Source organism: Amia ocellicauda, chromosome 10 (assembly GCF_036373705.1).
Source record: "Amia ocellicauda isolate fAmiCal2 chromosome 10, fAmiCal2.hap1, whole genome shotgun sequence".
NCBI lineage: Eukaryota > Metazoa > Chordata > Actinopteri > Amiiformes > Amiidae > Amia > Amia ocellicauda.
The window spans coordinates 21,840,389-21,980,895 of NC_089859.1; the positions used below are offsets into that span (position 1 = coordinate 21,840,389).

At 41.0% G+C, this 140,507-nt stretch overlaps 1 protein-coding gene across 1 annotated transcript; it reads right to left on the reverse strand.

Annotated features, from left to right (window-relative positions):
- Positions 1-9,993: 9,993 nt before the first annotated feature.
- LOC136760227 (thrombospondin type-1 domain-containing protein 7A) lies at positions 9,994-118,914 on the reverse strand. Its single transcript, XM_066715530.1, has 29 exons — positions 118,151-118,914; positions 68,681-69,506; positions 64,471-64,719; positions 62,472-62,653; positions 59,961-60,029; positions 56,846-57,001; positions 54,636-54,839; positions 50,060-50,254; positions 48,268-48,502; positions 43,763-43,878; positions 41,541-41,673; positions 41,068-41,171; positions 39,173-39,367; positions 36,550-36,813; positions 33,534-33,712; positions 32,842-32,847; positions 32,449-32,582; positions 32,199-32,352; positions 31,121-31,262; positions 30,440-30,555; positions 29,545-29,662; positions 26,930-27,075; positions 25,932-26,106; positions 23,396-23,569; positions 22,835-22,930; positions 18,402-18,484; positions 15,472-15,685; positions 14,760-14,847; positions 9,994-12,605 (listed from the first exon to the last, which is right to left on the reverse strand). The coding sequence occupies exons 1-29, from the start codon at positions 118,311-118,313 to the stop codon at positions 12,521-12,523; spliced, it is 5,001 nt and encodes a 1,666-aa protein (XP_066571627.1). The 5' UTR covers positions 118,314-118,914; the 3' UTR covers positions 9,994-12,520.
- Between the last annotated feature and the right edge of the window lie 21,593 nt (positions 118,915-140,507).

Sequence of the window (140,507 nt, forward strand, 5' to 3'; positions counted from 1 at the left end):
TCTTCCCCCTAATTTTCATTCTCAATAGAATTACGTTTCTTTTTTACAATAAATCGATCCATGTCGACCAGACTGCAAAAGTAGCTAGTAGCAAACTGATATGTGTCGGTCGCCACCACCACCACCAGCCTGCACAGTGGTAACAAGGCATGATGGATCCATGTTCTCATTCTGTTTACGCCAAATTCTGACTCTACCATCTGAATGTCTCAACAGAAATCGAGACTCATCAGACCAGGCAACATTTTTCCAGTCTTCAACTGTCCAATTTTGGTGAGCTTGTGCAAATTGTAGCCTCTTTTTCCTATTTGTAGTGGAGATGAGTGGTACCCGGTGCGGTCTTCTGCTGTAGCCCATCCGCCTCAAGATTGTACGTGTTGTAACGAGTGGTTATTTCAGTCAAAGTTGCTCTTCTATCAGCTTGAATCAGTCGGCCCATTCTCCTCTGACCTCTAGCATCAACAAGGCATTTTTGCCCACAGGACTGCCGCATACTGGATGTATTTCCCTTTTCACACCATTCTTTGTAAACCCTAGAAATGGTTGTGCGTGAAAATCCCAGTAAGTGAGCAGATTGTGAAATACTCAGACCGGCCCGTCTGGCACCAACAACCATGCCACGCTCAAAATTGCTTAAATCACCTTTCTTTCCCATTCAGACATTCAGTTTGGAGTTCAGGAGATTGTCTTGACCAGGACCACACCCCTAAATGCATTGAAGCAACTGCCATGTGATTGGTTGGTTAGATAATTGCATTAATGAGAAATTGAACAGGTGTTCCTAATAATCCTTTAGGTGAGTGTATTTCGGCCTTTCTGTTCAACAGCTGAGCTATACTGCCATCTATCTGTCGTCCAGGGAACAATAGATATATTCAATGACGGGATTCAAGCCTGCATTAAACACATTGAATTGAAATTGTATCATTGTTATGTATAATGAATGGAAAATAGGAAAATCACCTCGAGCTGCAAATTAAGGGCTCGCAGGCCTCATGTGGCCCCCGGGCGGTGCACTGAATACCACTGCCTTATGTTATGTGTCATTGAATGAATTCATTAATGCTGTGTCTGGATTGAATTGGGTTAAAATAAATGGCGTACTTTTTTGGTCCCTCTGTATATTCTCATCTACAGGTCTGTGAAATAAAAAATGATGGCAAACTTACTTTTCCTTGTGATTATCAGCATAGGTAAGCGTTCATTTAATTTGTGTTTATTCATTGTTGTATTGTGCAAAGACTTGGTGCTGTGATTCAGTATCTCCTTTCTCTCACTCTTGCTGCCTCTCTCTCCCTCCCAGTGTCCACAGCTGCTCATGGCCCAGTGTCCTCCATGTCCGTGGCAGTAGGAGACTCTGTCTCTCTGCTCTGTGATGGAGCTGCTGCTGCTGGAATCCCTGAGGAGAAACTCTACATTCAGTGGAAGACGACCGGTCAGAGCGTGTGGGTTTTTAGCAATGGACCTGTGTTTCCAGGCCCAGGTTTTGAGAACAGAGCTGAGGTCCCCAGGGAGAAGATCAGACAGGGGGACTTCTCTCTGACCATTCACAAATCTCCTTCTCTGATGAAGGCGTCTACGAGTGTCTATATGAGGGTAAAGATCATGTCATGAAGTTCCTGGGAGATGTTCTTCTCACTGTTACAGGTATGGCCTGCCTGTTTTGTTGCTGTTGTTTTTATTTTATTTTCATTGTATACAGAAATGCATTCTTATTTATTTTGTTAGTTTTGGGTTTTTTGGAAGGAAGAGTTTCATAATGCCAAACCCATTTAATTAAATGAGTCGTGAGAGAGCAGTGCGAATCAGCCACATTTACTGACCTCCTGCGGTCTCTGTTCACATCAGCTTGTCAGGACTCCCTCAGCCTGTGGTCTGGAGCCGATCTGACCGTCCTTCACCATTCAAGCAATCCAGTGGAGGTGTTGTTTGCTGCTGCAGGAGGGGGAGCCTCTGTCTCAGTGTGCGCTGTGGAGAGGGGCGCAGTGTTCAGCCCTGGCCCCAGGTACGAGCACACAGTGTCAGTGCAGAACGGCTCTCTGACACTGCGCTCACTCACGGCAGCTGACCAGGGAAACTACACAGTGAGGGACACCAGCACCGACTGCATTATCAGCACTGTCTCTGTGTCTGTGGAGGGTGAGCTGGGGGTGCTCTAATTAATAGTTATGGTGGTATTAACTGTTGGGGGAAAAATGTTCTTATACTGTATGTAGTTGTCCTATATTATATTATGTCCTTAAACTGTAATTTGTTCTTGTCCTGTCTCCATTTCCCCTCAGCTCACACCGCAAACCTCACTCTGCGGTCTGGAGCCTCCCACTCCCTCCCCCAGATTATTGCAGAGCCAGTGGAGGTGCTGTTTGCTGCTGCAGGAGAGGAAGCCTCTGTCTCAGTGTGCTCTGTGGAGAGGGGCGCAGTGTTCAGCCCTCGTCCCGGGTACGAGCACAGAGTGTCAGTGCAGAGCGGCTCTCTGATGCTGTGCTCACTCACAGCAGCTGACCAGGGCCAGTACACAGTGAGGGACTCCAGAACTGACTGCACCATCAGCACCGTGTCTGTGAATGTCACAATCGCTGTCTCTGAGGAAGGTGAGAGGCCTGTACTCTGTATTGCTCTTGTCAGGGTCTTGGTTCTCCATTAATCTTTTGTGTGATTTTCACTGTAGGAATCAATAACCATAGTACAACTTGGACAAAGGTGTCAGCCCTAATTAAGCAGTTAATGTGATGATCATAATGCATTAATGTTGCTGAAAAGGCACGCTGGTGCTAAAAGGGATTCAGATGTTTGACCACACGGGGGGACCAAGCAGAACTTTTGCCATCTCTAATACCCCTTTTCCACTGGCCACATTTAGGTGCATCTAGTTGCTCACCTCCACATTGTTTACTTGCTGCAGGGGTGGTGGGTCGATGTATTAACTGTGAAAACCAGCTGAGCGTTTGTAGTGATGCATGTCTGTGCATCGTGCTGAACAGCCCAGGGCCCTGCGGCTTCTCCTGGAGTTTGTGTGAACAGGCTCCAGTCTTCCAGTGCTTGTTTTTGCTAATATCCCATTAGATTTTTTTCCTATTTTCCTATTTCTTAGACTCTACAAACATAGCCATAGTTTCCATCTGCGTGATTCTTCCGTTGGCTGTACTGATTCTGTATGTTGCACGCAAAGCATGGCTCAAGAGAAAAAAGTAAGACAACGAAGACCACCAGGCGCAGGAGGAAGACAGTGTCCTCATGGAGATGATGACTCAGCGAGGTGCGGAATAAGATGTCAAGAAGGGAGATGAAGCCCCACTGACCCCAGAAGCTCCCTCCCCTAGTCTAGTGCCCAATGGAGTTTCCCAACCTGTTCTCCCCAGTCCCTCCTGGCCCACAGCCAGGGCAGCCTGCTGCTGCTGCTGCTGCTGCTGATGAAGACACCACTGGGGTCCTACAGGGCCATAGGACCTACAGCTATTACCCAGCAATCAAGCTATTACAGTTGAATGCTGTTCTTCCACATCTTTTGGCCTCCTGTGAAAAAGTCTCAGCTCTGACCTTATGCAAGTTAAGCCATCAGTGAAAAAGCCATGAATGTAGCTTTTTTAGGATGAGTTGAGGATGGTAGATGAGTCAGATTAGGTTAGTGCTTCACTTTTATATTCCAACTCCTGGAGTCCTGTATTCTCACCAAGACTTTACAAAAACACAATAATGATAACCCTGGTTTACAAGTGAACTATGAATCCTGTGGTCTGTGAAGGAGCAGACCTACAGGTCTACAGGAGAAGTGTAAGAAAGCAAAATATTTAAGGATATTATAAACAACAATTTTCTGCCTTTAGTTATGAGCCAAATACGTTTTGGAACACTGTGAAATACATGGAAAATTAAAATGAATCCTCTCAGCTACTTGCTGCATTCACTATTGAGAACACTATCACATCACACAAAGAATCCACATACCAATCCACAAGAAAGGGGACAAAACTGAGCCAGGAAATTACAGACCAATCAGTCTCACCTGCATTACTTGTAAAATGTTGGAAAAAATTACTAGACAGAAAATAGAGGAGCATCATAATGAAAACCATATTCTTGGAGATAGTCAACATGGGTTTAGACGAGGCAGATCATGTCTTACTAATTTATTAGAATTTTTTTAACATGAAACTGCAGCTGTAGATCAGGTGAAAGCATATGATATGATATACTTAGATTCCACACCAAAGACTGGTCCTCAAATTGGAAGCTGTAGGCATTCAGTGTAATGTAAGTAGATGGATTATGAACTGGTTGATGTATAGGAAACAGAGGGTGTCGATTAGAGGAGTCGCTTCTAACTGGAGTGAGGTTGTTAGTGGAGTTCCACAGGGATCAGTACTAGGGCCTTTGCTTTTTCCAATCTATATTAATGATCTGCACTGTGCAATAGTTAGCAAACCTGTCAAATTTGCAGATGATACTAAAATAGGTGGCTCAGCAGATACAATCTCGGCAGCACAGGTTATTCAAAGGGACTTAGATAATATTCATTTGTGGGCCAACACCTGGCAGATGAAATTCAATGTGGACAAGTATTACATGCAGGTAACAAAAATGTCCACTATAATTACACTATGGGAGGTACAGAACTAGATGAAGTAACGCATGAGAAAGACCTAGGAGTCTATGTGGACTCCTCACTTTCTCCATCCAAACAATGTGGGGAAGCAATAAAAAAGACAAACAGAATGCTAGGGTATATTGTCAAAAGAGTAGAATTGAGAACAAGGGCAGTGATGTTCAGACTGTACAATGCACTAGTTAGAGATCATCTGGATACTGTTGACAGTTCTGGGCTTCACACTTCAAGAAAGATATCGCTGCTCTAGAGGCAGTTCAGAGGAGAGCAACCAGACTTATTCCAGGTCTGAAGGGAATGTCCTACTGAGAGACTGAGGAACTGAACCTTTTCACCCTGGAACAGAGGAGACTACGTGGGGACTCGATTCAAGTCTTCAAAATCATGAAGGGCATCGACCACATCAAACCAGAGGAGCTTTTCCAGATCAGCAGGGACACACGCACCCGGGGACACAAATGGAAATTGGGCTTCAAGGTATTCAAGACAGAAAACAGGAGACACTTCTTCACACAGAGAGGTGTCACAATCTGAACAAACTCCCCAGCGATGTGGCTGAAGAGACAATTTGGGAACATTTAAAAACAGACTGGATAGGATCCTTGGATCACTTAGATATTAATGGACACCAAACGAGCATGATGGGTCGAATGGCCTCCTCTCATTTGTAATCTTTCTTATGTTCTTCTTATGTTCTAAACTGAGAATAGTTGAGAGTTTCAACAAGCATTTCTCCAGTGCTGGCTACACCCTTGATGTCTGGTTTGGTGCCAGGAATTGAAATCTTCCACTTAAAGCTGCTGTGAGACCAACTTTTATACGTGTGATCTTGGGCTCAATGATAGACTCTTGGCAGATGCCCCAGCTGAAATGCCATTAAAACCTCAGGAGGTTGTAAATGTACTTTAAGGAAGCAGAATAAAATTGAACACCGCCTAAATTTGAGTATCATTAAATTTTTCCTTGCACCAACAGCGTGTCCTAACAGTTGTCAATAGTTAATAGCAATCCATTGATAAATACACTGACAGGTTTACCCAGCAGGATGACTCTCCATAGTCAGTGCACAACTCACAACAGTGCAGATATGTTACAGCCATGATGTAATTCTTTTATTAAACCTTCCTGATAGGAGGTAGCTCTTCATGACTAAATCAGATCTTATAAATATCTTAATATTCAATGTAAAATTACAGAAGTTTAAGTTAAGGGAGAGTTCAATTGTTTTATCTTACAATATTTAAAAAGTCAAATTAAGCAAACTATGAGTTAAATGTTTGGGTTTCAATTGGGTAATAGAGAGCTCAGCTGTATTAAAAAAAAGTAGCTGGAGAGTCACAGGGCCAGGGAAGAGATCTGTGTTATACACTACCTCCCTTCTGTCATACTCAGATTTTTAAATCTGACAAATTGTTTTGCCAAAGCACTTAACAAGTCAACGTGGCAATACAAACCATCTCTCTCTCTCTCTCTTACCGATGGAGCACTTTCACTTGCATTGTGGAAAGAACTAGATCCCTCCCCCACAGGCCCCCCGGGACTGGAGGCCATCATCCAGCACACTGAAACCCTGCACTCCCGTGGTCACGTGAAAATTGGCAACCTGTCGTACGCCCCACCTGGGCTCTCTCCATGATGCCGGATACCCTGGCGTAGATCCAGGCCTCGTGGGGGAGAATGGCTTCGGCCATGTCCAGGGAGCACCGGAGGTAGGCCTGAGGTCCCTCTCTCTCATCTCTGCTGAACAACAGGACATCCCCTGCCCTTTCCAGAAGTGTGGGGTCACAGATACCCCTTTTCTACGGGCACATCCGACCCCACCATGAACCACGGCGGAACCGAGCTGAGCCGGCCTGGCACGGGTTGGATGTTTTTCCACTGCACTACCCGAGCTGAGGTCAATGACATCACAAGCTGTGTTGCAATGTGCAAATGTCTGGGTTAATCCTTATAATTTGTAATTAACAAGCTATCAACTTTTACTGCTATGAATAAATAAGTGTCTGTGTGTGTGTATACAGTGAGGCGAGAGAATGAGTTAAAGGTATCGGACATTGGAGGTTAAAGTCCTAAATTAGGGGCTTTTGCACAAAATGATCTGTAACACATTATTTTATTTAATCTTTGTGTAGATCAATCCAGCCATTTTTTTTTTTACCAGTATATAAATAGCAGTAGTAGTTTAAGTGTTTGAAATGTATTTTATTAATGTATTTGTAATGTATTTAAATCTAGTAATAGGGTAGACTGAGCTATGGGATGATGAGTTCATTTAACTCCTCCCCTGGCCTGGCCAGCACTAGGTAAGGAGCAGGGCCGAAAACTCACGGCCTGGTTCCAGGTCGGCTCGACAAAATTGCCAGTGGGTAATGTGCTGAGCCCCACCAGCCTGGTTCTGAGTTGGATTGAATGTGCCAGTGGAAGAGGTAAGAATCTCTCCTGCGCAGGGCTTATCCTAGTCTTATACCTGGCTGGTCTGGCCGAGTCCCCAGCCTGGCCTCAGATGCGCCTTGCGGGGGAAATGGCAGCGCAGCCGACTTCCTTGTTGATGCTTGCTACTCGCCACTCCTTGGCGGTTGTTTCCCCTCTGCTTTAAAACAAGTTGCTGTCATACGACTACTCAAGAAACCACCCCTTGACCCTACCTCTCCTCAGAACTACCGCCCTGTTTCCCTACTCCCCTTCCACTCAAAGACCCTCGAGCGTGCTGTCCACTGTCAGCTCTCTGACTTTCTTTCCCAACACTCACTTCTTGATCCTCTACAATCCAGCTTCCGCACAGCTTACTGCTCTGAGACTGCTTTCCTCAATCAATTGTGCTCGGACAGCCTCCCTCACCTCAGTCCTCATCCTCTTTGATCTCTCTGCAGCATTTGACACCGTTGATCACTCCATCCTCCTCTCCTGCCTCGCTGACCTTGGAATCTCTGGGACTGCTTTCACCTGGTTCTCCTCCTACCTCAGCGACCGGACCTACCAAGTGACATGGCGAGGTTCCTCATCCACCCCCCAACCTCTCCTCACAGGCGTTCCCCAAGGCTCGGTCCTGGGCCCGCTCCTGTTCTCTCTCTACACTCGCTCCCTGGGCCAATCATCTCATCCCATGGTTTCTCGTACGATGCCCAGATCTTCCTGTCTTTTCCCTCTTCCGACCCTCTCATCCCCTCTCGCATCTCTTCCTGCTTGTCTGCTATCTCTGCCTGGATGCACTCGCACCACCTCAAGCTCAATCTCCCCAAATCTGTTCTCCTCTTTTTTCCCCCTCCACCTCACCTTCTGCTCATCTCAATCCCACTGGAATCTACAACACTCTATCCTTCTTCTTCTACTAAGACTCTAGGAGTCACCCTCGATCCTGCTCTCTCCTACACCCATCACATCACCACGCTGACACGCACCTGCACATCCCTCCTGAGCAACATACACCGAATCCGTCCCTTCCTCACCGACTACTCGACTCAGCTGCTCGTCCAGTCACTGGTCCTCTCCCACCTGGACTACTGCAACTCCCTCCTGGCTGGCCTGCCTGCAACTACCACCTGCCACTCCAGCTCATCCAGAACTCTGCGGCTCGTCTGATATTCTCTCTGCCCTGATTCACACACGCTACTCCACTGCTCCGCTCCCTCCACTGGCTCCCGATACCGGCACGCATTCAGTTCAAGACATTGACCCTTACCTACCGCTGTCTTGACCACACTGCACCAAGTCCCTCGTCTCCCCATACATCCTCTCCAGACCACTGCGGTCTTCCGGTGCCAGGAGACTAACTCCTCTCCACTCCCCTTCCTCCAGAGCCACTCCTTCTTATCCCTGGCCCCTAAGTGGTGAAACAACCTTCCCACTGAAGTCAAAACAGCCCCTGACCTCCTTCTGACAATTACTCAAGACACATCTTTTCAGACTCTACTTGTAATCTAGTTGTTTATTATCCTGTAAAATTGCACTGATTCAACTTAACGATTTGACATACCTCTTGCTTTGCATTACTAGTATTGTATATTATTGTTGTATTGTTTATTTTGTTTTCCCCTATGCCTCCTTTCCCTCAGCTCTTAATGATACCTGCACTTACTAGCTTTTACTATATAGGATCTAGGACTTGTATTTGTTATTGTATGTTTCCTATACATGTGTGTAAATTGGAATGTGTAAATTGCATTATGTTTTGAACTGTATTTTTGCACTTTGTATTGCTCTTATGTTTTGTAAGTCACCCTGGATTGGCTGTCCCAGGCCAGATGAGACACAGATATTGATGCACTTTATTGATGCGCCCATCTCATCTGGGTACATGTTTGGCCCAGCAGTGTAGGCCATGCTCGATTTGCTCCCTGCAGGCCATAATATACAGTATGTCTTGGTGAAGAGAAGACAGATCTACCTATATCTGAGACTTCAAGCATGAAGCCATTCCAACCATTAACCAGCAGGTGTTGTGTAGATTATTAGACATGTATATGTCCTTTATACACCGCTCTCTTATTTCAGAAGACAAGGGAAAAAACAAACACTGAATTCAAAACAACTGGTTCAGTAAAAAGAGAGAGAGAGAGAGAGAGAGAGAGAGAGAGAGAGAGAGAGAGAGGCAGACGTGGAGACTGCGCTGTGATCGCAGCAAAGTACATCACAGCCTGCCACACAACCAGAGAACCACAACCATGTCTCCAAACCAACAACACAGCATATTAACCATGTAAAATATATGTAAATAACACAATATTTTATTTTATATTTGTAAAGTTCTTAATGTTATTGTATATAATTTCAATGTACCCAATTGCTTTGGCAATACTTGTGTGAAAACATATCATGCCAATAAAGCTTGTTTTGGTAGTCTGGTAAAGGCAGTAGTCTCACCAGCATTTCGGTTTTCGTTTGTAAATGTCTTGTGAGGGGTGGGGGGGATGGCAGCACAGATGATGAAAAGCTGAGGGGACAGTGTGAAATCCTTGCAGACAGTGCTCTTTGTGGAGCCATCACTCAACAGACACGCCAGGTGCAGATAAAGTCACAATGTATGGGATGTTGTGTGCCGAGGAATGCTCAGAGGACAGAAAACTACCTGGAGGACAATCATGTAACAGCCTTACTGTTTCTCTGTGGCCCCGGAAAGGGTCTGAACAGGAGAGGACTTTGTGTGACCCCATGGCGATCGTAATCATTCATTTAACAAAGCCTGCAGAGAGATGCTAATTGTGCCGTAAAATATGTGTCCACCTGAGCATCTCTCACTCCTACTGCAGTGCTTTGCTATGGTTATTCAAATGAAACACAAACTTTCACCCACTGGATCTACTTCACATGGAAAAGCATGACATTATAAACCTGTCAATGGAGAGTGGCGTGATTTTAAAGGCAGTTTAGAAATCAAACACCCAAAAAGAACAGCATTTTCTCAGTTTATTATCAGCAGTTCATCAGTTACATATATAAACAACCTGTAGGAAAATGGCCGAGTCTTCGTCTGTACATGTGGTCTGTTGTTTGTGAACAAAGATCAGTGACATTATGCACACACTTTCAGAGGTCTGTCCTCAACATCTTGTGCCATACAAAAGAAATATACATAATTTGAAAAATAAAAATACAGTACGCAAGTTATTTACAACTCAAAATAACAAAATGAAAAAGTAAACATTCTTTTCAACAGCTGCCGCCTTTACAAAATAGTCAAGTTCAACTCTGGGTGAGACGCAGCTTTCCCACCGGGGAGAATTACACAAGGACACCCTTGGCAAAACGGGTTTTTTGTTTTTACGGAGAGTTACTCCACTCTGAAATGGGAATGACTATTCCCCCATGGATATATTGTTACACTGTATTGAGGGGGGAAAAAGCTTGGTATTTAGATTTGAAAACAGAATTGAGCATCAATCTATACACTTCTTGTTACTATCCTACACAACTCTGTCCAGACAACTTCAAACGATTGTTCGCTAGGGATGCACCGAGCGGTCGGGTGACTTTGTGGTATTGAAACTGCTTGCTAAGACAGCATCGAAACCCCATTTTCAGCCTGAAACAGATCTTAAGGGGTCGGGGGTTATCAGCTAACCCACCCTGCCATGTTCTATTGCCATTTCAACCTTAAACAAAATAATAAACAAATAAATACATAAATACAATATAAATATAAATAACCTTTTTTAAAATAAAACAAGGCTTCTGAGCTCAGTATCGAGTTTCTGTTTTAATCAAGGAGATGATTTCTGGTTTTTATTTGCGTAATGCTTATAGGTGTATGTGGGGGGGTACTATCTACACCAAAGAATACAGATTTACAGTATGTCACCTCAGGAGTCAACACATGACACTCCTCTCTTGATGCTCACTTAATTATATTGCACAATTTCTGAGAAGTCACCCCGAACACCAGCCGGTCGGAGTGATACTGTGTCATGATTTGTTACAGTGTATTGTACATTTATACAGAAATAAGGCCCGGCATCTGAACCCGATGTCAGAGGCAGAGTAAGCATACGAAGCAGGCTCTACGGGTCATCTGCAGATCAATGCAAAGTTGGTTAGTAAGACGTACTTTTTATTGTATTTCATGTTTTAAACGTGACTACTCGATGTACGCCAGTGAAGACAATAAGGCAGATGTTCAATGAAGTCATCAAATCTGAACTTATGCAGCAGTGATTAGGTAGTACTTATATATCTGTCTTTTTTAATTGCTTGGATATTTTAGCACAAGATGTCATCTATACGTGGAGTCAGGAAACCAGTTACAGACCAACTGGTTTGTATACATCTCTGAATCATAGAAAACAAATATAAAACAACTAGTTGTAAACAGAGCCTTCAAAATCACAGTATAAGAAACCATTGCTGAAATTACGTATTTAAAGTCAGTCGGGCAGAAAACTAGACACCTATAATACTGCAACTGTACAGATCACAAAGGTTACTGGTTTTAAAAAAAATGGTGTTGTGACGAGAGAGAAATATTTACATGTATTGGTTGGTTCTCATCCCGTCACAGAACTGAACGCTACGCTTTTGATTAATAAACATTGCTTTGCTCCTTTTGGGTGTTGTCTACTGTACTTTTTTTGTCTTTTTTTCTGTTTTAACTCCTAGCACAAGACGGTACATCATCCTGTTTTGAAAGAGGCAGTTTTCTATGGCAATACTAGATATAAGTGCATATCATGCTGCACTAATATAGTGCAAAAATGTGCCTGAAATGTAGCAAAAAGACGTAGGCAGGAGTCCGACCGGGTTTAAGACTGTAGAGAGTGATGGTGTGGTTAATACTTGCACATATTGTCATCTTCCAAAAGTGGGAGCCACAGGGAAACATCCAATTTGAACATCCGTCTTGGTTTCTCTCTCTAAGGTAGGCGTTGTAGGAGTGTGTTGGAGCTGTATCACAAGAAACGCAGTCTTCCAACGAGGCATCTTGCTTCTACGCAGTGACTTTTGGCAACATATGAATGCTTTACCCCTAATCCCTGACTTCTGCAGGCAGAACACAGATTCCTCGTGTATATTTTAATGGTGGCAGATGGGGAATATGTATTGTGCTTACCGAAAAACCATCCTGTTTCAATTCTTGCCCAGTGCTCTGCTGCTGAAGTTACCGTTGTGTAGAAAGCGGTTAGTATACAGAGAGTAAACAGTTGATAAGCAAAGGCAGTTTTTCTCGTTGTACAGTTCGTGAAGGCTCTTGTGCAGCACAACAATAGGCTACCGCTAAACGTGGGTCTCTCCCAACTGTCCTCGCTCGCGTGTCCTTCGCACTTTCACTCCACGTCATTTTTATCAAAGTTAATATGCTTTCTACAGACCTGTTGTATCTGCCGAAGACCCCCGGATCGAGTCAGGAGGGATTTTCGTGACACAGCAATACCGTAACAGAAAAAATGGGTTTCCACTCTAATCCAAAGTGAGTCCTGTCCGAGGGGTCTACATGTCCGCGTCGCCGTCGTATGCCAAGGTCAAAGGCTTCAGTCTGTTGTTCTGTCGTCTCTGGGGCTTCTTTGGCTTTTTGCTGCGAAAGAGAAGAGAACAAGAAATGAATTCCACATCTGATTGAGTCTTTATCAAGCGAGACTAGGGTGGTGGCCAATCATAACTGCTTGCAAAAGACAACCAACACACTTTGATGACACATTTTGAGCTCTGCATTTGCCAGTTTGCAAGGAACGGTTACATTCCCTTGCATTGAAGCGTTTGCTGGGGTAGAAAGGCCGTTTCACTCCCTCCTGCACCCCGCATTTAAAGCCTGCGTGAAATGATAGTAAAACAGCAGCTTCACCCTCAGCCGGTGGGCGGCCAATTCAATCGAGCAGCACCAGCTTTCAGAGGCTGGGAAGAGCCAGATCCAAAAGACATTTTAAGGGATTGGTTTGTTTGTGTTTTAGTCCACTGCCGGGGCGATTTTCTGAAAATAAATAACACAAACCTCACCCATCTTTTCAATCCAATTCTGTTATTTATACTATATTGTACATACCATAAATACATCATAATATATAAAAGATAAGATGTAACGTATGCTTCAGTGTGATTGGCTATTTAAGAACATGTTAAAACTTTTGACATGAACACTAAGCAAGACAAAAAGAGAATTACTATCCGTTTATTTGCAATTTGTTGTATTGTGTTACATTTTTATATCCTATAGCAAGTCTACTGTTGCTTTTAAATTAGTTTAGGGTAGGATTTCTGTTTCCTGGGCATTATCTTGCTGATTGCCATGCTTTCTCCTACAGATGCCAGCTTTGCCATGCTCAGTTCTTCTAAACTATTGTTTATAACAGTCTTGTGCAATCTTGGTGTAGACTTTTATAAGCAACACTATTACAGGGATTGACTGGCCTTCTCTCAGGTATCTAAATTAAACTGAAAAGCAGGCTGTGTTTTAGCCATACAACCAGTGCCAGAGATAATTAACCCTTTGGGGCTTCACCCTTGCGATGGATTACAAGGTGTTTTAACTGCTTGTCTGAACTGCATTGTGTAACATTTATAGGGCACTTGCAGTTAGGCTGTAATGTAATGTGAAAACACTATGTTTTATACATATATATGCTCTACGTTTCTCCACTGCTGCACTTTTAAACAACATCCCTCCTTCCCGAAGAACAGCAGGTTTATTTTTAGACACAGTGACCATATTTTCCTCAAACCTATTTCAGGTCCTGTGATTCGTTGAGTGCATTCTCTGGCTTTGAGTTATACTCTCTTCCTCTCAGGGACATAGAATCGCCAAGAAATACCTCATCAATTGAATTCTATCACTGTTCCTTCTTTCCTCTTTACTAGTTTATATTCATTGTGTGTTATTTATTCACAGAGACAGTCTGGTTCTGCCCTGTTCTTTAGTCAGGTGCTATTTTTGAACTACTTTCCTTTCTATTTTAGCCGAGGTTTAACATGCAACCTGTGAATTAACACTTACTCCTGGTTGGTGCTGAGATTTAATTGTCACTGCATTTTTTTTAAATATCTGTCTGATCTGCAGTGGTATTCTTCTAACTATCACAAATCTGAGGCAACGTGTCCAATGGGCCCTTTCCTCTCGGCACGGACACACGCTGGCTTCCACAGATCTACACAACGAGCACGCCGCAGCCAGGGGACGGATGCCTGTAATCAGGTGTTGCTCTCCTCTCACAATGTCTTACGGATCTGGCCCTCTGAACAGGAGCATTGCAATGAAAGGGTCAGAGTGATAGCTCAAAACAGAGGGCCACAGCATTGGGTTGCAAATTCAAAGGCAGGAATCACCCTAACCTGAGCGCAGGGCCGTCCCGCACCTTAATGACAACTAGAATCATAAAGATCATTGGAGACTATCAGTCAGGAGTGCATTTAAACACGCAGGGATGTTAACAGAGACGTTACTTTGCCATGGCACTCACACGGTCTGATAGGAATACAGTTCACACAACCTGGATTCACTGAACACTAAAGACTCAGTCAAACAAACTCCCTATAAATAGATATTAATTAATGACCTTCACTTCAGGAGGTGACATTCCTAACACATTCATTCATTTCTCAACACATGAACGGTTTATACTTTACAGAGCTCTGGGCCACCGTTGATGCAGTCGTGCTCGAGTTCGAGCAAAACAAGGAGGAAAGAGTTCACAGATTATGTGTAAAGAAATTGGTAAAATAATCAGAATCAACTCACCAAGCTAGATAGATCATAGAGACTATAAATATGAGGAGGACAAACGCTCCGGCCGCTACACCGTAAACCCATGTCTTCAGCTTCCCATCTGTGGACAAGGAGGTTTAGTGAGGTTTAGTAGGTTATTCTTTTTAGTGGGGAATGTGTTAATAATAATAATAATAATAATAATAATAATAATAATAATAATAATAATAATAATAATAAACATTCACAGAATTACATTAGAAATAAAGCTATTAATATGATCAATAAATACATTAGACATTGTCCTTTTGGGATTTTGGGTCACATATTCAAAACATATTGTAAAATCATGCTTTGACACTTCACACATTAGAACATAAATACACAGTAATGTAGTTAGTCCTTTTAATTAAAAGTGCAGGAGATCTCTGTCGTGTTTTCTAGTCCTGGGATACACCAGGAATTTAACTTTCGCTGGAAGCGTGTGATCAGACATAAAGGATCCTGCTTGAGATTAATTGAAATTCCAGTCGGGTGTAAATATGGCATAAATCACAGCATTGCTCCAGTCTGCTTCTGTACAAGCTCGGATCTGAGCACGGCTAAATCTGTGGGCATTAATGCTTACTTTCCCCCAGGAGAGGGCACTACAAAACCAGCAAACACTAGCCTTTCAATGACTTCCACACGTCCTTTCACTACTAAGGAATGAATACAATCCAACCCTCAGCTCTGCCCCCTTCACCTGGTCCGAAGGGCTGCAGGAACCAGGTCCTGCCCGAGCGGCCTGGCTGGTTGGTGGACGGCTGGGTGGGGTTGATGGCTCGGCTCGTCTTCACATCGGCCTTCTTGTCGCCAGCGGTGGGGATCTCTACCACCGGGATCAGGGTGCACTGATCCAGCATGCCGTCCGAGGTCATGACCTCCGTGTAGCCCTCCTCACAGCCGCACACACCCGCCTGCCGCAGAGGAGAGAGGGCAATGGTGACTCGAGACCCCACTGCACGGTTACTGCTATAATCTAATCAGAACAATATCCACAACGGTCAGGGCACACAAATCAGTCACAATCTGTGTGTGAAAAATATTAATATTATATATATATATATATACACTCACCTAAAGGATTATTAGGAACACCATACTAATACTGTGTTTGGTGGTCATAAAGGGATGGACATGGTCAGAAACAATGCTCAGGTAGGCTGTGGCATTTAAACGATGCCCAATTGGCACTAAGGGGCCTAAAGTGTGCCAAGAAAACATCCCCCACACCATTACACCACCACCACCACCAGCCTGCACAGTGGTAACAAGGCATGATGGATCCATGTTCTCATTCTGTTTACGCCAAATTCTGACTCTACCATCTGAATGTCTCAACAGAAATCGAGAATCATCAGACCAGGCAACATTTTTCCAGTTTTCAACTGTCCAATTTTGGTGAGCTTGTGCAAATTGTAGCCTCTTTTTCCTATTTGTAGTGGAGATGAGTGGTACCCGGTGGGGTCTTCTGCTGTTGTAGCCCATCCGCCTCAAGGTTGTACGTGTTGTGGCTTCACAAATGCTTTGCTGCATACCTCGGTTGTAACGAGTGGTTATTTCAGTCAAAGTTGCTCTTCTATCAGCTTGAATCAGTCGGCCCATTCTCCTCTGACCTCTAGCATGAACAAGGCATTTTCGCCCACAGGACTGCCGCATACTGGATGTTTTTCCCTTTTCACACCATTCTTTGTAAACCCTAGAAATGGTTGTGCATGAAAATCCCAGTAAGTGAGCAGATTGTGAAATACTCAGACCGGCCCGTCTGGCACCAACAACCATGCCACGCTCAAAATTGCTTAAATCACCTTTCTTTCCCATTCAGACATTCAGTTTGGAGTTCAGGAGATTGTCTTGACCAGGACCACACCCCTAAATGCATTGAAGCAACTGCCATGTGATTGGTTGGTTAGATAATTGCATTAATGAGAAATTGAACAGGTGTTCCTAATAATCCTTTAGGTGAGTGTATATATATATATGTATATGGGTCATTCTGCGGCTTTTTGGCATCCTGTTGGAGAGACATCCTTGACCATCAGGAACATGCGTTGTGTTTCTCAGGATGTCTGTGTATCAGTATTAGAGGTCTACTGACATATCTGTTCTATCCATCGTCGACCGTGTGACTGACATTTACATTCGTATTTAAAAATATCAGCGGTTCATATTTGGGAACATACTATTGACCTTTAATTGCCTCTTTGTGTACAAATGCTATTTTGAAATTATGAACCCTAAAGAAAACACTTTTTTAAATTGTTTGCAATTTATACTTTAGTTTTCCAAAAACCCACATAAATAGAGGAGATGTGTGACTTCACGATTCAAAGTGAATTATTGGCCTCTTCTCGTTTTACATTTTCATATCAGTTAGTCCGACATTTATTTGTCAATTTGAATTATTTTGTGCAGAAAACTTACCAGTAACAGGGCTGACAGGACAGAACATTTTATTGTCAATGATGTTTAAAGTAACTTTTTTCTTTCCATTAAGATTTTGATAAAGATAAAGATTTTGACAACTTATATATAATGATTTGATTATCTTTCAAAGATCGTAACGTGTTATATTCATGATTTGGGATTTAGGATTACAAATGGAAAGATTATTCTAACAGGCAGAGAGACATGTGTCCTGCAGTGTCATCAATATTCAATATGAAGGTGCATGTAAAGCTGGGTCTTCATTAGCATATTTAAACCCCTCTGCGCTGCACAGTGACAGCGCGGCACTGGGCCGGGTCAGACGGTATCACACTGCATATGCAGGACTTGGCAAGCAGCTGCTTTACAATATGTACTGGAGCCATTCCCTCGCAGTATCTGGAAAAACACAACCTTGGGTGTTCAGCTGAAACGCTTGCCAACATCCTTATATGTAAACCGGGGCGACGTGTCGGGAATCAACAGGACCGGCTCCGTCCCGAAAGTCTCCCCCTCTCCGCCCCATGGTGCTGCTGAGAGGCACAGCATTTGAAGTGGAGTAAAATGTGTCCAACCTGATGCATTTCAAGAGTAACAGCGCACTCTCCACGCAGTCTGCCCTCAGATCTATTTATGAACTTTGCCTGCAGTCACACAGTTCTGCTGCGGTGTGTGCTTTTCAGTGGAGAATGGGGGAAATCTCGGGAGCCAGCTGGCAGCCGGGAGAACGATGTTTGATATCAGCTTGAGAATTGAATTCTGCTCGATTGGAAAGGTGATGATTGTGCCCAGTGTTCCTCTCTGTGTCTGATACTTCATAGACGACCTGGAGATTCCCAAACCTCAGTCAACATCCTATTGTTGATAAGATAGGTTCGCTTCTTGCTCAGAAGAATAGGAGATTCCCCCTTTCTTAAAAATCAGCTGACATCCCAGTGTAGAACCATTTTGAGTGGCAGGCTAAACTTAAAACCATCATAAGTTATATTTTCGATCTGATTCATATGTTGTCATATGTCATCATCACTACAGCTTGTAACAAACAATATGAGACATATGCATGTATATATATGTGTGTGTGTATTTGGTACAAACCTGTGGTAAATGTAAACTCTGAAATGTGCTGCTATTGCTGATGTGGAACATTCTGGTCCATTTTAAATTTGATGGATTCCATAAGAAATACAAACAATTGGTGTCTCTTACCTCGGTGCAATAGGACTGAGGCTTATTGCAGGGTGGGTCACAGGACCTATCGGACACTGGCTGACTGGCAAGGAGACATCCACCTGCATAACAAAGGTAGGCAATATTAGATATGTCAGAGCTGTTTGTATGAAGGAAATTACTAGCAAAGACACGGTTCCCACTGATTCTACTGTCAAAAAATATCAGCTAGCTGTTCAGGATGAGTTCAGAGTGAGAGCACAGCGAACGAGAAACAAAACGATACATCACCAGATTACTAAAACATGAGGGAAGACGCTGCCTTTTCTGTAGAGTCCCATTATTTGATCTGAGCTGTAGGACGTCTCCGGGAGGCTTAGCGCACAATAAGCACTGAATCAAAAGTGGGATTGTTCGGTTTTGTGTCAGCAAAGACAGCATAAACCAGGATAAAGCCAAAGGATTGTACCTCATGGCTCAAAAGGAGATGGGTAATATTGTTCAGAAATGTCTTAAAATAACATTTATTTTAACATATTCATGTCACCAATGTTTGGGTTGCAGTGGTTGAGTGTCTCACACAATCCATCACCAACTAAACTCTATAATCATGCCTTTGTCGTGTTGTATTTATATTATCTATTGAGGCCACACCATTTAATTGAAAAAGAGCATCCATATAGGATTGTTTGTAAGGACTGTTAGTGAATTTGGGGACCAGAAATCCGCTTATCAGTCGATTGAAAACCGTGCATCTGATTGATTTTGTGTTTGCGAGCAATATTTAATTAATAACAAGCTAATTCAACCGAATCTATTTATTTATTTTCAAATCTAACAGATACAGCAATTCTGGCCTACACTTAAGAGATTATCTTTTAGTGTGTATGAGGATATATTTGATTGCCAATCCAGCGTACCATATAAAACCCACATAACCGAATAAGAGGGTGTGTTATTGGAAATTATTGCCACTTAGACTGCAAATTCATGCTTTTGCTACAAAGGACTGCACAGTATCGGATGCCCGACTCATAGGGAACAACTAATTCAGAGATTAATCAATATTTAATGCCAGACACGACAAAACTGTTAGGATGAGAATCAAATCAGCTGACCCACTTTGCCTAAAACTATCACTCTGCTGTCAGAGTAATTTGTTTTGGTGTTCATCGTGGTGGGGTTGCGTCTCTGTGCTTACTCAACCCAGAGCGTGTCGGTCTCAGGGTTTCTCTGTCTCTATCCCTCGTTCTCAATTGGGGAAATAGCAGATTAAGACAAGATACCAACACGACTAGTAGTAGTAGTAATAATAATTGGATTTAGCTAATTAATTACACTGTTATATCAATGTATAATTCATATTTAAATAGGTATAAAATAATGTGTAAATATATTCAGATGTAAGTAAAATGTTAGTCGAATACTAGAAGGCATATTACTGTGTTTTATATGATATTGATATAATATTTAGTTTAGTTTGGTCTAAAATATGCATTACCAGCCTGCAACGTTTATATGAAAACTTTACACATGTCAATTTAGCTGAATGTAAACAAGCTGACATGAAATCTACAGCTATTATTTTTGCGAATCCCTTTGACTATCCGGTGGTGAGACAGAGTGGACCGCTAATTACAACAGGTTTGTACTCTACTTAGTCTGGTCTGCTGTAGTTGGAAATGCTCGGTAAGATCCAGATTATAGGATCATATCTCCCGCAACACTTTTATTAAAAACTGGGAAGAACAAAACACTCCCCCCCACCAAAAACAAATATGATCACTGAGTGAGACCGAGAGATGATACACGAGAGAGCTCAGAGTGAGTGAGTCTTCTCGGATCGCTTTGTGTTGCCCACTGGTTCTCCGTGTCCAATGTGTGCCCTTTCTTCCTGCAAGCGCATCTCCGAATCCATTCAATTATTTCAAATCTTCACTCGCCCGAAGCAAAGATTGCCAATAGGTTTGTAGCTGTGTGCGTGTTTGGCTCTGTTTTCTTCTCGATTTGACCCCCAGTGCAAGCCACAACATTTGATGCTGATGCGGGAAAACAAATCGATCACATTGAATTTACATTTATATTTGAGCATAAAATTACAGCCCCGAGCAGGATATTGCTTTTCATTTAGAAGGTAAAATATGGGGACGGGGTTTTTTGATTCATTTTGCACCATTTGTGATGAATCCCAGAATTTGAACACACAATAGTATCTCCATTTAATAATTTCTACAAGTCTGACATTGTCTCAGTGAAGTTTCGATGCCCGACACGTTTTTATCAAAAGATGGCATATGTTGTTCTGTCAGACTAAGGGCTTTCAATACAACATATTTCACACACAGCGCTCGCTGGTAAGCAATCCAAGAGTTTTGTTATCCACGTCAGCATTGTATGGACATTGTTTTGTAAGTAAAACAGAGAGAAACATAAGCCGGCCGGAAAAATGCATGACACATTATTTCTTGAAATGTCTCCAGAAGGCAGGACTGGAAGCAATCTGTAGGCTATTGCATATGTCCATATTATCCAACAGGGATGGACAGGGACAGACGTAGCCTTCTCACACCCCATTTAACCATAGCTTTGCATTGCAGGAAGGACCATAAGACAAAAGGCTAGGAGTGCGTTGTTGCAAATTATCCTGAGATTCTGCCTTTAAAAGCTCAGAGCTGTATACTTCCTTATTGTAGTTGAAATGAAGTGGCTGTAAAATCACTATGACACCTTCTCTATTGAAGAGCAGTGACCCCAGTAATCACAATACATATGCAGAAAGAAATGCTCAAATGTTTCTGTGATTTTTCCCTCTTTCATGAAGATAAAAGACAAGCTTGACCGCCTTAGCAGATAAAGGCAACCTCAAGCTTACATACTGGTAAAAATTGACTCGTCCAGAGGGGGGTGGTTTTGGACAGCAATAAGTGTGATATGTTGGGGCATCTTTGGCCAGTTTTAATGCAAATGGTTTGTCAAGATGGTTGGGTATCATGAACTCCAGAAACATCTGCAGGACTGAAGGAGTGTGACATTGATAACTCAGCATTATTTGTCACTGCTGTTATTTGTGGATCACAGGGTCAATTGTAGGACCCTCTCAAAATATAGATCTCGTGGTGGCATCAGTCGTCAACATTGACACCAGGACATGGTGGAAAATGAAGATCTATGTGTGGAGGAAAGTGTGTACACAAAATACACTACCAACAAATCTATTCAGAAACACAACAGAGAGGCCCCAAACACTCACGTGTCCAGTTCAGAATTAATTTTGTATTTAATTGCATTTTATGATGTCACACTTCCAAATTGCATTGCTTTTCAGGGTGTTGATGCTCTCCTACTTTTAAGTATAAACTTTGAATGTCAAATACTCCCCGATATAAAAGACAATTACTGTTTAAGAGTAATTAGTCACGTCATTGGGACTGTGTGGAAGAAGAACACGATCACTAGTAAAGAAAAACAACAAAGTGGATTAGAAGGTGAGAATGTGACACCCTCCTGGATTAAATATCTAATTTCCTTATAGATGAATTCCAGTTTAAACAATATTCAAACAGCGGGAAAATGTGTAGAGAGCAATTTAGGTCTATAATGATGTGCATTGCCTTTCCCTAATTCTCTTTCTGCATCCAGGACCGGATTCTGATCACATTAACAATGAAGAATAATAGCTAAAGAAGATTGTGGCCTTGCTGTAAAAATAACGCTTATAAGGGACACAACACACACACACACACGTACATGCCCATACACACGAACACACACACTACCTTCAGCTGTTAATAAAAACAACAACCTTGTATTTGGTATTACAATACTATTAGCATTTCACCTAGTTAGTCTGGTCTTTAATTGACAATTCAATAACGAATTAGCTTATTAAGATTTATTAAACGTGTTTTTTGCAGTCAAAAACAGGAAATGGACTCATTACACAAAAATATACAAATAAAATGGCTGATAAATGTTGTCTCCCTATTGTAATGTTCCCCACATAGCTGCCCCATTAAGTTTTTGTGCACAGAGTGTAAACACTGTGGTTGAGGAAAGTGTTAATGAATTGGAAAATCATCCAGCGCTAAAAAACATATTAAAAACCAAAATAACAGCTGTTTGTGACTTTCCAGTGAGGTGAACTGCATAAAGATGTCCAAATAACATGTTACACGATTCTGGGCACGAGTGACTCCATACATTTTAAAATATTACTATACAGTGTTACAATGATAGACTCAAAAATAAATATGTTGCTTTTCAAGGTGCCAAGGTACTTTATATGTTAATAAACTACAACCACACAGGAATAACCCAGTGATGGAGAAAACAAAAATATTTCAGATTGATGTATCCAGTGGAAATGAAAATTCACAATCCGTTCTTCATACACAGAGGAATCTGAGATTTCAGATGATCACTTTAATCAATCAAGGCAATCAAACACTGACAGCACAGCTTGGCATAAATACCTGTGACGTTTAATCCGTCCGAACGCTGGCACCACACCAGGCGAGACGATCCTCTCCAGGCGCCAGTCATCCATTTATATTCATAGCACTCCCCCTCTGTGTAAAATACAAATAACACAAGCTTCAAATCAGGACAGGAATCCAATATGGGTTCTGAGACCCTCTGGACTGGGACAGCCCCACTGTCTTCAGCAGTACACACAATCTTTACAAATACACTTAATATCGGCATTCATAACATACATTAATCATATAGATGATTGTATTTGCTTAATTGTGAATATAATCACAGCTAGTCTTTCATACAACTCTGTGGCAGCTGGCCTTTTCATTAGATGTTTCTTTCTTCTACTTGTAAACATAACCGCTGTGAAGTACATGTGTGTATTTGGTTATTAACATGTTATGTTATTAACATAATGTAACCAATATATTAACATGTATTCATGAGTCAATCCAGCTCCAAGTTATGGTCCTGACAATGGCTGTGCCCGTGGGCGAGTGTCCTGTCGGTCAATATTGAGTGTGAATGCGAGGTCAGCAGAGTAAAGCATCTCTCACCGGTGCACGGCCGGGACTCCCACACTTGCTCCGGACACTCCTGCTGGTTCTCCTGCTCTTGCTGGATGACAGCGCGGGACCGGACCTGCACGGACCCGAAGCCCAGGTCCTCTCCGTTGACGCAGGTGAGCTGGCAAGGACTCCAGGCCGTCCACTCCGTCAAATAGCAATCGCCTGTAAAATAAGACATTTTGAGTTAATAATTTCCATTCTGTTTACTCTATTCATCACGTGTTTTTGTGTATAGCCATGATAATGTGATCAGTGCACACTAGTGCTTAAGTAACAGCACGGAATAATTTCAATTTAGCGTAATTTGCATTTGATTAGAGATATTACAGCAGGCTTTGTTGTTAATAACGTCGAAGTGGCCCAGTTTAGGACACGTGGATTTCCTTCGCAGTTTGAGCCCCCCGCACGCAGCTACGACACAGACAGGGACAGGGGGGTCCGTAAACAGTTAACTGCGATTCTGCTTTTGACCGTGACGCAAAAAACTTTTCCATGGCGCTCAAATAAAGACACATTGTACAGGATAATCCGGTCCCATAGCCACAGAACATTAAAAATGTAAACCACCATTAATGGCCCTGACAAACGAGCACAGCAGACAATGTTAATGCGAGATGCACATTTCAGTTCTTTATAATTTATTAAGGAGCTAATGTGGTTAAGCAGGGCCTAGAAATTGAAAAGCGTTTTTTTTTTTTTCTCCAGTTGCTTAAAGTTCACTCGCCCCACGCTAGTGTCGCTGACTTTAGACATAAAGACCAAATTAATTTAATTAATTTAAAGCTTTTTCTATTATATATGTATAAGACATACCACAAAGAAAATCATAGATTAGAGAGAGGGGGATTCTCTTTCATTGGCACAGTATTGGCTGTGATTCAATTTATATCGACATTATTCCTTTTTCAGACATAGCTGACTATATATTTTGTTGACAGCAGTTACACACAGAGTATTTATTTTGTTGAGGAAAAATGACTAAAAAGGGATTTTACTTAATTTTACTCATGCATATTTTTATGTTGAAAAAATATTTTATCATTATAATTGTTTTGAATGTTCTACCTCAGATTTGTGAAATGATCCACTGTTTGGCAAGTGTTTGTCATGTTTTGACCATAAAAAATAGTTTAAAACCACAATTAACCATCTGGTTTCTTCAACTTTCACTCAGGAGCAAAAATCTGCCTTTAAACTTGAAAGAAATAATGATTTGACATTTATCGTGATAATTATCAATATCGACTGATATATATATTTTTTATCGTGATAACATTTTTGGGCATATCGTCCAGCCCTAACACAGACTTCAGACTGAATTAGGCAACAAGGAATTAAATCAGCTGACCATTCCTTAAAGACATAATACATAACTTTATAGAAAGTTCCCACAATTCAGTAGTTCCTATTGTTCAAGAGTTTCTTCAAATGATGGCTGATCTTCAGCTCCACACCTGAACACAATGGTTCGAAACCAGGTCACCCAACAGCTGAGCGCATCTCCTATTGGGAGAATGAGGGACGCTATGGATTTAAAATAGGTCATCTTTCTGCAGATGATGTTTAAAATGGTGCCCTTTAGCAGCATATTCTGTCACGGGAGCAGGTGGCTCAATGCTCTAAAGATGTCAAAGCTTCTAGTGTAACCTGAGACAAAATACAGGAGCTTAAAATAACCTGCATCACAAATCTACCCACCAACACTGACTCTTTTTTCCCTGAGAAATGCAGGCGCCTGCGCATTGTGTGTTTCGAAGAAGAAGTGAAGGACTGCTGTCATTGATCTATTAATGCTTTTAAAATGTTAAAGGTAATTTTTGCACTGTTTTATTTAGTCAGAAGCAGACGCCCATGCGCCCAGAATCGCTCACTGATGATTTTAGATCACTGCATTATTGTGCTGTCACTGTCGGCCGCCACAGACATCCCGAAACACATTTAATGACAAAACGTGATGTTGGATGTGTCAGTAGATGTCAGAGAACTGAAAAGTGAAATATGTCTTTCAAAGGGTATCTAAAAATAGGAGGCTATGATGTGTTTTTCACAACCAGCACAATGTTTTTTCTCTCTCTCTCAAAGGTTACGACCGGCAAGTGCAGTTTGTCACTTTGAAACGCTTAGTTTCGAAAGAACTTGAAATCAACACGATGCGATTGTTCAACATCGACTTTACTATCAGCCAAGTGAAAAAAACCTTCTATGCGGTTTATTGTGTAATATGTTTTTTAGAAAGATGTATAATAGATGCCCTGGAAAAACAAGTAGTGGATAAAATCATTAAGATATGATAATTTTGAGATTCACGTTACGTAACGCCATTAAAATCTAGCAGAGGGGAAAAAATTAAATGAAGATTAAACTCTTTCAATTAAATTTGAAAATATATATTTTACCATGGAGATGTTTATATTAGACAGATTACAACATGCTTCCGCATTAATGCAGGATATCTGAGGTAATACAGCTCGGTGAACTGCGCACACACAATGACAGACACATGACCGCACAGGTGAGTGTGTACCTGGGCAGGGCACCGTGCAGCTCTCCTCCAGCATGATCAGTTTGTCTCCATCCACAGATGGCTCCAGGTCCCCGCAGAGCTCCTCGTCCACCACGCTGCCCTGGTCCTTCGGCGACCCATCATACACGAAGCACGAGATGTTCCTGAACCGCAGCCCATCCCCGCACTGAGCATCCTGGGGGCACAAAGCAGGGCATCTGTGGCACGAGCCGGACTCGCAGGACCCGCAATCTGCTCTCCACAGATCAAAGCGTTTGGGCAGATGCAAAACATTTCGATTGATGGAAGTCCTAATAAATACATTTTCTTCCTCTCTGTATCTCTCTCTCTAACAAACAAATACTCAGAACAATTATCTAAGGAGAGGTTACCCAGTGCACAAGGATGGGTTGTGTGTCAACCCCCGATAGGCTCACTAGTCTTGTACTCCTTTAGCTGTAGCTCTATGAGTTTTTCTTTTGTGTGTGGTTAAATCAGAGGGACATTAACTTGAGTTTAATGCCTGAAGTGTTTCCCATAGGTGTTCACATACAGACTAAAACGTCCACAGGATCGGTGCTATGCCTGTCCTGTGCAAAGATTTGTTATAACACACAACCTGAAGATCCAATAAAATAAGTTATTATTCCAAACTCAGATGCAATGTAATACAGATCACCCTGGAAATCTCAAGGTCTAAACTCGGCATTGTCGCTGATCTGAGACACTCTGTGAACGAAATCTCATTTTTATAAACCAGGGTTTTGTTGTTTTTATTGTATTTTGAATAAAAACAGCCTGAGTATGTCTTTAAAAAAGATCTGAGAAAAATGAATTGAGACGAAGCACAACAAGCAGGCATTAGCTAATGGCAGCCAGCCTTTGTTCTTCAACCAGACAATTTAACTGCGGTGAAACATCACCCTAATGAGTTTGACATTCCCAGAATAAATGACAGCAGCGAAAGTCCTTGACAGAAGAAAGGGGCTCATTCTTGACGAGCTTCGGCCGTGACATACCTCTACTCGGCACTCGGACCACCAGCTATACTGCCATCTGTAGCAGGGCTTGACTGGACACGGCTTCCACTGCTCCATCTGTGAGGGACAGGGCCGGCCGTCCCCCTGGGAGCCCTGGATCACAGCCCGGGTTCTCCACATTTTCCCTGGAACAGAGGAGGTGTCAGTTACATGCGGCACTGAATAATTTGGCAATGGGGAAAAGTCAGGGTGAAATTATATTTAAACAACATTCTTCCAATGTGTTACAACTATCTATCTATCTATATCTCCATCTCTCTGTAAACAATCCTCTGCTCTTTCCACTCCTGACCTTCTGGAAACATCAGTACACTGCCTGGGTTTAATTGAAAACATTTGCTTTTTGAAATGTAATATTGTTTCAGATGATTTTCTTCTTATTCGTAATAAATTGAATCTGTGATCCATTTCCTTTGCTAATAATTTGGGTGTCTACAACCATTCCCAAAACTCAATTTCTTCTTCTTTTTATACTCAATTACATTTGAGAAGACCAGCGATGGATTTATAATAAAGAGAGCAGGATTCACTGCTTTTTGAAGTTCAGAGATGAGGGGTCATTACAACTGCATTATTAAAGAAAAAGGTAAGGGATATTTCCAATAAAGCAGAAATGGAAAAAGAAAATACACTCAGCAATGAATATCTGACATGGGAATTTAATTCCTAATGGAAATACGCAATGCCAGCCTTAATAACATGAGAAGTGTTAAAATAATCTTCAGGTCTCATTTCCATTTTTGTCTTGATACTGAAAGGAAACCAACTGGCCTGTTTAATTCAGTCTTTATCAATTATCATAGTACTCCACTATCACCCTTTCATACAATTCATAGCTGTTGCTTTGCGGTTTTACAGTTAACATTTCCACATTTAGGCCTACGGCAATATGTCTGCCCCCTGCCCAAATAAACTGGTTCAGCGTGTATAAACAAGTCTTAAATACTGTTCCCTACAGTCTGAAATGCTGTGGTGACATAAGTAAATACAAATATCTGATATTGCTAATTCTTGGATTTTCTTAATCTAGCTCCTTGAAATGTATGAACCAAACACAATCACATCTGTGCTGTCCATCTCCCCATTCCAGTCGATTCTCTCTCTTCCTGGCTTTGTACGCATCGAACAGAGTATCTCACGCCAAATGTACTCCCTCAGTGTAACGGATATTATTTGCTACATTTGGCTCATCGTATCCAACGGTAAACAAACCTCTTTTTTGATGTTGCACACAATCATATTCCTCCATTATCCCGGGAGAAACAGCCAGACTCACCAGCTGCCAATTTTCCTCGTAAGGAGGCAGTTTGATGCACAACCACCGAAGACAATTTCAAAGACATCAATCCCCCCCAGGCTAAATTCTGTTTAATTAGTGGACAGCGCTTCATCTGTGCCACTTATTTACGAGTTTAAAACTATACATCAGCTCTTGTCTCGTCTAATTCAGTCCAAATGAGTTTTCAGCCTCTCGGAGAAGTGTTCTCCACAGGCCGCCCAGCCGAGAAGAGGAGAACCTGAGAAAACAGCGGGCGGGGGAGTAGGGGAGATCGGGCCGAGCTGTCATTTACTTCACCTGGACATTAAGAGCGTTTTAATTAAATCGTTTTAATTATTTATTGAGGCAGGTAGACGAGGCAGGAATGTGCACCGGCTGTTTGGAGGGTTTGATTAAGATCTCTCCCCCTCTGCGCTCCTAATTGTTTCCTCCGGAGGATCCGCCTCATTTTCTCGCTCTTTCATTAGCGAGAATCAGCCGGAGGTAAGATTTTCCTGGAGCTGCCGGTAAGATGAGGAATACTGTACAGCGGGGAATCGCAGCGCCGTCCCCGGGCGCAACGAACAAATGTTCTCTTAAAACGATGCCTGTTTACATGTCCGCAAAGCAAACCCTTGATGGTTCAAGGACACCACGATAACTCGCCTCAGTTTCATATCTCTACGAGTGTGTTCGGTTCCAGGCAGGTCTCGGGTACGGGTCAGGCTTTAATTTGATACCCGAGCAGACTCCTAATGATGTCCACGATGCAAAGTAATAATATGGATCAACTGCTTTCTCTTAAACAATCCAGGATTGTTTTTAGACAGAGGTGCACAGCCTGTTAACTTAAGCCTTTACACTCTGCTCCATTGTCGGATGACCGGCGATCCAAGAAATAAACTGTATTTTTATAAAAACCACGAAGTATACAGACGCGGTTCACAACTGTTAGAAACGACGTCTCGCGTGTGTAGGGTCTTCTTAGCCCGAGCTCCTGAGTGTGCAGGACTAATTTGCATATGCTTTAGTTTTTTGACTTGGTCAGCCTTTTATTATTAACCCTTTATAAAAAAACTGTTTCTTTCATTTGATATAAGATAAGTGTATATGGCACAAACTATTAAGGAGCTACACACAAATAAATCAACAGGAAAATAACAGAAAAAATAGGCCGGAGTGTAAAGGGTTAAGGAGCTCAATAATATGAGAGATTCTGACCGATCAGAGCTTTAGATACAGAAACTGCCTGTTCTGCCTCTATGTGTCCTGCATTCACAGAACCACTAAGATATTTCCGATTGAAGCTGAAACGTTCTCATGGACGAAGGCTTACCGACCAGTCCGCAGGTCTGGGAGCACTCGGACCAGGACGACCAGTCGGACAGCTGGCAGTTCACGGGGCACTCGACGACGCAGGACGTGTTCATTTGCAGATTCTTCTCCAACTTGAGCTGCAAGAGAAGACCGTCAGTGTTTAACGTTCATCGGGCTGATTACATCACACAGGATCTCTTACCTCCAGAAATTGGCCCGGTGCCACCAACTGACCGGGCCTTCAGTCGCCTCTGTAAAACACTAGACGCCACTAATTTGATTTTTCAGATTCTCTCCTCTCAGATAAAACGGTTTGTCGATGGTTTCAGGTTCAGCAAACGCTCTGTATAGCTTTGCTACGAGCAGTTGTCTCTTCCTGCAAATGGGGTCATGGGTTAAATTATGATGGGAGCTGAATTATTGTCTCACCCTGAGGGTTGCAGATAATGAGGTTCCCAGTGTACAGCAGTGCATCTGACTCCAGCGAATGTCGTTGGAGCTAAAACCACTTTACACTGCCTTTTTCAGGTTTTAGAAACCTTTTTACTTACTGCAATTACAGAATACTTCAACCTTGACAAATAAACACTTAACATTAACACCAAGGACACACACAAGACATCCACATCTCAGATTCTTTGTATAAAAAAATACAGTGCTGAAAAAACCCATAATTAATAAATAAGACTCCGTGTCTCAGGATTGGGTTAGGTTAGGACTTGCTCTGTTAACCTGATCAAAAGCAGAACTAAGAGGAGGCACACAGGATGGACAATGCATGTGTTATTCCTGTGATACCCAGTCAGAATCCATCATAAGTGTCCAACTAGAATTACAAAGTGTTACGTTGATATTTTGTCCGACAGTCAAAATGACATGAAATGAAACGAAATCGCCCAGATGCCTGAATGCACCTCTTCGCAGTACTTGAGGTCCACAGACTTGCCGTCGCTCCGCACGCAGTCCAGCATCCTGGTCTTGTACCCATTTCCGCAGACAGCTTTCTCACTCAGCTGACAAGTGCTCCAATCTATGGGAAAAGTACAATTGTCAGGAAGTGGATATGAAATATAGTCCCAGGAAAAAGATGGAAAAAACACATGTTCCCAAGCCTACTGACCAGCTCTGTGGTCTATTTGATTCGCTCTTCATTTCAGAACGTTATAAGGGAGTCTTTACAGTAGATGTTTGTGGGGAATTGCATGATATATGTGATTCTCAGCAGCAGAAGACATTTATGGCATATTATAACAAAATAAGAATATGAAAATGATTTTGTAAAGCTATTGCAGGAGGCAGGAGGCAGAAGGCAAACCAAGGACCAAAAAAGAAACCCAACTCTAGCTGCTCTGAAGAAACAGTAGTGGCTCTGGGGAGATATAAAGCAAATGTAGTTCAGATTGTTCTCTGTACATTTAAAGCCATAAACATCCACTGTATGAACTCTATCGGACATAAAACATGCCTTTGGGAGAAGACAGTAGTACATTTGTACAGTGTCTGTAACAATAGACTCACAGAGACGGAGCAACCCTCGTAGTAGGTCCTACTCACGTCTCCTGCTCACTCAGCCCCGGACAAAAGCCCTCTGTTACCTGTGATATTGTACGTGTAGTGGAAGCAGTTCTTGTTCAGGGCGCAGGACTCGTTCTCTGTGGAGACGGGACAGTCCTTCCCCGCGCTGGCCAGTCGGATGGGGAAGGCGGATCTCTCTCGCGTGCTGTTCCCATTGCAGGGCTTTCGGAGAGAGGGATACAAGGAGAATAAAACACTGGCGATCGGGAAGAAAACATTTACATTTTCATTTACAATAAATTAACACACAAATCTGACTGCGTTTTGTCCATGGCCCCTCCTGTTGTCCCACGTGACTGGAAGTCCGTTAGCAGATATATGTTCATGACTGGGGGGTCAGGTGACATTCATCACTATTTTCATGAGATTTTATGTTGCTTTTAGGTTGTGTACAGCTTATTGGAATGCACACAGCTGTATAGATACAGTCAGATGTATCCTGGCACATGTCACATTATACAAAAAAACAGGATTTAAATGCCAAGAGAAACGAGAGTCAATTTTTTAGGATGATCTCATCTTCAGCTCTTGTTCTCCACCTGCTTTATTCCTGTACTGTGAGACTGAGAGGATGACAAAGCTTTTTGCAAATGAATTATATTAGTCTATCCACCCTCCAGCCATCGCTTGGACCAAGTGGCTTTCCGTCCCTGGTGGGAATTTGCTCAAACCCAGACTAATTAACTTCGTTACCAGCCGTGTGGGAGGACTGCCCTCGAGTCACACTGAGCGTCCCTCACCAGGGATTCGAACGGGACGCCTCCTTTTTCACAGGCCTTAATCTCGGTGCGCCATTCGATTGAGCTCATTCTTCACATATAAACCATCCTTTTCTCACTATGCAGTCCGTCGTCTGAATGATGCAGTTCGCTTCTCCGAGGGCACCCGTCTGAATCTGCGCTCGGCCTTAAATTGGTGCGATCACAACTCGGCAGTCCAGATCAGTATGCCTGAATCTGCGCTCGGCCTTAAATTGGTGAGAAAACAATTTGGCGGTCCAGAATATCTCGAGGATCAGCCTCTCTTTCAAACACATCATCCAGTGGGACTCTCGAACGGAGGTCCGGCTCCCGGTCTGGCGTGTTGCATGATTCTTACCAGCAAACACCGACTCCAGGACCCCCAGTCTGAGAGGACACAGTCTTCAGGACACGGCAGCTTGCTCTCTCTGGCGCCCAGGGGCATCTCCTCGGGGTCGCAGAGGTAATCCTCCACTGGCTCAGAGGGGCCATCGATAGTGTTCTGCATACACCTGAGCAGATTGTGACACAAAGAGGAATGATACCTGCATATATGAACACACACATATATATCTGAATAAAGTGGTCTAAGCTCTTGGAATTGTTACCTGACTTTTCTCGTTTGGACTCCCTCTCCACAGTTCTCCTTCAGATCCACGCCGCTCACTTTCCACACGCTCCAGGGTTCGGCGACCCACACATACTGACCGCAGTCACTGAGGCACGGCACCACCTCATACACCTACACAACAACACACACAGACCTGCACATGAGCCTTACAGAGAATCTGCTGGTCTCATTCCCACAGCAGGCAAGAACTCCAGCAGTGGAGAGGAGGGCTAAACTGTCAACATATTCTCGTGGGGCAAATATGTTTGTGTTGTTGTAGAATGTGTAGCAGAATGTGCTTTTCATATTTTGCATTTTACACCATAACCATTAATGTATTATCACACACGAAACTCAATTAAATGTAGCAAAATACATGCAGTGATCTTACCTGAGCCTGCAGAGATCCACAAAGCAGATTGATGCATCCCACGAAGTCAAGTGATAATAGCATAAAAAAATAACAAGAGATTACCACATATGTACATACTTTTGTTTAATAGGAGACTCTTTAAATCTGAGCATATCTTCGTTCCCGCGTAACTTTGCAAATGGAGGACGAGGGAATTTGTTCAATTATACTCCACCTTCATATTCTCTGCATTTAAACCCCGGCTTGAGAATCAGATAATCACTCAAAGCAGCTCACACTATGTTGTTCGTTTTATGTTTTGTTACGGTTTACGGTTGTTCATTAGTTACAGTCAGTCAAAGACTCATTGCTAATGTAGTAATTAACCCCAAAGCCTCATGCAATCACACACCTCCCATTAACTGTGTGTTCAGAAGCCATTATATTTAAAAAAAAGCAGGAGATCGGTTTAAAAAACGTCAGCAGGAAAGAGTTTGGCTGAAAGAGGCGACTTTAACGTGCTTCTCAGAGTCCAAACAGCTCGTCTTTTTCCTTCTGCTTCACAGTGACCATCACAAAGATGACCATTCAACTCATTCAAGATGAGAGCCAAGCAGTTTTTGTTAGGTTTTTTTAATATCTCTTTCAGGTTTTCAGACACAGTAAAAGCACAACACTTTGGTCACGGCATGAAGCCTTGCCACAAAGTTATTTTTAAAAGGGTGTCATACCTGGTTTACGTGGTCGAGTTTTGGGCAGGGCCGTCCCCCGTTGTACGGTTTCTCACGGAGCCATTTTGACCGGACCTTGACGCCACTCCCACACGACTTACTGCAGCGAGACCAGTTGGACCACTCGCTGAGTTTACAGTCCGAAGGGCAAGGGATGATGCAGGCCTCCTCAATGTAGCCTGAGCAGAAGACATCACAGAAAAAGCAGTATTTAGAGTCACCGAAGTATAAATACAGCAGTTTGGGTCTTTTTTTTATTCCAAATCATGGAGTAATCAGCTTTAAGCGGGAGACAACAAAAGCATGAGAGATGTTGATTCATATTTCAATTTTGCTCATCAGTAACAAACACAACAGAATGAAAATGAGACCTTTATATAGACCAACAGTAGACCTCAATGTCTTGCTCAGTGTTATATGTGTGTGTGCGCGTGTGTGTGTGTGTGCACTGCAGACCTGTGAATGAACCCTCCCCCCATTCGATCATGTGCTGATTCAGTCAATTTGCCGCCTCTGACGCCGCAGAGGTCAGGGCTTAAGGCTGCGACAATCCCCGTCTCCTCGTCACGTTAATAAAGCACAGTAGACCCCAGCCACCTCTCTCACACAAATGTTATTTCACTTCTTTATTAAAACAGACCTGCTTGTTGCACCTCGAAAAATAAACAAAAAATGGCAGTACCTGATTTTATCTGTATAAACATATATTTCTTTTTCTTTTATAGCTCACAGATGTTTAAGAAAAACCCTATAATCTTTACAGTAAGCTTTATAGCCACAGAAAGAGCTTTGTCATGGCAGGACCAATAGATGGATCTCATTTAATCGTTGCTTTAGGGAAAGCAATCTCACACTAATAAGGCTGGGCACAAATTAAAATAAACCATGTGGCTGTATTTGAGCGGGGTATAAAAAATACTCTGTGAACAGAAAAGGAAAATGTAAACTACACACAGTTTAGGCATTCTTGACCTGCTTTTTGTATCAAATCAATCGACATAAAACGTACAAATACAGGGATGCAAATGCCTTTTAAGCACGTTGTTCAGAAGTTTAACAGATTTGGTTCCCAACCAAGACCACTAAAGGGATCCTTTTTATAAAATAACATCACACTGCAGATATGACATTGTTTTCCCATCAGAGCACCATCAATAATACACGGGATTGAGGTACATTGTAATGCTTGTTAGATAAGGTATTTATTTCCACTGAGTCACTGAGTATATTGGGGAAGTGACCTCCTCTCACAAACATGAAATCTGTAGAGATGTGCTAAACAAAAACACAATTAAAATAAGACAACAAAGACTGAGGCATCACAGGACACACAGTGGAAGGGTATGTATCTTCAGGGAGTGTGTGAGAGAGGCCGCGAAATCCTTATGCTTTGGTGTCCGTTTATACATCACCGGATTTCACACCCGGTGTCAGTTGAATTTGAATGTAAGACGTCACTGTTTTCCCGCTGGAGTCGATGGGTGACGGGATCTGACTCTAGGGTCTCTCAAAAGACTGAGGACAATTTAAAGCGTGGTGTCGTAAGCCCCTGATTAGTGTTTACAGCGTCCTGTGACCCTTCGCTTGTATATCATCAGTGTACAGGCGATCCCATCTTCATTAATGAGGTTGAGCGGTTTAATCGAGCTGAAGCAGGGACGAATTGCACACAGACACAGCAGGGGCGTTGTGGGGCGCCACAGGGAATGGCTTTATACCACCGTGTCATTTTTCACAGTCAAATGGCATTAAAAGCCCCCCTCCTGCATTGTTGATGTTTACCTTCCTCTCTTGAAGCTCTTACCAGCAGTACACAACCGTAACACAAGCTACTTAAACTCCCCCGAGTAGAAATCTTCTGCTTTGTGCTCAATGCATGCAAGGACTACTGGCAATCTTTCACACACTTCCTGAGGGGATATATATATATGTTTGTATGGAAACATTGTACAGTGGGCTTTATGTTTCTCTATTTCCTTAAAAGGAAAATGGGGTGAATATCAGGTCACTATCAGGAAAGGGTAGCTATCCCTATCAAGAGCAATATATGAAACACAGCCCAGTCTAGGCTGCCCTCTTTAACCAAAGCATGAGTGAACCAAGTGCTAAAGGTGCATTTTTATGGACTTTTACTTCACTTCATAACCTGACAAAAGGAAAAGAAAAGGATAATAATATAAAAAAATACAATTGCTGATCTACACATCGGCCTCAGGCAGCATGTCAGTCAAAGCCCGATCTCCACCGTGCCGGAGAGATCAGAGAGGGGCGTAGTGACAGGCATTGCGCTCCAGTGATAAGAGCGCATCGTGCTGTATATCTTTGAACTTGAATCAGTGCATTTTACAAGTACCGAACTAGAGCTGTGTTTCCATTAAAGAATATAAAATGAAGACTCCCTTTGCTCAGTATTGCACTATATTCTCATCCCTTATGTTTCATAGCAGAAGGATATCCATGACATGAGATTTGTTTAAATTATTATTTTAATGAAATTACTGAGGGAATTTGCATAAATGTATCCAATTTATCCTTGTGGTATAATTATTGAGCAACATATAATAAACTGTTAGGTATGGCATAGTAAACAGGAGATTGTACAGTGCAGTAGATTTGATTGTGCAGGTGGTTGGGGTCTGCTTTGTCTGCTTTTGGGGGAAATTATTGCAAATTATGCAAATTAAGATCCATATGTTTTCCAATTCCTCTTCTTCTTCTTATAATAATCATAATTATAATCATTGAAAACAACAACACATACAAAAATAAATCAGGAAGGACTGTTATTGTTGGGGCTGTGTAAGAGTGCAGCTCCTTGAATACGTATGCTTGTATATATATGTATGTCCGTACGGGTGTGTGCGTATGCGTTTATATGTGTCGGATGTCAAGACAATAAAAGGAACATGGACTTACATAATTTCTTAAGAGACCAGGAAAGCAGTGCATGAGAGGTTGAATTCAGCACTGACTTACTCACAGGCTGACTCAAGAGGATTAAAAATGTATGGCTTACCGTGGCTGTTACAGCGAGATGTCTCCACCAGCCGGCTGTTCTGGTCGTAGCAGACCATGGCCTGGTAGCGGTACCCCTGGCCACACTCCTTAATGTCCCCCTGGACTCTCATTCCCAAGATCCCCTCCACCTTCCCCTCTGGCAGGATGCAGTCGGACCAGTTCCCCACAGGCTGGGCATTGTACTTGTCACAGGGGCAGTACTGGGTCTCACTCAGGGGGTATATTTGGGTGTTTTTGCACTTGTCCCTCTTCTTGCTTTTCCCTGCAATGTAGAGAAGTAGAACGTTGCGTTTACTCTTATAATAGGAGCTACTGGTGTGTCGAAGGTGGGATGTGAACAGTAGTGCTCTAGACTTCAAGGCACACGCACGACTTCTACACCAAAAGACTAGACTGAGTTCTTGTTTCTTTATTTGATTAATTTGGTTTAGTTTACTTCCTGAAAGACACACTGCACACACCCTGTCCCAACCTCTCGAAAGGTATATTTGATGTCTTGGAATATCATTAGGTTCTTATGTAACATACAGATTCATTTAGATATTGATTAATGTGGACGGGCAAGAAACATTGTAATGATGTTGACTATACACCGATTATTCTTTGTTATTTTGTTGTTTTCTTGCCCCAGAAGATTTGCAGTGAAGACGAGGCTGTGTTGATGAACATTCCTCGTGTCATTAATTTTACAAATGGTTCTGAGTTAATTACAAGCACATGCAGTATAATGTACATCACATTAGTATTGCTCCAGCACCCACAAACACATGCAGTGCACCCTTGGAACTGGTCAGTTTAATAACCTTGCTGTCCACTGTCACTGAGACATTGTCAATAACTAAATGGAAAACTTTCTTTTGAGACCACTCAATGAAAACATAAGAAATGTATGCTTCAGAAAACAAAATAATCACTTGAAAGATAAAGGTAGTGTAAAGGACGCAAATGTGGTCGACTCCTACTCTACCCTCAGTAAAAATGTATATCAAAGCATGGCATGAACGTCATTGTGCACATGTGGCAAATTACAAGCATGTTGCCTCACTTTAAACAAATTATTAAAAAAGTATATATTTTGCTAGATCAATTTGCCATTCAACTAATCCGGCATTATAAAATGGACCTACTTAACCAAATGTCAGGTTACTGTTAATAGGGACCTCTGGGACAGTACTGCAGATATATTCCTGCATAAAACTGATTTCTTCCCAATCAATTTAAAATATTAATCATACACATTAAGCTCCATAAAACACTGAAATGTCAAGGAATGCACCAAAGTCCGGGGAGTTTTTAAATCATCCCCTTTACCTTCCAATCGAATTAAAACATTCACTGTCAGATTATTTTATGAGTCAGAATAGCATTTCATAATGGCCATATTAAAATAAGTTATTCTAGGGTTTGTTCCATAGGATTGTTAGATTGTTAGAGCCCACAAAATTCTCAATAATGAATCATACAATTCACGTTCGTCAGATACGTTTGTGCGAGGTGCTTACAAGTTTACCAGGATATCTTCCAGCTACAGCACTTTTTATTTTATTCTTCACAATGAATAATACAACAAATGATTAACTAAAGTATCTGAGAAAACATAAAAATAGCCATGTGTTAACAAAGACCGCATACAAGATGGCATAAATAACCCAAATGGCTTTCAAGTGATGCGATACCATCAGAGCACATAATTAAATTGAATGTAAATTGTGTTTTATGTGTTTCTGTATCGATTTCTAATACATTCTTCATGGATGAACTTCAGAGAGAGAGAGAGAGAGAGAAAGAATGACAAGTTTATCTTAATTTAAGAAAATAATTTTGCGTAATTGTACTAGTAATACACAAGAAAAGTCATTTTGTTTTATCGCAGTATAATGTATTTATGACAGGGTTATTAGTCTCTGTGTTGCCAGTGAAATGCATTGTAAAACAGCTTCGTCCCAATTACACTTTAATTTAGTACCGTATCTTACTTCATTAAACAATCTTCAAGTTAAATATTTTAATTTCTAATAATTACCCTCCTCATTCTTTATAAAACCTGTAGTAAAACACTTCACTCATCATTTTCATCGTTCGTAGATCGTAAATGTTTTACATATTTAATAGGATCCGTATTTATGTAGGAATTACCACTTTGCTGACTTGGCATCGGTTCTCGTTTCTAAGACAAAATCAAAGGTGCCGTGTCATCACCATGGTCTCTAAGGGTCTCCCACGGGAGCAAATTATATGCCGTGAAACGAACATTAGGCTTTGCTCATTAATTTGTAGAAATGAGGCCTGTGTGCAAACAGAACATCGGACTTAATTACTGCGACACATTTGAACAGGGTGGCAGGAGAACAAAGTTGATATTAGTTTTATTTTGGTTTGTTTCCTTCGTTTGGTGCTGTTTAGTCTTTGCAGAATCAATATAATTGAAGCTGTGTCAATATCTTATCGATGAATAAGCAGAATTAGCACAGTGTGATGAGAAATAATGGAAAGGAAAACTGTATTATAAGCAAATACGTACTATATCTATATTTATCTATATCTATACATCTCCTTTATCAATCCCCAGCTGGATGAAGGCCTCTGCAAGATGTCTCCACGTGAGATACGTCTGTTCTTACCAACGAGAGCTCGCTTCCTGGTTCTCACGCCCACGCAGTCAGCGCTGCACGGAGAAAACTTCGACCAGTTGGTGAACTGACAGTCGTCCTGGCAGGGCAGTTGGCAGGACTGGGTGATACCGGGCATGGTGCTGGCGTACTTGAGGCAGTCGCCGATGTCAGCTTGCCCCCCGTCTTGCTTGCGGCATGATATGGCTGCAGGTTTAATAAAAGAAAAAGTGCAGCTTACAATCGTGTATTTTTCATCTCCCCCTGGAAAATTACATTCCCATTCCAGAGAATAACACATGTTGCAAATAATGTGTATATCATAAGCAGGTCAGACCAAAAAAAAAAGTGTCCATCGCTTCTTTCTTTAAGCGCACCCTTTATTTTATTTTATTTTCTCACAGCTTTCTTTAACTGGTATCAGAAACCAGGGATTGACCTCTTCCTCACCTTTGAGGAAGTCAGTCAACGTTGTCAATCGAAAATAGGTAAAAGGTTGACAAATAAGAAGATTAGACCCATGTGGAGGATTGTTAGTCATATGTCCATGCCTCTATCTTTCTATATCACCTGAAGGAGGATGCCTAAGCATGTGATACTGAATTGAACACATTGTGAGGTGAAAAGTCACAATGGCATCTTGTGGATAAAAAGGCATTGAAGCAAGTTGGAATTTGGGGCTCTTTTCTTGGTTGGGAAGTCCCGGTGTCAGTCTACACTACTGAAGGTGTAAATATTTAATATATTTACAAAGTTGGCAGGAGAGTTTGTGGGCAGACGAGGTCACCCCTGTAACTCACTCGCCACAGACCAAAACGTACAATATTAAACATGTAAGGTAATGTATAGGTCGCTATAACTCACTTAGCGTTCCCATCTCCTGGATAGAGACGGATACTGACTGCACAGAACGAGGCACAGATGCGTAATTGTCTATTGCTGGGCCTGCCAACTCGGGATATCATTACAGGTAATGGATCTTAATGTGATACAAGTGTTCAGACACCAAATGCATTATCTCAAGGTCTCTGAGCAATGGTGCGGATTTGGACGTTTGGAAGGGATTCGATCATAATTCAGGGCAGGGAGGCTGTGTCTTGGCCTCATTAACTATTTGTATTCACCTGATACAGACAGACAGTACAGACACTTGAAATAGGGCCATAGAGTTGGTTAGCATCTGTGAGTGTTTTAATATTTATTTACTGCTTTAGAGATTTAAATGCCTCTTTTGAAGACAATTAGGTTCTAAGCTGAGAAGGGAGAAAATGGGAAAAAGTAATCTACCCGCTCCAAAACAATGTACTTTGCAACATCGCCAAGAGGAGTCAATCATCAGCTGTTATTACAGATATCAAAAAACATAACCATTACGAGCTTAATGGAAAGCTGGAAACCACAGCACTAAATCTAGTCTTAAAACACTGCGGGGAAGGACTTTTGTAACATCTCTGAATCAACATTTTGGATGTACGAGTTCCACGCACATTTTAAATTTAAAATAAATCGCTGTACATCTCATTAAGTCTTGTACATCAGAAAACTCCTAAAACAATATTAAAGTTGCATGAAAAGAGCTCCAGGTAACAATTAAAAACAATGCCAGCGTACTGGGAATCTGACAGCTATACTTAAATAAAAAATGTCAAACGCAAATACCGAATTCGTGTCTTTCTCTCAGTTAAGATGATGGATTTTTTGTGGATGCTGAGGGGTTCCGTTTGTACTTCCTTTCTTACACAGAAGGAAATTAAATCCATGGCTTATCTTTAGTTGACACCCACACGACATCCTCAGCCAAGATTAGACTGGTGTCGGGGTAAAATCTCAACAGATGGGACTTAGGGACATTTGAATACATTAGTACGCAAAGAGATCTTGTATTTTAGCACTGGAGGACCACCTACCTCTGGTCTGGAGGCCCGGTCCGCAGGTCTCGTGGGCCCCAGGACTGTCCTGACGCACGTACCACGGCACTAGCTGACAACGCCGCCACTTATGGGTCTTCCACCTGTAATAGACAAGTCCCAGTTTATGAACCGCTTTGCCAAGGATATAGAGACACTGTAATGTTGCCAATGCGTGTCCTCTGAACAAAATGACTTTGTCTCCCCTTCTCAACACTGATCGCTGGTCCTGTTGTCCGTTATAGTGAGGCGACTGACCCCAGTGCAGCTTTCATTAAGTAGTAAACACTGATCTATATGATATCAACACTTTTGGCAAATGAGAAACAGAACCATAACATACGTTTACAGTTGGCAACTGGGGGAACGTAAGTTTGTTTTGTCCACTCCAGTGTCTGCTTAACTTCTTACCACAAACAACCTAGTTGGGAGTTTTACGTTCTCTTTTTTGAAGACACAAGAAGTAGATGTACCTGTAGCCGAAACACATAGATGGGGCTTCACACTCTTTCTCTTCGTACAGAACCTCAGGACAGTCCTGGCCCCCATTGGCCGGTAACTGGATAATAATCCTGTAGCGTGACTGTTTCTTTTTTGAATTACCACCTAGAGGGAATAAACAAAGGTGAAGGGATGTGAACAGCTGTGCCCTCCCTGATGCCAAAACACTCACTTTCTGGATGTGCAATCACTGTTGATTAATTTAAAGCGATCTCTCTTTTAGATATTTTGGATATTTGATCTCCAGGAGCACTCAAAACATGACATGCATTTCCTCATTATCATAGTAAAGATAAATGACACAGCAAATGTAATTTTCAAAGAGTAACTGTACATGTAATCATTTCATTTGTATCCATCTTAAATAGAAATATTATTCAAACATTACATATATATATACACACACACACACACACACAGACATATATATATATATATATATATATATATATATATATATATATATAAATTGTTTAGCTCTTAATGCAGGCGACAATCAACTCAATCTTTCTAACAGTCGTATGTTTCTCAATTTGGCCCCGGTGCCATTTAAGTTTAATCAAATAAAGTGAGTGCATTGATTGAAACCACTATTCCCGATCTCCAGTCTAAAGTGGCTTCAATGTGAGACGCAGGTTATTTGATTTAGGTATTCATTTACACCATAATGTAGGAACTGAATTCAGTGTGGGAACACTCAATTGTGCTGGTGGAGAATAATGAATTACTGAGGGGTTTCATGGCCGAGGGACACGCTTCTGTGTGTGCGCGGAATATTAAGAATAAAACACACGGCGACCCTGTCCGTCACAGACCTACAGAGATTTAACTTTATACAACTAATGCCACAATTGGCATTTAATTAATTTCACTATACCATGTTGGAATTTATTATAGGCAATCATCCAATCAAGGTTTCTCAGCAATACGTTTCAGTGTATGAGTAGCATAATTCTATTAAAATGTTTTGAAGAATAAAAAGTGTTGAGAATGATAACAACAACTAAACCATTCTTAAAAACAAATTGTCATTGGACAATGTGTTGCCGATCTTGTTACAGAAAATACTGCCTACAAACATTAACATCATTACCTTTATGGAATGTCATTGGAGAATTTCAGTATTCAAATGGCACTGGCTATGACATATATATATCTCGGTATAAATGAGTATATATAAGATTACACATTTCCAATCATCTTCAGCTTGAGATTTAGCACTCCGGATCCTGTGACATACCGACTCTTCGCGGAAAGAAACATCTAAACTGTTCGAATGCCAAAGCACAGGAGATATGTTACTTTAAGTGACTATTGAAGTGATTCTCTAAGCATCATGTGTCACATTAACGCTTTTCAAATGCCAGGAGTGATAAAGCTACTTTGAACCAGGCCTGCCAGGACAGGAACAGCTTCACTGATTTTAAAAGCAATTTAAGAAACATATTTCTACGAGCGGTCTGGCACATAAAGAGAATCAACACCGCTGCCTGACATGAAATAGTCAAACGAGTAAATAGGAAAGTCAGAAATGAGTAAAATGCTGCATATTTAAATGAGGGGAACCAAATTAGCTGTTAAGAAGCAGCTTTCATGGTGAAATCTTCAATATTCACTCTCAGTTAAACCGATTAGAGAAACCCGACATCAATCCCAGACACACAGCAATTTGAATATTTCTACTTATATATAAAATATTAAAACTATTGTGAGTGTGTTTATCTCTCTGTGTAAAGGACTATGCATCTACATACACTGCACCTGATTTGAAGGGGAAATTCACACATAAATAGCTCTGTCGTGATGGGCTTGTATTGTTCTTCTCCAGGGGCCTGAACGAGAGATCTTTCTGAATGTACGGACATTTCATTTCCAAAAGAAGTGAGATCTGTAGGTCAGGCCAGATCCCATCCTTGAGGGCAAGATTGTGTTTTGATTTGTATGTCCATTTGGCTTAAACCACAAGGCTGTAGTTCCTGTAAGATTTGGTCATCCCTCTTCCGACATTGTATTTGTTTGTGTGTTTGTTTGCTTCAATCTATCTTTCTCTCTTGAAGAAATAAACTGTCTATGCTGGTCAATGTGACGTGCCGCAGCATGTGAAGATCATCTCAGAGATGCGCCGAAACACATTGAGGTGAATGATAATAAAAATGGGAAGAAAAAAAACACATCTGCGTTGTTTACGGCGTACCTGGCTGGCAGGTCGAGGGGCAGGGCGTCCAGTCGCTGTACGGAGTGACAATACAGTCCTTCTTGCACGGCAGTAGGCAAGGTCTGACGGCCTCGGGGCGAAGACTCTCTGGACATCTTGTAAAAACAAAACAGATGCACAGAAATGTTACAGTTTCATTTCCACCAAACAGTATAAATTTATCATGCGAATTTCTAGAGCATTTGTTTGGCAGTTGCTCTTGTGAACCCCAGTGCAGGCAACACAGCGTGTATATGCGCATGATATGCATGGACACAGATACGTTAGGGTTCCTGATTTAGTGTTTTTCTTAGTGACACTCAAAATAAACTGTTGCCACACTTATATTTTCTACACTCTTCAGTATTACAGGCATAATTCCTCACATATATACATGTGATGTCCTTAACAGAGAGAGCCAAATAAAAACCGAGGTAGCAATAAAATGTACCACAAAAACGAGCTACTGATTCCCACCCTTTTGGTAAAACCAGAATTCAGTGACATTCATTGTTAAACGTATATCTGAGCTGCCATGCCTTGACAACAAAAGAAAAAAGAAAAGGGCTGTAAACAGAAAAATAAAGAAGAAAGTGACAAATCAGCACATTCGCCCAGAACCAAATATCACACTGGGAGTTCTCTTGTGATGTCGTCTTGATTTCTCCTGGCATGTGTGGGGGATGGGGCCTCGAATTGCCAGTGACAATCCCAAGGGTGGTGGTGGCGTCATAAATTGCTATTTGATTTGCATCCCGGTCCCAGGACATCATGGGCAGTGAGCCCACAGCCATGTTGGATATGCAGGGACGTGCTGAGAGAATCTTCTCAGATAAATGGATTTAATTAATACACACTGCTAAACAATTTTGTAAACATTGTTTTGCTTTTTTCCAAATTAGCTTTTCTTTTCCTGGTACAATAAAGGCAGCGTGAATCAACCCTTCAAAAAGACTCAACTCAAAAGGATAGATTTATTTTTTTCTTCCTCTGGATTGGCTTTTCTTTTTTTGTAATTTTCCTCCAGGATAGATTAAACAGGCGGGGGGAGATAAGAGGTGTCACAGAGCCGGCTAAGTCTTGTTGTGTTGTTTTAATTGATTCTATCACACGGCGATAATCCTTTTTATCAGTGGAATTAAGAGTACGGTTCTGCTATACTTTTTATGTCCAGGGGTTGCGGTTAATCGTCGACTGAGTTTTAAATACGGGTCCTCGGATGAATTGCGGTGGATAAAAATAAACACGGTGGATAGTCCAAGTGAATTAAGTAATCTAATCTGCTGGCAGATCCGCTCGGGTTTTAAGTGACATCCAGAATGTATTTCTCATCACATTGGATGGATAGCTGAGATCATCAGTGTCAGTTTTAATGTGGGGTTCTCGGGGGCCAGAGGCATTTACTGTGGCTCTAGAGGATACCAGTTTTGCTGAAATAAAGTGAAGGCTATATAAGCACAGATTTATTTTTAATACCATTACCAGTGGAAAATCCTTCCTAGTGAAACAAACCCCCCCCTGCCATTTTAATAAACAATTTAAAAAAAAGTAAATTGAATAAACTTCAGACCTTTTAATGCAGGTTACTGCACTATATATTGTTTGAAACCTTTTCAGAGAAATGGGTTTCAAACAGATCAATTAGATGTTTTCATTTATAACAGTTAGAACCCTCTGAGAATTTGTATAATATAATACTTGCCCCCACGTACAAGAGAACATGATCTAACACTTAAAGCACTATTCTGTTATTTGTGCACCGGCTTCGGATAAGTCAAAATACACACACTGTCAAGCACTTTTACATTCATAACATCTGAACAGCACAAAATACTCTTGGAGACATTGTGAACATATTCAATATACAATAGTCTCTCAATAAAATAATAAAATAAAAACCTTCTATTGATACGCTGGTAAACTAATTTATTAATACATGCAATTTATTTAACTTCACATTGCAGTATTTCAGTCCTGCTTCCTATACATCAAGGAAATTAACATTTATATTGAGTTTTGCTTCCTAAAATATGAACACAAAGGCTTTCAAGTCAAGGACTGAAATTAGCTGGGGTTGGTGATCTGATAAGCATGCATGCAGGCTGGACACACTTTCGTCCTGGTGGGTTTGTGACAATGATTACAGCTCTGTTCTGGTCCGGTTCAGTAAAAGATCGGCAGCTTCATTTACAATCAAACACTGTTATTCAGACCCAGAGCAGCACCCTAATAAGACAATGTGTTGAATTAAAAATAGGTAAATAATAATAAGAGCAGATAATATATATATTAGATCGAATAACAAAAATAACAATAATTGCATATTAACACTGCCAGACAGCCCGATCAGCTGATTATACATAATTGAAAATAAATGCACCACAGAGCAGCAGGATACGTTTCTAATTTTAGATATCTATCAACCCTGAGAGGAAATCTCTTTACGGTGGCTGTTTTTGTAATGATATCTAAGTTATGCTAATGAAGACCATTATCCACATGCTCACAGAGTAAGAACTGTATTACGTTTCTAATGCAAAACAGACACACTAAATTAATGTACAAAACAAGAAAGACAGGAGCAGAAAAGCAAGGCCGATTCAAGCACCAAATATTACATTTTTTTCAAGACAGTTGCTTTATAATTGTGTCTTTGTTGCGTTCTCCAAGACAGGGGTTATTTTCTTTTGTGCTGATTAATACAAAGTTGAACGGAGACAATTTCCTTCGTATAATGATGTTTCTCAACAAGGAACAGAAACCACACATCCAGGTTAAAAAGGATCTTAAAAAGGTTAAAAAGGATCCTAGGAAAGCATCACCTCATGCTTATGACAAACGATATTTGTTTGTGAATCAACATATTCATATTCCTTGGAGCCAAAAGTCCGCTGGTCGGTTTGGTCGGCCTTCATCTGCATACGATTTAAAAAACAACCTGTGGACCCGTGTACAATCGCTGCCTTTCAGTTCTTTGAAGCAGGCTTTCACCCCCTGGATCGAGCACAGACGAGCGGGACTTCATTAGCATAAACAGCAGGAGAGCGAATGCCTGTGCACGGTATTGTTTCCTGTGAGACTCTTATTAAAGTCAAGTCTCCTCCCCGGCAGAGGGATAAAACGTGGACACATAAATAACCGCCACACAACAACACAGTGACTCAGTAAAACCCTGAGGACTGAACATATAAATGAGTCTGAAGGTAGTGGCCTTCACAGCTTCATATAGAACACCAAGGTAAAGAAGGTTTGCGTTGTGAAACGCACTTTCACCTGTTATGACACGAGACCAGGTACACAAAACGTGTCAGTCAACTTTATGATGTTTTCTTTTGCTTTCTTTTGTCTTTGTTTCAACGTTAATCACTAAAGTATGTGCAATATTATAAAACAAACCCGGACAAGCTCAGACGTCGATAGTTTTAATCATGAGAAAGAAGCAAGGTGATCAAAACCTTGACCCGCCCAGCAATAGCAAATGACCGCACCAATACGGAAACGAGGTTTGCTTCTAGTTCATTGACTTCATCCGCTATAATGACACTATGGGCGGAATATAACTGGAAGAAGTAACGCATGAGAAAGACCTAGGAGTCTATGTGGACTCCTCACTTTCTCCATCCAAACAATGTGGGGAAGCAATAAAAAAGGAAAACAGGATGTTAGGGTATATTGTCAAAAGTGTAGAATTGAGAACAAGGGCAGTGATGTTCAGACTGTACAATGCACTAGTTAAAGCTCATCTGGATACTGTGGACAGTTTTGGGCTCCACACTTCAAGAAAGATATCGCTGCTCTAGAGGCAGTTCAGAGGAGAGCAACCAGACTTATTCCAGGTCTGAAGGGAATGTCCTACTGAGAGACTGAGGAACTGAACATTTTCACCCTGGAACAGAGGAGACTACGTGGGGACTTGATCCAAGTCTTCAAAATCATGAAGGGCATCGACCACATCAAACCAGAGGAGCTTTTCCAGATCAGCAGGGACACACGCACCCGGGGACACAAATGGAAATTGGGCTTCAAGGCATTCAAGATGGAAAACAGGAGACACTTCTTCACACAGAGAGTAGTCACAATCTGAACAAACTCCCCAGCGATTTGGCTGAAGAGACAATTTGGGAACATTTAAAAATAGACTGGATAGGATCCTTGGATCACTCAGTTATTAATGGACACCAAACGAGTACGATGGGGCGAATGGCCTCCTCTCGATTGGACACTGTCTTATGTTCTTCTTATATTCTTATTGGCTGCCAGTTCTTGCCACTTTCACCTCAAGCACTATTTAAAGATTGATAAGGCTGTTCTTACAAAAACACAAAAACACAAACAAACAAACAAACAAACAAAAGTAAATAAAGACATGGCCTGCCGTGGGCAGTAGGTGGCGTACAAGTTGTCGTGGGGTTCCTGTCTATACTAAGCAGCCTGGTACATTTTCCTTTAAGAGTTAAACACCCATTTTCCAACGGAGCCTCATGCAATACTGGTGTCTCTCTTACTTCTTGGGCGGCACCTGTCCCACGTTGACCCGGACGCACATGACCTTCCGGGTCTGCATGCCTACGGCGCAGGAGGGCTCTCCGCTCCAGCTGGACGAGGAGTTGATGGTGGAGACGGACGTGTCCTCGATGCACTGGCCCCAGGTCCCGGTCTGCCAGTGGTATACGGTGCAGGGGTGGTCGTTGCAGCTGCGCACCTCCTGAAGGGCACTGCTGTTCGGGCAGGGCAGTCCTCCTGACCAGGAATGGAGACAGACACGCATCGATACAGAGATACACACATGGATACAAAGATAGATGGACAGATAGATAGATGGGTTCTGTATTGTAGACACAATGTAAAAACACCTCCTTAAAGCCGGCACTATCTTGCTAAATTAAATGCAGGGTTGTTTTCCTCGTTAAGTGTAGATTCCAAGATGAATTCCGCACTAATTGGGAATGCAGGGCTTTTAGGGCGATCGTATTAGGTTTCTTCCAGGGTGTTTTTCCTTTTTGATTTTTTTCCTTTAAAACGAGAAAGTCAATAAAGTGAAACTCTATGCATGAAATTCCTCTGACTAAGCACTGACTTTTGTCGGTTTCTGGGTGACTAAATATCACAAAGGGGCCATAAATTGTGACCTTAGAACCAGGAGGAGGAAACAAGCAACGCAATGGAGGAAAACCGACAAGAGTCCGATTAAAGTGTCATTAGGAGCTAAAGCTGAAAAATGAAACCCGTGGTGGAAAGTCAATCATCATTGCTTTAGCAGTAGAAACTGATTATGATGTGCCAATAGGATTTCATGCAATACAATTATATGACGCAAATAAAGAAATAGTGGATTTATTACACATGACCCATTACTGAACATATATATTTGATTTAAAGCATTTAATTAAGACAACTTATGCAAATCCAGAATGTTCAGGTAATTTACAAAGACGCTCCACAAAGCAATAAGGAAATCTGCTAAACATGTCTTCTGGTATTTAATGCATTAACCACTATGTCATTCTGGAAAATACAACAACAACAAACATATCTTTTTACTTTTTAAACTGTTTAATGGCTAAGCATACTAAGAACGAACACCTGCCCTCCCAAAGGAGACAACAGGTAAAAAATATCACTGGACTCCCAGCATTGTGTCTGACAAGAAGCACATTTTTGCCCCTATATTATTATGCTGGGAATATGATTATATACCCTAGTGAGCGATGGAGGTGTAATATGTCCACTTCAGCCACCTGAAGGAAATGATACAAGCAGTGTGAACCCCACACCTTGTGGCTTATTCACAAATCTGCTCTGAAATCAATTCACAATGTATAGATGTGAATGTATTAGATATGTAGCTGGCACTGGAACATGCTATATATTCTGGTAATAAGATGGCACAGAATACTATTTCTTTAAGGCAGATGAACTACTAGGCTCTTCCAGAAAGCTAAAATGTCATTTATATTAAAATTGGGTCTCTGGCAAAACTTCCTCCAGGATATAGATTGCTTGGTGGGTCATATCTAACTATTTTTTTTTATTATTCTGCCTGGAGGAAAACAAAAGTTTGCATCTCTTCACTGTGAGAGATGTGCTTTATGGCTGCCGTCTCTTTCTTGAGGATCCAATACTGAGGCAGACAGCAAATGCTCGAGACTCCGTGAATTATCTGAATTCATTATCACCAGAAAAGAAAGAACACAATTATTGTACTGGGCACCCCCATCTTCCGAATCAATGCCATGTAACTAAAGTGTATACATTATTATTATTAATCGACTGAATGATTCATTTATCTTTGTGTACCTTCTCCAGCGTTGTAGGCCAGAATGGACCGCGCCCGCATCTGCTTGCCTTCTGTGGTTTTGCCTGAGCAGGTGTGGGAGCAGGAAGACCATGTGGACCAGGGGCTGAGGACGCAGTCTTTTGGGCAAGGCACCTCGCAGACGACGGGCGTGGGGTAGATGGCATCTCGGCACATCTGTCTGTCTATCTCCCCTCCTGGGGTAGAGAAGAGACCAACAGAGATTCAGTTGAGTAAGCAGGAGACGTCAATCCACCCCGGGACAGGCAGGCACACAAATTAGGTCGCGTTAATGAAAGAAAAAAAACAATCCCTGTGCAAACAACACATCATCAAATATAGCATATAAATAAATAATGTCATGTGGGATTTACATATATATATATATATATATATATATATATATGTTTTAATACACAGACAAAACTAAGGACTTTAAGACTGTAATTCTGTAAATTCCAAACAGGTTATTATCACGTTGAACTCTGACCCTTGTGTGAGTAATAATTTTTGGAAATGACTCTCCACACACAAGAGTCCTCCAGGGCAGCTAGATGAACAGATTGCCAAATAAGTTATTATAGTAGTATAGCTCGTACAGTAACAGCTGATAAGGCCCTGTGTAATTCATTAGAGAATACCTCTTCTCAATTTAATAGCCTATGCATACATTATTCATCACACACTAACACACCAGTAAGTGCTTTGTAATTCCATCATATTAAATCATATTCATCATCATATAAAATTTTGATGCCTCTACCACAGTTGAAAACATCTCCCTGCTTTAACCTTCCCTAAAAAGAGACGGGCTCTGCTTTAGGTAAACCTGATAACAAGAGCACAGCTTAAGCACTGGTCTTTAATCCATCGATGCGCAGTAATAACAGCGGTCCAAGGCGGCGGGTGCAGAGAGCTCAAGGTTTCTCAAGGTCTCCATTGACAAAGGCCCTCACACCACAGCCCATTGATCGCCATCTTGAGCACTGACGCTTGTTTTTGTAAAGCAGTTTAATCAAATGTCATCACGGCATAAAGAAAAGTAAGTTTGACGACAAGCCGAAAACCTCAGGGAGAAACAAATCAATTCTCATCACGAGGACCCTCGAGATCAATGGGCTTGGGCTGACAGGAAGTGAGAGAGGGAGGACGGGGAGGAAAATCTCTGCAGTCGCTTACATTTCACTGCAGTGAGAGACGCACACGGAGAGAAGTGTGACGTACAGCTTCCCCTGCGCTCACGTCATTGCGTGTAATATTGAAGTGTATGTATATATTTAACTTCACCCAGAAGGCCTTTGTTTGCCATTGAGCGTTTCATACATAGGTTGTACTAGAATTACTAGATGAAGTACACATGAGAAAGACCTAGGAGTCCATGTGGACCATCCAGACAATGTGGGGAAGCAATAAAAAAGGCAAACACAATGTTAGGATATATTGTCAAAAGTGTAGAATTGAGAACAAGGGCAGTAATGTTCAGACTTTACAATGCACTAGTTAGAGCTCATCTGGATACTGTGTACAGTTCTGGGCTCCACACTTCAAGAAAGATATCGCTGCTCTAGAGGCAGTTCAGAGGAGAGCAACCAGACTTATTCCAGGTCTGAAGGGAATGTCCTACTGAGAGACTGAGGAACTGAACCTTTTCACCTTGGAACAGAGGAGACTACGTGGGGACTTGATTCAAGTCTTCAAAATCATGAAGGTCATCGACCACATCAAACCAGAGGAGCTTTTCCAGATCAGCAGGGACACACACACCAGGGACACAAATGGAAACTGGGCTTCAAGGCATTCAAGATGGAAAACAGGAGACACTTCTTCACACAAAGTGGCGTCACATTCTGGAACAAACTCCCCAGCGATGTGGTTGACGCGACAGTTTGGGAACATTTAAAATTAGACTGGATAGGATCCTTGGATCACTTAGTTATTAATGGACACCAAACGAGCATGATGGGGCGAATGGCCTCCTCTCGATTGTAAACTGTCTTATGTCCTTATGTTTCTGATAGAGTAAGAATGGATAATGTATGTGTCATTTCCTTCTTTGCTTTATTACAGAACAAACTTTTCTGTTATTATATATACTACCTAGAAGTCTAACTTTTCAAATTCCTAGTATTATAAATGCAATTTTATTCTGTAAAATACTTTAAGACACAGTGCCATGAAGTGCTGGGATGTTGGACAGTCAGGTTCATCCTTAGCATTGTCTGGAAAGCCTACCTGACTTAAATTGACAATAACATTGCATCTAATTAGCAGACCCAAGCATCTATACCCATCAGAGAAGAGTAGGGTGGTCCAAATATCCATATTGTTTGCTTCTTACGACTCTTCAGCTCAAATAAATTGGCCAGTCTCACCTCATTGCAGCTATTTTTATATATTTCTTTATTTCAAAGTGACAGAATTTGAAACAGCGCTACCGTGTCTCCTATGACAACTAATGTTTCAATATGTCAAACTGTACTGGCATGAATGGAAACTGCGATTATTACAATCCAGTGCAGGAACATATTGGGAGTCGGTGACAAGCACTTCCCACCTGAGACATAATAAGGAGCCAATCTACTGTCTGGATTGTCTTCAAGCACTACTGTGGCTGATATGGGTTTCAACACAGGATTCAATAACGAGAAAATGACTAAATAAGATAGAAACCCAGTCCCTAACACGTAATTAAGTCATCAGTTTAAATTAAGATGATTGAACCAAATTACAATATCACCGTAACCGAATCAAGCAATGAGGGCGACGTCTGAGGAGAAGACGAGAGCAGAGATTATGGGAATGTGTACCTACAGATCTGATTTGCCTCACTGTTGCTCCACACAATCGAATTGCACCACATTTTCATTCATCAACTTTCCAAATCCGGTTGCTGTACTTGTAAATCATAAATCGCCGCATTGATTCAAACCTCAATGGATATTCAGATCTTCTCTCTCGGTCTCCTCCCAGCCTTGACCGCCGAATCTCAATATAGAGGTGAAGATATCGACCTCATGCTTGGAATATGACAATGTATCTTCTCAGACATTTTATACATTTTGGGCACGAATACATTTACATTCAAATATATTCTAACTCACATGGATCTGACTGCAGAGAATTGCTAAATGTTAAATCGATTAGTATCCGTGACCCACCCAACCAGCAGCAAGTTCCTGCTGACAGATCGGGATGGCGTGTCGGTTGCAAAAGCTTAATGACAATGGCCTGCAAGGTTTTACAATTTAGTCTAAATTAGGTCAAATTCTGTCAGTTGTCACTGTGGGACATGTTTGCTGTGATTTCCTTCACTGACACACAAAACTATAGAATATAAACAGATGGAAATATACACCTTCTTTTCTTTCATTTCTTGTCGCTTCACTTTTCACAATCAACCTCACAGATGTAGCATGTGGACGCTGGACTTTGTCTGTGTGTTAAAGCATTATACATAGCCTTTTTTAAAGTTTTTTATTAGCGGCATCTATCTCAGTCTTAACCTGCTGTTTCTGCGGAGCAGCCTAACTCAATTATGTGCGAGTTAAGGCCCCAGTCTGTGTGTGGATGCAGTCACTGCACAAATAATCAAGCCCAATTCCCTGGGCCCAATTTAATTTCAAAATCACAGTTGGTGCCGCTCCAAACCAGTCTCCAGGTGACCCTGTGGTTAATCCTGCAGGCGGTCTACACAGATCCCATGATGCCTCAAAACACAGCAAGGACAATTATTGTAAAATTATAGTAAATACAAAGAGTCCCCTGGGTGTTGGACGGCAGACAACAGCATGTGGGCAGATTCTGGCACCTAACTCATACCTAGCTACCTTCATGGCACTATCTCTAGTGAATTGTGTTACCTGCCTACTGTAATTAAATTACTGCACTCTCCTAACACTCAAACAACCACCACCACAAACACAACAACAACAACAACAATGTGACATGAACATTTTACAGAATCTTATTATTCAATAGTCTTTGGGCATTTCTTTGTAGCTGTGTCTTCTTTAATTTAATTACCTTTGCTCCGTATTTCTATTTATCTGACTCAGTATTCTGACTTGCAATGCAGTACCTTTGGCAACTATTTTATTCTCACTATTCTTGGACATTTATACTCTCGTTAGAATAAACCAAACCAAATTGAAAAAAAAAAAAATCTACACAGCATTAGTGTACCTGTTTACGATGCAAAGCACTGAAATGTCTGAGATCACGACGGAAAGCACAAATCCGTGGCACCAATAAATGTCCATACATCATTTTGGCAGTCTTATCCCCTCACCACCTGCATTAAAGTACTCCCTTCTTCAGGAGAGATGTAATGGATTACAATATTGAAGGCCAGCACATAAATTAGAGTGGATATAAATTCAACAACAACAACTTGGATTAAAACAAATTAGCTAATGCATCTCTTTTCTAAAGTGGAACTTGATTCTCCACACGAGCCTGGCTATAACAAAAACTACATCAAATCTCCCCTCTGATTCTGGACAGATGTCTGCATCTTCACCGACACGCCCTGGAGTGTTTGTGTGTGACAATAAGAGAGCTACTTCGCCAGGTCCTTACCGTCACCGTTGATGCATTTCACATCTGGGATTTGAGTCCCAGGTCCACATTCGTTCTCGTTGTCGGGGACACACGTGCCCAGCTTGGACAGCTGCCAATCGTAACACGTGGGGTCATCGCAAGGGATGGCCTCTGTGAGATGAGGGCAGTTTCCTGTTCCTCCCGTAGGCTCATTTATAATCTGTCTTTTCCGTAGCTTGAAGCCTAACATAGTGAAAGAAATGCAGTGATTAATATATATATATATATATATATATATATATATATATATATATACATACACACAGGGCTCTCGTAGTCTATGAGCTCATTACAGTGACCATGACCCTCTGTTAGCTCAGCAGAGGGCTGAAAACCACAGTCTCTGGGGACCAGCTTTTTGGTATAGCAGGACTGTTGCTCTGCTGGTGTAGTTGAGCTGATCGGGATCTCCGGGCCCTGGTTGCGATAGACGGTGGTTCGATCCTGAGTGGGGGTTCTTCCTGCACACTCTATATCTGTTTTCTTCTACAGAGATAATAGACTACATCGTGTGATATGCATGATTACAGCGGTACTATATTCAGTGCAACCGGCTCTCTGTACAGCAAATGACAAGTTAAGATTTATAGTGTAAGCTCATTAAAGCGCAGGATCATGAGTACAAGGCTACAAGTATCACGTAATTATCGCTGTCTGCACAAATGTTTATCACAGAGATGTACTTCTCTTTTAATCGAAGCAGGCTGCTAAGATTTTAAGTAAGAAACAAATGTGTTTTTTAAGAGCGCTAACGGCTTTGTTTAGGTTCTCAGGAGGATAGGAAGCAGACTACTAAATAAAACTGTATTATGTACAACAGGTTCAGAATAAAAAAGTTTCCCTGCATAGAATTGTATGCAAGGAAACCACACTGATACAAGCTTTCTTTACATTATTGTTTTTGCAGGAGGTTGTTTACACTGTCGTGTCAGCTGGCACATTAAGATAGAATCAACACGCATCTGTCATGTGATTGGTGATCCGGAGACAATTAATTGTGTGTGGCAGAAACAATGCAATCTGATTGATGTGCTTGCATCCACATTTTTAAGAATTAAAAATAAATATTCATATTCAATAAGAATATCAGTCAGAGTACCGCTGGCTAGCACGTGGAGGTCTGTGCGACCCTCCAAGGATATGCCTCCCCAGACCATCACTGACCCACCGCCAAACCGGTCATGCTGGATGATGTTGCAGGCAGCATAACGCTCACCAAGCCGTCTCCAGACTCTTTCACGTCTGTCAGATGTGCTCAGTGTGAACCTGCTCTTATCTGTGAAGAGAACGGGGCGCCAATGACGGACCTGCCTAGTGTTCTCTAGCGAATGCCAGTCAAGCTGCATGGTGCTGGGCTGTGAGCACAGGTCCCACTAGAGGACGTCGGGCCCTCATGCCACCCTCATGGAGTCTGTTTCTGACAGTTTGGTCAGAAACATGCACACCAGTAGCCCGCTGGAGGTAATTTTGTAGGGCTCTGGCAGTGATCCTCCTGTTCCTCCTCGCACAAAGGAGCAGATACCGGCCCTGCTGCTGGGTTGATGCCCTTCTATGGCCCGGTCCAGCTCTCCTCGTGTAACGGCCCATCTCTTGGTATCTCCTCCATGCTCTTGAGACTGTTCTGGGAGACACAGCAAACCTTCTTGCGACGGCACGTATGGATGTGCCATCATGGAGGAGTTGGACTACCTGGGCAACCTGATTGGGCTGCAGGTACCACCTCATGCTACCAGTAGTGACAAGGACACTAGCAAAACGCAAAACTAGAGAAGAATCAGTCAGGAAGGATAAGGAGAGAGCGATTGTCTGTGGCCACCACTTGCATAACCATTCCCATTTTTGGGGGTTGTCTTGCTGTTGCCTCTCCAGTGCACCTGTTGTCATTTTCATTTGCACCAAAAGAGGTGACATTGATTCACAATCGCTGGACAGATTGACATCCCTGAAGTTTAATTGACTTGGTGTTATACTGTGATGATTACATGTTCCCTTAATTTTGTTACAGTGTACAAATGTGTAAAAAGGTAATGCAAAGTTAGTGTCAGCAGTGCATGATGGGAAACATATAAACATCCTGTTGTGTAATGGCACTTTGTGTAACTGCGCTGAAACATTATACTGAAGCGAATCTCATTAATTAAAACAGACATTAATATATTGAGCTCATCTGTCATGGAGTCAGATTGTACCTTTTTTCCCCACTTGGTCTTCGCAGTTTTCAAACGTACATGGCCCCCATGCTGACCAGGACGACACTTCGCACTCCACAGGGCAGGTGATGTGGCACAGCTGCGTGGTGTTGGGTACCGGGCCCCCACACAGTTTATTATCAACAGGGCGGGATGCTGCAGGGGAAAACAAATCTGGTTTTACAATGATGTCAGTGCACATAGTTTTGTGTGCTCAGATTTGGATTTGCTGGGCACTTGATACACAACCACTGCATCAGAAAACAGAAGGGGCAATTGTTCTTCTCTGATTTTATGGAATGCTTCAGATATGTCACTCTTGAGGTTAATTTAAAATACCACAGGAGAAGGCAATGATTTAGCATTCTACAAGTTAGTTCACGAAATTGATGGAGTCGTGGATCAGCATACATACTACTGTATTTTACCCACCATGCAGTTCAGTCTGACACTAAGCTGATAATTTTACTCGCACTGTGTCACTTGCCTACTGTTCATATCCTCCAAAACATATCTAGTTGTTTTTGTATTCTTGTCATTTGGAGGTAAGGCTTACGGTACCACTAATTATATCTGATAATAGTGATTATAGAACTAGCACAGAGCTGCAAAACATGACATGTATTTGATGACAATTATTTTTTCACACAAACACATTCAGCAGTAAGCAGAACTCGGAAAAGCAGATCCCGTCCAGCAACACAACATGTGAATGTATTCTTGCATGTGATACGCTTGGTATGATTCAGCGATTCAGGTTAATTTGCTTGCATTTAATTTCCCTGTTTCTCACATGGGAAAGGCTATGTGTTCAGATGATTACTCATAGCCAACTCATCCTTTACTATATATATTTTATTTCCAGACATACCTTGGCACACTTAAAATCCTCGGTTAGAGAGGAGTCTGGTAGCTCCCAATTTCCTACTCTGATGGGACCAAGAGGAACTCCCAACCATCTCCTGCTGTATGAACTAATTAATGTCAGGGGAAATTCGTACACAATCGACGGCCACATTTCGGCAGCAGACCAAACCAAAAGCGCCAGAGTTTCCGCTCGCCAGGTAAAGCCCTTAAATCTCTGCTCTTCAACCCATCCACTGCTTGTTGTCTCACTTCTCCCAGATGGACCATGTGCTTTTGGTCCTCATCAAACCATGATCCTAGACTCTTCACTGGCTTCTCACCATCCTTGCACTACCCACAGTTGAACCTTTAATCCACTACTTTACCTTTGACTGTGGAGATGCTCCTTGATTTTGCAGGCTTGAACTTCACTTGTGCCAATTCAATGGTGGTTAATTTTCCTAATAACTGATTAGTGCCTCATAGTGGTCATGTCATTCATGTGTGCTCCAATTGGTGGTAGTCGTATTCCCAAAGCCACATGTTCTTCTCCCACCACCCATTTTGATGCCCTGATAATTTTTTCCACTGCCAAGGCAAAAAGCATCCAGAGAAATGTAATCCGCTTCATTTCTCTCCTACACTGGTTTTCCTGGCTGGGGTCACAAGGATCATTAGATTCATCACTGGTTGTATCCATGGAGGAGCTGTTCTCGATTTTGACAGGATTGCTGATATCCTGTGACACAAACCTGGAACTCTGTGTCCTCATTATCTTAAGAGAATCCCATGTGAAGTCCTCTACGCTCTCATATCACATTCAATGTTTTTATTATTGTTGTAATTACAACATGAGCAGATGGACAGATTTAATATGGTACCATTTAGCAGCCAATGGTTTAGATATACTGCTCAAAAAAATTAAGGGAACACTTAACATTGATTTCTGAACTTGGAGTGTTCCCTTAATTTGTTTGAGCAGTATATTTAACTCCACCCTTTCAGTTGCTTTCTAAAGCTCTGAATGCAGAATGCAGCCGTAGATTTAAAGCACAACAAACACAAGCACACAAAACCTTTGCTGCTTCTTAAAGCATATCTTGCCTAATGAATCACAGAGATACAAAGTTGTAGGCAGTATGTGAACGTGGGGGCTTTTTTTGTTTGTGTTTTATCTGTGTAAATTGCCAATCCTTGTGTCTTGATTTTGCACCCCCTTGCGGACCCCAGTTTGGGAACCTCTGGTGTAATGGACAGAAACAAGCTCTTCTGTGTGTGTGTGTATCTGTGTGTGTTCCTGAGAATCTCCAGAAAACAACGAATCACTGATGTTTGCCTTCATTTTCGAATGTGTGTGTCAGTTATCGCTCTACCGCTACCTCAATCAACCTTCTGTATTTTATTTATAGTGATCAAATACATAATGAATAATTACATACTGAAATGAAAATGTGTGTCATAGGAGCCGTGCCTTTACTTACAGCTGAAAGCCCTGGGCATTAATTTAATCCTCACATTTGGCTTAGTTTTTATTGTGTTTCAAATCATATAATCAGGGGTGTCACTTAACTGGCACAGACTTCCTATCGGTACATCATAGGCATTTCTGAAAACAATGGCTTCAGTTGTTCACAAACATTTTCTCAGTTTTGCATTTTACTGCTTATTGTCATATTTTTACAAAAACTACAAACATACGTCTCAATAGTTTCTATTATAGTGCGTGTGTTTCACTGAAATAGCTCTATTTCTATATTTGAATGAATATTTAAATGACTCTTTTATTCTGCAAGGTTGCATGTTCCTGTAGATACAACAATGTCTGCCATTACATGTACATCACTGTGTTAAAGATATTTTTAACTCAAAATTTTAATACTACTGTGATTAACAGAATATTTAGTCATCGGATTACTTAATTCCGGATTTGAATTATTAATCTATTTTTAGCGTTACAGGAAAAAAAAACGAATAACAATTTCACAGTGCCCCTTTGCACTGTTGGACCATGAAGTACGGCTGTATTTTTAAAGCTAATTTGTAAAGACGCCAATTAGTATTTTAAGAACTACACACCCAAGGTAAAACACAAAGCTATTACCTTCAAATTGTAAGAGCTTGTAATTTTATGACTTAAATTGATGTATTTGTTTTGAGGCACTGGGACTGGCTCAGCTGCATACAGCCGGCCGTCCCTGTGGCAGGAGTCTCAGTTATAATTATAATTATAACAATTATAATGAACAGGTAGCATTGCTTAATTACCTACCTGATATTTCAAAAGTGATCGACAGAAGTGGGGCAACGCTAGGCTTCAGCTTGATCTGAGACTGACTTTCTGAAATAGGCAAACGTATCTATTAGAAAATGAATAAATAACATGCATTCCTTGACTATATAGAGTGTGACGCCGGGCTGGGTGTCACACTAAGGATCCGCCCCCAAACTGCCCCCATTCTCCACCCAGCACCGTGTATCTATCTATCTATCTATCTATCTATCTATCTATATATATATATATATATATATATATATATATATATATATATTATACAGTCACCTTCAAAATTATTGGCACCCTTGATGAAGAGGAGCAAAATGATAAAGATGAAGCTGTATAATGTTGGTAATGGTATACTTTACGCTTAAAATAAGGGAAAACTATATTCTTTAAAACACAACAAAATGTGAAAATCCAAGGGGGTGAATACTTCCTATAGGCACTGAAATATATATATATATATATATATATATATATATATATATATATATATATATATATATATATATATATTTCCAACAGTTTGACAATTATCAGAAGAACTTAGGGGAAACCTCTGTCATGACAAGAAGCTGCTTTCAAATAAATCCACTATTTCAAAATCCTCTAGAAGTTGTTTAATACAAAACTACACACTAAAATGCTGACAGTACTAATCTACAGAAAATATAATCTACATTAATATATAAACAGCTGGTTAGTTTATGACAACTAGCGAGGCCAGGGTTGCCCGTTAAGAGTTCAAAGTTATCAATAAAAACTGTGAACTGCTGCCAGCAGGCATTCATCATTCCCATTATACTTCCCTTTCATATATATCGAAACACTGCGGGTTGAATCTTGCAGGGATGCACTTCCTGCAAGAGAGAGGTTCAGGAAGCAGCTGGCAGTCGCTCTGTGGAAGCAGGCAGTCTATCACCCACTGCAATATGGAAATTTCCCCCTGAGCTGCTTTAGCTAAACCCACTCTGCTCAGCACCTTCAAAACAGCGCTCTCATGTTTATGCATTGGAGTGCTAGTTACTGTATATTTTAATAAGCTCTCTCAGGCCTGATGAGATTACCTCCTGATGGATTCTGAATATTCCTGTCACACACTGATAAGGATGGATTTCTACACAGCTCCAATCATTCATGCAGTCGTGGGCTTTCTGAACAGCTGGATTCCCGATAACTGCATTACCCAACACTCAATTGCATTTTAATGACATTCTTAATTTTTTTTTCCTTTTCCTTTCTTTTTGTTTTTTTGCATTTCCGCATTTATCTCTAATTGCTCTAGAAGCTAATTGGTTGTTATGCAGTCTTATATGTTTCTCTCGCCCTTTTCCTTGTTTGCAACTGTGACGCACCTAGAAAAAGAGAAAAACTCGATCTTCAAAAGTGCTTTTAAGACCAAAGTGACTCTGCAAGTTGTTAAAATGCACCGAGGTGTCAATTACCAGTCAACAAGTGCAGCACTACTACACAATGTCCCTGCAGCTCAGATTACTATCAGTTTGATGACTATCAACAGAATTTGGGGGCAATGGAATCAAAGAGAAACCTTTCTGTCATGACAAGAAGATGCTTTCAAATAAATCCACTGTTTCAAAATCCTCTAAAAGTTGTTTCATGTAAAACTACACACTAAAGATGCTGATACGACAGTACCGAACAGTTTGAACTAATCTACAGAAAATATAATCTATATAATCGTGTATATACATATATAAACTTCTCCTAACCCTGGTGATCTCTTAGGTTTTAAGTGTAAAACAGATTTAATCCTCTGCATAAACTGCCCTCAAAGCTCAAATCCCCAGCAAGCAAACTTTGCAGTGATAGAAAAATTCACGCAGGAGACCATGACAAATGTTCTCCACACCAGTCTCTGGAGCTCAAAGTGTAGGAACCACCTGGATCTTCCCTGGGAGGCTGAGCAGTTAGACGACTAAATATAAAGCATGTACAGCCATAAAATCCTTGCTCTCACACGCTGCCCATTCACTCCTAATTGTACCCGAGAGCGTATGTACGCTGCTCCACTCCACTTTAAAGTACATACTTGAAAATGTCAATTGGTTTAAGGTAGGAAGACGGCCAGGACTAACGCATCCATTTCCAGACACGTATTTTCCATCTGTGTGAATGTTTAGTATCGCTCTGTTTTTAAGGTCCTCGTCCTGCTGGGAAACACAACGTTTCTGGTGTCTGACAGCACATCACACGGTCCCCCTGTTTTTTCAACCAACTATGCATATCTACATATGTGGGAGAAAACCAGAGCACTCAGCAAAGTCCACACGGCCACAGGGAGACACAAAAAGTCACAAAGGCAGAAGGCCCAGGCCGAATTGAACCTCGGTCCCAGGAGCGCCAACCACCACCGTTGCACCCGGGACCGGTTCAGTGAATGTTTATTATGTTCTTACCAGGATACAGAGTAGGCAAAGCTTAGCTGTTCCACTCTTGCCTAAATCTGAATGATACGAGGTGTGAAGGCATGGGATCAATTACCTTCCTTGTCTTTGAGCGTGTTGAGGTAGGAGAGCAGGTCTTCATTAGCCTGGACGCAGTAAATCTCCCGGTTCTGCACCCCTCCCCCACAGAGGCCAGTCTGGTTCCCCCGCCTGCGGTCCTGCTGACTCAGTAACGTGTCGACCCGGCACTCACTCCACTCAGTTGTCCTCCATCCATACCTGCACCACAGGAAATGACATCATCTTAATATGTTGCATTTTCATCCATACCTGCACCACAGAATTTTGTTTTGCAATTATTTTATTACAGTGTTATCAATGTCCTTGTCTGTCTTCTTTAAGTATTTAAGGTGCTCATCTCACATACATTATTTCTGCAAAGTTTAAATAGTTTCACAATGACACAAAGAAGGCAAGCAGAGTTGTTGATTTTGTTATATGGCTAAATAACTGATGATGCCTTATTAATTGTGAATAGAATCTCAATATCTAGTTCATATGAGTTTGTTGTCTGGTGCTTAGATAATGTTTATATTATGTGACCAGAGATTTTGACCCAAAGGATATAAAGTGGAACCAGTGCAGCCAAGCGGATGATTCGGAAGCAAAAAGGCCGATACAAAAAAAGCTTTGTGATTTCCAATCTAGTTCGCCCAAATTAATAAATCATTAAAGAAACTCTTCACCAGCCAATATTTAGACACTTGAAAGCAGAGAGGGGGAAACAAACTATAGAAACATTCCCAGTTGGTACTAAATGTTAAATGCAATCCAAGTTAAATTTGTATTAAATAGCAGATGCATGAGCCTTATTACATTTTCTTATATATTTATAAATAGTAAATATAAATTAATTATTTAAAATCAAGCCATGTGGTGGAAGCGAGTCTGGAGAACATGAAGGCTACAGAGCTGGGGCTTCAAGTAGTCTAGCTTTGATCCCTTGCTTGTAAAAGGGTAAGGGTTTTGCATTATTGATTATAGTTTCCATAGCAGTGGAGGAGCCAGCGGCATCACTCGAAGGCTATAATGGGCTTAAAAATAAATACATCCCAGACAATGCATACAACGGAAAGAGATTACATTCTTGTTTCTGAGTGAAATGGTTGTGAAATCAGTGAATTGATTGTATTCTGTAATTCCATCATACCAAGGCAATTGTTCTCTACATAAGCATCTTTCCTGAGATGTTATACTTCACTGGGTACCAATCATGAGAAGAACTACTTTCATTGCAAGCTGGGAAAAAATCATTACACTTCTTCCTCTGGTATGAGACACCACCACATTAAGAATAAACAACTTCTTCACCCAGATCTACTAGCCAAAGAGAATTCAGACTGGGAAAGTGCGATCAGAGCCCAGTGTACTGCACCACAGGTCCTTTCTGGAATGAGTCTGAGCTCTTAAGCCAGGGGACAAAAACGGGGAATGATTTTTTTTCCCATTTTACTAAATACATTAAAGGCAGAAATAAATAGTTTGCGGCTTCCTCGGCTCCGTTCTCGTTTAATTTCTGCTGTGTTGCTGGGAAGCACTCCACCGACCACAGCATCAGGCTGAAGAGTCCCACGGGGAATGGACACGTTCTGCGGTTTGTGTTATGAGCTTACATCACTCCAGCGCGGGGATGCTGGGATTACGAGATTGTGTTGACGGCGCTGATGTTGCTGAGCGCCGGCTCTTTGTTTGTGGCTGCATGTCAATCACGGCGCACACAATACACCACACAGTACAACATGTAAGATGAGCGTAGACTGTAGTGCTGCTTTTCAATTATTTATTGTTGATCTGATAATAAAATCATCTGGGTTGCATTGGCAGCTGTGCGACTGTGCGCTCAAAATGAGTTTCTGTACTAAGTATGCATGCTGGAAATCTGCACTTGTTTTCAGAGAATGATGTAATGACATTAAATGTATTATAATAGTGTTCAGAAATGTTCACTTGTAGAACATCTTACATGAGTCAATATCTTCACCCTTAATTGGTTAATTGGCATCTGCAACAGACATGGTAGAGTAACTTGCACTTACGAGGCGCAGGGCGGGATGCCGTCCCCCTGGGGGGCACAAGGTTCCTGCTCTTCCAGGACCAGACACTCTGCCCCCCCGCCCACAGGGAACTGGGTCACACTTCTCGTCCGGACACGGACACCTTTCGGAGAGTTCAGGTCGTAGCAGTCTTTGGAGCAGGTGCCCCATTCAGACCACTCAGTCACCTCACAATCTTTAGTTATTATGCAGGACTGGAAGGTGACGGGAAGCTTCTCTTGTGTGCAAAGACTGCAAGAAAGAAAATAAAACACAAATGTTTATCTCCTTAAATCATTCATCATAACCTGCCTATTTCATTTTGTTTAAAATAAAAGCCAAAACCTTTTACTTCAACTGACACATTTCTTTATTAACAATTAGTTCAGGATTTTTTCTGTTTTCAAACCATTACTAAACACTAATCAGAGACTTACAAATACAATTGCAATTACAAATGCTTAAATAAAAGACTATTTAAGTCATCTAAATGACTAGTAATTTAGTATCAAACACTTTAAAATGTCCAATTAACTGTCCTTTTGTCTCCTCCACACTTCTTCGTAAAGTGGTGCAGCTGACAGGCTATTAAAGGTAATTACAAAGTGCATTTGTTTACTGCCTCATTTAGCATCCTCTCTGAAAGGAAAGCTACAGGCATAAACTGTTTTTACTGTTTTGGGGGGAAAGGTTAACAGCCAGCTCATCAGATTAAACACAAAGCACACTTAATTTTAATATAATAATAATATAATATAGATAATAATTTGGGAAGTTAAAATATTTTAAATAAAATGTGGTAAGTAAGATAATTTATGGTCTACTTAGAGAGGAGTGTGCTTAGTTAATAGTTAAAGATGTAGTTCCCATTTCCCCTAGTGGACACATCGCCCAGTCCAGTAACGAGATGGACAGTTTGCACACTTCGCCCCCCGTGTTTTTCAGAGTTTCTGATGTTTCAACAGAACTGTAGTAAAGAATCAGCTCCTACGCTGATGGCATCAGTACGTATTAATATACTTCAGCTAGTCCTCCCTATAAAGGAAATACAACCATATCAACCTCATAAACAAGCCCACAGTCAAACCCACAGCAATGCAATCCACAGAGCAGAGCTGCTGAAGGAGACATTTGAATGGGCCATTATTTTATCACGTAAAAATGCTGAAGACGTATGGAGGTTAATTCGTGCCAAAATCAACCAATCAACAAATAAATAGATACACATAAAAATAAGTAAAGTGGACATGTATTCATGTATGTATTTCTTTTTGATGTTTTCTTATTTCTCTTCATTTTGGCAGTCTTTTCACTCTGGCACAAATCATTCTATACAGCGAGCCAATCGATGATCTACTGACTGTGTCTGGTCTGGGCATCAACACGGGATCCAAATAAATAAAAGGACAGAGATCTTCTACAGACATGGAAGATCAAACTCTGGACATTTCAGGGGATTGCATGACGTATTTTGTTCCCAACTGTATTAAAACGCCTGTCAACAAACCCTTCAAATTCAAGATGTATATTGGCAAGATTGGAAGTGATACATTTTATATTTACAATTTAAACTGTGCAATGATATGAGCCGTATTCTTCACTCTCAGCATCACTGCAGTAACATTTCTATTTCTCTGTAACTGCTGGGGAGACAAACGTTTGATGATGTCAGACCCAGAGGGAGTTTTGTTTTATAAATTAATAATTACAAGATCAAATGTGTTACTAATTCACAGTTTGCAATAACTGTGATCTTAAAGAAAAGCATTACAAATACAGAAATAGTTAACAGACGAAAAATAGTTCATTTACATCTGCATTTACGACTCGATACCACTAGATAACATTCAAGCGTTTTATATCATAGCCTTGTCCTGTCCTCCTTTGATGTTATTTCTGTGCGTTTACATTATTAAATACAACCAGAAGACATATTAAAATCCTCCATTCTATGTTAAACAGACCAAATCCTTTGACTTATGCTGTTAAATACACTGAACCAACATACAGGGAAATAACATCTTGAAAGATTACATCGGCACATGGGTGGAGATTTAGTGGAGCCCATTGTGTCTAGATATGCCAGGAAGCAGTTATTTGATATGGTCTGGGGATTTGTGTATCTCTTTACTACAGGGAACATCAGGCACTGTAGCAAAGCAGGGGGATGCAGTCTTTGCATTAAAACAGATCTATTGAAAGGACCTGAGTATCTCCATCAAACTAAAACAGTTTTAATTAAACTAAAGCTCACTGACAAGCAACCAGAAGGCACATACCCTTTGTCTCTAAATGTACTTTACCATTTGACAGCAAGAAATGGGGAAAAAAAAGAAAATTAGAAAAATAACTCTGCATGGAATATGACCTCTGAATCAAGTCACAATGTTTTCCACAAATGATACAAGACTGGGAATCTCGATGGAATTAAATTATCAGACAGATAAAACTATGTTGTGGTTTTAAAGTAACAATAAACTAAGAAGCACAAGAATGATATATTAAAGGAAATGAATAAAACATCCCAGAATGGCTATTGGCCAGTGCCAGTAAGCTGTAGCTTCCGAGCAAAGTTTGTTCTACTTTTTTTGAAGTGGCATAAACAACTATGAATATTTCAAAATAAGAAATAAACAAGTCTGGAAATTAATATTTATGCTCCTGTGGGCATTTGAGTTGTTTTTGTATTGCTTTTGAAATGCTATCATTCCTTTTTCCCCCTGTTGCAAATATGGCACTAACTATACAAACCCCTATCACGTGAAAACACTGAGGACATGAAACAAAATTGAAGCTCAGATACATTTACGTCTTTATTCAAATATCGCAATAGGATACAATAGGTTACTTTAATGACCTTTTTAAATAAAATAGCTATAAACATGTGCAAGGATTAAGACACCAAAGTTTAGTTCTTACTTTCCTGCCGACGGTCCAGTCGCTGTCACAGAATTGTACTTGAGTTGTACTTTTAACTACAGAGTTGTCATGTCAACTGCTCCAGGTACACATCTGAAAACGGACAACAGGATTGTCCTGACAGCTGTGGCTTGTAAGGCAGAGACGGAGACAAAATGAATAACCGTCTCTTTGTGCCCGTCTCTCTTTGACAGCGCGGTGGTGGGGGGATTGGGGGTCTCTAAAATAGAACCTGCACATTTAGCACTGTTTCATTCTAAATGTCCTCGATTTGTGCCTTCATTATTTTGACAGAACGAGTCAATTTCTGTGTCTGAGCGCTGAGGGCGACTCCAGTCCCGGCAATCCTTATTTTATTTAAAAGAATTGAACATATTCCTGAACCCTTATTCCTAAATGCGTGTCTTATTACATATATTTGATTACACTATGTAACCTAGTTAATAGAAAATGAAATATTAGCTTCAATTGGCCCATTGAACCTTTTTCTCTGGGGTTCTTATGATGACCTGTCAACATCATCAACATTTAAACTGCAAAGACAAGACAATGCTTTGGACTCACTAAGGACACCATTATCAGGTCATTATTTTGTCTCTTGTCATCACAGTGAAATGTTGCAATTCAGACACTCAGTATGTCTCTATATAAGACAGATGCTGATATCATGAAGATATAAAATAATCCACAGGTAGCTCACTCATTGAGCACCACAACAAACCTTGAAGACTGTCCGTCTTATTATGAGTCACACACGGATCAAGTGATATTAAACGCACACAAACACAGAGAACTGCCCTGCCACACTTACAGTATCTCAAGCTTTTTCTGCCTATTTATTGCCCAAGTGTTATTTTGAACAATTAATTACTAATTTATGAATCAGTTCATTCATTCAATCAGATCAGTTGAACTGGATTGACAACTTTCAGACAGATAACCAGTTTAGTCGATATTCGGTTCCCCCTTGAACTTCCCAGATCCGAACAGCGGGGTTTCACGGATCTGACAGACCTCTGATTAGAAACAGGCAACGGCATCATGTTCTATTAAAATAACAGAAAGAAAATATAATGTACCCAGCTTCACTTGAGCTGACTGCCTCTGAAATGATGTTGCACTGTTGTATGATTAATTACACACAGGCTACTTTTGTGTGTCACCTCAGTCATTAATTCGCTCTGCACTGTAATAATTGTGTACTTGCTCGATCGAGTTAGATTTATCCGTAAAATAAAAACAAAAGTGCATTTTATTGTTTAGTGGGAATACAAAATAAATTAACTGCACTTACTTCAGGGCAGCCTGCTTCCCGTTCTTGTGTGTGCAGACCACCTGGCGCGTCTGGTAGCCCACCTGCAGGTCCCAGAACTTGCTCTCCTGCCGGTTCTGCCGGTTGCGGTTCCTCTTCTTCTTGATCAGCTCCCTGGTCTCCGGGTCCTTCACGCCCTTTTCCCGGCCTTTGTTCTTCCTGCGCTTCCCTGCCTGCCGGGCCTGTCGGGAGTGGGGGAGCGAGCAGGCGCTCCAGGGGCCCACCTTCAGGCTGTACATGCTCTCCTCCGCCTCGCAGGGGTCCAGCTGGCAGGACTGGAACTCGGTCAGGTTCTGGCAGGTCGAGCCCCCGAAGAGTGGCGGCGCCAGGACGCTGCGGAGCCGGTGCTGCAGACCCTCGCCGCAGCTCCGGGAGCACAAGGACCAGGGGGAGAACTCAGAGACGACGCAGTCCTGGGGGCAGGGGATCAGGCAGGCCTGCTCCAGACGGGGCTTGGGTTCGAAATATTCGCAGATGACGTCCTGCGCGGGGGAGCCGTTGGCCTTCAGGACGCAGGCCACCTCCCTGGTTTGGATGCCCTCTTCCCCCTTCGTGCACACGGGGGATTTGTACGATCCAGAGTTCCTCAGCGCCACTGGCAGGCACTGGTTCCAGTCGCCCAGCTGCCAGTCGTACAGCTCCTTGTGCCAGTCACAGACCCGGAAGCAGCTCTGCTGGTTGTCCGGCCTCTCGGTCTGTATGCAGTTTGTGTGTAATGTGGTCCAGCCTTCTATATGGGCGCACCACACGGCCCTGCTCTGACTGCCCCCTGGGCCGCACTCACTGCCCATACATCTGCCCCAGGGTCCTGCAAGGCAAGAGGAGAGAGAGCTGTCATCTGTGTCTCTGAGGTAGAGGTGAGCTTATTTAAATACATAATACTTCAGTTACCCTAGCATTGGCCAGACTGTAAAAGGTGTAATTGTTTTTTTGGCCGAGACATATTTCTGTAAAGCAAAGCCACAACAACTATCAAACTATTTAATGTTCATTTTCAAATCCTGGTATAATTATATCATTTAAATGTTATGCTATTCATTAAGAAATAATAATAATAAACCCTCACTTTCTGTACTCATGAAAGGCATGTCTTGGTAGAGAGAGAAAAAGTCAAGTAGATTCATAATCATCATCACAATTCAAATCCACTTTCTCAGAAAGCCGTGAGAGGAGGAAAACCAGTTCCAGGAATGCACTCGACGGCTCTGGTTTAATGTTTCTCGTTTGCTCATCCCTGAGGGTGTTGTTTCTCTCAGGCAATGATGGTTTCACCATGTTAAAGGATGCCATCTGGAGTCCCTGGGTGAGGAGACGTGCCCAACAGAGTTCAGCACCACACCACCTCGAGCACAAATACATTTTTCATGTCTGTGTAGCAGGAGAGCGATTCGGAGAACTACAATACTGTCTGAGATAGTGTGGGGATAAAGGCTCATATATAAAGGTATGAAAAACACTCAAGAAGGCAGGTAAACCAGGTTATCTTCCAGATGCAAACAACTGAAACCAAACGTTGATGAGAGCTCGAGGTTGATACATTTAACTGAGTAATTCCTAATTGCTGTTACAGTCACCGAGGTGTGCCGAGGTTCAGCTGAAATGACAATGATGCCGTACAGTATTCTAGCCATAATTGTAATTGCCCCTAGGAATTACACCTTGTAATTCATATACATTACCTATCAATTATGTTTGTGTGCATCACATTTGTTTTATGGAAATTTTATTAGTATATCAGCATCATTTTCCTGAATGAGAGCCTCTGTATCTTAAGACTAGAGCTACTTCATTACAGCCAGGTCTCCAAATGCACACGTTCCACTTCCCTATGAGCTAATTTCTTGCTCATTGCATATCCTAATATGTTTTCTGTATGAATTAGTATTTCCCCCCACTGTTTCAGCCCCGATTTCAGCTTCACAAATGGAGTCAAGGATGTTTGTGAGGAAATGAGCTGGAGACGTCTATATCCATCTCCGGCACACAATGCTTCACCGACATCCTTCACAGCACCAAGACACTAATTTGTTTCTTCACGTTAACTCTGGAAGTTGCAGGGAGGTTTTAGCAGCTGTTTTTGGACAGAATAGTCAAGCCAACACCCTTTTAAACCCCTTATTCGAGACGAGGGGGAGAAAAAAGCCAACTGGTATTATTTGTCTTACAAGAAGAAACATGGGAGAGGTTTAACTGTGTGCTCAGATTAGTGCTTTGTCAGTATAAGCTTTGCTGTGGATATCCTGTGCAAAGCCAGGCAACGGCAATAAAAATGTCATCTGGCGAGACAGCATGCAGTTACCCTACATGTACAGGCACAGCGGACCAATCCATAGCAGTCAATAATGCCCAAAAGCAATTGCTTCAGCTCCAAAGACCAGTGCTGGTACAATCACATTTCCCAACAAACAAATTTCAAAATTCGCAGAGCAAAAAGACACGTAGGATCTTTCTGATCTCCTTGTTTTATCTCCACATCGTTCACAGTGTCTCGGAAGGCTATCAGAAAGAGATGTCAATACTGCAACTCTCATTGTACATAAAGGACTGTCCTCTGTATAAGTAGGACAATTAGGTATAGACTCTCTCTCTCTTTCTCAAAAAAGAAGTGACCACAAATGAGATCTAAAATTAGCAGGTGTTAATATGCAGTTCATTAGGCTCCTGTAACCTCATATCATGCGCTGTCTCTCACGTTCCTGCAAACCACCGAAGGAGCCCTAATAAGTTAAACCAGCTGGGGGAATTGTGGGGCAGTCTAATCTAAAGTTGACGTTGTGTGTGTGCGTGCCCAACATCGCTTATTACTTTGGTTGTCGTTATACATGCTAACGTGATTATTCACAGGCCAGAAAACTACAAACAGACCCATACAGAGCAGGGTATCGCCCCTATCTGCAATTGATTTCAGACTAGTCTAGCCTGGAGCTCACCGGCAGGCAGAGCAGGTGGGTGGGAGCCTGGTGTTTGTATGCCGTATTTCCAGAGAGACTCCTGTCTGGTGCTGGACCATCCAGACCGAAATGCATCTAGTTGAGGCTTGCGATCCCCAAACCCAGAGGCTTTACTCAACAACCTATTAGTGCAGTCATCTGCAACACCAGCTGGGGATTTGGCAAGCAGTAATTGGCCTCTATCAAGTGGTCCAGCAGGCTGTTTTGGCAAAGGTTAAGATATTATCTGCAAGGGCTTGTTCTCATTCTGGAGTTCAGCTCAGATGTTCTTCTAAAGTGGCCGGCACGATGCTGGAGCAATAAGTCGCCTGCCTACCACACCACGACTGGCTGGGAAGCAACTTTGATGGGCAAACCGGCTTAAATGACTCTCCTGAGCTACCCAGATAAATACGCACATTTCCACGGTATTTACAAGAACATTGTTCACACCATGACTGTCAGAAAAGCAACATCTCCGACATTCGCATCAGGAAATGATTATGTGTCGCCTCAGGGCTCATTTGCGTTTCTGTTTTGTCAGAAGGAATGAAATCCATGCAAAATCATTTTACAACCAGCGATGGGATTGTATGCACACTGGCCCTCTCTCCCGCTGTGAGCATCATGAGATTTATTCTGACATGCGGACGATAATGCACCTCCCACCAGCACATCCAAACACCACACCTTGACATTTTAATATACATTTTCGACCAGGAAAGCTTGTCAGGAAGGTACAGGTACAAGCTTTCACGTTACCTCGCCAAATATTCAGACCATAATTTGTGCCATAATGATTATGGTTACAGTTACGACAATCATTAATACAACTAAAGTATTGTATTTAACGTATAAGGAATAGACTTTGATATTGATCCACCAGTCTTCTAATATTAGAGATAGACGCAGTATGGATGTTGCTACCATCACTACTGCCATTATAAATAATCATAATAATAATAACAACAATACAACACACTTTGTTGTAAGAAGTGTAGATCTTTTCTCCAGCTTAACCAAGATCTTCAGTTCTCAGATCATTGTGTCGAGAACTAATGCCTTCTAATCACATTAACCACTACTTCATACTGTCGGCTCGGTTTCACGGTTACCTCTGGGCAACAGTTCACTGCTGCAACATCCGACAACTGTCTTTACACGTCTGCTGCATGTGAGCACGGCTCTTGGGTGTGTGCTGGAAGGACTGGCTCCGTCATGTGTTCCTTTATAGGAGCATGTGTTTGTTTAACATGTGTGTCTTTAGACAAAGAATCTGCCCCGCGACACCTACGGTACCCTGAACTTCATTGCATTGCCTTATTATTTTTTCATAGACAATATACACATTGTGATACAGACTCCCCTGTGTGTCTCTCAGCTGTGATTGGCCCTTGTCGGCCTGTATTTACTCAGACAGTGTGTGTTTACTTGCACGGCTGTATTGATTGGGATTCTGAATTTTTTCTCCATTTCCAGACGTGAGCTGTCAAGGTCAAGACTGAATCCACAAGGTGAAGCACATGATTTACTAACAAAAGTGACACAACAATAGAGTCTGAAAGCATTATTAAATCACAATTCGCTTCGGCACATCCCCCCGATGAGCTGCAGCTCTGACACTCACTCAAAGGTGTGTAAAGTGTTGGACCCACAGACACGGCTGTCAAAGTGTTTCCAAACCAAGAATACATAAATGGATTGAAAATTGATGATAATCTGAAACTCTACTAAATCTAACATCTATTTTCACTGAAAGAAGTTGAGAAGACAAGGTGTGTGTACAGGTATATATTTTATATGAAAAAGAGAGAGAGAGAGAGAGAAAGTCAAGCCCTATGGAGAAGTGAAGTAAAATGTTCAGCAAATTCAGAACAATAGATATTGGCATTTGGCACATATATTTATTTATATATGTAAATGAGCCTTTATGAGTTTCAAAGGGGAAAAATGTGTAAAAATATAAAGCCATCTGTCATTTGACAGAGCTAACAAATGTTGCATAGTTTTAACATATTTAGTATAACATCCATCTTTGGCTGATGTAATTTGAGAACATAAAGATGCATAGATGCATGGAAAGAACATCTGCGTCAGATTGATAAAATATTGGTAATTTTGTAAATTATGAGTTTTTATTCTGGGAAAGCAAATACGAGGCATCTTGATTTTATCATAAAATCCGTGAGTCAGAAATAATGGCACATTATACTTCCTACTGACAGGATGCCCCCAGGCGATTTCTTATGTGGGAACATCTACCTGTAGACAGCAATCATTATTACCCAAATATTGAAGGATAAGACACAGAAATGTATTAAAAACAAGAAAAAACATTGTAGCTGGCGGATTTTAAATGCTCAGGGGTAGATTATAGTTTATTGTAGGAACCAACTCTTATTAAGAATGGTTAATTATTTACACTTGTCAATTATATGTGTTTGTTGAATCTGGGTCCCCTGTGGTCATATACAATTCAGGGCTTTTTTAGGGTCTAAAACTTCTGTATAAATAATAACTGCACAGATATATAAATAAGAGTTAAATCTGATGCTCAGACCTAATCAATTACAATTACTCGTTACAGTTCCAATGCTTGATGTCAACTTTGTGTTTCACTGATGCTTATTCCTCATATGAACGTGAGATCAGGTAAGATACTGAGACATGAGCAGGTTTAGCTATTAAACATAAATACCAGCAACAAGCATGTTTACATGAGCATCACAATCACAATACTTGTGATTACAAATTTGTAAACACAGCTTTGTTCTCGTAGCATTTATTGGAAAATTACAAAACTGGCTTTGCAGACAACACCACCTAGGACGTTATCAGTTATCCAAAAGCCAATCTACGGTATATTTTATTAAGTACACAAAAGTACATGACCCTAATTTCTGCTCAGCATACTGTTTCTGCCTGTGTCCTGTTTTGTTTTTTCAAAAGCAAACTGATCTATAAACACAGAGAAATTGAGTTAGATCTTAAAGTGTTTTGTTGTCTAAACACAGAAATATGCCTTCTTCAGAAAATCACAAATCCCAGTCACTGCACCTCTGACTCCAATCCACATAGTAACACTCATCTAGGACCTAAATACATCACAGTCAATGTTGATATATACGGATTAAGGTTTGTCTGGTAACTAAACGCTTCAGACCGTGATCAAGACTCCAGATCATAAATATTATAAAGCCACAAAAGGTTTCTCTGAGGTTATTTATTTTTCCAAGCTGGAGAACTGGAAAATAATAGCACACCAAATTATATATCCTTTAAAAATTCTCCAAATCATCATTATAGTCAATCTATTTCACTCATGGATGTTCTTCAAAAAATGATTTTCATCTGAATCACGGGTTACACATTAAACTTTGAAGAGCTGCCTAAAGAAAAGGAAAAAAAGATACGGGAGAAACAGGATATATCATTTGAAAGCCCAGGAAAGCTTTCTGAAATAATCATATTCTCTGTCTGCTGTCACAATGTAACTCTGAAGTGCTAAAATATGGTTTCCTTCACTTCACACCATAACTCATGACATTAAATATGTCTCTTATGTGTTCATGACTGTGTGGGGGGGTGTTTATGAACCTCCATAGGTGTCCTACATTTCTCACTGCCCATCTCAAGTGGGAAGAACCTGAATTACTCGAAAGACTTGCATATTCCGTGGTGCAAACAGGAAAACCACAATAGTAGGTATAACTTTTTCTTGTACATAATTACTTATTTTGCTTATATTTTGCAGGGGGAAAGAAATTATACCAACAACAACAACACAAATAAACAAACGATCAAAATACATTTTTCAGGATAATGCTTGTTTTCTGATAAATGGTAATGGGCTTTAAAAAGACAAAGACAATACAGAAAGATAATGACTCTCCCTGCATTATAAAGAGAACAAGTGAAGCTTTCCACAATTTGCAGAAAACATCGACATTATCACAAATACCGGCGCCTAGAATAATTGTGCTGCTTGTCTTAAAACACGATTGTGATCTGCCTGAACATCTTCCAGCAAAGAGAAATAGTTGCCAACTGGAATCCTGGGGGGAAATAAACTATGTCTAATTAGACGTATAAAGTGGGACCATGTCTTTGTAGAACTGAATTACAGACATGCAGGTGACTAGTGTGGGTATCTGTATCATCCATCAATAAAGGGCATTAATCTGTAAGGAAGCTGTTGAAGGGAACTATGAATCCTGCATTGCGCTGTCGAATAAGTATCTAAAAGTCAGAGCTGGAAATCAGTTAACAACACATTTTTTGTAACACACTTGGAACGGAAATCTCCATTAGAGATGGTAAGAAAACCTGACATATGAAGGCAACTATAGTTTCACAGCAGGCTTTCACATTAAGTATGTATGGAAACTTGATCATACCAGAAACTACAGACAACATTCACATGAGTTTGATGAAGCAAATTCAAAGCACCACTCTAATTATGTTTATCTTTTAAACATAATACATTGCATTTTTCTTTTAACTCGTAATGCTTAAGTTATGCACCGGATTCTGTTTTTTCTCAAGCTTGAAAACAAGAATCACTTTAAAAAACGAAATCCATTAAGAAGTAAAATTATGTGACAGTAAGATTGATCTCTCCAGCTTTTAAAGCCTGTAAAATGTGTTTAAATTTGCATAACCTTATTTGAGATGGGAAGATCATATTTGGGGGCTTATTTGAATTATCAAAGGACCTGTATTTAGGAATATGTCACATTCATACCATTCGGTAACATATAAAAATACAATATTTGATGATTGATGCTAAATAAATCTAAACCATAAACACAGAGTCATTTTAACAACACGCAACAGCTGAACAAGGTTAACATCATTCTGTATTTCAATTTACACAACTCTCAAGAGTATATCCTTCAGTGTCAGCCATATTCCCTCACCTCTCTGCAAGAAAATCTTATTCTTAATCTTATGTATTATTTATTTATGTATTTATTTATTTATCATCAGTACAGATACACCCAAACAATAAAATATCACACTCGTTTCAGGATGCACTGAGGCTATTTACGTCTATCTACCCCCTCTTTGGGAAAACATCTGCAAAACCTGATCCGCCGATCTGTCAGTTATTGAAGTGTGAAGGAAATTGCTCTGGTGCTGAGAAGTTGTCCCCTGAATACCCCCACCCCCCCACTTATGTATTATATATGTCTGAGCAGAAAGGGATGAGATAGGAGTTTAAACGGTGCAGGGAAATATTGTCAGACTAGCACTAATAATTAACCATAATTGTTTAATTGTTTTAATTAGATATGATTGCTAGAAGCCCAGATGCAAAATGAACGGCACAAAGAAATGTTCGTCTTTACCAGGGATTGCCTAGGAAATGCCGATGTTTGTTTTGTAGATGGCCGTATCAGGAATGACAAGCAGAGCACCACCACCTCTGACACCAACTTTAACTCACACAGCAAAAGACAACGACAACAACAATTTTGTGTGCAAATGCATTTTCCTGTTGGAAGACGTTGAGAATATTCCACTGCCTCTGCGGAGTTCTGACCTCTTTCCCATAAAACACCTCTGGGATGAACTGGAACGGCCAATCAGATACTGACCTCAGAGACCCACTTCCTTCGCTGCACTAACAACAGTCCTGCCAGAGGGACAGCCCTGTTTCCTCTGGCGAATCTATCCAAAGGTGTCCTTCTAAGATCGCAGACAACCATCTTGTGTTGCCTTATGTTCTGCCACAGCTTTAGTTGTGGTTATATAGTATATACAGTACAGTATAGTATATACAATACAGATGTTATAAAAACAACTTGGTCATATCAATATCTTAAACAACTCAAATTGCACTTATTCTCTGTGTTTTGTACATATTGGACAGATACACAAACAACCCTCAGTGAGCAATCTGTGGAATCTGAAATGCCATCCGCTGCCTAAAGCCACATTTTCAGAAGCCAAGTGTTTTTATTTTATTTTATGTCTGTATGCAGTCAAGAATATCGAGGGTACCTTTTAGAAGGGTAAAAAAAGGAGGACAATATCAGCGGGGGGTGGAGTAGTTTACTGTTGGTTGGTTGGTTGCAACAGGAAATGTGCAGCACTTAATGAAATAGAAAGAACTTCTTACCCACCGGGGAGCATTGATTGTGTTTAAAGGCAATGTAAATTGCAAAGGGACCTTCTTCTTCACTTTGTGTGTAATCACGTATAAAATCTGGTGTCTGAATACGTCCATTGTGTAATGAAAGGCTTAGACACTGGTTGAGAGTAACTTTTAAAAACTGAACAATAGTGTAATATTCTTGTTTTATAAATTATCCTAACAGCTAGGCTTTCAGACTATTTTTTCTTCTTCTTTTAGCTCTAAACATCGAATCATCTCTTAATGACTGTATAAGAAGGAAAGAATAAAATCAAAAATTATGTGTATTTTTAAAAATTGTATGTCACAGCCCACGTTATGTAAACAGACAACACTGATTTTCAACAGATTACATGTAAAAGAAAATAGACTGGTTGTCTGGTCTTGTGATTAACACTTCAAGTCACCTGTGTCCCTCTGCTACAATATAATTTCTCCATTGTCCAAACCCCACAGAGTGCAGACCTAGAAAATATGAGTTGTTCACTCGATATGATCAAAGTCGTTCATGGTGTAGAACGAGTGTTTTGCATGAATAGCAGCATCCCCTGGTGCTCATCATCACAATAGTCACTAATATCTTATGGCCAGGTGCACAATTTCATGCTGAGCATTTTTGACTTTCATTACAGAACAGGGGAAGGTTTTGTGTTTGGAATATTTACTGTTTCTTGATTACTTTTTTCCAAGGTGGGTGTAATTGTATTCATTCATAGTAAGTGCACAAACATTTTCTATTTTCAGATATTCTGCAATGCTTATAATTTATGATATATATCTCTGCTATCTCTGCTTTTCCTCATTGATAGTAAAACTCTGTTATAGTTAGTAATCTAAATCTAAATGTCAAATTTGCAGATGACACAAGAGTAGGTGGGGTTGCAGATGCAGTTTCAGAAGCACAGATTATACAAAAGGACTCAAACAATGTTGTGTTATCAGCTTACGCCTGGCAAATTTACACCTGACATTTAAAGTGGGTAAATGCAGGGTATTTCTTGCTGGAAATTATCAACCGCAAATACACAATGGGAGGTATAGAACTAGGAGTTTATGTAGAATCATCCCTTTCTCCATCTAGACTGTATAGCGAAGCAATAAAAATGCAAATAAAACACTTTTTATATATATATATATATATATATATATATATATATATATATAATAGATATATTGATGAAGATGTCGAATTTAAAACACTAGAAGTGATGTTAAAACTCTATAATGCACTAGTGTTAGACCTCATCTGGAAACTGCTTTCAGTTCTGGTCTCCGCACCGCAAGAAGGAAATTGCTGCTGTGGAGGCAGGAATTGAATATCTGCAGCCTGAAACAGAAACCTAGAGGGACCTGATCCAGGCATTCAAAATTATGAATGGTATCAACCATGTCACTCTAGAGGACCTCTTCCAGATCAACAAGAACCCCAGGACCCGACCCGGGGACACAAACAGAAACTGCGTTTAAAACCCTCAGATTTGTCAAGGTCTACAAAGTTATTGAAACTTACAACTCCTTGCACATGAGATGAAACTGGAAATTGTTGAGGAAGACAAAACTGGCAAATCTGAACACTAACATAGAGGAGGTATATTTATCTAACACTATTTCTGCCTTTTAGAAACTACAATGCCATTTAGCGATGCCGCAATATCAGAATAATCAGAGAGCAACATTCATATGTTGTGGTTAAATAGGAATGGTGTGACAGAGCATTCAGTTATTCGCTGACACACTTTGATACCATCTAAGTACACTTACAGTGAAAGATAAATGTACGTTTCTGCGGAATCTCTTAAAATGATATTAATCTGAGCATTAAGACCTGCTATCAAGACCCGCCGAATCTGAGGGAACAATAATGCGCAGCAACGTGTCTCCTTAATTCTAAACAGAGGACACCGTCAATAAGGGATGGGAGTTGCTTTGGGAATTGATTCTTGTAGCTTCTGTAATGACACGGTTCAGATAATGTGAAAAAAAGGCACCGTGTAGCCCTTCCCCACAGCAGTCACTTTGCACAGCTTAGGCTATCCATCGGATAATGATTTTTAATTTCAAGACTCCTTTAAGCATTCAGCAGTTTCAACTGACGGCTCTCCATTTCATATACAATCAGATTACTTTATTCCCATCATATGCTGATTACATTAAACTTGAATTTCAAAACAACTACTTTTTTCCGTTAAAATAATTTTCAGTACCATTCAAAAGCAGACATCGGGATTGTGTTTGTGTGTTTCATGGGATGTGTTTAATTTGTTACTGGACTTTTTTATGTTTTATGTCATCTTTTCTCACCTTTTTCTTCTAGAGACGCATGCAAAAAGTTTAATACATTGATATTAGGTTAAAAAAGGGAGGTTGCAAAGATATTATTATGTATTATTATTATGTATTATTATTATTATTTATTGTAACTATTCCAGAGTGAGCAGTGAGTTAAAAAAATCTCGTCCGTGAAGAGAATTGAGTGCATTCAGCAGTTTTCCAGCAAAGACACCTCAGGACACAGTTATGAATATAAGATTGATGTTGCTGGAAGAGCTCTGCAGCAGATGTATGTAGGTAGGTTACACAGACTGATGAAGGAGGTGTCCTTAGGCTGACCTTGGTAGTGCTTTCTGAACTCCAAAGGGAGAAAAATAAATAGTCATTTCAAAGACAATATGCAGCTTTTCATTTCTTAAACACACACACAATCATATCAATACACACGCACACACACACACACACACACACATTCTTATATGAGAATATTTCAGATCACTCTTTCCTATAATAAAAAAAAACTGATAGAAACACTAGGAAGTAGATCTGATTCTGTTTTAAAATGAATTAATTAATTAAATGAAGTGACTCAAAGACATGAAAGCACCGATAAGATCTCTCTCGGATAAAACCTGCCTCCTCTCTCTTTTCCCCAACTACCACGTGAATCCTTTCAGGAACGGGCTGGACTCTCGTGTGGGTTTCGTTGCCTTCACACCAGTGGTTTTCAAACCGGTCCTGGAGTTGCCCCTGCCCTGCTGGTTTTTGTTCCAACCGAAGTCTTAATTACTTAATTTAATTGTATATTGCTTTGTTAGTTCAATTAAGGATTCAACTAAGCAATTAAAAACCAGCAGAGCAGGGGGTACTCCAGGACCGGTTTTAAAACCACTGCCTTCACACTGTTTTCAGGATGTGCTAACTAGGGGGAAGACTGTGACAGTTCTGAGAGTGACATCTCTGTTCGGCCCCCATGTCTTTCCTCTCCCCTGACAGCCAGGAGATCAGACATGGCATTGGTGGGTGATGTGCCATCCCAGCAACTCTGACCACGAAGCGGCGGTGCTTAGATATCAACATCAATGAGTCACACAGTGTTGGGTGAACTCATTCATTATAGCTCCGTGAAGTTGCCCCCCACTTCCCCACTTACAGCACAAACGATACATTCCATATCTTTCATTTGTGCTATGTTTGTGCCGGTTTGTGCCATTTAAAATAATGTTTCAGCTATTCTAATATTAAAGATATAATGAAATTAAATAACAAACACAGTAGGCTACAGTCCTAGTACTAACAGAATCCAAAAACAGGATCCAAAAACAGCATTGGGTCCGGGCTCACTAGAAGGCTTTGTACGAAGTAGATCAGGATCAAGCAGCACTGATCCGAGTGTTTGATCCCAATATTGAGCAGCGCGTGCGGTGATCAAAGCGTTTCCTATTAACCCAGCTCGTGCCTAACTGGTGTTGCGATCTGAACGTGGGTGTCTACAGCTACAATGAAAGTGTGAATAATACAACTTTCAAACAATCGGATCAGTGCCGCCGGATCCTGATCTGTTTCGTACAAAGTCTTTTCATGATCCGGATCTAGTGAGTTCGGATCCGATCCTGTTTTTGGATCTTGTGTTTTGATCCTGTTAGTACTAGGACTGTGGCCTACTGTGTTTGTTAATCATATGCAATAGGAGTTTCAGCAAAAATAATGTAATTATAATCTAATTTCGTTATATCTTTAATATTAGAATAGCTGAAACATTATTTTAAATGGCACAAACTGGCACAAACGTAGCACAAATTAATAAGATATGTTTAGTTTGATTCTGTTGTTTTGGGGGGGCTGAGTGACGTCATTCACCAAAAATAATGAAATGTTAATATCTTCAAACCCAATGCAGCACAAACGTTTATTTCAATGGCACAAACCGGCACAAACGTAGCACAAGCGAAAGATATGGAGTTTATTGTTTGTGCTGTAAGTGGGGGGAATGGGGGTGCAGCTTCACAGAGCTATTAATTATGCATGCATGTATGCATCTAAATGGTCAATGTCATTTTTTTTAGCTCAGGCTTTGATCTGTGAAAATGATGCTCAGACTGGTAGCGTTGTCGCATTATCAGCGGGGGGGGGGTGATAAGGGATGGGTCCGCACTGATTGATAGATTCAGTGGACCATTACTGCTCTTACATACAGGGAAGTCAGGCCTCTATCACTTGATCCTTTTCCAGCATATATAGAGGCACAGAAAGATTGCATTTCTTCCACCAGCATGTTTGGTTTGCAATTTTCCTTTTACAAAAACACAGAATTCCCTCTGCACTTGTTAAGCTATCTGTGGCAAATGAAGGAAAGCCATTGGGCATATTTCACCAAGTTCTCATTTATGTTATTTCGTTAGAGGAAACAGATACATGTTAAGAGGTCCCAAGATATTATTCAGACAGAGATCAGAGATGATAAAACAGCTTGCGTCATGTGTCTTTATTATTATTTCTATTTATGAAAGTCTGTAAAACTGTACAACTTTATGATCGCTCCAATGAAACTCAAACCTCAAGAGCAGAGATGTAGAGCAACAGCCAAAAACAAGCGGTTATTTTGATAATTACAATAATACATATATTCTTCATATTATTATTCATATCTAAACAATGAACACGGTTTAAAGAGACCCTTTCAACACCACCAGGGATCTGATCGCACTTCACAATATTGTCCCAGCTGAACCAGCAGCTGCACAGCCCACAGCCGCCACCACTAGCGTTTGCTCTGGCACTAATACACGCTCTGGCAACATGGACGCCACATGGGCAGGTGGGGAAGAAAAGACACTAATAAAAATAACAATAAAAGGGAATTAGAGAGGCAAGGGTTTGTAACCAGTAATGGATTTGGCCCTAATAGGCGATTACTAATTCCTATCGTCTGCACAACATCAGTGGAGCTTATATATCAATTAGTCCAGTTCCCCATCGCCCAACAATCACGTGGATTAATACTGAACTATGAAAATAAATGGTGATGTCGTGTCACTTCATCGAAGTACACAGCAGGCTACTTCCTGCAACTCGGCTGGAAGGAGAGGGAGACACAATATCTGAAACCTGCCCAGCATGGCTTTTTACAGATACAAATGTGTTACCTTGTTTGCAGTAAAATATTAATTGCGTACAGCTACCAACATCAGGACCTGTCATATATTTTCTTCATTTTGCTATCGTTGTTTGCAAACAATAATAGCTGCATTTTCTTTGAGCTCGGAGGTGTTGTTATTTCTCCCAACAAATATCATGCCTCGTAAATTACTAGTCCATATGAATTTGCATGAAAAACACGAATTTTTTGCTACCATGCATTCACAGCTTTTAGGTGCACACACACACACACACAACAACCTGGTATAAAAACAGTTATTACAGGAGTAATTTAATACTGAATTCAGGGGGACTGTAAAAAAAAGATTATCTTGTTTGCTGCGGAGTGCTGCCGTGATTGGTACTTAACTGGCATTGTTATGAGACAACAAAGGTTAATTTTACTGAACCACAATGAGCTTGAAAAAAAAGTGGCAGCAACACACAAAGCCTTCCCTGCATCGCTTTGCTGCTGTGTTCCTGCTTTTGTCCATCACAGCTAAAAACATTATCCTTTACATAGTATGCATGTATTCTTTCAATCTAGAGATGCACACTTGAGTTAAAGGGCACTGTATAGGAGGAACCATCCTGATTGTGGCAAGAAGCATATAAAAAACTTATATTGATGTATTTATCTACCTATTAAAATAAATAATGTAAAAACAAGTCATGAAGTCGGTCTCTATCATCTTCTACAACATATGAATACGTGATGGTCTGATCAAACACAAGTCATCGCCACCAGATGTATGATTTTCAGACCAATCACGGTGCAAAGAAAGAAACACACCTACGAGACTTGGAAGCCGTGGTTCTAAATATGAAAAGACATCTTGTGTGTTGTGCCTTGTTGGCTCCACTGACAAGAGGCATTTGAGTGAACGCCTGCCTCAGAGAGGGTGTAAGTGGAGGGGACAGGGGGCTTTTAGCACACTGGAGGTGATGTAGCATGCAGCCTCCTATAGCTGCCCTTCAGATAAAAGGCATTAATCACTAAGGTTCCGCAGTTACAGGTTTTGCATTATTGGATTTAGCTCAGAAACACACAGAAAATGTGTTCCAGAAGAGATGGCAGCCGAGAAACACAGGGGCAAACAAAGATAAAGCTTTCACACTTGACTGTATCTTTATATTACCGACACAGCGAAATCCAGTCAGGATTAGGCAAGACATCAATGTAATGCTTTTGTACTTTGCTAACCATAGGATAATACAATTACACGAAGATAATAACAATAAATGAGCAAATCTGTGTGACACATTTCCGAGAGTTAACACGTTTGCTTCTGTTTCTGTTCTCACTGCGACTGGATTCTGTAACTTACATTAGTAATAATAGTTGAATGCAACACAGACATAACAATGCAGAAATTCAGGTTTCTAAATTAATTCCCAGAAGAGCTATCGATTTCTTCAATTTGAGACATTCTCAATTACATTTGTGTCTCCAATCTTTTCCACAACCTGTTTATTTAAGATATCAACCCAACTCTGACTCATTTTGTAATACTATCATCCCTTTTTCTCCCTCCCTGGTACAGTGAGGGAAAAAAGTATTTGATCCCCTGCTGATTTTGTACGTTTGCCCACTGACAAAGAAATGATCAGTCTATAATTTTAATGGTAGGTGTATTTTAACAGTGAGAGACAGAATAACAACAAAAAAATCCAGAAAAACACATTTCAAAAAAGTTATAAATTGATTTGCATGTTAATGAGGGAAATACATATTTGATCCCCTATCAATCAGCAAGATTTCTGGCTCCCAGGTGTCTTTTATACAGGTAACGAGCTGAGATTAGGAGCACTCTCTTAAAGGGAGTGCTCCTAATCTCAGCTCGTTACCTGTATAAAAGACACCTGTCCACAGAAGCAATCAATCAATCAGATTCCAAACTCTCCACCATGGCCAAGACCAAAGAGCTGTCCAAGGATGTCAGGGACAAGATTGTAGACCTACACAAGGCTGGAATGGGCTTCAAGACCATCGCCAAGCAGCTTGGTGAGAAGGTGACAACAGTTGGTGCGATTATTCGCAAATGGAAGAAACACAAAATAACTGTCAGTCTCCCTCGGTCTGGGGCTCCATGCAAGATCTCACCTCGTGGAGTTTCAATGATCATGAGAACGGTGAGGAATCAGACCAGAACTACACGGGAGGATCTTGTTAATGATCTCAAGGCAGCTGGGACCATAGTCACCAAGAAAACAACTGGTAACACACTACACCGTGAAGGACTGAAATCCTACAGCGCCCGCAAGGTCCCCCTGCACAAGAAAGCACATGTACTGGCCCGTCTGAAGTTTGCCAATGAACATCTGAATGATTCAGAGGAGAACTGGGTGAAAGTGTTGTGGTCAGATGAGACCAAAATCGAGCTCTTTGGCATCAACTCAACTCGCCGTGTTTGGACCTCCTTCCCTCAGCCAGGGCATTGAAAATGGGTCATGGATGGGTATTCCAGCATGACAATGACCCAAAACACACAGCCAAGGCAACAAAGGAGTGGCTCAAGAAGAAGCACATTAAGGTCTCCAGACCTTAATCCCATAGAAAATCTGTGGAGGGAGCTGAAGGTTCGAGTTGCCAAACGTCAGCCTCGAAACCTTAATGACTTGGAGAGGATCTGCAAAGAGGAGTGGGACAAAATCCCTCCTGAGATGTGTGCAAACCTGGTGGCCAACTACAAGAAACGTCTGACCTCTGTGATTGCCAACAAGGGTTTTGCCACCAAGTACTAAGTCGAAGGGGTCAAATACTTATTTCCCCCATTAACATGCAAATCAATGTATAACTTTTTTGAAATGCGTTTTTCTGGATTTTTTTGTTGTTATTCTGTCTGTCACTGTTAAAATACACCTACCATTAAAATTATAGACTGATCATTTCTTTGTCACTGGGCAAACGTACAAAATCAGCAGGGGATCAAATATTGTTTCCCTCACTGTATGTGTTCATTAGCCATACATACATTACATACAACATGCAGTCTAGGTTTCTTTGGCTATTGGACACAAGAAAAACTAATCCAAAGTAGGAAAGGCATGAGAACACGACAGCTGGCCAGAATATCAGTGCCTTTAGAAATCCTCCATAAAAAAATTACTTGGAAAAACATATTTCTCTTGACCAGCAGTATCTGATGATCTGATAACACGCCTGCCATTGAGATAAGCAGTGCAATCACGGTGCTGAATCTATTATGTGTGTACCTGTAGCTAAGATTAGATTTTGAGACAGAGGCAGATTGTTCCCCCACTGGATGACCCTGAGAGGATTCAATTGCAAATTCTTACCAATGTAGTAAGTACAAATTACAGAAATAATCCTCCCACATGCTTTTGTTTCCACCCAGGAGGGAGTGTCCTGCCACTGGGGTATCTGGAGCTCGACAGAAAGCCATGGGCGTCTCCGTTTTCCCAAATTGAGCTTTCTTAATTGTAGCAGCTTTTATTCTGTTATTTATACTTAAGTTATACTTATTATTTGGATCCACTAAAGCAACGGATTCAATAACTCTCTGAAGAAGAAAACAAAATGTATCTTTTTCTTTTTGTGTGACTATTTTTTGGTGTGTCAAACTGAGCTGAGGTAATCAAAGCATTCTCTGGGATATTTATATAATCTTTTGGTTTTAGAATGTATTACAAGCATTGTTGTCAAAGCTGGCAATGCTGTCCTATATATCTTACACAAATGGTGACATTTAACTAAATACATCTATGTATCAAAGACCACATCCATGTGACAACTGCTGTCTGCAGTATTAACACCCACTTACATCTGGCGAGGATATCCCTCTATCTCTCCAAATGGCCGTCAGCGCTCTTTTCAAAACGGGGATTGTGTTCAAGGAGAAACCAAGACGTTGACTGAGATGTGCTCGAACAGTGGCACTTGGTTTTGGCAAGCCAGAGCTGTCACTTCGCATTTGCATTTTTAATCCTCTCTCTACATCTGAGCAGATGACTAATTATTTAAGCGAAGCATAAGAAAAATATTTCTGCTACAATTAGCTGATCTGATTTAACACGCCGTACTATTGCAATAAGATATTTTTGGCTGCTCGAAATACAAATCTGTTCTCAAAACACAGCCACCTACAATTGTCAAAGTTTGCACGTGTGCCAAGATGCGAAGTAACACAGTCGCTCTCTCTGTCTGTCTGTTAATCATTTTTTATTTTAATGAGCTCAGTGAAATATAGATATATGGTAAGCAAACCACATATAAAAACTTAAGTAGATTTGTTTTATTTGTAGACTTAGTAAATCAAAACTAATTCCTACAGAAGACCAAGGTTCAATATTTTGTGATGTTTTATTTGAGAATTGATACTCCTTCTCTGTGAAAGGATTTAAAAAACGATGATCCGCCTTAGAGCTAAGGTTGAATGGGACGGCTTAGCTGTGATTTTTTGTTTTTGCGGTTATGGATGGTATAAATGGGGAGTGGATTGGCTGTTTCTGATGTGTAGTACATTTCTTACGGTGAAGTAAAACCTCCAGCGTGGTTAGAAATACTACACTGTGTAATTAAAGAAATGGGCTATAGGCTACAAGATCAAAATAACATACATGCCGGCGACGGAGATTGTGGAGTTTAAAAGGAAGGATCAAAAATAAACTATTGATTGGAAAGAGAGAAAAACCCTCTGAAACATGCAACAGAGAATCTCATCAATATCAATATCAAATAGAGATGGAAAGAAGGGATATTTGTCCACAATACAGACGAGATGAAACTACACGGGAAAGACATGAATGTAGACGGCTCTTCACAATGCATTATTAATTGTGCTCGGTTTGAAAGGTTAATCCCGAGGAGTCAGGATGCAGGGAGCTAAATACAGGATAACCTTGATCGGCTGTGGGTCAGAGTTTCAGGCATTCATCTAATGCTCACCCATGCTGAACTAGCTTTAGATAAGGAGCAGGTAAGTAAATGAGTCCATCACAGGCTAGCCTGTCACCCGGTGTGCCAGCCCATTGACAACACACATTAATGGGCTTACTGAGGTCTTTTGCAAGCCTGTCAATGGTCCTTGACGCACAGGAGTGTTGCTCAGATTGACAGGGTGGGTGAGTCGCTGCGCATGTTTAAAAAACTTGAATCCCATGGCACGGCATGCCCTCGCAGATTGCTGAGCTGGGCACTAGATATAATATCTTATGAGGGTGTGGTGACCACTGAGCAGAGTGCCTGAGAAGATCAAGTTTCACTTCTAAATGCCACCATCTGGCCAGCTTATCGGAAACCAGTGACCACCGTCGGACGGCAACAGACAGATCAGGAGATGCTGTGTCCCTCGGCCGGTGAGCCCAAGAGTCTCATCCGGGCTGTCGTGCGTTTCCACCAGGAGGGAACAGAGAGGAACCGAACAAAACAGAAACAGAGAAGGAAATGCCAAGATGTTTCACACTGGATGTCACTGGAGGGAAGCACAGAGACGGAGGGTGTCTGGCATCTTGAAGCTTGGCTGAATCTAATAAAATCTAATCACAGAGTAATTACCTTAACACCGGGACCATTACAAGATTAAGCCGAGTACAGAAGAAAAGAATAAGAAAATATGCCTTGCACTTACTGGAAGCCAGAAAACTAATAACCTGTGCATGCAGTAGGCAATCAGCTCAATTCCACCCAAGTCCACCAATTCGCCGGTGCGTTATCTGTATCATTTTGCCATTTGATTTCACAGAAGGATATGCTGTGACCTACTTTAGAGTAAACAGACCGAGTCAGGCACACCAACTTCCTGCCAGCAGAAACGTCCTGGTAATCTGCTGCTGTAACTATTGTGCCGTCAGAGGGAAATGTCTCACCTAATTTAAATTCTGCCCCCAAGAACAAACAGAAGACACGGAAGTAGCGGTGCTCGATCTGTTAACTCTGCAACCATCCGTAACCGGCCAATTTTCAATAGATGACAATAACTATAACGGAGGCTTCAGGTGTGCCGAATAAACATGCTCAGATCTCTTTCACTCATTGAGATTTCACCCTGGGGAGGGAAGGGAAGCAAGGCAACGTTAATGCTGATTTCACATCTCTCATTATGCCTATCTTCCCTCATTACCATACATGGTAATGCTGCTTTTGCTCGGGGCATTTTCTTCAGATTTGGGATTTCCTATGAATTTTTCAATGCCAGGAAAGAGTGGTATAAATACTTTCAGTAGAAAATAGGCTCAGCGACTAATGGAGTAAGTAAAACAATGCTTGTTCCAAGGTCTTTTTTCAAGATCTCAGAATCATCCAGTACTGGTGTCCATACATACAATTAACACTCTACCTCAATGCCAGCTGCCTGAGTATAGATGGGTGGAGCAACACGTTTCAAAAATAGCCTTCGGTGAAAGATAAACAAAGACCATAAGGCCAAGTAAACAAACTGCAGATGAACAATGATGGTCTTAATCACACCACAACCTCACACACTTCACCAGAGCACTGAATGGAAAACTACCAGTAGCCCCTGTATTCTCCTGTGATAAAGCTGGAGGTATCTCCCCAGATGTCTGATCGACCCTACAATGAAAATGAGGAATTCACTGCATCTTCACGCCAGACAACCTGTCCATCAGACCCCTCCTGAGAGACAGCACTCCTGCCCATTAGCTAATTACTACACCTCCTCGACGCTCCCCCTGTCTCCAGGTATTTGAGCACTCTCAGGTTATCATTTCCACACGGAGTCTTCAAATAAAAGCTCCAGGGTGAGAGCCCCTGTCTCTATGGTTACTGGCAGTCGACATCAACACATCAGCAGACACTTTCGACAGGTGGTGGCTGATGCTCAGCTGGAGACGTACCTTCAACAGCGAATGCCAGAGGCAAGTCTCGACCTACGTCACACCAGCAAGGTCGACACGTTGACTGCTCTCTCCCTCAATGGAACGGACTGCTCCACAGCCCACGAGTCTACTGGTCTGAACCAGTTCCTTTGTTGGAGTGCTCGATGGCGGCCAATTGAACAGGAATGGAGCATCAGCAGGTGTTGAACGAGAAACAAGGTCGGTCACTTTTGCTAGATCTGTCACACACAGATTTTCACACTGGGGCACATTGATGCCGCTGAAGGTTTTGAGTAGGTCCAGGTTTGTCTCTGGCATCTTCATCTCAGCGACCCCTGATGGAAACCCTGCATAGTTAACGGCCAGTATCGTATCAAGTTCTCTCAGAATGCAGAATTGGGGCTTTTTTGATCTCCCTGTTTATGGAGAAAAATGTAGGACCTATGCATGAAGTCCAGGTCCCTGTATATGTTCTACTTCTTAGATTATAACCCTTCCTGGTGACGAATGAACACCATCCCCACCAGGCAGGCTTCCCCACCGTCTCATCCCTCATGCCAGCTATGATTTTCTCAGTGAATTTAATCAAGCGCTTGTGTGTCTCACATATTGACCTTCAATACGCATTTGATTAGCAAGGTCCTTGTGATGCTGCCTGACCTGCTGGGAGATCAGCACAACAGGACACAAGCCAGGGCCCGAGGTTGGTAGCAGGAGAAGATTTCTGTTCTGTGTCATGTCTGGCATCAAGCTCTTACGCACTCTGGCCCTTGATTTCTGCTGGGCAAAAGACTGGATGACTATTGGAACACATCCCTTCAGTGACACATCAATGTGGGCCACAGAACAGCATTACAGACCTTCTTTAACTGTCTTTTAGCAGCACTAGGTCATCATACATCCTTTGCCAAGACCGAGCCACAGAATGTGTTCGCTGGCAACTCAACCTAGCCTGGCACAATGGGTGATCATCCAGTGCAGGATATTTGGGAACCCCCGATTCACTGTAACAGGAACTCAGGGAGAGAGAAATATATTGGCAGCAGTGCCAGCTCTGTTAGTGCCGGAGTCACGTCCAGAGACAAAGTCACTCCCGTCTGAAAACAAGATGTTGCAGTTTGCCAACGCTACTGCAAATCACTGTGTCATCCTGGACCCCCTTTCAGGCGGGCTGGTGTGAATCACCTGCTGGGTGTCAGTGCAGTGCCAAATGAAGAACATGCATGCGGCCCACCACCAGTATCGCAGAGGGCAGTGCTTTACCCCAAATCACCACCCAGTCCTGATCGTTGCAGGTGAGCTCACCTGGCTGATTGGTCCGATTGTTATTATTTTCGTCCCCTGTATCGTATAGGAATACAATCATGATATACTTGCGACTGCTGTTGCTGAGCAAATCCCTCTGGTCTTTGTAAGTGCTTTAGCTCTTCCAATCCTGTCTGTATTTCAGCTAAAGCAACTGACGGGGTGATGCACTGTGCTGTGTAAGTTAATATGTACCGCTGACCCACTCTCTCAGAGTCTCAGACTATTTAATCAGCACTAGCACTTTGAGTGGGAAGGATGAAAAGTAAAGCTGAGGATTTCTGTTGCATAAAGTACTTTAGTGCCATATGCACTAAGCAAGATGTGTTTGACATTAGTACCAAACAGTTAATAAGATCCACTTCCAATTAGGATTCTGATTCCAGAACTGGAATGCAAAACAATTGGAATTGACCCCTACCCTGTTCTGGGCCAATGGAAATTCGTTCATGGCTTCTCTCCAAAATGAAGACGATATATCTGTGACTTAACTCTTGCTGTGTGCTATTACTGCCACTTTTCCCTGCTAAAAATCTGCAGAGACACATTCATACTCCATACAGCAAACAGAAAATGATAAATACAATGAAGACATGAATATTTGCAAATGATAGTCCTTTGTGTGCAACTGTAAAATCCTGTAAAATCTCTTGTAGTTAAAATAAAATCCCTGTTTTATATGATGAGCCAGAGGTTACCCTCAATTCTCAATGGTCAGCAGGCGGTAATAATGTCGGCCCCTGAAGAATTGCAGTCCCATCCCATTTCTGCAAAGCCCACGGAAGTGCTGCGATCACTCATGTAGGTAATAAGACATTTTTTGAGTTTACTGCTTAGGGATTTACAAAGCCAGATTTCTTGAAGTGATATAGATTTCTCCTTAACTAAAAACACTTCTCGATACATTTTGAAAACATCTCACGTGTTCGGGACAGGACAAATAAATCAGAGTGATATGATATCTCTTGAAGCACATGTAGGAAAAAAAAATGATTGAATGAGGAAATGATTCTGATTATTTTTGGATCCCCCCATAGTCAGTATTTTATAGGTTAAGCATATAAAAGTCAATATATTGATCTATGCACAATTTTGTTTTTGCTTTCTACTATATTCTCCCCTGAGCTACACATAAACGTTTGCATATAAATAAATAAAAATGAGAAGTTTGAATTGGCGTCGTGGAGTCACACACATTTCTTTTCAATTCATTCTCTCTGATATTTCATCTTTCCATCAGCGCCACATAGACTCAGTTTTTAAATTACATCAATTTTGAAGGTAGTGGGGCACAGCCGCGAAAATAAGTGGGAAAATAAATCAATTATTTACTGGATTGATTTGAGTGACATAAATGTTGCTGTTGCGAATGATAAATTTAACTCCTTTAAGCGCCAAAGATAATACAGAACTTAAATAAAATCTATTCCGCTTTGAGCGTTCTGTCAACAGTCAGGATTGCTTATGAGGAACCAGTTTTGAATTAATACAAAATACAGTGATGGGTTGGGTTTGTGGTTTGTTTGTTTGCTTTCTTAACTATTCTGGTAGAGCGCGTTTCTCATATCTCCTCTTCTGCTTTCCCAAATAATTTATTTTAGAGGTATAATTCCATGGACTGGCAAATACATATCTACGCAAATAGTGTAGCAGAGAAAACAACATATGATACGGGGCATGTAAGAAATAAAATGAAAGTAAACAGCAAGTGGCATCAATCAAAATCAAAAGGCAACAGGAAACAGCCATCACCAATGAAAAAAAATGAATGTTAAATTAATTAATCAAGCATGTGACCAAATTGCAGGGCACATTAACTTCTTAGCAGCTTAAAAAAACACTGCATCACTCGAGAACAGATGTCATTGGATGGCTGAACTGTATATTTCATGCCCTGATATTGTGGAAGCAAATAGTTCAGATTTTAAAAAGTCGATTAACTAGACCTTTGTGGTGGGGGGGAGGGGTTGCATCAAACCTACAGGCCTCAAAGGATCGTGTGAGACGTGCGGACGCGTCTTTTACTCTTTCATTGTCCCAAACCCCACACCAATATTTGCTTTGTGCAATCAAAAGGGACGGCAGCCGGACAGCCAGCAGAATCGGGTGACCTCTAAAACTGCTGACCTGCTGAAGTCGTCACGGCTACAGCAGGTTTTTCAAAATGTAGGATTCCCCAATCTATACATTTTTTGTATTATTATTGTCTCTCTCCCTCTGTATCTTGTTTTTTGGCTCGAGGCCTGCGAGCTGAGCAGATGCTGGTAATTGATTGCCTGTGCCCTATTGATTTGTCTTCCTCCTCTTCTCCGGCAAACTGCTCCGCACTGACATTGATTACACTGACACTGAGACGGCCGGATGAGTGCCACACACGCACTGCTTAATTTGAAGTGGAAAAAACTGAAAAAATCACTACTCTGCTGTCCCTTTCTGCCACAGAGGAATGTGAGGGGAAGCTGACGCCCTTTTGAAATGTGGAAAAGTGGGTGGTAATGATTAAAACGAGCTGGTCAAATACGTCACATAAGAGTTTTAATACTGTTGCACTTTTTATGTGTCTAAAAGGCATACATTTTAAATGTTGAACAATCATGTCATATAATTCAATTTGACAAATAGCAATTTCAGGCATATAAAGGTTGTTCTTTGTAAAGTATTTTATGTGCATTGATCTAATTTTTTTTTTTTCCTGAAACAGATGCTCTTCTATAGTGGATTAGTCTGTATACAATATAGATATCAGTTATCTCTCTCTATCTAGCTATGTGTGGGAGAGCGTGTGTGGCTGAATAATAATAATGTGTGGATAAGTAAATTATAGTTTGTTCTCAATTTGGAATAAACTCTTAAAATGAATAATGACATGTATACGGGCACAGGAATAATATCCCTGGAGATACTGGTGGGGGGGGAAAAGATTACAGCCTCCAGGCTTTTGAGACACTAACATCCACCATTTTAGTCATCTGTTAATTGCTATAAACATACCAGATGGGTAAAACTGTGACATGGAGAGGGGGAGGGGATCGCACCGCCTGTGGAGATACACACACTAAATCTGGGATAGCTGGGCCGGCTCTTTCTGTCATCATTGTCCAAGAAAGTACTGAGCATATCTGTGTCTTCAGCCTCCTTTCACACCAAAAGACAACGCTGCCATACAATTGTCATCATTACCATGTTAGAATAAAACAATGGATACATGTTGTTTCTTTGTTTTTGTTGTGTAATTGAACCACCCAGCATCGCCCCGGGATTCACAACCGGTCTTTAAACCACAAACGCTATCCCTACTGGCTGGTGACTTTTTTGCTAGTCCCGTTAGTAACCTCTTCCATATCTGCTACAGTGAGATACGTGGAATCAATTTTGAGTAATAATTATAATGCAGAATCATCACAATGTAGTCCTTTGAAGAAAAAAAAAACTGCTTCCAAAACCGTCAGTGTTGCAGAAAGTCATTGAAACGAATGGAGGTTTGTGTTTGTCATTTGTGCCGCTGTGGGGTCTGTCAGGAGAGTTGAAGGTTATTATTAATAGGGACCCCTGCTGTTCCTACCGACGGTGATTTATCACCTGCACGTCCAATTGAGAAGAGGTCAGGTTAGCGAGGGCCGGCCATTTATTCACGATGGCAGTTTTTTCCCTTTTACCACCAAGCTGTTTACAAAATTATTATTTTAGATGAGGCTCGCATGAGAAACCATGGCGATACATTCGGGGAGTGAGAGAGAGTCGGGGAAAGAGTGCTTTATTACAACTCGTTGTAGTTGAGCCGCAATTATCTGGAAGCAAAGGTAATTGTTCTTCTGAAGCTGTGATTGTTACGTAACGAACTCCACGAAGCACAGATTTCCACTGCTCAAACCATGTGACGAGCTAATGAGTCACAAAACAGACTATTCCTAAAATAGTGAGTTGGAAATGTCACCCAACCTTTTAAAATCTCTCTTAAGTGCTTGGCTCTTCGCAACTGGTAGGCTTCTAATACAGTGAGGGAAAAAAGTATTTGATCCCCTGCTGATTTTGTATGTTTGCCCACTGACAAAGAAATGATCAGTCTATAATTTGAATGGTAGGTGTATTTTAACAGTGAGAGACAGAATAACAACAAAAAAATCCAGAAAAACACATTTCAAAAAAGTTATACATTGATTTGCATGTTAATAAGTGAAATAAGTATTTGACCCCTTCGACTTAGTACTTAGTGGCAAAACCCTTGTTGGCAATCACAGAGGTCAGACGTTTCTTGTAGTTGGCCACCAGGTTTGCACACATCTCAGGAGGGATTTTGTCCCACTCCTCTTTGCAGATCCTCTCCAAGTCATTAAGGTTTCGAGGCTGACGTTTGGCAACTCGAACCTTCAGCTCCCTCCACAGATTTTCTATGGGATTAAGGTCTGGAGACTGGCTAGGCCACTCCAGGACCTTAATGTGCTTAATGTGCCAAAGAGCTTGATTTTGGTCTCATCTGACCACAACACTTTCACCCAGTTCTCCTCTGAATCATTCAGATGTTCATTGGCAAACTTCAGACGGGCCTGTACGTGTGCTTTCTTGAGCAGGGGGACCTTGCGGGCGCTGCAGGATTTCAGTCCTTCACGGCGTAGTGTGTTACCAATTGTTTTCTTGGTGACTATGGTCCCAGCTGCCTTGAGATCATTAACAAGATCCTCCCGTGTAGTTCTGGTCTGATTCCTCACCGTTCTCATGATCATTGAAACTCCACAAGGTGAGATCTTGCATGGAGCCCCAGACCGAGGGAGACTGACAGTTATTTTGTGTTTCTTCCATTTGCGAATAATCACACCAACTGTTGTCACCTTTTCACCAAACTGCTTGGCGATGGTCTTGAAGCCCATTCCAGCCTTGTGTAGGTCTATAATCTTGTCCCTGACATCCTTGGACAGCTCTTTGGTCTTGGCCATGGTGGAGAGTTTGGAATCTGAATGATTGATTGCTTCTGTGGACAGGTGTCTTTTATACAGGTAACGAGCTGAGGTTAGGAGCACTCCCTTTAAGAGAGTGCTCCTAATCTCAGCTTGTTACCTGTATAAAAGACACCTGGGAGCCAGAAATCTTGCTGATTCATAGGGAATCAAATACTTATTTCCCTCATTAACATGCAAATCAATTTATAACTTTTTTGAAATGCGTTTTTCTGGATTTTTTTGTTGTTATTCTGTCTCTCACTGTTAAAATACACCTACCATTAAAATTATAGACTGATCATTTCTTTGTCAGTGGGCAAACGTACAAAATCAGCAGGGGATCAAATACTTTTTTCCCTCACTGTATATATAAGATGGCAAATTATTCTCCTGACTCATAACTATACATATGCTCTCTGAAAGGCAATTTAAAAGCTTGGGCAGGGATTTTGGTGGTTACCAGGGTTTTGTTATGTTTTATTTTATATATTTATTTTGTGATATAATAGTTCTGCCCCTTTGCTAGGCATTTCGTCTTATCTTTGAGCCTTTGTGACATCAAATATAAAAGCAAAAATGGCAAAATCTGGGTTATGACTAAACTATTCCATAAGGCATAGAATGTAAGTATGTAAGTTGTGTCGGCCTCAAGTCGTTTCATAACAGTTTTATGTGTTGTTGCTTAAATAGCATAGTCTGCATATACTGTGTATTTCGTGGAAAAGGGATGTAGTGGCCTCTCAGATTGGCCAATCTTGCCATCTGCTCATAGCGAGAGTCCATCACTCTGGGAAGCTCACAGCGGCGAGATACCACAGATATCAGCCAGTCTATCTTGCGGTAAGAGGTTAAACATTCATTAATAATCCTACACACATCCTCACACGGCACACAGGCCGTATTTTATACCCCCCACTAATAGGCGCAGGCACCTTATCAAACCCTCGATCTGATCGCCTTCACTGCAGTGACGAGGGGAGATGGCAAGGAAAATCAATGTGGGGACTGATTGGAACCGGCCACCCATCCTGGTTCACCTTCTCACTGTGTAAAATAAAATAATACATTTCTGCCATTGTCCTTGGTTGTCATTTCTGTGTTTTTCACAGGTGTCCAGACTGATCTTATGCTTCTGAACGGAATAACCTTTGACCTTTATGCTCACAATGAAACACATTCCCAGCCAAGGTACATCTGTCCTTTGGATGCAATTCAAATAAAATGAAAAGAATAGATTTAGTCGGTACCAACGTCATTTTAATAACTAACTTACTCCTCAATATGTGAAGTCTTTCCTAATCACAAAGTAATGCACACGCCCATACCCACATTTAAGAGACAGACAAAGGGATCCTGCTATAAACAGCTTCATTAATATTTCAGATCAATAAGCCACCAGCAACCAAACAGCAAATGGTCCGAACGGCCTTTAGTCACACTTTCCTGCTCATGTTCGTAAGATCTCAGCATCTGATATGGAATTTGATCTGCTGCGTTCCAGGATCCTAAAGTTCGGGCTCGGGTAGATGGGAAAAAGATGACTCCAGTAGAGTAACAGTGGTCATGGCTAGTGTCTGAAATAGCTCAGCTCCTCTAATGCACGCTGGTGAGATCACCTTTGTTTACATCAAGTATCTGTTTCCTTGCTTGATGAGACAAAGACAAACCTAATCGATGTCTTACTACAATGGTGACATTATTTTCTCTAAAGCACGCTGGCTATTCTCCGCGTTGGCTCCTAAAGACATGATGGTATTACTTATAGGACACTCAGCGCAATACTCTTCTCTAAAGCCACTTCAAATCCATCTTGCCGGACACACCGAGATCATTTTACACCGGCCACGGTATCGTGTTTTAACACGGACAGCCCTGATTTTAAGAAAATAACCAGTGTAAATATTTAATGCTGCACTATAAATGTAAACCTTCACCTCAGAAATGAGTCGGTGACCTTCACGTTATAATTGGGTCCTGACCGGAGTGGGAATGCTGGCTACTCCCAAAGACTTTTCAGCTGAGGAATATGATGAAATAAACCCATGTATAATTTAGTGGAGACCTTAGCGGACCACGTCATGATTAATCATATTCTTCGCCTGTGATTAGCAGAGCTTGTACCTCCCATTTTTGGAGATCATGGTTCGTATTTTCAGTGCCTTTGTGAGTTAATCTGTCATGTTTGAAACTGGAAAAGTGACCACTATTCAGAAAATATTCGTTAAAAGTGAAAAACGAGAAATCGTTTAATTGTAAAACTAATTTCCTATATGGTCTCTGTGCCTGTTTAATCTGAGTCACTAACAGGAATGAAAAGATGCCCTTTGTTGCAGTAAATCATGTCTGAGTCAACATTTTAATTGTCAGCGTTAAATTGAAAACCCATATGTACCTTTTCTCACTGTAATTCAGACTTACAAGTTGTCAAATGGACCAATTTCATTCTTAAATCATAGAAAAGCCCCCAGAAAAATGGCAATCCGCTTCTTCTGGGTCTTCAGTAACAATATTTCTTCCACAAGATTGCCTTTACTGCTTTACTGTAGAGCTGAAGGCTGGGTCAATATTTGGTTCTTCCTTGGACGCCATTCAACCGATTCTTTTCATTTCTTATCTTCGTATGTCTTGTACATTTGCAAGAGCTGAACGGTTTCTTGGCATGCAACCCCAAACAATAACTTCAATATTGTGATTGCAATGGGCCGACCGGAATAGCAGAGGCTTCTGAGCTGTGTAATGTTTTTGACGCCAGAAAGGTTTACTTGGTCTCTTTCTTGGCAACTCAAATGATTTCAAAAACCAGCAGACTGAAGCTCAGTCACTGACGGATACGGGGCCTCCTGGTTTTCAATGCCTGTTAGGATCTCATTTGCTGATCTGATCTAATCATTTGCACACCTGTACAAGTCTGTGTTTTTTTAGTTTTTTCCCACTGGCCTGACAGCTTGGATTACAGGAAAGACAAAGAGGATACAAGATACAATATCTATAAAATAAGTTTGTGACAGGAAAGACATATTACTATTTTCTAATTAATCAAATAAGCAGATTAATTCAGTAAAAGAAGAATGAAATGGTGGTTTTAAGCTTGTCAAGGACAGTAAGGCTGCCAGGTTGTATTTATAGTTAACTGAAAGAGAAACAAATACACACATACAAACAGTCAAATCTATTTCTGCCCATGTCTAACATTAATAGAGCACAAAACAACATTTTGAAAGCACTAAACCTGAAATTGAGAAATATTAAAAAGTGTTACAGTATGTGTGTGTGTGTGTGTGTGTGTGTGTGTGTGTATCTATGTGTTTCAGAATGAGGTTGTATATCCATTTTTCGAGGTCAGTCTTCAAGAATTACTGGTTTAAAATCCCTCTGGCTACCTTTATAGTCTATACACAATCCTTAATGGCATTTCAAATCCTCACACTGAGCCAGATGTGCTGCTGATGATGGGCTAAGAAGCAGAGATATAAATCACTATACCTTGAAATTAGCAGGCAAATTATCTACAGCACACTGGATCAACCAAGCAGTCCTTGGTCGAGAGATATAGCAGCATCGCTTACACTGTATGAGTAAAAAGACTAACTGTAGCAGACGTACTGTTCTGTATCAGTTATGAATATGAAAGAGTGGAAATGCCTAAAGCAATGTATAACAATATGTCTTTCCCTCCATGTGGACATTTTACTATCGCTTCAAAGCCCTTTAAAAAACCATAGCACATAAAATTGTGATGCACAGGTCTATAACATCTGTATTCATGGTAGTTCTATGTTGACATCATTAAACAAACAACAGCACATGTCAGTGATATTTTAGGTTAGGGTTTACAGTCAAGCGCACTTAACAAAAAACGCTTTAACAGAAAATGTCTAGGGAGAAACTATATTAATTTCCTGTTTATGCATATTGTATTAGACTAAATGAGAGTGTGGGGGGGGGGGGGATATATTTACATTTGCTGGGACTGGCATTTCACACATAAAAAGAGGGACTAATTGCAAGTGTGGACCATAAAAAAAAAAAAAAGATTATTGCATTTTTGCTGAACTATTCCACTGGGAAAAGCCGCACCATGCAAACAAATTCTCTAAGCACAGCACATTTTGCAATACATACGAGCTGAAACAAAGGGATGATATTGCAATTAAAACAACACTGAAAACAGAAAAACAAACACGGGCAGTAACTGCAGTATTCTACAAAACGCGCCGCACAATTACTGACTACTCATGGTGATGTTACTAATTGGATCAAACACAGTGTAGATTAAATGGGTCTGGAAAAGAGTTGCACATCTGTGGATTGTCACCAGCATTGCAGTGTTTATATTCTGTACTTGCCGAGGAAGAAAAATGAAGGTCAGTTACTAAAGTACGTATTTGGGATGCTTCTGAGAATAATGTTGCATTGTTACCTAAAAATAGCTACAAATACAACAGTGACATAATAAGAAACATCTGAACAGACACAATGACACCACAAGCAGCGGTGTCGCCTATTATACCACTGAACTAGTTTCTTGGTGTGTTGGTTAGGCTCGGTCTTCTAAACGTTGCTTTGCGAGACACCTAATTGTGATGGCTGCCTGGTGCTGCAGATGATTTCACCGCCGCACTCAATAAAGAACACAGCTTCTCTCGGCTGCAACCACAGCAGGGGATCGGGAATAAAAGCTACGATTTATAATTCAAGGAGAAGATAAAGCAAAAACATCTCTCTTTCTTTCCCCACCCCTGATCTGTCCGTGCTAAAGAATATAAATCCATGAATAAGATGGGGCTTGATGAGGCACCTCTGCCCCTGTGATATTTTTCTGGTTTCTTTTTGTTGTGCTTGATTAAATTAGACATCTGCACTGTTCACATTTGGGCCCTATATGATGGATGTTTAAAGTCTTTAAATCACATCTGGTATGTGCAAAGCTTCTCCTGATGACTGTCTGCAAAACACCTTTAGTGTCCTCCAACACATCAGTATCATAAATTCGGCACATACTGTCTTCTCTGGACCACGTCAACTGCAGCTCCGTATTCCTGAGCACGGACAGATCTTGCGGACCGATTGTCCACCATATTAAAAAGCCAGGGATTTATTCTGGCAACTAGGACACAGACACCTCTGCTTGCGGAACCTCTGCGGAGTCTGGAAGTTTAAACGGTTTTCGATGTAATCGCGTCACATCGAGGCCGGAGGAAAATAGTATACCGAATGCATTCAATTTGGATTACGCCCTAATCGTTCTGAAAATAATTTTACAGAGATCAGTGGAAAGCTGCTAGGTAAACAAGCCTGTGCGTTTTACTCTGTGACCCTTGCGAACACAAAATCTCTGACAGCCGTCTGTCTATCATGCAATCTGCTTAGCAAAACTGGGGGGGAAGAGATAAACTATCCTTGACGAGAGTGAAATTTAAATGAATGAACAGCACGGTTGTGTCTAACGCTGTACCATCACGTGGCTCTGTCTCGAGGTTCTTATAAAACACAACTGGAACACAGAGGAACGTCTTCCAATGCTCTGATCCCGCGGTCCAGCGGTTCATTTAATAACCTCGTCTCGGCCGAATGGGAAGATATGATATTTGCACACTAGTTTACTCTCCTGGTGATCTTTTGTTCTTCAGCTCCCCCAAGTCTCGCTCTGCACTATCGCCGGGCCTACGCGCCGGAAAACAGAACAAAGCAATTTTATTGGTGAGTCGGAGAGGAGGGTCACAACTCCTTAACTGAAAAGGCAAGCGTGTCTGGTGTGAGGAAGCCTGCTTACAGATTGGAGTGCTGTCCACCTGCTGGGCACGTTATTGCTCTTTCCCTGTAAACATTATACAGCAACTGTTTTTGCCGTCGCTCACACTGAGAATCCAAAATTACAATCCATTTCCAATAACCATGAGGGCTTTCTGGCAAAGGATACCCTCGTGGAAACGGACAACAAAAGCACCTGCTATTTTATATGCCTTGCTTAACCGAGAAAGATAAAGCCACCCATTACACGGCTCTTTGTGTGTACAGCCGCCCTGTGGATACCTCAACCTGAAGCATAATTTCAGCACAACAGCAGAACTGGACTGGGCTGAATACAAACATTGGCAGACTCGCTGGTCTTGCTCTGCTTTATAGATGATTCTATTTAAATTAAAGTTGAAAGCCCTACAGACTCGAATGGAAGTTGTCTAGCTTAGTTTCTCAGCTTCTTATTTCTGTTATAAAGCCTTCACTACAAAGCTTCACAACGCATGAAATATGCAACCCCCGCTGACGGTACAGGGGATTTTTTTAGAGTACACATGTGAACGTGCATATTTTTAGATTTAGGAACCGGGTGACTTAATTGACTAGAAACCCTGTTCCTCTGCAATTCTCGAATGCAAGTCATATGTTGGTAAAGATTAAGCAACACAAGCCGTGTTTCGAATGCCTGGAGGAAACAATTATCAACAGGGCCATTCCTATTTCACAGCTGTGATCGATGCAATATGCTGAGTGTTGTTAAATCTGCAGTAAATTGCAGTAAACATAAGAAACAAACTGCGTCAGAAGTTCAGATTCGATCCGAACCATCTTTTCAGGCACCCGGTCTGCACAGTGCCAAAGGACCTGTCCTCTGCCCCCTTGTCCAATCACTCCAAGAAGTCCAGTAACAAGCTCGTGCACAAGCTGAAATATTAAGCCTGTGAAATTAAATAAAATAAAAACAAAACATGTGGCTATTCGTAGTCATACCCAAAACTGAAGTAATAACAGTTTTCTTCTCAGAGACAAAAATTAGCTCAAGGCTGAATCACAACCTACTTCAAATGTAAAGACAGTGGGGAGTTAGTAGCTATTAATGTCTTGTGAATACCTTTGGAGGCCTTCCTCTACCCCACACCTGAGCCCACCTCTCAGGAAACTCATAGGTGGCTTTGAGGTCTCTGGCTTTTTTCTTTTCAATATCCTGGGCTTTGCCCATCGCCGCACCGCTGTTGTGATATTTTATAAGACATCGACAGAACTGTGAATTTTATCCCGCGCTTCAGTGACAAATGCAATGTGCTAAAAGTGTCAGCCTCCATTAGAAAACCAGACACGACTTGTTGTTTATACTGTGCACCCTATTTAAGGAGATGATTAAAGTTTCATGTACCGCGTGGCAGCTTCCAGACGTACGGATGCTCATCCTTCTGCCACAGAGAACAGCTTGAAAGACAAAGAAAAGTAAAAATAAAACGACCCAGGAAAACGGCATCTAAATGCTCTGGATGTATGTATTTATTTTGAATGCTGAAGCACGGTGACATGCAGATGAAAGTATCAGACATCAATGGAGTGGCAGGCCAAAGTTTACACGCTCCTTGCTGTCACTAATTTCAGCGAACTGAGATTTCAGGGAACTGAGTTCAACCAACACCAAAAAGATTTAATTGGAAAATGAGTCTAGTTTATTTATTTATTCAATTTCCACAGCGTCACTCGACACCAGGTTTTGGAGCGCTGAAAAAAACACAGTCATGAAACACAACAGTATCGTAAAAACATCAATAAAGATGTACAGACACCAATACAATACAACTCATTGTACCTGGATTTGTCCTGTCAGCAGTCAGCTACATCTTGATTACATGAATGCTCTTCTAAATAACCATGTTTTCAATTGTTTCCTAAACCTACATAGTCCATATAAACACCTCAAATCTATGGGATCACATTCCATAAAAATGCTTAAAAAGTATGGCCTCCAAAACCAACTCTAAAGAACCAAGGAGGGGACATACAGAGACCCATTTGAGACCCAAGTAGCAGTTCTAACATTAAGCATTGCTTTCAGATAGATGGGACCTCTTCCATTTAGGGCTTTATATACCACATATACCAGGATTTTTTAATCTATTCTTTCTCGGATGGGGAGCCAATGTCGACCTCTTAAAATGTTAGTGATATGAGATCACAATGTAGTCCTCGATACAAGATGGGCTGCCATATTTTCTATTCTCTGAAGTCTACTCAGCTGATAAGACTGAAGAGAACAATATCAGTTTAATGAACAATATTAATTCAACTAATTGAATCGCCGAAGGACATTCATGGAGTTTAGATGAGGTGTGTGACTACCTTAGACTACAAATGTATAACTGGTTTTCACCTCAGAGGAAGGGACTTGAAAGTGAAATCTATGACTGCAGAATAGATATGGGACTCTGAGACATTCTTAGGATACAAAAAGAGACTTTTCCCACAGCATGTGAGGTTGATTTCCGGGCTTCTTCACCCTAGAGTGTTGGATCAATCAATGGGCGACAAATTTAACAGCATCAGAAATGGGTGACTCGATGGCTGAGGCAACAGCATTTTCTAATCACAGTGCAGAATTAGACCGCAGATACATCACACAGTCCATCACAACACCAGGCCTCGCCAGGGGGTCCGGCTGGAGTTTCACATCCTCCAGTCAAGTTAATCAGTAGCCTCACTTTGAACTGACCTACATATGAGAAGCTACTGGATCTCGGACGGTTCAAAGCAAATTGGCCGCCACAAAACACACATGGCGGGTTTTCATTAGCAAGATACAAAACAAAAGCCCTGATCACAGCGTGGCGCTTTGAAAGTTCACGGGCATCTGTGTAGAAATCAGTCAGAGGATACAGCCTTGCATTGTCCACCGACCGACAAAGACAAACGCTGCAGATTGCAAACGCAAGATCTAATTTAATCTGTTATCTTCCAATTTCCTTGTGCCGTATTTAATGAAATGGGTTGTACTTCAAAGTACAGGACTATTCTGTACGCAACACACTTAAAAAGCATACAAGGCCTATTTTTAGTGTACAGAAATCAAAGCACAGCATTCACCATAACAGAAATACAAAATGTTAAAGGTTAAAACACTTTCTGTGCAAACCACTGCACTATTATTGTTGTTTTGCAATGAGCATATCCTTTACTTCTAAGTATATGTATAGATTAAAATATTGACAAGAAGTGGTCTTTCAAATGAGAAAACAAAAACCAATTCATGAATTTTAATCTCAAAACAATCAATGATCAAAGATGACCCACTTTGTCCTGTCGTATGTTAAGTGCTTATTTAGACGGGAAATTAAGTTGCGTTAATAAAAAAAACGTCAAGAGTCGCCACCCGCTCCTTTGCTCAACAGAGGAGTTTGCTGAGTGACTAGCAGCTGTTGCAGAACCGTAATCTCTTTCCCTTTCAGATACAAGCTTCATTAAGGCGTAAACCAGACTATTGCTTTAAAGCTGCCTAAACAAGCAGAAAGTGGAACAGTTTGCGCAGGGAGAGGGTGGCGTTTCAAAGGCAGCCTGCCGAGTAATGGCAGATTGTCTCCTGATACTAGCGAGGGCTTTTGGAGATGTAATGACTTTTTCTTTCCAGGAAACCAGTTATTGTGGGACAAAATTATCCATCTTCCGTCTGGGGAGTAATTCTAGAGCATTACATATCAAACGAGACACTTATACTCAGCCCTCAAATTTGATCTTTTTTCTTTAATTTCTCGTTATGTTGTTTGTGTTTTTGTTATAACGGTGTGTATTTATTGTGCTGCAGTTTGTTGCACTTACAGCAATAAAGGTTCATGGTCAGAAAGCCATGAGAATGATTTGTTGTATTAATATTGTCCGTCTGAGGTAAAATACACCATCGTTTTACATCTCCTGCAGAACAACAACAACAACAACAACAATATTAAGTTAAGACAATGTGGAAAACACCACCAGAAATCTACAAGCTTTATTTATAATACAGCCTGTATGTCTTTCCACATGACCCATGGATCACTCCCATTGAAGACACTGATTGATGGAGATTCTCCTGGCATTATATCGTCACACCCAATGCACCATTGTTTCTATTTTAATTTTGCAGACAATTGTGTTTTGACACCTACAGAGACAACTGGAAGCATGAATTCAGTGTAATTCGGCATCAACACCTGGGAAATGAAGCCCTGAAGCAAACAGTTCTGCTGCTGTATTATTCAAATTCCTAACATCGGCAAAATGGCAAACTGTGTGTATACATCCCCTTGAAACGATCACGCATAACACTGATGTTTCTGTTTTGTTTTTGTGGCTGTTGTTATTTATCCATGGTACATCTTGTGCTGATTTCAGTTTGTTCACTTGCTCAATTCCACCTGAGCAAGCAGCAATCTGTATATCAATGGTTGAGTGTTTTTGTAGGCAACACTTATGTAACATGAAATGGCAGAAGCATCAAATTGTTAATTTCTCTTCAATCGTGATTGAACGAAATACCTTCACCTCTCATTTGCACAGTCTTCATTTACCAATTCCTTGGCCTCTCTGAACATGTAACGCCCTCCTTTACAAAAAACTGCTGACGAGAAGGTTGTCGCACAAGCGTTCCCAGGCCACCGTGTCCTTTAACCGGGGAAGCTCTGCAGAGAGGGGACGCTCTGTGTGTTGCCTGATAAATCAGCTTAGGATATTCTCTGCTTGGTAATCTTTTCACAGAAATTAAGCAGTAGCTCAAATATGACCCTGTTTACTGCCAATGCAGTGTGACTGAGCAGAACATGTGCTGTGTGTTTTACCCTGCAATGGGGTTTCCTGCCAGAAGAGAAGAAAATTATGCAATAAGCAATGGAGTGCTGATCGGTGACATTCTTTTCCCAGCAATACTTTTTGATGTTTTAGATACATATATAGCAGCAGCAGCTCTTGTCATTCCATGACCGAATGACGGCCTCTGTAAAATGATTTATCAGAAAAGACAAACATCCCACTCGATTGTGTAGCGTTCCCAGGGCTGACGCGCTGAGCTGCCACCGCTCCAGCGACTCGATGTCCTCGTTGATGGCTGTGGCATCTTTTTAAATGGGAGGGCGTATTTGTTCAGGGGTACAAATATCTCAGTAATCCGGGGATGAGGGTGCACGAGAACTAACGTGATTTTAGTCAGACCCACATCCTCTTTACTATCCCTGTCTATCCAGACTCCAGCTCCCCACTCAACCCCCTAATAAAGACAATAACCTTTCAGTTGCTTTTCAACAGCTCAATAAGATCATTAAGGGGACTCTTGACAATCTGCATCTATTAGCCAAACAGACAAAGGCGATCGATGGTTTGGTAATTTAATCTGTGGTCGCTGTCCTCTCTCACCATTGTTCACAGAAAAGCACTGTCACTACTAATCCACAAACTCATAATTTTGTTTGCCTTTTGCATTAACCAGAAGACAGAATAATAAATGGCCAGGACACTTACCTCAGACATTTAATTTCCATGTGACAACACAGTACAAGATGGACTAACAAGTCTTATTAGAGGCACCTTGTTTAAAAACTCTTCAGGAGAGCAAGCAAATTCGATCATGAATCATGAGCATCAGTAGCAAAGTTCAGCACAGTCGTTTCTGGCGTGTCCGCAAAGATCCGTACGTGTGTGAATGTGAGGATAACCATGGCATGAAATGGGAGGTTTATGTTCAGAAGATTAAAGACTGGTTTCCCTGTTAGAGAATATATTATTCACCCCAGGATCACCATTCCCACAGGCTGTACAGGGTATCGATTAGTCTTTGATCACACAATTTGTTTGGGTAACTTGTCTGCATCCTGTTTCTGTTTTTTATGGCAGCTCTGGCAGCACAGTTTGCGCAATATGGCTCCATAGATCACAGCCAGTCATGAGGGCAGACGTCCAGCCAGTATTATAAGTGACACGACACACTCCACACAAAGTGAGGGACATGTTAAATTGGTTCAGTTTGGCTTATAATTACTTCGGTCTGGTCATTAAGAGCTCGGGAGGAATGAGAACAACAACAGCGTGAATTCCTGGAGGACGAGCACCACGCACCTCGGCAGCGGATTGTTAGATTCAAGCAAACTCTCAAAGTGTTAGCACAATCCGGGGTGTGCGGAGAATATGAGAGAGTGAAAAACTAAGGGAGGGTTCCCTGAAAAAAAGGGCAAGAAGAACAAAGAGAAAAAAGCATCATGGTTGAGCTTCTCCACTACTGAAGAAGGGGGCTGGGCGAGAGATGGCTCATATAGCGCAGGGGAAGCTGTCGGGGTGTGTGAGTCTCTCCACGTGTCAGGTCGGGTGGAAAGAAAGAGAAAACTATACTCTGAGTCAGATACATCTTACATACATATGCAAATACTCCATTATATATATATTAATTTACTAAAATGTATGTAAATGTGTGTTAAACACCTCTGGTTCTGCTGGATAACAAAAACAATATATGACATAACTGTCTGTTATACATCCATGTCATTGTTCTCAGACTTATAATGCAATATCTGATTCAAATGGTTAATTATACAGAGATGTTTCCACTGATGTATTAGCAGCTTGATATTGATTAAAAAAGATAATAACAATGGGTTTCATATTGTCTAGAAAATATAACACAACAATCTCAAACAGTACCATTTCTGTAGTATAGTGTTAAAATCGTGCACCTGCGGTGTCAAGTGTCATTTGCCGGAGTAGGTGGGGCACCGATCTCCCATCTGCCCGTTATTGACAGTAAACGCACACAAATTAAAGGAAGGGAAAAGCCAAAGCCTGCGTTTTTCTGCTGACTACAGGCCGAACCCAAGGCCATCTGCTGTGCGGAGAATAATCTGTTAGGTTGTCAGAAGTGATTAGCCAGATAGTGTGAGAAAATTGACATTTAAGAATTTCCTGGTCTGAACCGAACCTTAAAAACACGGCACACAATAGAGCCGCCAGCGCAAATGAGGGCTGATCTGAAGTGGGCATCGAATAGGTCGGGTTTTATAATCAATTGATATGTGTTCACACAAGGGTTTGGTCTTGGCGGGTTATATTGCTATTGACCAGAAAGTGTGTGTGTGTGTGTGTGTGTGTGTGTGTGTGTGTGTGTGTTTTTAATAGGAAGAAATGTGGGTTTAAATAATCAGTTTTGCAAACGCATCCTATTTGAGCTCTGTAAACATTATACACATAAATTAACTGTATGTTTGCCAGGAGACTAATTGTTTAGAGAAGACTAATTACCAAAATGGCACCTAGAGGGAAAAAAACTCAGGAGCCTGGAGCTTCTAAGGAGGAAAACGCAAATAATGTATAATGACAGAAGTGTTTCTTTATTATTATTTAAATTTGGGAAATCAGCTATTATTTGTTCTGCTTATTCCCCCCCAGATTTAGAAATGCCAGTCGCAAATCACCTCAGCTCACCCCTTGCACTTGAACCAGACAAAAGAAGCCGTACACAATTTGTCCACAAATTAATTATTTCTCCGGAAAGCTATCGTCCGCTCCTTTCCGAAACTGCGATCCCATGGCATCTGCAGCCAAGCAAAGTTGTGCATCCAAGGACTGACGCAGAACACCGCACCCCGGCAGCCACAGGGGGCGCTATCGTTCGGCACCCCGTTGAGACCTCGTCTGAGTTCAAACTAGCTGACTCCAGTGGCGTTCATTTCAGACGTGGCTCCCCTGCAGGAATCCCCGTCACGGTTGGCCAATGAAGGATCCCAAAGTCAAACCAGCAACGGCAGGACTCAACGGATGTGAGCCGAGGACTTTCACAGTTAAATAGCTGACAAAGCCCTATGACTCATGTACTTACACACTTCGCTGTGTCCAATTTTGATACTGGTGGTTTAGAATAGATACATAGAGCGAGTAAGAGAGGAAAAATACATTTTTCCGTGGTGCATCATTGCACTGCACATCTTTACAATATGGTATAACCTTCACAATCCTCTTAGGGCATATTAAATAAAGTTTTTGGATAAAGTATAATACATAATCCACAAGGCTTCCCTATATCAGTAATGGCTGAGACTTAGGATAAGCCCTGCAATTTAGATTAAAACAAATGACTGCAGTGTAGGGCTGGCATGGAAAAGCACAACCTTCATGAATGGAGAGAGGAGTATTTCTGAACCACAGAGAGAGAACAGAGCTGCGGATTGGCACCGTGTGCAGCACAACCGCTTCAGCTCTCCAAATTTAATTACACTCAGTCGCGGAAAGCAAACAGAAGGGCCTTTTTTTTTAGAGAAGAATCTAATGTAAAGAAAACAGGAAAAAATCTTAAGTTGCAACTGAATTAATTTAACAGTGATGCCCCACTTACACTTCACACCACTGTAGCAGTCAGATTGCTTGGGAGGAACACATTCAACACTTTTATCTGACAACCCAGGATTGTATTATTAAGGATGTAATCTCTGCCATCAACCCAAGGGCTAATTATACTCTCTTCAGCGGTGAGACACTTCACAAACACACCGAGTGAAAGTAGGATGGAGCATCTGTTGCTATTAAAGGGAATCTAAATTTGTCCAATTAATTTAAATATACACTGTGTATATTTCTACATGTTTGTTTATAGAATACCAATAATGTTTTGACAGATAAGCTATTGCATTTGCTGGATTGTGGGCACACCTTACAGACTGATAGATATGGTTTCCCGCTCATTCTTGCTGGAGGGCTCTTCGGCCCTCCAACTTGATTCAGGGCGTGGTTCTTGGTGCTGTGTTTCACCGGGATGACATCAACGACAGACGGGAGGCGGTGTGGAACGGTGCGGGAGTTCGCGGGTTTTGGACGAGGTCTCAGTACGCAAACAACTGGCAGTCTTTTCAGGACTGGTCATAACCGAGTTACCTGCCCCATGGTGGTCGTTTTTTTTCCTCCCTGAAAGAGTGGCTGGATACAGGGAAATCCCTGTCCACGCTCAAGATCTACTTGGTGTTGATATCAGCTTGCCATATGTGAATTGACCGTGAGTCACCATGGCCTGTGTCTCATACTCCTCCATGTTGGCACCTTGATTTTGTGTTGGAGACACTTTCTAATGCTCCCGTTGGAACTGCTTCACTCAGATTTGAGTAGCTTTTCTGCTGGCATTGGTGTCAGCTAAGCATGTGGGGGAATTGCATGTGCAGCCATCCTTCTCACCCTCGCTTTACAGGGGATGCCTCTTAGTCTCTCTGCATCCGAACCCTGCCTTCCTCCCCAAGGTCCTCTCTCCTCCCTCTGTGAACCGGCCAGGTGGAGTTGATGGCTTTCCACCTCCCCCACACTTCGCTGAGGAGGAGAGATCGCATCTGCTTGGCCCTGTCTGGGCTTTGCCAGGCTATATTGACAGGAGGCATGCCATTCGACAGACTGACCAAAAGTCATGGTGACCAGTCTTTGGGTCAGGCGCTGTCTAAGCAGCATCTGTGCCATTGCAGTGTAGATGCTGTTGTGAAACTGCTGATCTCCCTTGTGCTGGAGAAAATGGTTGTGTATTCTATGTGGGGTTCTAGTTGAAAGGTAAGATCATAATCCCTTCTTGGGAACCATTTTCTCTTTCAGATAACCAAGGATGTATCTGCAACCCAACGTGTGCACTTACACTAACTTAGAATATACTTCAAATCAGTCCCATTAACGGCTTCATTGAATGAGTACATCATTGCATTTATTAATCTGCAGTTCAATGAATCGTGAACTATCAGTTTATTCCAATGTACAGCCGAACCACAAGTGATTGACAGGAGGTAATGGGGCAAAGTGAAAGGGTGGAATTTTATTTGAAAGATACACCTGTGGGGACCACGGCTCACTGCTTTCCATAACAATGATAAATTGTGCCGCTTTGTTACTCACTTGTTCTTAGCAGAGGCAATACAAACAGGCTTCTTTAACGTAACACATATCGTACGGTTTGTCTGTGTGCTTGTTATTTTGTTTGTTATATTTATCAGCTAAGAATTGGGCCATGTTTACTAACGTTTTAAAAATGCTCAGCTTTGGAGCTCTTCTCTGCACAGTTGCAGGTCGTCTCTCCCTTGTCTAGCCTGTGCATTTCCTACTTCATAGTGCTTAAAAATAGCGAAGATGAAAGCATGAAGTTTGAATTGATTAGAGCAACTAACTTCCCCATATAATGAAACAACAATCTGAAACATCTGCTCGGGCAAAGGCTGTATAATTAAGCTGAGACCAGCAAAAAACCATCCTCTCTCTTCAGGGGTTTCCTCAATTAGAAGCACATTATTTAATTGTTAATAGTAGGACATGACACTCAAATACGAAATTCTCTCTGCTTTCTGTAAATCTAAGTAGGAAGCCCACTTAAATTAAAGTGTTTTTTGGGAGGGGGAGGGGGGTTTTGTACTCACTTATCTTTCTCAAAATAGGCTTACAATATTTATTAAACTTTTGCATAAATGGCTTATACGATTGCTGTACAAAGCAATTCTAGGTCACGTCCTACTTTGTACGGCGTCGCTTTTAATTTCTGACAGAGAACCGAGAAACCGTAGCCCGCCAGACTGCTTGCGTTGTAGCCAAACTGTACCATATACCCAGAGAGTGTCATTCTCTAACACACTTGTTTTGGGGATCAGCTATACATTCACAAACAATATCAACCACCAGGACCGAATGAATGAAAAAATCTGCAGGATGGGATTAACTGAAATGTGTCTGTGGCCTCTTCGGCAGAGGAATCCCATTGCTGGAAGATATGAAACAGAGGAGAGATGCAGAAGAGTGATTTTGTTTGTCCGCAGATATATTTAGCATTCCTAGTATTTGGTTTAAATAATTGCGCACACCCATCTTTCAAGGTGACAGAGACTCATTGGGATGTAGCGACTTAAAAATCGGTTAACAATGCATCTGTTCGGCAGACCTGTCATTAACACGCCTAATAGCATCACAAACATGCCTGTGAAAAACTGCTTTCCACTTAAAGCTCGATTTAAAGTTGAAATCTGATGGCAACGTTTCTTAGTATCTGTAGAAATATACAACCAGCGTTTTTACAGATATTGGTGTCCAATGGCAGACAGATATGGTAGCTATCACGTGGAAGCCCATAAGAAAAGACCTACATTTGATTGTTTCGTGTTCTTTAACTCAGAAGGGGAACTTGCGCACATATAGCAGTTTTTATTCCTTGTGACTCGAGGCTCTGCACTCATATCATCACCTTTTCATGCTTATTAATATAATTGAAGGGGGAGGAAAAAAGTCTCACTACAGGAAATCACAAAGAATTAGACCTTTAAAACAGACCCTCTTGTGCTAATTCAAATTGTGTGAATTGGAAGAGATACTAGCATCCCTAACAGGGCCTGAATCCCTCTTCTATAAGTGGCAGCTCCTCTGAAAGGCCCCTGGAACATAATAAATTGCTGCGATGGATGATTCAGAGCTTGTCAGAAGAGAGTCTGCTCATCCACAAGTAAGCAAAGCATAGGAGGCAATTGGCGAAACTAAAATGCAGTGAAACCCCAGAGGTCCTAACAAGTAGTTACGTTTAAATATGCATTAATTAATTGCTGGGGTGGTGATTCAGTGCCACGAAACTCACAGTTCGGCTGCGCAGCTGAGAACGAACAGGAATACAACCGTTCTGACCCATTTTCATCCGCCCTCTTCCCTTCGGTTCCTCTGAAAACGCAGGAAGCTCATTCAAGGAGGAAATTCATCTCTGCGGTGTCATGATATTGCCAAGGTCAGCTGATCTCCTGTTGGCCTGACTGCTCTCTAACACCGTTCGTTTTGAGATGCAGTACTCATCATCGCTGGAGCTTCAAACGCAGAACGGAGGCCGAGACAGATCCGTTACCCTCTTCAGTTCGACCTAATGAAAGCATTGTTTATTCATGTGTGTGAAGAAGTGCTTGCAATAATTCTGAATGTCCCAAACCACAGTCCATGGTGAATTGTATTTAAGATATGATAACCGTTTGTATAACTCTATACACATACCAATTTTATAGATCATCACTGTCTATCTGCACATTGTTTTAAAGCATGATGCCACTCTCCCCGGGACACCCGATGACAGTGTCACAGTCTCTGGTCTCCAGGGTGTTGCTGTGACTTAGAAAGATTCACTCGCCACACATTTCCAAGGCCAATAATCAGATTTAAAAGAAAAGAAACGTGGCGTGGAGCGTGAGGAGTCATAAACCGGCTGGTTTAGGATTGGGAGGATTGGGAAGATAAGGGAGATACAAACTCCTTTCTAAGCTGTGAATACTCAGGGCCGATAATCTCGATCAACAGGGGGACGGTCCTTACCGCCAAGGAGTGAAACTGGAAAACAAGAGAGGATGTGAATTACGCTACGAGTACCATCTGTTCTGAAGGAGTAGCTCAATCCATGAAGAGACTGTTTTTGTGTGATTCTTTAGTGCAGAACACACACTTGAGAGATTAATTTAATGTACTTTCACGTTGCACTTGGGAGTCCAAGGTCTCGAATGTTGAAAAAGGGAGTGCGTAATAGATTTGCATATAGGAAAATGCTCCAAAAAAATTGGGAAATTTGGGAAAAATCTATTAAAAATCATGCAACACTAAGTGATTTTTAAATCTTATTTTATAGTAATAAGACCCTGAAAAAAATAAATGTCAATCCTGTCAACCTCATGTAATGTAAGCTATGAACGAACTATTAAAAGCCTCAGCGAGTTAAATATTTGACTTTTTAAAAACTTTAATTCAAATGGAACTCAAAAACTGATTATGACCTTTGGGATCTGCCTTCAACTACCACAATCCTGTATGTGTGAACTGTTCTTAATATCTCTGCAGTAGGTGAATTAAACTGTTAAAAATCTGCATAATTTGGATGTCCACTAGCTCATCTTTTCATTGTTGAATAAAAAAAATGACTACACGTGAAAGTAAAGGTTAAAAGTGGTTCTGCAGTCTTTTAAACGTCTCAACTGCTATCTAACAAGTGCATCAGTTCTACAGCGCTCAAAGTTAGTTGTAACAAGGTGACACCAAAGTGAGATTGACTTTCTGTCTCTTTGACCACCTTCATCATGCACAGGGCCTGTCAGGTTTGTACTCTTAGACACAACGGTCCGAAAGTCACCGTCCACTTCTGGCGTCAGAATCGGCGCCTGGAAACCCTGTCAGAAGCAGCTGTTCTCCACAGTGATCGGACTTGAACCAGTTCTGCCGCTCCCCGGTAATTATTTCAGCTTCTGAACGGCGCGGTGCCGGCTGGATACTGACAGCACATCACAGCGCACAGTGTCAGCGCGCTAACAGAAACTAATGAAGCACACAGGCCAGAAATATGTGAGGGAATCCGTCGACAGAGAGGAGGCTCCTGTGCATTCCTGTACCAGATTCCCTGTCTAGTATTTCATTGTGGTTTTATCAGTTTGTTAATTATTTATTCGAATTATTAGAAGCCTCAAATGATTGATTCCTGCTTATATGTTTCTTCAAATCAACTGGTTTTGTGAATAAACATGGGAATAAGACCAGGAAGAGAAGAAACAATTCCTCCTTCTAAGCTTTATTGCACAGCCAATTGAACAGCTAGAGTTTCTCCTGCACATATTTTTCCACAGTAGATATATTTGACTGGTTTGCTCTGCACAGAAAGAATGTGCTTTTATTTAATTCTTGCTATAATTTTGATTTACCACTTAGTAAGGTCTTTAGATTGCAAAGCTACTGTCAGTTAATATACCACTGTCAAACACCTGCACGTCACGTTCACCTGAAACAATACCCAGCAGATACAGCTACAAATGAAGCGATTTAATTAAAAAAGACTCCAGGCTGGAGCAGCGACTGAGCCCAAGTGTTTCAATGTAGCGTTAAAGGCAAGGCCTGGGGGGCCCGTCCATCCATGGCAGGAGAAACCCCTGGAGAAGTTGGGCTTAATGGACAGCAAGCCTCCAAGACAGGGGGCCAGAGTGCACGGGCCCCCAGAGAGAGGGGGCTGTTTCAGAGGTGGAACCGGTAAAGGAAGGGGAACAAAGGAACGGCGGAGAGGTAAAGCTCAGTTAGGAGTTAATATCAGGTAGCATGAACCGACGCTGACAGGAATAATGGAGAAATGTTCATTTTCCAGGCTGCGGGCTTTGCCTCCAGCGCACTTTAAACTAGAAGGGGTCTCTCAACTCTTCCTGGAAGATGGAATGAAAGAGAGACAGTGAAGAGTAGGCGAATTACACTGTCAATTAAAGTGTAAAATCGGTGCGGTTTTGAAGCCGTGTCGCTCATCACAGCGAGTGTAATTATTTTCGATGGGCGTCTTTCATAACGAGCAAAAAGTAGGATTACATTAAATGTGCTGTTTTTATAGAAATTGTGTTAGAACAGGATTTAAAATATATATAAAATGAAACCATCTAATGCACAATTTTCATATAGTGTCCAATTTTAGAAAGCAAATAACACATCAACACCTGGAAAACCTATTTCCCATTTATCATCTCCATCTGAATACCCGAATATGTCTCTCTCCTGAGGGAAATATATCCAGCACTGTCTCCCACCCCCCGCAGACCCATCAAGGTTAGTTTTGAGTCAATAGGAGCGATTTTATTACACATTTCAGGCACACCTATTCGTCATGAGAAAATATTATTCCAGCATCAAGACAATTTGCCTCCAGATTATTCAGCAGCCCAAATTGCCTCAGGAAAAAAAAAAATATATATATACCTTTTCCACATTTTCAACAAAAGGCTTGTTTTTGAGAAAGAAATACAGCCAGCGCCACAGACAGTCAATATTTTTTGTTCTTGATATCAAACCACACCACACAATAATTGGCAATGTTGCTCTCCGAACTATATAACTCACTACGAGATACGAGATGGATAGAAATGTATCTCACAATAAAATACATAACAATAACAACACAAAGTTTTTTTTTGTCGGATGTAGGATAACTTGGTCCAACTAAATCTTTCCTGCCCAGTCTATTGCTTTGCGGTGGCTTGACTTTGCTTTCATAAATCTGGACTCTTAATCTCCTTACTCAGCTGCAACCTCTTTAAAAATTCAGGATATCAGGGAAATTGTAAATTGATCTGTCTCCGTGGCTGGAGGCCAGGTCCACTCTCTGTCCAGGAAAGCAGTCAGCGGCCGACTGGGCACTGCTTCGTCAGGATGATTAATACGCACGCTGCCCTCCCTGCAATTATCTCAGTGCGTCTTAGGATGGAGTTTTGCAGAGACAATCCCAAAAGACAAACTCCCTTCAGAGAGGTTTGTGATCACATGGGATTTGATCTACTGCCTTTCTTAAAGCAATTAAACCTGTTTCCTTTTATTGTTTAATTTATTAATACAAATATGCATCTATAGTCCTACCCTAAATTGATTAATCATTTTCAATTAATTCCACTCAGAGGTTTTTAACTATCAGTAGTAATCAAATCTATTAGGTAGCCATGCAACATCATATACAAAAGGAAAAAAGGGAGAAGACTAAAATATGATATGCAACACATATATAATATCTAACATGACTCTTTTTCTCTTGTCTAAACAATCAAAGGAATCCTCTTTGCCAGATTACAAAGAAATTAACTTTTTTTGCACAGTTAAAAGGTGGGGGTGTTGCCAGGTCACCTCACTCAAAATAGGTGGACAAAACAGAACTTCACTTTCTTCAGGACCAGCGGGTGCAAAACGTTGTGTGAGAAGTAAATGTGTATAATAGCACACTGTCAAGGTGGCTCCAAAGTAAAACTCTCTAGTACTCGCTGTTAATAATTCATCTTATACCTTCCATAATTAAAAATAAAAGGCAAACTTTTGTGTGGAATCCCAGTGTGAACGGCACAAGTCCAGTCGTTTCAAAATTAAAAATGCATGCGAAGACCGATCACTAGGAGGCAAATGACACTATTCCATGACAACAAAAGACTGTACAACCTTCACCCAATACTGAATACAATACAGAGTCCTCTTCTGCTGTGAATGAAAAGCCTCTCTGCATGATGCTGTGCTACGGTGGCACTCTAGCTTTGATGGATCATTTTAAACACTTTCCCCCTAAAAAGTAACATTTTATACATCATATTATTGATGCTCAGGTCATACATGCCTCCCAAGACTCTATTGATACCCTGTTCATGGGATAACTAGTCAGGATTCCTATTCATATATATATAAAAAAGTAATCTAAAACAACCCTTACCTGTCTCCCAGATGTACACCGATCTGACGTCTCCTTCGGTCTGCGCTTGAGCATCCCAGATCCCATACAACAACAGAACCAGCCTCCACAGGCAATGGGCTGACGCCGGCGCCGTCCCCTTTGGACCACTGTACCAGACTCTCCCTTCCCCTCTCAGCCCCATGCCTCTAGCAGGATGCTTTAATCCACAGTACAAAAGGGTAAAAACGGGTGTCGAAAAGTGAATTCACTCTCTCCTCCTCCTTCTCCTCCTTCTTCTGCTACTTCTCTTCGGGCGGCTCAGTATTCCTTCCCGCACACTGCGTCCGAAGCAGTCAGCCCTCTCTCGGCTCACGGCACTGATTGTCAGCGGAGGAGAATGGGAACGGGCTAACACAAGGGAACAATGGATCCCTCAGTCGACGCGACGGCTGCTGCCTGCTCCTGCTGCTGCTTCTGTGGCTGACGCTGCTCCCCTCTCACTCCCTCTCTCTCTTTCTCCCTCCCTCTCTCTCTCTCTCTCTCTCTCTCTCTCTCTCTCTCTCTCTATTCAGCACACAGTGACAGTTTTCCATCAGTGGGGAGAGACAGCTGTCCACAGGGGCCTCAGCTGATTGAGCAGGTTATCTGGGTCTGGGAAGTAGCAATAGTCATTTACACCAGCTGCAGAGAGGAGCAGTGAGAGATACGGAGAGTGAGAGAGGGAGAGAGAGAGAGAGAGAGAGAGAGAGAGAGAGAGAGAGAGAGAGGGGGAATGAAAGACATGGTTAGGCCAACTGCAAAGAAGGGACTGCAAATATAAATAAAATATTCATTGATGACAGTTCAGATTGACCTTGTAAGAGAGACTCAGACAGATCCCCAGTCCAGACACGCTGCACAGCTTCCAAAATGTTCGCAAGGCTTCCTGGATGAGTTTGTGTGAGTCCCGAAGCCCCCCGACACACTACATAATTAATTCAATTAAATCATTGATGCTATCTGATTTGGGGACGGATTGTAAAATTGCAGACAACTAAATCAGGGCCTTTGAGGGCCAAGAAGATAAATGCATTAGATGGAGTACAATCTGTCATAGTATGGGTACCAAAGACTAAAAAACAAAAGAAACACAACATTTCTATAAAATGTACTCAAACCCAATAACATTCAATGATGAAATGCGTAAAAGTAGAACTGGAAATCATTGGAAATTAAAGGGCCAATAAAATGACATACAATGAAGGTTGTTTCCATTTAACATTTTGAGTATTAACAAATAAATAAATTACTTGTCTTATTAAATACCTTAAATAAAGTATTTTATATATACAAATGTATACCAAAAGGTCAGTCTTCGGAAAAAAAAAAAAAAATTACTTTTACACAAGAAAAGCAAATTATCAAGTTTTTAAACAGATAAATTAAAAAAACATTTGTTTAACTTTAGAAAAGCCGTAGTCGATTAAACATCACTGTATCATCTGCACAACATGCCTCCGAAGTGTAAAATGATGAAGCAAATACTGTTTGAAGGAGGAGAACATTTTGAGAGCCTCCCTGGGGATGCCTGTCATTCGGGACCATCCCACCAGATTCAGCCTTTTCCACGTGGATTAGATTAATAACAGGGGTGATCAAATAATTTGTCACCTTCCCCGGCTCGGATCTGCAGGCAGCACAACAAATTAGCAACACTGAGGGCCGAAGAATCGTCTTGGTTTGTTTTATACTCTGTTTATTTTTTACTCTTCTAAGAGGGAATTAAGGGCTCAGCGAGCATCAAGCGCTTGTGCCGCTGTGATTAGGAATGATAAGCAGTGAAATAAATGTGAACCACTATGAAGGACAGTAACCTGCACAGCCTTGCGGGGGGGGCAGTGGCTGAAACAAACGAAGGGGCAGGGGCTGACGAAGTGTGGTCCAGAGGGCAATCAGGTCAAGTGGGGACACAAAAGGGCAGAGGAATGAAAAGGGGCAGTGGCGCCACCCCCGCCCCCTCCCTCTACACGTCACTGATGAAGGGCATAATTCTGCTTTTGTTCTCATTGAAAAAACACTTCATTTGGCCTCATCCATCCAGTTTTGGTACTGGAACGTTGTGTTCATGGAAAACCCATTTCTTCCTCACCACCCCCTCAGACAAAGAGAGACATGAAGGGCAAACTGGAAAGGACAAGAATGATGCGTGTGCACTATTCACACGGGCAGCCGAGCACGTGTCACGCAGCCTCGTCGCAGACACGACAGACTGGGCACTAAAGACAAATCCTGTCAGACTCTCGGTTTTCATTCACAACAAAGCAGCAAGACGATCTCTCTGTAATTCTACCATACAGACAGCGTAGTTAATTGCGGGGTCACACAGAGTGCTGTGTGTTGTACATGTATGATGTGATTTACAGTGGAAAATCTGTGTCGAAGATCCAAGGCGTGTTCCTAATGGATTTGACTGTTACTTCATGTAAAGAAACCATTCCGACAAAAATTCTTCCTCTCTATTATTCCACTTCCAACCAGGAGGATAGAAAAAACTGTCCTGCGACAACATACTTGCCGTAGTATTTTGAGAGAATAAACCAGCAATACCATAACAAACGCGGCCAATTTATTGTCTGAAAACCTTCAGTGACTTTCTCAGTGAAAACAAAAGATCACATACATGAGCATTTGTAGCAAAACCATGTCTTCCAGCATTGTGTAACTCCCAATATGACAATAACATGCAAAGGAGAAGACACGCTTTGGTGAATACACTTATCAAGGCCAACTGTAAAACAGATTAAGTCAATTTTACACTTCAAATTGCATCCACACAATTAAACTGGCAAAATCCATTAAATAAACGAGCAGGTGAATATTCCAGTGTGACTCTAATACTATGCCTTTAAAATGGAGCATCGCGACAGACTAAGGTACATTTGTTTCCGCCTCACATCAGCACCGAATTCCCAAAAGTGTCTTTCAGTTGAGTCGCTCAGCTCAGGCGATGCAGTTTGTTTAACATACATTACCTTCTGATACACCATTCCCTGCCCGGCTCCAAAATTGTACTGACATATAAATAGCTTAATTAACATGTTTATCTTAATTAGCGTACAATTAAGAGTACAGAGTGTCTTTCAGGATTCTTGAATCCAACTAAATGACTTGATGTGAATTTTTATAAACATTATTATTGCCATAAAAACCCCACCAAACAAAAAAAAAACAAAAAAAAAAAACATATTCACCATGTTCAGCTCATTATCTCAACTGATTAGGTTTTAATTCCTGCAAGGCAAGGCAATTTCTGCATATGCCTTTTGCAATTAGACACAGCCACTGCATGCTGAGAATAATTAGCTTCACAATGGCTGAACAAATGATTTCTCGCAAAACAATAGCTGGGCTTTTTAACAATGATTGTGTTGCCCTATCCAACACACATAGCGTCTTCCATAAAGTAGCTGACTAAACCTAGTATTAATTTTAATTGCCCTTTTTTAATCACAGATTTCCAGACTTGACAAAACAACGAATAAAAGGGCAGTAGGTCTATTTGAGGAACCAGTAACAATAAACAGTTGTAATATGTCCAGTAATAGATACACATGAAGCATATTCTCAAGAGTTAAAGTGAATTACAATGATTATTTTATTAACACTAATACTACTGATCCATCAAATCACACTGAATACATGGCTTATTCATTTGTGAAAGACAGTTGTGAGATGTTTAGTTTCCTCAGAAACGCTGATTGGTTAAACATGATCATATATTATACAAAAAGACATGAAAAATACCACACGATTGCAAACACCTTATTTAGATCTGAGTGAGGTTATGAGTATTTCTCGAATCAATAAAACGGACGTCATCTTATGAAGGTGCATCACTTCTGTGGCTTAACAGTACGATAACCAAATGTTAACGAAGTCTTCATGGTTACACAACATTCTACACAGATGATACTTTACAAAGCAAATGTATTTGTTTGTTTGTTTGTTTATAACTTAATCAAAGTCCAGCACAAGTGTAATGAACAACCATTTATCTTTGGATTAATCTAAGAAGGCTGTTTTTAATCTCACAAAAACACAAAGCAGTATCACAGGATTTTGTAAATTACAATAATAGATTTATTTTGCATAAATATAATTTGAAGGTGCTGGAAACCAAGATATTTATAATGATAAAAAGTGGAGAATTCAAAACTAATTTAATATTATAAACATGCACAGGGTTAATTCCTTTGCCAAATCCCAAAGAGTTAATCAGCACAAGATAACAACTCAAACTGATACATTTCCCACTGTGATTCTAGAGTGACCAGACAGTTGAGATAAGCAAGGTTTGTGACATTTGTCAATTAAATCACTAAAGATACCACTGAAAATGATCTTCCTATAGCTTTAGAAGATTGTGTGTTTGTAAAGATGGTGACTGATTATTCACCGGCTTCACAGATCACTGTCGAATGTTTAAATCATTGGAAGTTAGGTTGTAAAAATTGTACTGACTTGGCTGCTGAGGTTGGTTGCCACAAATCCGACGAGTTTATTTTCTAATTCCCTCCTATTAGCCGCTTCTAGTGACATTCGGAGAAGACATTCCATGCAGGCGGACAAGCTGGTAGAAGGTTTTCAAACACCGCTCTAGCAGACAAATACATTGTGAAAGCTGGAAAGATGCAATAAGAAAGAACAATAGCAATCCACCAACAAAGTCACCACCTGAGCCGGTTTAAATACAGTGCGTGCCAAGCACCGCCACAATCGCTGTGCAGGTCTGAATAAATAAACACCGGACACAACTTCAATGTTAAAAGAATGACAAGATACTGAAACCCAGGTCAAAGGTGTTTGAAATGCATGTGGAAATGCAGTAAAGGCAGTGGAGTTTGAGTGAAGATGCCAAGCAGTCACATCATAAGGTCTTTCGTATCTTAGAAGGATAGAGATTGTGTGCCAAAGATACAATTTAAGTGCCACAACTTTAGAGGAATAATTCACAATTCAGCAGAGACATTTAAAAGATGTTTAAATCACTATAACCTGTTCTTTTGGGACTATAACTCAGCCCAGTGGATAAAAGAAAAGGTTTAGGTTCAGCAATAAAAACGCAATAAGAAGAAGAAGAATAGGAGGGACCAAATGCACGGGTAAAACAGAATGATAACAATAGCTTGGAGGAAAAGTACTTACAGACCAGACCCCATATAATTAGATGCAAAGGTAAACTAAATGCATCCAAAGCACTCTGTCTAGCAATATGCATTTTTGTAGTAATGAAAGGTTCGATCCACTAAATGGAGGAAACAACAAATTTGGATGATTTAGCGACGGCTAATTACCCTGCTTACTGTGAAGACCGCACTGACTTTCTGTTTCTCCATGACTGAATAATAGGCAAACAAGACAAGTAGTGAAAACCCTCATCGTGTTAAGAAATTGAAAACTCAAAAGCACTGTTCATCTCACACCGTGATAGCTGGCAAATACTTTGAATCGTGGTTCACGGGCAAACATGTTTTTTTTCAGTTTAGGTTGGGTTAATTTCACACAAGGAAAATTTGATGGAACTAGAATTTCTGTGACAGTATCTTTTGCTTTAATGTAAGTCCGCCACATTTTATTTGAACTCTTATTCAGAACTGTGATTCAAAGCCCTTTCTTAAGCTCTCAGTGACCATAGAAATAAAAGTGTGTTTTTGTGAGTTTTTTCTAGTTGGTCAAACCAGGTCATCCCTCGCCAAGATAATTTGCAGGTACTACACCATCGGGTAGTAGTTTGTAGGGCTTCAATGAAGTGACAAGCTAAGCCAATCCTTTGCATTTGAATACATCACTTCCACAGTTTGGTTCGCTGTCTGGAGCGATTCTTTTCCAAGAGAACCTGAATGTGTTTGTTTTCATGTTACAAAATAATTAGCGGAGCAAACATATTGAGAACACTTTCAAAGGAAGCAAGACCACACATTACTACTGGTCTTGGTAGTGGTGACAGAAATCTTGACTGAATTAATTAAAGGAATTATAAGAGTCTATACACAAATTATTCATGGCTATACGCAAAATTACGTGGGATTACGCAAACGTCCCTTCAGATTAAGTGGACATACGGCGTATGCCCTCGACTACATTACTTTTCTGATCTGCATCCTGGTTCGGTTACATCACTATCAGGTTTCACATATAGTTCCAAAACTCACTTAAATCTGCCTCAAGTGTGAAAGCACCCTTACATTATGTGCAATAGAGCAACTATAAAATAACCAAAACATGTCTTTGTTTGTTAGGCCTAGTGGCAAAGAAACCAGACTAGGATTGTATTTTGATAAAATATACCTACACCCAATGGAATTTCCTGATTGTCTGAAAATACAAGCAGCTCGTTTTATTGTACCAGCCTAGAGACTCTGTGTTGCTGTGTGGAAGCACTCTGGCCTCAGGCGTGTTTGCACAGCGTTCCAGTCTTAATAGAAACACACACACAAACAAGACAAACACGGAAAGCGACAGGGAAATCCGCAATACCTAGTGAGCAGTGTAGTACAAATTTCTCACTGTGCTCCTTGATTAAATTTAATCTGAGTTCAACAGGAATTGAATTGCAAATGTTGATGATCCCTTTCTTTTGCCATTCAGGAACAAAAGCTGCCAGAAAACAGTTAATATCCAGAGCTGCCTATGTCTCGATTCTCAATGCTACTTCATTTGCACTCACGTGCTTCACCTCCTCCTCGCAGGCTTTCTAACATTTTGTCTGCACCTCTTTTCTTCTGGCAGCAAACCAGCATGCTCATAATTGTCTGTCGATATTTAAAAATCTAATTAAAGTACTCCAAGTCGATTCTAAAGAACCACAAGAGAGAGGAAAAGCTGCTGCTCATAACTTAATTTAAGCATTTCTCACTCTGAACGGAAAGTAATTTCAATCTTCAAAACAACTTATCTGTAGGACTTAAAGCAGGTAAATATGGATTGAAGTACCATTGTGCTATTTAAAGCTCTGATTCAGAGCCTTTTCAGAAGACCGATAATGGTTTCCTTCAGAAAGGAGAGGCATAATCAGTTTATTTGCAATGCACAAGTTATAATTCTCTTTAGTAAATCTACTCTGTGCCTGTGAGCATGTGCATGCTTACAAGAAATGTAAGAGAATAAATTAGAAGATGCTGGAAGCACTAGAAACCTGGACAGCTCCCACGACTGCTGGCATACCCTGACAAAATGATATGACGTACCTCTGATCATTTTAAAATCCTATACAGCGACGGATTACCGTTTTCAGTTATAAGAATTAGTCGAGACACCAAGTCTTGCTCTGGTCTGCCGTGGCTCTTTAGCAGTAGTTTGTAATTTATGTATGTATTTATTTAGATAAACCGAATCAACGTCAGCCCGATCACCACTTTGGTGCTTAGCCAAGTGCAAGAAATACACCCAACTCCGCAGAGATGTTGGCAGCCAGTGCCGTCTGAAGTGCAGTCTGTGACGTGCTCTCGGAAACAAGAGTAAATAAACAAGTTTTCCTCCAGATAGGCGCTTCGGAAGTGTAGCTTCATTAGCTAAAATTAAAGCAAAAATAAATAAATAAAAATGAGGCAACCAGAATGCAACTTGTACACAGATACGCCATGTGACAAATCGTGGTCGGCTCTCTCTTTATACGGATTGAAATCTTCGCTGTCACAGTTTGTCGTCTCTCTTAAGAAAGGGATCAGGAAAGCAAAGAGGGAAACAGAAGAAACAGATCTTGGAGCTAAAACTAATACAAAGAGCTTTGTTCAATACTACAACAGCAAGAGGTCAATAAACGAGGAAGTTAAACAGATAAAGGGAAAAAATTGAAATATCTTGGAAAACGAACAAGATGTTTCAAATGTTCTAAATGAGTATTTCAGAGGTTTTTACAAAAGAAAAAAGGATAACATGCCACAGGTTAACAATCAGTCCAGTCAAACCCTAAGAGAGATCAGGATAATGAGGAGGAGGTACTAAAGGGACTAGCAGAATTAAAAACAAACAAATCATCTGGGCCAGATGCTATATTTCCAACAGTACTTAAAGAAATTAGGGAAATTATTTATAGGCCGCTAACTCAAATATTCCAAATGACACTTAGAAAGGGGATGAACCAACTGACTGGACAAAACTGAGCCAGGAAATTACAGACCAATCAGTCTCACCTGCATCACTTGTAAAATGTTGGAAAAAATGATTAGACAGAAAATAGAGGAGCATCTTAATGAAAACCATATTCTTGGAGATAGTCAACATAGGTTTAGACGAGGCAGATCATGTCTTACTAATCTATTATTAGAGTTATTTGAACATGCAACTGCAGCTGTAGATCATGTGAAAGCATGATATGATATACTTCGATTTTCAAAAAGCTTTTGATAAAGTTCCACATCACAGACTGATCCTCAAATTGGAAGCTGTAGGTATTCAGGGAAATGTAAGTAGGTGGATTATGAACTGGTTGATGTCTAGGAAACAGAGGGTGTCGATTAGAGGAGTTGCTTCTAACTGGAGTGAGGTTGTTAGTGGAGTTCCACAGGGATCAGTACTAGGGCCTGTGCCAGATCAGCAGGGGCACATGCAACTGGGGACACAAATGGAAATTGGGCTTCAAGGCATTCAAGACAGAAAACAGGAGACACTTCTTCACACAGAGAGGCGTCACAATCTGAACAAACTCCCCAGCGATGTGGCTGAAGAGACAATTTGGGAACATTCAAAAATAGACTGGAGAGGATCCTTGGATCACTTAGTTATTAATGGACACCAAACGAGCACGATGGGTCGAATGGTCTCCTCTCATTTGTAAATTTTCTTATCTTCTAAAAGGATAAACCCGTTAAATTGTGGAATTGCAACAGAGATGAGCAATGCGTCTCCCTGCGGAAACGTGGGCGGCACCGTGAGCCGTACGCGTGTTTACAGTACAGTTAGTGACACTTAACAGATTCAAATCAATAGTAACATGGTTTTGATATATAAATAATAGAGCATTTGAGTGGTTTCAATAAATTACACAAAGGCAGAAACAATAGTATTGACTGGATGTTCATGGCACTGTAGGCCTCCAAGATATATAATGCTAATCTGCAGTAGGTCCCGGTACACCTGCGGGCCGCCTCTTGGCAAAAGCAGCTGGTGGGGTGGGCTGGGGGAGGGGAGGAACCCATCGAGGCTGATCCAATTTAGATATGCAAATGTTTTCAGAAGTGCTTGAAAGAAACATCATGGCATGTTTTTTTTTTTTCAAGTTCCCGAGAACAATAAGCCTAATCTAATTAAACATGTCCATTGTTTATCTCGACAGCGTAGAAACAATTACAAAAATGTGTCAAAAGACCAAAAAATCTTCAGAAACAACAGTTCAATAGAGAGCGAACAAGTCAACTCTGTGTGAAGAGATCGTTTCATTCTCAAAAGTAAGAACTTGGACTGTTATAGTCCAAGAAGAAACAGCAGGCGAGATTTAATGCGACGGGCTTTGTTATTCTCAAGAGGTGACGCGTCATTTTCATTATACAGTGCGTTTAAGGGGTGTTAATACAACATTCAAGAGCCGCAAATGGGAATTTTCCGTTGCTCTTTTAGGTACACATAAATTATAGCTTTTTTTAAATCCCTGTTTCATAGAACACCACAGAGAGATAATGCAAGAGCTGACCCATAGAGACACTGCTTAAAAAATTGTGTTCAGCATTTAATTTTATTTTGTCACGGTCAGAAGAACTGGTGCATTTAACTTAATTAATAACTACTGATCATTCGACTAGGGGATTTCACTCACGTCTGCCAGAGCCTCTGTTTGACTTGATGTACGGCCAAATTGTATCTCCCCAGTTGTGAAATCACGGATGAGTATTGAATACATATTTTGCATTGATGTGACTCACTCATAATGTGTTGTTTCAGCAGTAAACACAAAACAACAGAGTCCTATATAATTATTGTCTGTAACCAACTGAAAAATAGTCATACCATTTCATTTTAAACGTGTTTATTACAAGCTAAACGTTTGCTAATGTTTATACGTTTAACGTGTAATTCCTAAAACATATAAACATGTTACAGTGTACACTCACCTAAAGGATTATTAGGAACACCATACTAATACTGTGTTTGACCCCCTTTCGCCTTCAGAACTGCCTTAATTCTACGTGGCATTGATTCAACAAGGTGCTGAAAGCATTCTTTAGAAATGTTGGCCCATATTGATAGGATAGCATCTTGCAGTTGATGGAGATTTGTGGGATGCACATCCAGGGCACAAAGCTCCCATTCCATCACATCCCAAAGATGCTCTATTGGGTTGAGATCTGGTGACTGTGGGGGCCAGTTTAGTACAGTGAACTCATTGTCATGTTCAAGAAACCAATTTGAAATGATTCGACCTTTGTGACATGGTGCATTATCCTGCTGGAAGTAGCCATCAGAGGATGGGTACATGGTGGTCATAAAGGGATGGACATGGTCAGAAACAATGCTCAGGTAGGCCGTGGCATTTAAACGATGCCCAATTGGCACTAAGGGGCCTAAAGTGTGCCAAGAAAACATCCCCCACACCATTACACCACCACCACCAGCCTGCACAGTGGTAACAAGGCATGATGGATCCATGTTCTCATTCTGTTTACGCCAAATTCTGACTCTACCATCTGAATGTCTCAACAGAAATCGAGACTCATCAGACCAGGCAACATTTTTCCAGTCTTCAACTGTCCAATTTTGGTGAGCTTGTGCAAATCTGTAGTGGAGATGAGTGGTACCCGGTGGGGTCTTCTGCTGTTGTAGCCCATCCGCCTCAAGGTTGTACGTGTTGTGGCTTCACAAATGCTTTGCTGCATACCTCGGTTGTAACGAGTGGTTATTTCAGTCAAAGTTGCTCTTCTATCAGCTTGAATCAGTCGGCCCATTCTCTTCTGACCTCTAGCATCAACAAGGCATTTTCGCCCACAGGACTGCCGCATACTGGATGTTTTTCCCTTTTCACACCATTCTTCGTAAACCCTAGAAATGGTTGTGCGTGAAAATCCCAGTAACTGAGCAGATTGTGAAATACTCAGACCGGCCCGTCTGGCACCAACAACCATGCCACGCTCAAAATTGCTTAAATCACCTTTCTTTCCCATTCAGACATTCAGTTTGGAGTTCAGGAGATTGTCTTGACCAGGACCACACCCCTAAATGCATTGAAGCAACTGCCATGTGATTGGTTGGTTAGATAATTGCATTAATGAGAAATTGAACAGGTGTTCCTAATAATCCTTTAGGTGAGTGTATATAGATAGATAGATAGATAGATAGATAGATAGATAGATAGACATATAAATAGAAAATAAATCTCTATCTTGTTTTTCATTCTGCTACATCTCCAATTCTGGGACCGCCTGGTTATTTCTGATGTAACAAATCACCCTTGAAATGGGCTTTGATGCAGATCCCCTCGTCAGTAAATATTTCCCACCCATTTCCCATATTTATGTTTGTTGTCTTCTGCTCGGCTGATTAAAAGCACATAAAGGGATTTTGAACAATGCTATCAGAATCATCTATTAGGTTTAGGAGTCTGATTTCAAGCAGAATTTGGCAGCCTCTGTGTTGTGTCAATGGTGCGTCCAAAACCACTTAAAAATAGGATGTTTTAAAACCCAGGGGAGACAAGGCTCCACTTATTCTGGGGTCTGTCAGGGTCAGGAAGAGCTACATACAAACATACATACATACAATTTGCTGAATGTCATTTTCAAGGCCATCGTCAACATTGCTATTTCTCTTGTGCATCCCGTCAGTTTCAGCCATTAAATGCTGCATACAATAACCAATTATCACCTCACTATGAAGAGGTTCCTGTTCAATGTCCGCTGATGAATTGGACAGGCTTCCCGTTTCAGAACAGGCGGTAGCTTTGCTGAAGTCACCCTGAAGTCTCCAGGTTAGGATGAAGCAGCTTACGGATGTGTTTGCTAATTGAACGATGCTGTCCCTCACCAACCTGCCGTGCGATAATTGTCCATTTCACAGAGGAACGATCTCATGACCTTATTAGTTTCAGCTCTTCAGCTGCACTTGATACCCAATCACCTACCCCACAACAACCCCCTTTTGTAGTATGGTTGCAGAAAGACCTTTTCCTCATTTGCATTTATTTTGTATGCAAACTTAAGCATGATGGACTTTTGATTATACAGCTGTCCCCCTTTATAACGGCACCCTCACACATCACCCATCTACATCAACGCCTGTCCCCAACTTGGCAGGATAATTTGACGGAGGACTTTCTTTTGGTCTTATTTAAAATGTATTTTAATTTATTTTTCATTACCCTAAATTATACTGAAACCATTTGAGTCAGCAGTGTGATTCCACACCCTACAGAAAACTCAACAGAGACACGGGCAAGCACAGGCATTCCTCAAGAACTGCCATCTTTAAAACATTAGCTAAGTTACCGGAACCAATTTTGAAAATATTAAATGAATAACACGTCTCTGGGTTTCTAAGAGGCTCCAAAACAAATGAACGTGAAGAGAACATCCGAGTGACCTCTCTGTCATCCCCAGCGTGCTGCTCCTGACAGGGTGCCTGATAGCCCGGACTGTCAGGTCCATCACCGCAACACACCGTGAGCTGGTTAACCTACAGAGACAGGGATTGCTGCCATCTCAGTTTAGAGCCTTATTACGCAGAATCAAAATAAACGATGCCTTCGGAGCCCCTACTCCTGCAGCGATCTGGACCAGATTTCTACTGTGTCGACCTCGGCCCGACGCACCCCAACACTGGGACACTGTCGTTCTGCATGTCACCACTTTGACTCCATTACAAGTTGTTTAATCTGATATACTAGCTAGACAGTGACAGTCTGCTTCTGCAGGGTCTAAATGTTTTGGAAACAAAGCTGTAAAACTGTCAAATAAATAAAGCACAGATCAGTAGCTTTGTAATTTGGTAGCTTTATTGTTTTCTGTGGACTGATCGCTGGATTGATTTGTTATAATTGCAAAAAGGGACTCGGAGGAATATGTACAGCGGGATATTTTCACCTGAGCCAATTTCCAGTTTCCAGGGACCTTCGCGCGTTATTGCTTACAGACACCCTCGCTTCAGAAAAAAAAAAAAAGGTCGTCATTTAATTTAAATCTATGAAATTAACGCGTTTAACAGGATGTTCTTGGTTGAAGACACAAATCCCAGATTGAACTCCCCGCAGAAATCGGCTGGTGCTGACACAACACAATTTCAGAGGGAAATGACAGAAGTCGCAGCTGTCAGCAGCCCACCAGAGAACAAACAAATTTGTGTGATTTATTACAAGGCTGTTTCCCAGCGGCAGGTTCGGAAAGGTTAACTAGCAGGTGGAAGTTATGGAGCTCAGTGTTATACACCACAGTACTTTTATCACCTCTGCCATGCTGCTCACACTGTACCACGGGTATTCAATCCAGCCCTAAATACTCTCCACGCTCAGTCCTGGGGGCGGTTGCATGGACCTAGACTAAGTCTTTGTCTCAGTATAATTATAAGTCATGTTATTGATCGACACTCAGTTAAAACCGTTGCATAAAACAGTCTTCCCTTTCCAGACTGGTCTTACTTACTCAATCACACAAGGCATTCTGGGAATTTTAAGACACTTGAAGAAACTGGAATATAATGTGGCAAAACATATATTGCGGTTCGGAAACTTGCACTAACACACTCAAACACAAGGTGTAAGATAAAATAACAATAAAGTTAACAGCGTCACCCCGCTTTGTGTGCAGTCTGTAAAAGACGAGCAGAAACGATGGAAGAATATGGTAAGACAAATATTTCAGAGGAAATGTCCGTGTACAGGAGGAGGACCGCCCTAAAAATGTAAACAGACCACAGGATTGGTTACTGAAGTCTGTGGGGAGGAGTCTCGATGTTTTGGATGACTGCCGGTGAGTGGGACAGCGGAATGTGTGTGAGCCAATGGGAGGCTTCACCTGTCTGCATCATTGACAGTGTTGCTGTAGTCTCAAGCTATCAGTTTCAATTTTTATGCAACTGACTAACTTGCTTTAGACTAGTCTAACTGACAAATTAAGACTAGTCTAACACAGTTTTATGCAACTGGCCCCAGGTGTTGGAACATTTGTTTCAATAATAACTCATACAATTGCAAAATATCCTTAATTTGATTCAGATGCAATATTTAATACTTTGCACATCATAAATATCCCCTCTGAACACACACACACACACACTAATGCTTTAAACTATAAATAAATAAAACCTTTGGAACATAACAAAAACAGACACACTTTCATGACTAATAACATTAAATGCATTAAACAACTGAATAAAAGCAGTCGTCACATTACAAGACTAACTGGAAAAAAAAAAAATGTTCCAATGTGTCAAACAGAAATGTGAATATATTTTGACTCCCCCCCAACAAAAGTAAACGCTTTGGGACACGACAAAAGCATGCAATACTTTAGAAGGTCTCTCACATTACAGAATTATGGTAATGAAAAGGCATAATATGCAGAAGATCTTAGAGAATCATTAATATCCATGGAAGGATGATCACTCGTCAGAAGAACTCCAAAGGATGCTTTCTTCAGATACTCTTCACGTTGTAATGAAAAGAAAAGGGGAAAAGGAAAAAAAAAACATGGGTTATATAAGCCCATCAATATGCAACATTTCCCACCAGCTTCCAGATAGTTTGTGTAACTCTAACCTCGACCGTGTAAAATAAAACACATAAAATTAACACGCGGCGTCGAGGGTCAGTCTTTGATATTAAACAGGATTATACCAAGAGGCGATTAAAGACCCTCAGACAGATGAGTAACATCATTCTCGCTGTCAGTACATTAATGGCCAATAACTGAACACTGAAATATAATTGCTCAGACTACATTATGGTTAAGTGGAGTTTAAAATAAATAATAGGAAAATCTATCTGAAAATCCTGCATGAATCCAGTTTTCCTTCTAGGATTGATGTTTTAAATCAGTAGAACTACTCTTTACTTAATCAAATTATAGAAAGGACTGGTCATAGCTACTCTATCCAGCAAACTAGAAACCATCGTGCTTTTGGGTTTTCTAATTTCTCCATTTAGCTCTTAGCAGGTGAGATCCTGTATCCATGTTCGTGTTTTGAAGAGGTAATGATTATTAAAACTCACTGTATCAAACCCGTATTGAGGAATTTGAGAAATGTTCCACAAATATTAAATACGCTGAATCTAGGACCAGTAGTCTGAAACACACACTTTTCATGGCTTTATGGCTTCAAACATGGTACATACAGCCATTTTAACATGTTAAGCTACGTTTCATTGCAAAAACCTACTTACTGTACTTCATTAATATTGTAAAAAAATAAAATAATAATAGACACTTAATAAATAAATAAGATCCATTTATTTTTCAGCTGAGATATAATTATTAATGGAGGGGAGGGTTTCCTTCTATTGCTTAGTTTAGTAAACCTATCAAGCGTTCAAGAATTATTTATGTCTTAAAGCAACACACCACAAACACGTCCTCCAGGACCTGCGCTTGCTCAAAGACTTTCAAAGAAAAGTAGGAAGCTCTTCAGAGACCCAACTGGTAGCTGCTGAGCAGTAAAAGCTACTTGGAGCAGAAAGCTTTTGATTATAGTTACAGTATATTCGCTGTAGCATTAATCAGGGCAATGGGAACAAGCTGGATAGTTTCAGTACTCTAACGCACTGTAACTAACCCTGTTCTGCCTGTGTTTATTCAATTGTGCATTTAGTGACCAGGTCTCTGAGCTTTCTCTTCAGGCAGGTCGATTTATTTTCGATAGCACGCCGTTCCTGCCAAATGTACTCCATCCCATTTTTACTCTTCAATTGAAGACTGCTATAAGATCTCTGTCTGCGCTTTATCGACTACAAAAAAGCATCTGCTTCAAACGACTCAAGTTCAGTCATCAGGGCTGCAAGAATTCAAACACAGAGGAAACCTACATAAATCGTATTCAGTATTTCTACAACAATGGCACATAAGAATCAGACTCCACCAGGACACTGGCAGGATTGAGCTCAGTGTGTCAGGGAGACACAATATCACCGATACACTTCAAGACAAACTTCTAGAATATGTTTTTCACTTGAAGGTGTGGGGATGTGTAGATAAATGAAAAAAGGAATGCATTTTATTTCCATGGTAGAAGGCAAAAAATTGTGAACAAATTTAAAGGTGGTGTACATATACTAATATATTTCTTTTAAATTATGAAAACTGCAATTAATCATCTAGTAGGGGCTGAATTAAAATGGACATCTAATGCCCAGAAAGTCATATATATATATATATATATATATATATATATATATATATATATATATATATATCCTGGAATGCTGAAACCAGACTGAAATGCACACAATATCAACTGAACACAAACCTTTATTGCTGTTCTTTGATCTCGACTGCAACATAGTAAACGTGATGAAATACCGAGTTCAGTGCAATAGGTTCCATACATCTCCAAAGCCCAAAGCTGTCTAAGGATGCCCTAAGGCGAAGAATTACAACTAAACGCGGTAAAAAGAGCAGTGAAATTGGGACAACTTAGCAAGTAGGCATAACAGATTAAGGTTAACAGGAATTTATTTTTCCCACCTTTTTAAACATGAATTCAGTCAGACTCTCTGAATTCAATGTGGCTTTGCCCTGCCTTGGCAATTTACGGCCACTACCTTAAAATCCAGTTGTATCTGTCGACATGAAATTAAAAGGAAAAGGCATTCCTTAACCAAACACAATGCTTAAAGATAGAATCCTGTGTCGTTCACTGGGAAACAGACAACTGTCATGTCAAGATATCAATCAAGATACATACAGTGAGGTCCATAAATATAAGGACAGTGACACAATTATCATCATTTTGTCTCTGTACACCACCACAATGATTTTAATTTGAGGGTAGTTACATCCAAATTGGGTGAACAGTGTAGGAATTACACCCACTTGTATATGTGCTCCCCCCAATTTTAGGGGATCAAAATTATTTGGACAAACTAACATAATCATGAATTAAATTGTGAGTTTCAATACTTGGTTGCAAATCCTTTGCAGTCAATGACTGCCTGAAGTCTGGAACCCATAGACATCACCAGATGCTGGGTTTCTTCCCTGGTGATGCTCTGCCAGGCCTGCACTGCAGTTGTCTTCAGTTCCTGCTTGTTCTTGGGGCGTTTTGCCTTCAGTTTTGCCTTAGAAATCAAACCAATCAGAGAGATAGCAAAAACATTATGTGTGGCCAAATCAACTATTTGGTACATTCTTAAAAAGAAAGAACGCACTGGTGAGCTCAGGAACACCAAAAGGCCCCGAAGCATACCACCTCATCTGTGAAGCATGTTATGGCATGGGCATGTATGGCTGCCAATGGAACTGGTTTCCTTGTATTTATTGATGATGTGACTGCTGACAAAAGCAGCAGGATGAATTCTGAAGTGTTTAGGGCTATATTATCTTCTCAGATTCAGCCAAATGCTTCAAAACTCATTGGACATGTAATTCCAATGGGTAATGGGTGTAATGGGTGTAATTCCTACACCTGTCACCCAATTTGGATGTAACTACCCTCAAATTAAAGATGAAAGTCTACATCTTGATTGTTTGCTTTCAAATCCATTTTGGTGGCGTACAGAGACAAAATGATGACAATTGTGTCACCGTCAAAATATTTATGGACCTAACTGTAAATTAAACGTATGAGCTTATTAATAGAGCCATCAATATTTATAACAATATCAATCTGATCAATTTGAAGAAGTCTAATCATGCATTGTTGCATAAATGTTGCACGTGAGGCAAGCATATCAATCTTTATTGTTATATCTAAACCTACTTGTATTACAAAATCTGAAAGAAAGAAAGGACATGAGCTTGAAAGATGATAATATCACATATTGTCTTTGTTTCCCTGAGTACAATATAACCCACTTGAAGACTGATGTCATACTTCCTCAAAACAACAAATCCAGAAACAATATTAACTGCTCCACTGGGCAAACAGTCCACACATTATAAAACAGACGCATTTGTAGCAGCTGTTTTGGTGTCGTGCTATAATTCATATGACAAACCACTGGCCATCAAAATTAAATGACCAGAGTGACCTGGAAATCTTATTACAAAAGAACAATGAAAGGAAGCTTCAGGATTAAGAGGAAAATGTATTAATGTGGTAATTTGTTGGCATTTTACAGCAAATATATCTAAATATCAAAATAAATATGTTTGCGCCTTTATTAAGTCTCCTGTTATAGCACCAGCAGAGTACGTATGTCCACATGATCACTTTACAACAATTTAACTATATCACACTTGTTTTACTCTCACAAATATTTTCCTTCAAGAGCTGAAAAATCACTTGGTAATGCTGGTCTTTATTGCTCTTTTGACCAATCTTACAATCAATCATACACACTATATTTTATGGTATAATCAATCACCTTATAGTCCTAATGGGGGCTGAAGTTTTTCACGAATGTAGCTCCAGTAAAATGTTAGTAAAATACATTATACTTTCAATTTTGAAATGGAAGCATTCATTATTTTCTTTTATTCGTAGCAGCATTTTAACACCAGGGTGTGAGTGCAGTATTCCCATATATGATTAAAGCACTTTGTTATATCGCTGGTAATGCAGTCCACTATCTTTTCTTAAAATAATCTCAAGGGATGAAGGGAAAAAGCTCAGTAACTGTAACATTGCCAGGGGGAGGAAAAAATTCTGTCTGGAATTTAGGTAACAAGATTTTACTCCATGTTTTCCGTCGGGACACACATAACCAGCAGAATCGGGCCAAAGCGAGACCTTGTCAAGTGTTAAAGCAATTAACATATCATTAGAAATGTGCAGTACTCTCACCGCTGATTTACTTAATCTAATATATGATAATTAACAACAATTATATTAAAATACGTTTAATGCCAATATGCCCCTCACAAATACAAACCACTCAGGCAAAAATAAAATGTGTGTGACTGTTTTAGGATATACACGGCACTCTATAAAGAGATCACCTGCAAAATGCAAGATTAAACTATGCAGGCACATGTATTATATATTAATAACAAACAAGCATGAACTGATGGAATAAGTTCTCCTTTTTTATTAAAAACTATAAAAAAAGACTTCCAACACAGCTGGTGAAAGTCAGGAACTACTTTGTCAAATCACATCGTTACAGGAAGACCAAATTTGCAACCCGAAGGATGTGCATCAATAAATAATTGGTTTTCTGTGAAGGGTAGCATTGGCCATACGAATCTTTGACCCACAAGGACTAGCCAGGGGTGAAGCTAAGTAATTCTGGAGGAAGACCGATATACCAGAGTAAATCCCATCAACGCTGTAAAGGGCCACTGTTTTACAATATTTAACACTGCACGCTTCACAGTGAAGGTATCTGGAGCTGAGCATTTGTGTTCATAAGCAGTAGAGCTGGTAATGGATCTGATTGCATGGTCCAAACTGCTACAGCTGGCAGTGAGAGCCAGAGAGAGTGCTTTTGAATGAGAGTTGGATCGAATCTATATCGATATTTGCAGGTATAGTAATAAGGACCCAGGCTGCCCTTTCTTCGACTGTCTAATTTTCTTCTTCTTCTTCAAACACAACAACAAATGAACGAACACGAGAGTAGACTAAGACAGGAAGTCCCACTACGTAAGAAACGTCTTGTGCTCCCAAAGATCTGAACAGTCATTTGAGCAGATGACAACCCAACAATATTGTAACAGTTTTCTCCTTCACTGTCAAGCAGAGGTTCAGGAACAAGAGACTGGCCACGTTAAACAATTCAATGATTTTATTTCTTACGTGCACTTACAACCCGCCTTTAGAAAGGCAGGAATTGGCAGTAGAAAGAACTAAGTAACTAAGGGCTTCCCAGCAGCCCTTAGTTAGACCTCAATACCATTACTTAGCAATATATCTTTCTTATGGATCTCTATAAATACTGTTATCTAATACACAAATTGGTAGGGGTTGCCTAAAACGAATGCCTAGGGCTGTGTTTAATTGTGTCTCCTGGAAGGTGGTAGATTTCTCCACTTTAAATGATTACTATCAATAAGCAATTAGATGCTAAACGGTAATCTGAAACAAATCAGCATTAGACATATCTGACTGAGGCACGCACACACACACACACGCACGCGCACACATAATTTTATCAGGAAAAACTATCTTAATAGAAATACATTGCAATAATTTGTCTAAGGCCATTCCTGGATCCATTAGACGTGCAACATGCATGCAGTAAATAAGTCTCTCGTCCTGTATACTCCAATCATCGTATTTACCCGACAATGACGGAAACACATTGATCATGAGGAGAGCTTGTACTTCCGCGAAAACAAGTAAGCAAATTAAGGAAATGGCTACTCGATTTATGAGGTATTACAATGATATTTCAATTACATTTCACAAAGTCATGTCCTTGAGATTTTAAATAAATGTAGCTTTAAGATGGATAACAGCCTTCATTATCAACAGACGTGGGGTTTAATGTAATTGAGTCAAACAAAGAAAAGTGTAATCTGTCTTTTCTGTCTTTTTTTTCCTCCTTAGATGTGAAATGACCCAATCCCAAGTCCACTAGGAAATTAAATGCTGGCTTCAGATGGGAGTTTTATTCAAATATATGAATTTATAAAGGACACTCCAAGATTACAAAGATGACCTATGGTATCGAGTCCTTTGAAAAGAACCAAGCTCCTATATTTCGTTTTCACAGCAGCGGTCAAAGATATTAAGGTTATGATTCTTTTTAATATAACTTTAAATCTGTGCCAAACTATAAGAAGGAGGAGGAGGAGGCCATTCGCCCCATCGTGTCGTTTGGTGTCCATTAATAACGAAGTGATCTAAGGATCCCATCCAGTCTATTTTTCAATGTTCCCAAATTGTCTCTTCAACCACATCGCTGGAGAGTTTGTTCAGATTGTGACACCTCTCTGTGTGAAGAAGTGTCTCCTGTTTTCTGTCTTGAATGCCTTGAAGGCCAATTTCCATTTGTGTCCCCGGGTGCGTGTGTCCCTGCTGATCTGGAAAAGCTCCTCTGGTTTGATGTGGTCGATGCCCTTCATGATTTTGAAGACTTGAATCAAGTCCCCACGTAGTCTCCTCTGTTCCAGGATGAAAAGGTTCAGTCCCTCACTCTCTCAGTAGGACTTTCCCTTCAGACCTGGAATAAGTCTGGTTGCTCTCCTCTGAACTGCCTCTAGAGCAGCGATATCTTTCTTGAAGTGTGGAGCCCAGAACTGTACACAGTATCCAGATGAGCTCTAACTAGTGCATTGTACAGTCTGAACATCACTGCCCTTGTTCTCAATTCTACACTTTTGACAATATACCCTAACATTGTGTTTGCCTTTTTTTTTGCTTACCCACAATGATCAAATTCACACTCACACAAGCACAGTACAACCAAAAGCAGCACTGACTTGGGTTGTGTCTTGGCGATATAGTGAATCCTATGCAGATTTAATGTGACACCATGGTCAATTCTGCATCGCCATCTTTGCTCAAGTGATCGTGGGCCCTACATCTTCCCACACAACAATAATGACGATGGCATCCCTTGTCACGAGTGGAAAGAAAGAGGTTGAAGAAAGCATAAGACTGAGAATGAGTGAAGGTCAAACAGATCCTCCTAAGCCACTGTCACTAATGCTAGATCGCAAGGTCGCCATTTCAACTGCCGCGAAAAATACACAAAATAGTGAGACACCCTATTCTTAAGGAGAGAGAAGATCACATGACACAGGGTGTGCAGTAAAATCGCATCCAAACACTATGATAAATAAAGTCACAGCTGTCCTAATTAAAGAAGGTGGAAATCAGAATTCACAATTGCTGCTTTACAGTTTCCGTACGGTAGGTAAATGTTGTGACTGAGAATTAACCTGAGTGACTGAGTTGAATACACATCATTAGTTTTAACGATGTAAGGCAATTTCAAACTAAACTAATTGAGAAGCAAGTTATCGGGAACTTCTGAAGGTTTAAATGGCAGATGTTTTTGAAATAAATTATAACAACACTAATGTTTAACCATAAATCTACTGTTAGCAGCTGTTCAAAAATGTTGTTTTGTCAAAATGCTATATTTCCATTATAAAAACAAAGACAACATATTCTACTTGGCATTCATTTGAATCCAGAAAGCTGCATCTAGCTAAAACGTCCCTCGCGACTTCATAATTATTTTTAATATGATCAGATTTAATACATGTGAAACTGAAGACAATCTAATTGCAGGTCCAAGACATCTTTACTTTTTCCTTTGACATCATAAGTTTTGATGTAGGATTTCAATTAGCAGCGAGCGCGGTGCCTGGGAGAAAACAATTATCTGCAA

Coding starts and splice junctions, on each gene's coding strand:
- LOC136760227 (XM_066715530.1), bottom strand. CDS start 118,313: ATGGGGCTGAGAGGGGAAGGGAGAGTCTGGTACAGTGGTCCAAAGGGG. Junction 50,255..54,635: donor GAAATGCATCAACGGTGACG/GTAAGGACCTGG, acceptor TCTCTACCCCAG/GAGGGGAGATAGACAGACAG. Junction 22,931..23,395: donor GGAGTCCCGGCCGTGCACCG/GTGAGAGATGCT, acceptor TATTTTACACAG/AGGGGGAGTGCTATGAATAT.